Source organism: Panonychus citri, unplaced genomic scaffold, assembly GCF_014898815.1.
Source record: "Panonychus citri isolate SS breed McGregor unplaced genomic scaffold, ASM1489881v1 Contig00077, whole genome shotgun sequence".
Lineage (NCBI taxonomy): Eukaryota > Metazoa > Arthropoda > Arachnida > Trombidiformes > Tetranychidae > Panonychus > Panonychus citri.
In genome coordinates this window covers 1,568,718-1,669,774 of record NW_026515482.1, presented here as the reverse complement: position 1 = coordinate 1,669,774, position 101,057 = coordinate 1,568,718, and the positions used below count along the sequence as shown (strand labels likewise).

Sequence of the window (101,057 nt, the reverse complement as noted above, 5' to 3'; positions counted from 1 at the left end):
GATTATGTTGATTGTGATTAAATTGATGAGAAAAGTTAACCAGTAATAATGAAAAAAAAAATGTTCATTTGTTTGTATTAAATTGTTGCCTTTAAGGAGTAAAAGTTAATTGTGATTAAGATTGATTCAGTTAATTGTTATATTGAATGGGAAATGAATGAGTCAATTTGTGTTTTGTTTTTATATCTGTGATCATCATTAACCATTTTCAGCAATTAACAATCAAAAATCGTGAGTTAATCATCAATTTAACAATCGTAATCAAGTTAATCACTGATTCACAATTAATATATTAATACAAATTGTTATTACCTCTTCACCATGAGAATGAGACAAATCAAACCATAAAATATAGTTAATTAACTAATTGTGATTAACTTTCCATCTTTTGTCAATTTGTTTAACTTTCTATCACAATTTAACTTAATTGTTGCCTTAATTCAATAGATATTAATAAAATAAAATGAACCTAAGGCTTATCAAATCAGATAGAAAAACTTTAATAACTTTGTTGATTAAAATGAAAAAGTGGAAACTTTTTCTAATTAAATTAAACTATCAAGTGCCAATCATAATCAACTAATTACATTAGCAATTTAAAGTTGGTTAATTAATTTTAATCGCGTTGAGTTAACACTTAACAACTGAGCGTTATACTTACACTTACATTGGAAGATTAGTTGATTGTTACGAAATCTGAATGAATTAATAGAAAGCAAAATAATGTAACAATTAAAACTTTAATTATCTTAATTAGTGTTAATTATTACAATAAGAATCCATTTCTACAATCATAACCATAACAAGTCATTGAATTGAAACATGTTGAAAGTGAAACTGTTAATTTAATACTTTCTTCCTGTTTAATTGTTATCATCATGTTAATATTATTATCCTGGTGATTACAACTAATAGTAAATTATAATTAATTTTATCATCAATTTAATCATTAACTCTAACAATTTCAAAGTTGCTGATAAACAACGAGAGAAAGAAAGAAAGAAAGACGAAAGAGAGAGAGAGAGAGAGAGAGTGAAAAGATAAAAATAATTACCGTTACTTTCTGAGCTCTGGTCAGTAAACAAACTGACCCATTTCAATCATTTACATAATAATTTGATATTAACATAAAAGGTTTTACTTTTTATTTCATCTCTAACATTTATCATCATCATCATAGTGATGAATAGCTTTCTTTTGACAGTTAATCAGTCTCTTGGTCAGTTCAGTCCAGTTAAATGGTAAGACAAGAATCTTTGATTCGGATTCAGTTGATATTATACAAAATCTCCCCTTGAGTGTTAATCATTGTAGGATGTGCTCTCTCTCTCTTTCCTGATGGTTCATTGATCTTACATGAAGATGATGAGTGAGAAAAATGAAGTTCGTAGTAACTGTAAATGGCGACCAAGGGTAAAAACAAAACAAGTTACATTCTAACACTCAAAATAGCGCATCAACTCAGTTCGGAATTAACCTTTTACAGTTATCTGAACAAAAAAGTTCTTATGTTCAGTTGATGATAAAAGATTAATTTCACTTAAGCTCACTTTTACTCTCTCATCTTCTTCCTTCTGGGCTAGTCCCAAGTTATCAAAAGTTATTACGTTTGAAAGAAAATTTAACTTTTCGATGCAAAGATTAACCTGAAGATGAGGATAAAAAGGTTACCTGTTAACTCCTCATCTTCTCTCTCACTCTCTCATCTTCTATTCTCTTCACATTCTTGCTTCTTCATATTTGATTGTTTATTCGTTGATTTTAATTCCGGTTCCGAAATGTTGAGCTTTTGATTATCATTAACATAATTTTAGCATTTTGATTAACTAAATCGCCTTTTTTTCCTGAAACTTGAAGATTAACTGGATTATTATTATTAGTTATAAGGATGGGAGATGATGAATGATGAGGAAAAAGAGAAAGTTGAAATAGTTATTTATAAGGGAAAAAGTGGATTAGGGATAATGAGAGGGATAAATTAATCCTTTTGTAGCCGAAATTAAAAAATAATAAATGAAATTAAGATTAGTTGTTTTTTCACTTGTTTTTTTTTAATAATAATATTTATAATCAATGATGTTGTTTTTTATTACTACTGATTGTTGTTGTTGTTTATCCAGGTAAATTGAAAATAATAATATATTTGATGACATGATGATAATGATTTTCTCTCATGAAAAAATAGTTTTGAATTTTCATTTCGCAAGGAGAGAGAGAGAGAGAGAGAGAGAGAGAGAGTCATGAAGAAACCGACAATATAATAGTAGAAATGGCAAAAAATTTAGATGATGAAGATGAAGAAGACGATAGATGAAGATGAATGATAGGAAAGACTGAATTATTAGTAAGGAGGGATTAGCCACATGATGAACAAAAAAAATCTTATCGAGTTCGTTACGTCGTAACGATAACTATTTAAAATGGTGATGGCTTAATGTGAGTGTGATTGACTATGTTGGTTAATTAGTTGATTGATTGAAAATCCTCCAGTTTGTGGTGGGCAAAAGAGTAAAAAGAAAGAGAAAGCCGGTATTTTAATGGCGTCTGATTGTAGGAATGTTGAGTATGTGGTTGATGAAATTGAGTAAAAAAAAAAGGTTAATAATTAGTTGATTGTTGGCGACGATGGAAAAAGTTTGTTGTATTTTTAAGGCCACTTTTCAGCTGATGAGACTGAAGGAAAGCAGAAAATTGATTTTTGTTGATTACTATTTCGTTATGATGATGATGATGGTGATGATGGTTTTTGATTTGAATGGATTCTGATGTTTAGATGATGATGATGAGGATGATGATGATGGTGGTAATGATATTGATGATTATGGTGGTGTTGATGATGATGATTAGTTTAGATGATTGTAAAGGTGAAAAATCTAGTTTAGTGAGCAATTTGATTCTAACCATTTAATGGATTATGATTAGCATTTGATCCCATAAGTGCTCTGTACATTGTTCGGAAAGGAGCTCGAATAACTTGTGGGATTAATTTAGATGCGGCAGTGCCATAATTACCTCCAATGTTACCGAAAGGTGCACCTAATCCGGATAAATTGTTATAAAAAGCTGCTAATGGTCCGCCAAGTCCACCTGATGATCCAGTGTGACCTGATGGTCCACCGGGATGAAGAGGTGAGACTCCGTTAGCGACTCCACCGGTTGAACCTAAACTTGCAGATAAACTAGAAGCAAAGTTTGATCCTAATCCAGATCCTAATCCTAAACCAGGACCGGTGACAGAGCTTAATCCTGATCCAAGAGTTGATGCAATGGCTTGATTAATGCTTCCCAAACCACCGGTGAGACTTGAACCAAAACCGGTGAATTTAATTCCACTTCCGGTTAATTTGATTGAAGGTAAGAAAGAAGCGGCTGAAGGTTTTCCTGAAGGTGAACCAGTTAAAACGGATGAGATACCAGAGAGATGTGATCCTGGTGAAGCGGGTGAAGGGATTGGATTAGAACCGGAAGCATAAGGATTTCCTTTTCCTGAGGTAACATCATAAGTTGGGAAGCCGAAAAGCGATGACATGTATGATGAATCTTCAGGGATTGAATAACCACCTGAGGAGTAACTTGCTCCCTGTGAATTGTAACCATTCATTGATGATGGTGGTGGTGGTGGTGGATAGTTTGATGGACCAGCAGAGTTTTCCAATGAGTCATATGATGAGGGTTGGTAATATTCATTTTCTGAGCCCATGTTTCCAGAATAACCTTCAATTGGTGCAGAAGCGGGAACGGAAGCGGTCAAAGGACTTGGACCATCTTTAATTGTACCATATGAAGGTCCAAGATTACCAGGATAACCAGAACTTTCAACGAAAGTTGTAGTTTGCTCGTAACCAGGTTTGTTTGGAGTTTGTTGATATTCATTGGGTCCAGTTTGTTCATAATTAACTGGAGCAGTTTGTTGGGGTGGTGGAGGTGGACCATAGTTGGGCTCTTGTTCATATTGAGGGGGACCAGCGGAAGGTGGACCAGAGATTGGACCTGGACCATTGGGTGGTCCATAACCGGGTGGAGTTTGTTGTACTTGTTGTTGTGGTGGTGGTGGTGGTTGATGTTGACCATGGGCTTGTGGAGGAGGATGAGCGCCTTGTGGATGCCCTTGAGGTGGTCCTTGTTGAGGTTGGGGAGGATGAGGTCCTTGAACGACAACTGATTGTTCATATCCTACTGGTGGGGATTGTTGACCATAAGATACAGTTGGACCTTGTTGTTGTGGTTGTTGTTGTTGGTGCTGTTGGTGTTGGTGTTGTTGTTGTGGAGGAGGTGGACCTTGATGATGGGGTTGTTGATGTTCATAATTAACGGGACCAGATTGTTGATCGTAAGCATCGGGTTGAGCATAACCAATGGGAGTTGCTTGGTAGGTAACAGGTTGACCATAACCTCCGGCTAATTGAGGTGGACCTTGTTGTTGACCTTGTTGGCCCTGTGGAGGAGGTGGACCTTGGGGTTGACGACCATAGTGTCCTTGGGGTGGTGGTGGACCTTGTTCATAGTTTTGTTGGGGTGGACCATGAGAAACAATATATTCTGATCCATGGTGGTGAGATGGTCTATGTGGAGCTCCAGCTGAATGGTATTGAGCAGCGGAGGGAGTTGGTGGTTTAACAAATTCATCATAACCAATGGTCATTGGGATATTTTTAACATTCCCATTTGGATCGGCTGAATAAGGTTTAACTGAAAGGTCACCACCATAAGGTTTACCTGAGGCATAATCTAAACCATAACCGGCATGAGAAGTTGGTACAACATGACCTTGAGGTTGATGTTCTCGAGGGGCACCTTGTCCATTACCACCATAGACTGGGAAACTTTTAGTATTGTAACTTCCGGTGTTTGCAGTATTTGATAAACCATCATAATTGTAAATTGATTTTGGTGATTCATAGTTGATTGAAACAGATCGATAAGGTTCACCGTTACCTAAACCATATGAAGGTCGTTGAGGGCCAGGAATTTGAGGAATTGGAATAGCTTGACTTTTAATTACAGGACGGAAACCACCGTAATCGGGAACTGGTCCACCAGATGAAAGGGTTGATGTTTTTCTGCCGCCTTGTTCAGCCGATGAAGGTGCTTGTTGTTGTACTTGAACCTGTTGATGGTGTTCAGGCCCAGAGCCATGAGCAGCTAAAGGAGCCGGTGAACCTTCAGGGTCCTGGGTGCGGTAGGCACTGCCCTCGTCCTCATTTGAATCTAGAGAAATGGGTTAAGAGTAAGTTGAAACAGTCAGACACACGAAAATCATTTTAAAGTCACTCGGCACTTGCAGGCCACTTGCCAAACCGCTCATCCGCTCTATTCCGTTAGCATCTCTCTCTCTCTCTCTCTCTCTCTTTACTCTCTTTATTATCTGGCCTAATTACAGGTCTAGCATTTATTAGAAGGGGAGCAAAAATAAGAAACGACTATAAGTTATATCTCTGAGGTCAAACGATAATAAACATAATAATATATCATTACAACTATTTTGAAAAAATATATTATTAACAAATGAGAACAGCTATTTGGTCATGATAAACAAGGATATATAATGATAATGTTTATACAGGTGAATTAGTTATCACAAATTTCATCATTTTACTTTGAACAATTTAAAAAGACACACAACTAAACACTTACGTACAACTAATGAATGAGGAGTGAAAAGTTATTTATTATACTTACTTGTATCTTCATAGGCACTTGTGTCTTGATTTAAACCATATCCGCCTTCATTGTTGACATTATTTTGAGATGAACTGTATTCACCTGAAGTAGCACCATTATCGTAACTGGGCTCAGGGTTTCGTTGAAGGTCAAAAGTTTGACCAGCAATTTCAAAAGATGAACCATATGGATGATGGGCAACATTTCGTGGTCCACTGTTTGGATAAAGGTTTCGGCCAAAATCAACCTCATTAAGATCAGGTCGTCCAAAGGCAACTGGTCCTGATGGTGATTGAGATGAAGGTCCTGATGATGTATCTTCACCTGATGAAGAGTAAACCTCAGGTGAACCTTGTTGTTGACCGGAAGGTTGTTGAGGTTGATGCTGTTGTGGTTGTTGTTGTTGTTGTTGTTGTTGTTGTTGGGGCTGTTGTTGTGGTTGATTTTGTTGAGATTGAACTTCACCACTTGAACCAGAAAAATTTTCACCAGAAACTTGATAGGAACCTGATGAAGCCGATTGTGAATTAACTGGACCTGGACCTCGACCACCACCTAATTCAGCAGATGAACCAGGAGAACCACCATGACCACCGGATGATTCAAATGAAGCCGATGAACTGTATGATTGTTCAGTGTGACTTGAGGTGATAAAATCATTTCCTGTTGGTCCTGGTCGAGTCTCGGCCGTTTTCAAAGGTTCACCAGAAACTGGAGCAATCGGTTTATTAGTCACCTTATTTAATTCAATATTAGAATTTAATTTAGACAATAAATTTCTATCCTCTTCAGCTGATCCAAATACTGTTAAGGTTAACAGTAAGGTAGCTGATAATATCTGCAAGAGTAAAAAAACAATTTGAAAAGAGAAACAAAAATTAATATCAATCAATTATCTTCAATGAAAACCAATTAAAACAATTGTAAGTTTAACCAACAAGAGAGATTAACAGTTAACAATTAAGAAATGCAAATAGAAAACTAATCAGAATAAACAAAAGACAATTGACTGATTGTAAATGAAGAAAATTTGATTTTCTATCAATAATTTTGATCCGATTTAAAGAAAACCATAAGAATCGATCAAAACTTATACTTTCGAACTGTCGATAATTTTATGAAGAATATCAATTTACTTGGGTATTCTTTTAATTGTAACAATCAATTGGTTTCTTGTTTACAATCTAATTGTTAATTAGTGACAATTAGATTAGAGAAAACAATTGAAATTGTTTGAATGAGAAAATGTGTTAACATGAAACTACAATTACGTGTCCATAAACTTGATTGTCTTTCTCATTCTATTATTATTGTTATGATAATTTGTGTTCTGTGATTATATATTAATATAATCGTTGTCTAAGTGAGAGTTACTATTAATATTATTGATAACTGATCAACAACAACAACAACAACAATCACCATTCATCTACATTGAGTTTTACATGAAAAACTTTTATTTCAATCGGACGTTAACATCGTGACCTGACATTTACAGTTAGACTGTTAAATTGGCCAAACGGAAATCGTGTCTATAAGATTATATTATTCACCTTTTAAGAGTAAAGAAATTATTAATAATAAAGGTAACAATCATTTTCGCGACTACGATATTATGAGAGAGAGATGATAGACCTTTAATACGAATTGATTAAAGAAGGATGGAGATAAAGGATGAAGAGAAATATTCAAAAGATGAAGGAAATGATTGAGACAATGAGAATTTATAAATAGTGATAAAGTTACAATTTCGAGAAAATGATTTGATTAACATTCAATTTCTCTTGTTGTTCAAACATCAATATTCACCTAATAATATACTTAATCCTTAATCTTGTCAATCGACTTAACCTTCATCATTATTGTGAACATTTTCGTTAATCCATCAAAGTGAATGGATTAACTTAGTTACCTTAATACAAAAGGATAATAATTTTTTTTCGCAATAAAAACAAAACTTACATTTAGATTGATAAACATTTTCGAAGATTCATTTTATTGATAATCTTTTTTTTTGATCATTTAACTTTTTACCTGATACTTACTCTCCATCATCATCATGCTCATCATCATCATCATCATCATCTACCTTCAGGCCTAACTGAATGTTCATCAATTGAAAATGGCCGAAAGATGAAGAGGAAGATATTTATACATCTAAAAAAAGGATGAAATTGTTTTCCAAACTTTTGCTAAATTGTTTCAGGCAATTTAATATCCAAACTATTCATTGACTATTAAAATTAATTACTAATTGAGCTGATTAGTTAACTAGTTAATTCTCTTAAATGTATGATTCAGTTTAATTCTTCATTTAGTCTCATTTCTTTTTCTGATACCTTTGATTAAACTTGGAAACAATTAACCTGATTAATTATCATCATTATTAAAACTTGACTTTTTTTCCCCGTAACTAAATTAATATTAACCATTTGGATCAATTTTTGATCGGAAAGCACAATTAACTTTGACAATCTGATATTTTGATTGTTTCACTGTCCAATTGATGATGAATATATATATTATATGAATTACAAAAGTGAAATTAACAATCAATAACAATTAACGGGAAGATATTTAATTACTAAAGAAATGAAACTTTCACAATGTTGTTGTTGATTAATGAATAACGGATTTGATTTCATGTAACAATTAATGATTGATTTCAATCCATTTGACAAAATGATTAGACTGAAAACCTCTTAGTATAATTATTATGCTAATTGTTACAATTTAAAATGAATGGGGAAAAATTAAAATTGCAAATCAATCATTATCATCTCAATCAATTGTTAATTCAACTATCAACAAGTTTGTTTCTTAAAACAGTTCAATCATTTCAATGTTAATCATTGATTTGTATTTGACAAATTAAACATGTCAGACTGATTGATTGTGATTAAGAAACACAAAAAAAAACCAATTACAAGTTACAATTAGATGACAATTAAAGTGTTGATTGTGACAAGGTTAAATTGTTACTCCTTGTGATCAATTGTACATCGTTTTGTTTCTGGATCATTGATAATTTATGGGTAAATTAAACAACCACAATCATAATGATGATTCAGTCTAATTAATTGTGATAATCCAACCCAATCAAACTACCCAATTGGTTGTTGATCATCAATTAACTGTCATTTAAGTAACAATCAATTGATTAGCAACATACAATTACAATTAATCAAGGTAATCTTTTTGGTCGGAAGCCAATGATTACAATTAACTTATTGACTACTTTTTAAGTGCAAATCATTTTAACTTTGACAATTAACATCAACTCAACAACAAGAAATCAAGCTGATTAAAAATAATATCATATCACAATTAGCTAAACCATTAAGCGAAATTAACAATTAAAGGGGGAAGGGAGAACAATTAATTTCACTTTCTAACAATTAAAGATTATGGTTAACAAGTTAAATCTCAACAATTTGATCACGAAAAATTGTAATCAAATTAAAGTGATATTAATAATCATAACTAAGAAAATGAAAGTTAATCACAAAAGATAAACAAATTAACCAAATCTAATTAAGCAAATGTAAATCAGGATAATCAGTTGAACAATTTAAACTAACCCAAAAATGATTATGCTATTGACCAGAGAGAGAATTGGGATAAATTGTCACCACAATTAACTAAATTGTTGTTTGATTGTGCAAACAATTTACTCTTTCTGATAACTATTTGTAATCATAGAGTAATAATAGTGAAACAATCGCGAAAAGTTAAAACAATTTGATTTGAAAAAGTGAACCGATTTGAGGCCAATATAATTTAAGGTCATTTCCCGTCGATAAACCATCAATTGAACTGATCTATTTTATCATTCATTTTGCTTTTTAAAGGTCAATCTTTTCCTATCGTTCATTTGCTTAATGTTAATCATCACTTTATTTTCATCATCATAATTGATTGATTTTCATTCATAATTTTTCATTGAGTTATAACTCAAATATAAACAAATCAGGAACCAGGATAATGAAGTTGATTTAATTTTCTTTGATCATCTTATCATCATCATCATCGAGATGTTTTCATCTCCATCCTCATCTTAATCTTAATCAACTTGATTATTTAGAAACTGAATCAATGGATTGAGTAAAAATTTTCTATTCCAAATCAACCTGACATTAAATCATCTTCTTCAACTGGATTATTATTATCATTGATTAATCATCATTGATTCATCACTTAATTAACTCAATATCAAGGCTCAATTGGTGGTTTAGAGTTAATTCCTTCATCATGTTTATATTATTTTCTAATATAAAAAAGTTTTCGCATCTTGATTAACTCAAAGTAATTTAGGTTAGTCTTTTTAAATTAGAAATCACAATTCAGGAGATAATCAATCGGGAAGAAATTAATTTTTTTTTTCTTTTCTTTTTGCTCAATTGGAATTTTAATTCTCTCTCTTTCTCTTCTTTTCGCCTTTAATTGTGATTAAAACTAAATTACGAATCAGTCTCATTCTGGTTATGATTAACCAGCAAATCAACATCATCACAATCAGTTAATCAGTTGAATTGATTGATCATTTTCATCAAAATCGGAAGCAGAAAATAAGATTTTCATTGGGGAAAAAAACTCAATTAAAATTAATTTTCTGCTGATTGTTTATCCTGATCAGTGATTAGTGTTGATAATTATGCTTAATCAACACTCTGACTATCTTATTAATAACAAGTGACCATAAAATTAGTTAATCAAGCTGATAATTGAGTTGATTGTTGATATAATAATTGTTTGATTGTTTAAATTGTTGCTGATTTGATTTGATTTGATTTTTTTTGTTACTTCATCAAGTCTATTGGTTTGTTTGTCTACCGGAAAAAGGAAGTTAATTGTTACTATTATTATTAAATTAGAAGAAGAAAAAAAAATTGTAACAATACTAATCATCGTCTTCCCGATTACAATCAGTTATAATTTATCAACAATTAGAAATCGTAATCAAAACTTTCTCACTTGATTAACTTGCACTTATCTTGAAACAATTAACAATTCATCATTAGATAATCATCAAATTGTTATTATCACTCATTTTGAAGATTAACAATTAATAATCCTGTTCAGTAATCTGAGTATAATCTTGATTATGAAGGTGATTAAAAAGAAACGTTAATGAATATTAATCTCATGTTATATTGTTGGAAAGATAAACTTAATTGTTATGGTGTTAAGATGTTAATCTAAATTAATTAAGATGTAGATTTACTTACGGAAAATGTTTTCAACATGTTGATATCCAATTTGATTTTATTCACACAGAAAGTTAATCAGTTGATTATTGGAGTTCACAATTAACTTAATGAAATTGGTTGTTTTCTTTTCCTCAATTGGATGAGGATAACAAGATGATGGTGATGGTCAAGTTAACGGTGATTATTTAATCCCAATGAGAATGAAAGGAAAACTTTTTTTCGATGGTGAAAAAAAAAGATAAGTTCTTCACTCGGTGATTACATTCATTCAAATGATGAGTATAATGAGAGTGATGGTGGTGATGATGAGGATGATGATGACGACGAAGATGAGAGATGATGAGGATGAGGATGAAAAATGAAGATGATGAACGAAATAAAATAAGTTTATTTAGTTTAGTGAGTGAGATGATGATGATGATAAATGTGTTATAGATACACAAAAATCATAGCCTTTTAGTGGGTCAGAAAGGGGAAGAGGATGATGATGATGATGATTAGAAAGATGATGAAGATGATAAAAAGGATAGAAAGAAAGAGATTCCATCATCTTCATCTTCGTCTTTCTCAAACTCGTCCTCTCTCTCATCATCATCTTAACCACCTCCTTCATCATCTCCGTTATTAGAATCCTTATCTTCATCACCTTCTCTCTCTCTCTCTCTCTCTCTCTCTTTCTCGATTTCGTTCTTTATCAAATTATTATCATCATCATCATCTCTCTCTCTCTCCTCTTTCTTTATCACCTTAATCACTTTCTTTAGCTTCCGTTTTCATCTCTTTCTTTTTTCACCTAATCATCTTCATCCACTTTCTCATTTTACTCTTAATCCTAATCTATCTTTAACTCTTTCTCTTTAATTTATTGACTTTAAGCATTTCTTTTCAGACCGGAAATAGCCGGAAGCGATTCATGTCTAAAATAATTATCATTATTAACATAATATCAATTAAAATCTTTCCCTTAATCAAAGTCAACGATAACAATAACACTTTAGGATCCCATTTAAATGATAATCTTGTACATTAATAATAATATTGTATTGGCCAGTTTAACTGGATTAAACTTGGTCAAATATAATCATTCAAACAATTAACTAATTTAATCATCCTTTTTTTGTCCTGAAAAGGGTTTCATATCAATGACCAAATCCAATTGATTATCAGCCGATTATAACATTATATCATAATTGAATTTGATTGATTGTTGTTGAGAGTAAATATTTTTTGATTACATGATTAAAGAAATTGTTTCAAAAATTAGCCGATTCATTGATTGATTAGATTATGTGTAACAATTAACTAACTCTCGATGTAATTACAATCTATTAAAAGTTAACAACCGATGAGAGAAATTAAAATCTCAATCTAAGTTAATCAGCTTTAAATCAAGTATCTAAATTAGATTAACAATTAATCCCAAACCGGACTAATGAGTTATGAATAATTAATCAGCTAAATTAAAATAATTCCAACTTTTGTCAATCGTTAAAAGAAAAACAAAACTTTTTAGAAAGTTTTTTTTTCTTCTTATTTTTTTTTATTTTTCGTCGAATTCATTGAAATAGTAAACACGTACTCGCTCAACTCGTGGTAAAATATTGATGAACTTTTTTTGCTCTTCTTCCCTTCTCATCCTTATCATTATAACGGTAAAATTTTTACCGTTAATCGGGTTCAAAGTGAATCTAGTCCATTAGTCCATTTGCTTACCTGTTATTATCTCAACGTTATCTCAATTTTTTAGGATCAAAAAGATTCAATCAAAAATCAGATTCACTATCCAATAAACAGTTGATACTGAGATGATGAGCATGATAAATATAATGATTATAAATAGTAACATTTACTTAAATTAAAACGCCTCAGGGTAAATTGAACACAACGAAGGAATGAAAATTAAAACGGTGATCATCATCATCATCATCATCATTATATATTAAAGAAGATGATTCCAGGTAAAATTGGATAATCAAACTAATCAACTAACTAATAATTTAAATCGAAACACTTTTTTTTCTGTTCGGGATTTCGTTTACTTATTCAATAGATTTTAATGATTTCCAATTAGAAATCATGATTTCGTTTCGCTTTTTACTCAATCATCTTCATGGGAACTTTTTTGTTTCACTTTTTTCCGTTTGAACAAAACGGAAAACTTGATTTTCGTCGATATTTTCTTCTTTCGTCCCCTGAACCCTTTTCTTTTTATTCATCTTCCGATAATTTGATTCATTCATTGGAATAAGAATATAATCAAATGTTAATCAATCTTCCAATTTCACTTTAATTATTTGGAGAAAAATATTATTATTTTTATCAGTTTACTGTTACTTTTTATTACTCTTTAATATTAAGAATAATATTAAAGAGTAATTAAGTTACTCATCTCTATCGATAGTTAATTGTTCACATTTTATTACTAGTTTATGATAATTAACTTTTTAGTCAAATATATTATTATACAAAAGAAGTGAGAATGTTATGAGATTAATTCAGAATAATTGATTAGATTATTTTTAGTAAATTGATTCAACAATCATTTTAATTGTATTGATAACATTGGAATACGATAGGTGTCACTCATTACTTAGTTCGAGAAACTTTCTCATTTTGTCAGAACTTTTTGTTTCCCTGTAATAATAACAAGACTCTTAGAATAACACTCAGAACTTTTTATCATCATGGAAAGAAATTTTTCTTCTACGCAAATGCTTAGCCTTTTACTTGGGAAAAAATTTACTTTTTCGAGGTTCATACCAAGGTTATAAGACGAATTGAACTTTTCATGTGATGAGCTGATACTTTCCCAAAGGTTTGCTTAATTGTTCAATCTTAATCGTGATTAATTTGTCATCGATTACTGAACTCTTTCAAATGTTTCAATTTCGAAATCGTCACTTTGAATGTTTTGTTGAAACGTTTGCAAGTTTCATCGTTAATCTGAACACTTTTTGTTTCCAATTGTAAACATTTGGATTAAGATAATTGTTTTCAGTGTTTGGTTAATTCTAATTGGGATTAACACGAAAAGTGATTTATTGGATTAATTGATTAATTCAGAATGAATTACAGTGGATCAAATGGATCAACTGGACCCAAAAAAGCAGCGAAACAGGAAAAGGTTGCGATCACTTCACAAGACCCATTCGAGGTAACGAAAACTTTTCATTGTCGATAAAATTTCCGAAGGATCAATGCTGAACATATGATTAATTTATTCACTAGTAAAGTTCAGTCTGAATAATAATCTCCGATGAAATAATGATCAGTTTCGATTTCTTTTCAAGATGAGAAAGAAAAACCTCCAAGGGTAAATTTAATAAGATATTCATAAGTTTAACCAGAATTATCATGGAATGAGCAATAATTTCGTGTTCAGTATGAGAAATATTGAATCAAAAACAGAATCTTATATGAATCAGGGGAAAACTGAAACACATGAAACTTACTCTTTCTCGAAACTTGAAATTATAACCATAATAACTCAGAACCAATGAACTTTTCGATAGATTATCTCATGATAATAATAGAAAATCTTACACATTATCAGAATTCTGGTAATATTTTCTCTCAGAACTTTTCCTTGAGGATTTTTTTTCCTCATTTTCTCCAGAAAATTAATCCACTGAATTTGTGATTACAAAATGAATAGAATTTGAAAATTTTCTCTCTATTAACTTATTAATATTAACTATTCATGAAACTTTTTTCACCCTTTCTCATGATACGAGTAAAGAAAATGTTATTAATACTAACAGCAAGTCAACCATAGTCAATATGTTTCAATAACAATTGAAACTAATTTTATTAATTCAGGTTCAATGTACTGATAAAGTTTTACATGATAGTTGATATAAATTCAGAAAGTTCTGAAGCGATAATTTTGCTCCAATGAAAGGCTAAGTTAATTTTCAACACCTCGATTTGTGGTTGATAGAGTTGAAGGAGAAAACAAAAAGTTCTGATGTAAGATAATCAGTGATAATAATCAGAGACTCAGGGAATTGTCAAGTCATCAATGATCTTATGATGATAAACATGATGAGGATAAAGAGAGAGAAAAGTTCATGACAATTTTCGAGGCTCAAATTTTTCATCTTCTTTCTCATGGTAGTTTCTATTATTTATTTTTCTCATGTCAGCATAATATTAAGTCGGTGTTTTCACTCATCTTCAAGATCAAATTCTGTCTCTTTTTTATTATCCTTTGACAAGAGTCATCATGTTCGTGATGGTTATCGTCTCAATCAATAGGATTCTCATCGTAATCATCTTCGTCATCCATGTGAATACCTTCAGGGTATATAGAAAATATAAGAATTCTTTCCGTTCAAATTCTGTATATGGATAGAACTTTTTTCCTAATCGACTTTTCCAATGTTCATCTTGAGTTTACTTTTCATTTTCTTTCTTATTCATCTTCAGTTGGAGATAAAATCATAGATGATAGATCCTTTTTCACCAGATTTGTGGACCTTCCCAACTGAAATTGAACAAATGATCATGAAGATTGAAACTGAACACTAACATGATAACTGAATTAACTTGAAATTCACTTCTAGGTAAAAGGTAAAACTATTTCCTTTTATCAATGACAATAAATTGAAAGTAAACATTTCCAAAATTATCCAATGATTTCATGTTTCTAATGAATCAAGGATATTATTTCCTGTCAAGAAATTCAATCTTTTAATCTGATTGTTTACCGATAATTAAAGTTGATTAACTTGAGAAAGAAAGAAAATGAAATCGTAGTTACAACACCAACGCCATCTTAACAATTCAAATGGAGATAAATGAAACTTTATTCAATCGTTTATCATGAAAAATTATTCAACCTCTTTATTGATGATTAATTGTTCTGATTCCTGTCGGTAACATGGTGATAAGAAAAAGTCTCAGATTGAACTTTTGTTGAACAAATACAAAGAGATTTCAACAATATTCATTTGATAATATTATCTGAATATCGATAAACAATCAATAAATTATATGAACTCCATGAATCTCTATCATGGATAAGCACCATCACCAGAATTTGAGATTGAAAAAAAGGCGAAAAATTATATAACAGATCAGAACTTTTTCTGTTTACTTTATATTCATGATGATGATGATCCAAAGGTAGAACTTGAAACATTAAGTTAACTTTTAGATCCATTAGCATGTCCATTGAATATTGATCATGAAGATTATCATGAACTTCATGAATTTTAAGTTAAATTTTTCCTGGAAAAGTTGAGTGAATGATGAAAATGGAAAATGACAAAAAATCAAAGACAAAATTCCCAGAACTTTATCAAAATAATTGAAATTAAATTTCTTCTTTAAACAAAAAAGTTATTCATGGTAAATTTCATGGTGATTCTGGAATATAATGAAGACAATATAATTGAAACGAATACAATGTCAGTTTAAAAAGTGAAATAATACCAAGATCATATTTCATCCTGACAGAATCAATGTCATCCTAGTAATTCTGAATTCCCCTGGAAACGATTTTCCTTCATGATGGTGATGAGGACCCAGAATTGTTTCAGTGAACACAATCAATATCTGAATGAATGAGTTTAGGTCATTCTCATGTCTCTGGTCAAGTTCTGATGGGAAAACTTTCCATCCAAAGCAAAAAAAAATTCCATTCCAACTTTTAGATATTCTAAATTCTCAGACTCGGATTCTGGAACATGGAACATGTTTAGTTAATGGAGAAAATCTGATTCAGTAAGGAAAAAATACCAAGAACAGGATCATGATTCTGAAAGAAAAAATTTCTCAAGAAAGAAAAGTAAAAGCTCAGGAAATTGAGAGATGATAAAGATCATGGAAGTTACCCTGAAATAAACAGAAAAAAAACTATGAATACAAGTTTTATGGTCCATTCAGGTTGACCACACGATTTGATGTCTCATTTTCAGGGTAGCATGAGAAAAGGAAATCAGATCAATAAATTCAACATCTAAGTGGAATAACATTAGCAGCCTCTGAATTCTGATTCCAAAATCATTCAATCCCAAGATTCAAATAAAGCAAAAGGTTGAAAAAAGTTTATTTACAAAAAACGAGAAAAACTTTCAAGAACATGAGAAATTATCATATTTGCATGAACGATGGTCATCATCAGCATGATGATTCTCCTCTGATCTTCCAAAATGTTCAGTAAGCATTCAACTCAATAGGAAAACTCTGCAGGTTTCATATAATACTAATCGTCTACAACTTAATGCTTTCTATCATGAGACAGTTTTGATTCATTGGAATACAGTTCATGGGGATAACTTTTCATGATAAAATTCGGTTCTCTTATTTTCTATCTCTATCAAAGCTTCATCGCCCTTATAATCTAATGGGTTAGTATGACTTTTAGTTCATCTTCAAATCACACACATACAATACACCCTCATATTCAGTAGATAATAACTGAATCTTCATCATAATGATCATTTCGTGGCGAGTTTTCCGTTTTCCATGATGATTCAGATGAACAGTTAGATTCTATTCTTATTGTAATTATAATATTACTCGAGAGATTGTTTTTGATTGGATAAGATTTTTATCAGAATAATTAAGAATAATGTTCCACAGCTCTTTGAACGTTTTTCTGTTTCCTGAATATTTACCTTTCCAATTTTATCCTAAACAATTTGAGCATTTTTTTATCTGTTTGTTTTCAAGATGATTTGAAACTTGGTTCCAGTAAACATTATCTATCTCCATTTATATTATCATATACTCTCATTTTCACTCTTTCCCCTTTGGCTCCATGGTGGGCAATTTCAAAGTGTTACACATCCTTTACTGGGAATGATATTAACAGAACATTGAATCATGAAACTTGGAAAATTGTTAAAGTAAAATCATCTCATGAGATTTAAACATCTTCCACCAAGGAAAAACATTAGCAACTTTTCAGATGAACCAGAACTTTAATATGCACTCACATGTATTGTCATGGAAAAGAAAAAAGAAAAAGAGCAAAAATAATAATGATAATGTCAAGTTCGAGTCAACAATTAATCAAGATGATCTTTCAAGTATTAAAATGGAGTTTAATACAAGAAGAATGAGCGGACACCTGAGGTTGTGACCTGAGGTCAAAGGATGGGCTTGAAACTTATTGTTGCTCACGTTGAGGTCACTAATTATCTCAAGCAAATTAATTCTTCCACCATCAGAATCTCGGTATTGATTAAATTATTTATGTTTCTTTGGTGCACCAAGAAAAACATCATCACTTTTTCAGACGAACCAGAATTTGAATAAACTCTTATGCTAATATGCTATTCTTATTTTCATTTATTATTCTCATTCTCATTCTCATCATCATTATCATTTACACTTAATTGTTTAGAATCAAATTGATGAAGTAATATTTTCAGATTTCTACAGGGAGAAATTTTTACTCAATATCATGTTCTTACAACTCATTAATCCATTTACCAGTTAATTTAACTTTTTGCTGCTCGTTTGTTAGTAAATTGTTCACCTATCATGGGAAACTCAGTTACCTGGAAGTTTTAAATATTCCAACATGATATTAACCTGAATTTTTTACATTTATTTTACTAAAATTCATCAAGAATACTATTCAGTTTAATACTAATTGGTTCATCTTTTCCCTCCAATCCCATGAATAAATATAATTACATGATAACCCTGAACTCTAATAATAAATTCAAGTCACATGTTAGACCCAAAATTAGTGATGTAACTTTTATCCTTGACAGATAATAATAATAATATCAACATTTGAACCCAAGTAAACTAATTAATCTTGTTAACTAACATTTATCATGAAATTTGTGTGACTTATGATTACCTTGATGATGATAAACTCAATCAAAGTAAATATAAATGATGAAGATAACAGATGATCTGCTGTGATGATTTGCTGGGATTTGCCTTGAGGTGATCTACTTTTTATGACCAATTATCATAACTGTAATCATATTTTTATTAATATAAATCTGACATGAACCATAATGATAACAAACTAATTTGTTTTACATGTAATCGTAATGGTGAATTAAATGAATGAAATGTGATATTAATCACGATGATAAACAGATGATGATGATGATATGTCAACATGAGAGTCTTGTTATTTTTGGCTTATCGTTTTTATCTTCATATGTTGACATTGATATTGAATTAACTACTTGAAGGATTCATGAGATTATCATTCAGATATTGTTAATGATTACAGAATTCACCAGAATTATCAAGTCACAACATGATTATCAATGAACTTTCTGCATTTTTCTTGTTTATCCGAAGGAAATTTTCATCATTATCGACATTTTCAGTGATCATATCAATTGATTTTCAATAGATTTCGATATTGAACAAATGGAAACTTTTCTTCGGTTCATCTTTTGTTTAGAACTTTTTTCTTTCGTTATTTTCGTCTAGCAATCGATAGATCATCGATATTAAAGGTAAACTTTCATTTTCTATTGTTGTGATTAACTGAATCATGATGAATGTGAATTCAATTGCTTGTAGGTCAATGAAACAGTTCCAGTCATGGTATTTACTCAAGTATAAACAGAAATTATCGGACAATTAGAATCACAAGATGATGAATCGATATCATTCAATTAGATCAATAGAAATTTTAATTATTAGAGCAAAAAATTAGTACCTTAAAGGTGAATTTCAATATTTTCTGTTAAGACAATTAGCTGAGATTCAGTATCTTGAATAACAAATGCTCAAAGTTTTAGTAATAGATAATTAAAATTAGAATCAAAAAAGTAAAGGAAACATAATTAATTGTTATTCTAGCAAATAAAGTGTTGACCCCTATTTCTGGGTCAGTTGAGGTATCAACTTTTGCTGCTCTTATCATCTACCTTTACCTGTAGATATAAATTAGATTAGATCATCAGAATAATCATCATCATGGAGATGATCATTTTCTGAAATGGCTCAATGAAACTCTCGAGATGAGAACTTGTAAAGAAAGTGAGAGACAGAGAGACAGAGAGATAGAAAACGCCAAGATAATCATCTCATCTCATTCATCTTCATCTTCTCACTCTATCTCTCTCATCATCCGTCTCTTCCGCCATTTCTTTCATTATCAGAGGAATAACTATCCTCTCATAATCATCTTTATCTTCATCATCATTTCTGACTGGCAAAAAAAAGTAACTTCTTCTTACCTTAGTATCCATGTATAAGATTTTCAGTCTATTGGTATTCTAACTCTTATATTATATTACATATCCTTTGGTATAGATGAAGATAATGCCTCTCTTTTCATCATCATCATCATCATCATCCTTTTCCATGCTACAATCATTTTCTCTTGAGAAAACATCAACATCCAACTCTTTGCTAACGTCTCTCTCTCTCTCTCTCTTCTAACATTCTGGGAATGAAAAGCCACCGTCGATCAATATTTTCCCTCTCAACTTAGCAAAAAGTTCTGAACAGAAAATTGTTCCTTTCGAATCTATTCTGAGTTCTGAGCTACAGCTGGATAACAATTCCATGATACCATGATGGAGATAATCATCATTATAAAACATTTACCAGTAATAATAATAACAGTCACTCAGACAATCGATAAATTATCATAATAACTTATGACACCACCAATTATTATACTGACAATCAATTCCAATCTTATTATTAATAATATCAACAATCAAACTGTTACCAAGAAAAAAAAATCAAGATCCCCAATTAACTATCAAGACAATGATGATAATTCAATCAAACTCAATTGAATTAAACAGCAACCAACTTATTGTGCAAATTTGTGAACAAAAACTTTTCTCACTCTGATTATAATGCGAAATTAAAACAAAATCTTCAACTTCGAATCTAATTAACTCAATTTAATCAATCAAATATATCGAATTGGTATAATTGCAATGATAAAGTCAAAATTTAAAGCTCTTTCCCTCAGAATAACCTTTATAACCTTGACCTTTGAGTACGAAGAGTATATCTGTTTACAGTTATTACACAAATTAAAAGTGCTGGAAATGTCTGCTAATCGTAAATAAATAATAATTATTATATAATAAATCATCATGAACAATATCATTTACTTGTCAAAATGATTTACTTTGAGTTGATTCAATTTGTTTCCATGAAACTGAATCCTGAAATTCAATCAATCATTGTAACTTTTACCTGAGGAAGGCAGAAAAATTTTTCCAGAAAATTTCATTTTCCTTCAGACAGAAAGTAAATAAACAATGATATTGAAATTGTTCATGGATGTTAATTGTTCATTCACCAGGCAGAGTCAACTGATTCAAATGAAATTAATATTCTTGAATAAAATTTAACATGTAATATAATAAATTTGATAAACACTGGACATTATCAAATTAATTTAAACATGAAATTGTTTCTTGTCTGTGAATAGTTTATTTTATTATTTACATTCAAAGCATTAGTTTCATGATTATCATGATGATATAAGCATAATAACACATGATACAATCAACTCATAAAATAAAACTCATGATGTTCATTGTAAAGATGAATCTTTTCATATTATTACCTTCATCATCATCTGTATAATAATATAACTGAAGAAGATGACAATAATAATGATAACGATGATGGCCATGTTTGTATTTACCTATTAGATTCAATATTATTCAGTTCATGATTACCTCATGGTAATTCATGAAGGTGATGAACAAAATGAAGAGGGAAGGACAAAAATAACAACAAACGATTGTAAATAAAATGAGATAAACATTTGCTGAATCTTCAATGTTAGATCAATGATAATCAACGATATAATATATTATCAATCCAGGGAATAAGTTGAATAAACATAATATTGTTACTCATGGAATTAGATTGAAATAATCATTGGTGGTGAAATTTTGTTCAGATTGAAATCTGATAATCAGATTCTGATCGTTGAGATTATCTGGTAACCGGAAGTTATTGTTGAATTCAATCAACTCTCAGTTGTATTACTTTGAGACTAGAAAATGAACTTGAAACGAGATTGATTTTCATTTGAAATTTTCTTTCAGATTCTTATCTCATTAGGATTAGTTTTATCCCAAAATTGATATCAGATTAACTGAGAACGGATAATCCGATGAGTTATGATTTGGAAATTAAATTTAGTCACTTTCGTTTGGGCATCATAATCATTAGGAAATTGATTAAATATTATTATCTCACTTTTGTCAATTCTATTGGTCAACTAATGTCCGTTTTACTTTTGGATTTAGGAACCACCGGCTGAAGAGGAGGAACGTAATTGGAAGGGGATCTGTATCGCTTTCTTTGTGATTGCGTCAATTTTTTCGTTAATTGTGATCGCAATTATAATTGTAACTCCAAGTAAGCTTATCGATCAATAGATTTCAAGGTTAATACTAAATGTTTCCATTAATTAAAACTTAGATGATCATGGTAATCGAGTTAAACATCCTCGATTGATTCTTGAAGATATTGTATCATCTCATTTTCAGCCTAAAAAATTTGATGGATCTTGGATCTCAGGTAAGTGCTAACAATCAAATGATTAATTCATCAACTTAATCATGGATAATTTATTTTAATTGTTTAATTTGATTATTAGAAACCGAAGTGGCTTATAGGAATCACGAGGGAAACCTCATTGTTTTTGATTGTGTTGACAATTCAACCAACTTACTCATTCCAAATACAACTTTTGTAAGTGTAAACTTTTGATTGCAATTGGAAAAAGCTGATTAACTTGATTAATTAATTTTTCTTTTTACTATTTTATCGTCCAGTTAAGAGAGCAAGTTGACCATTATTCTATATCACCCGATAAACGATATGTACTATTCGTAAATAAAATAAAAAAGGTAAGAAAGTTCGATTCGAATTTGTCCAAAAAAAAGTTCTAATCGAAGTGAAAAATTCAATTTTCTCGAACTTTTTTGTTTCATCTCAAAGGTTTTTCAATACTCTTATATTGGTGAATATAAAATATATAATATTAGCAATGAACAAATCATTAACCTCGAGGTTCCTGATAGTTTTGAAGGTGATCAATTACAATATGCTGAATGGGGACCAAGTGCTAATCAGTTGGTGAGTTTTGGTCAATCAAATTAACTCTAACTGTAAACTAATTTATCCCTTTTCCCTGTTGGAAATGTCCACTCAATTGGTTTCCTGATTATCTTACCTTATAAGGTTTTCATTCATCGGAACAACATTTATTATTATCCAAGTGTGGGTTCCAATTTGAAAATAATAACATCCTCAGGTAGAGATAGTGTTTACAATGGGATTCCCGATTGGCTTTATGGTGAAAAGATATTGAAATCATCTAAAGCACTTTGGTGGTCACCTTCAGGTGATAAGTTAGCTTATGCCTCTTTCGATGACACTGGAGTGGACACTATCAACTATCCCAAGTATGGATCATTTAGTGATTTGAATAACATTTTCCCTCAAATTGTTACAATTAAATATCCTCGAGCGGGAAGGATCAATCCAACAGTTTCCATTTGGATTGTTGATCTGAAAACACTTCCATATTCCAGTTTACTACCTGAGTCTAAACGTATCTTACCTCCAAGTGAAATACAGGACAGGTAAAGTGACCAGTGGTCAACTTTGGTTCCAACTTTTTGTTTGTTCAACAAAATTACAATATTTATTTATATGTTAATCTACACAGAGAATATTATTTTACCGCAATCTCTTGGATTGATAATCAACGATTAGCACTGATCTGGATGAGACGTGAACAAAATTATTCAGTGGTCAGTCTTTGTAGCGCTCAAACTGATTGGACCTGCAATAAGGTGAGTAAATGTTGAAAGGGTAAGAGTGAAAATGATTCCGAAAGGGTCAATATTTAGCACTTCGGAATGGAGATGAGCCCATTTCCGGAATAATTTGCCTTCGATCTTGAAATTAACTTGATCATCAAATCAATGGTTCAGTTTTATTGACTTTTCAATGAAAACTTTAGCATCTCAATTGATTTATAATTTAATCTTGATTATCATCATCTCATATTTAATTAGCATAATTTGTCAATTATTTCAAAGTTAAATCAATGGTTAACAGTTGACTATTGGGTGTGTTAGTTTCATCCATTAAATTGATTAACTCATACAATTCTTGGTGCAAAAATAAATCATGATAACAATTTATCTGTCACTAAATCATTTAATTACCAAATGAAAAGTTCTGAATGCTAATCAGAATTCAGTTTAATATTAGCATTGAAATTAGCATTAGAATTGAGCTGATCATTGTTAATGTTGAACTTGACTTTTGAATCAATCACAAAGTCTATTTATGAGCTAATGTAATATTAATAATATTGAACAATCAAAAATCAGTGGATTTTGTTTCCTGAAACCATAATCCTATTTTTCATCATGAAATGAGATTCACTAATTAATAATACGATTATTACTTTATACTGTTTATTAATCCAGATCTTCACTCGAAATTTTTATTTAATTTAATTGTATTTCTCTGGTGGTTAATTGTCAGGTTGTTAATCAGCTCTAATTGGACTGTCAATGGAAAACAATTGCTAGTACTGTGTATTGAGTTAATTATTCAACGATTGGAAATTAGCTCATTAGGGCTTTTATATTTAAGAATTTATCGAAAATGTTTTTCTTCCTATTCTTGTCTTTTTTGTCTTTCCATTAGATTTTTATCTAAATCTTTATTCCAAATGAACTTTGAGTTTGTTAGAACTGATCGTTATTCTTAATGTACAAAAATCGAACATCGAAAGTTTTCCTCTTCTTCATCAACTTTTTCTTCTTTGTTATTATCTTAGTTCATCTTTATCTTCATTCTCAGTTCATGAGTGAAAATTACTTGAGATTAACTTGGAATCCCAATTGAATAAACAATTGATTCTAATTCAAGAAATTCAATTCTTTTTCAGCAAAGACTAGATAATGATAAGTTCGAAATTCTTAATACACCGACTCTCTCTCTCTCTCTCTCTCTAAACTCATAAAATATTAAATCTACAAAATTCATAGTTGAATTTACTAAATCATTGATTTAACTTTTCCTTCTCAGTGGTTACTTTTGTTTCACTAATCAATTAATTGTCACCCATGTGAAATGACAGTTAATAATTAATTTAATTTATGCGATAGTTGACATTTTGACTTAACTTTCCCGGTTAATTAATTGATATTTGTAAAAATGAAGTAAAAAAAAATTGTCAAGCAACAAAATTAACTAATTAACACGACAGCAAATCTGAGTTTGAAACATTAATTTAATCATCATAATCATGAGACAAACATGAATAATAATAGATGGAAATGAGAATTTTTTTCCCTCAATTCTCATGATAATTACATAGGGTGAAGGGAGTGAAATCGTAAGTGATGATAAAATGATCAACTGTAAGAAAGTATTATATAATTTTAACCCTCCCTGTAAAAATCATAAGAATATCCAATTGAAATAAGAACTTTTTTTTACCGTTATAGTAACAATTTGTTAATTGCGTGATCTATTTGAGGAAATCATAGTGTTGATTAAGGTTAAACTATTGTTAACGTGAGGTGAAACTTTGATCAATTTCGTAACAATAAACATGATTAAGATTCATGATTAACTTGATTGTCTATTGAATCACAAAAAAAAACTTTCATTTACCTGAAACTCAATTAACCTGATTGAAATTATCTTTGCTCTTTCTCTTGTCATAATCTCACCATTATCGTTAATCCTTGGATGGTTTATCTGGATTAATCCTTAGCATTTGGAGGAAAAGGTTGACAGTCAATCTAAAGGCGGTTGGGTTGAGCTGTTTGAATCTCCGCTGATAACAAAGGATAAGAGACATTACCTAATAACGTTACCATTGAGTGAACCAGAAAATGGTTCATTTCGTCAAATTGTCATGATAACAATTAACGTAAGCAATTGATTAATTAATTAGTTTTCGTCTCTCATTATTATTATCCAATTATTTTTATCCTTTATAGATGATAAATTATTCCAGCTAATCATTATTATACATTCAGTATTTTGATCGTTAAAGTTGAAACAATTTACCATTTTATCAATTTGATACTTTGGTTTACCAACAACAAATTATAATCAGTATCATAATAATTTTGCTTTGATTATGATTATAATTATCATCCACTGTTAATGATGATGATGGAAAAATAATAATACGCTTGAGGAAAGAGTTAATTAGCTGGATCGAAACAAAGTTCTGTTGTAAGATGTATATTCCAATTACAGAATCAACTATAATATTCCAATATTAACCATTGAGAATGTTGAGAATTTCTTTCAATTCTAAATCATATCATCTTCATCTGATTCTGGGAAAATTATCAACAAGACAAAGTTAATGATTAAATAAAACAAAAGGAGAAAAAAAAAATTTACCAAAGTTTCATTTTCTCTATGAAAGTTTCTTGCTTGTTTTCTGGTTAAACGGGTCACCGCCTTTACGTCTTAACATTTTCCGTATATCATCAGTCTTCATCTCTCTCTCACCACCATCATCATCATCACTCCCTCCTCATCTTAATCCTTTCTCCATCATTGAGAGATCCTCCTTTTCGCCATGTGAGTCTCTCCTTTAATAATAACTCGACAATGGCAAAGGTTATTAAAAGGTTTTTCTGGATAAAAAAGAGAAAAAAACAAATTGATTATCACAATCAATGAATGAATTGATCATCATGATAATCCTGATCTTGTAATGAATTCACATGAATCAATGTACTATCTTATTCATAGAATCAACTCTTTTATTGTTAAATTACTTTCACCTTACAAACTATTATAATCATCACAATCTCATTCTCACATTGATTATTTTTAGTTTTCTTTATTTTCAATTAAATTAACAGCAATCAACTTTTTAAAAAGTGATCCAATTAACCTTGATTATTGTTGAGATTGAGAAAAAAATTATTCATTATCTTTGTTCATATCGATAGTCAAATTGTCAGTTGTCAATATTTGAATCGGAAATATTAGTTCAAAACTTTGCTTTAGCTTTGAGATTATTGATTAACTAATTACTTATTGTATTAACAGTTTAATTAAAAAAATAAACAGTTGATTTCTTTAACCATTGAACATAATATTGATTAGACTTGAAGAGATTAACTAGCATTTAATTGTTTCAACTAAATTAAACGAAATAATTTGTTTTCTCATTATTAGTTCTAATTAATTAGATTAAATTAGTCCGATTATTTTGTGTTTACATTAATAAGATTAGTAGAGTTTGATTAAATCGTCAGTTGATCATTTAAATTATTCAATTTGATTAAAACGAAATTCGATCGTTTCAATTAACTTTCATTATTCGTAACTTTATATAAAGTTTATGAAAGTAATTGAGTGAGATGAGATGATCGTAAGGTGAGATCAAGTTAAGATTATTTAAAAAAGGAAGTGAAAAGGAAGACGAAGACAAAAGAGGATAGATTAACTTTATCCGGAAGCTGTGATAATGCATTTCTCCTTTCATCATCTTCATCATCATCATCATCATCATCTTCCTCTGAATATTGACTTTAACCATCCACAGAATTGTTTCTCTATCAATCCTGACAAGAGAGAGAGAGAGAGAGAGATGGGAGTAATGATGATATGATGCAATAAAAGAAAAATCAAAGAAAAGGATGAAATTGGAAGATGTAAACAGATCGTAGGGATGATAAAGATTTTGCAATTGCGAGTGATGATATAAAGAGTAAAACTAATAAGGTTTACCATTGAAAAGTAATATCGAAATATCAATAACATGTATAAGTTAAAGTTTAGTGTCTTTTGTCCTCTTTCCCTTCATCGATCCTAAAGAGTTGGTGATAACTGTTTGTGTGTCTCTGTAACTCACTATTAAGCTTGAATAATCATGGGAGATGATAAAACGTAAGCGAGGTAATCATGTTACTCCAAATAATAGATTATCTTGAGACAGAATTATAACAGCATTTAATAAATTGTTGTAAACCATTAATTCCAATCCTCGAATTTGTCCATTGAACATCTTAAAAACTTTTCTTTCTCTTGTTGTTTTCCTTTTCTTTTAATGTACTTTCTTTGTTTTTTATTGTTTCTCTCTCGATTCCTATTGTTTGTTGTCTTTTCCTTGATTCCATTTTCCCATAATGATTGTATTTATCTTTTGATTCCATCATCTTCCAGCCTAATTTGTCTCTTCTTCTTCTCTCACTATTTCACCGTTAATATCATATTCTTTTCAGGGTCGAGTGAAAAATTTTCTAACTCAAGGTCAACAGGATGTTACCAAAATATTGGCCCATAGACATGATACTCGAACCGTTTTCTATGCAGCCACTTTAGAGGATAATCCAGGAGAAAGGCATATATTCAGTATACCTGATATTCATTCATCTTCACCTCGAAATCCTTATTGTTTAACATGTAACCAAACAGAAAGAAATTGCTCCTTTAACGATGCGATTTTCAATCCAACAGCGAGATATTATATTCTTCAATGTCTGGGTGCTGGAATCCCTTGGACAGAAATTCGAGATGTTGATCAAAATGATATATGTAAGAAAAACGAACGATGGTTGAGAGAAAGAAAAAGTATTAGAAGAGAATAGAAATAATGAAGTAAAAGGAATAAAATAGTGAATTATAATCAGAATCAATTGATCATCATCTATGTATCCTTTTTCCCTTTTATTCTTCTCTCTCTCTCTCTCTTGTAGAATTTCTCATTCATCCTCCTCTACCATCATCATTATCATCCTATTCTTTCATTTGTTCCATCCTTTGAATTCCTTTTTTTTCCATGTTAAACTCATTATTTGCATCTTTATCCCAGAATTTTCCAAGGATTTCCATCTTCATCGTCTGGAATATCAGCCTTTTTCTCTTTGCGTCATTATCAATCTTTTCCTTGTTTTTTTTCTTTCCATGAACATAACCATTTCAGCCAAAAATCTCCCCTGAAAAAGACAGAAATCGAGGTGAAAACATGAACATTTGAATGAAAAGTAAATGCATCAAACTTTTACTTGAGATTAAACCTTTCGTGTGATTTTTTGTCTCTCATCTTCCTTATCCTTCTTGTTTATCGGATCCCTTGAAATCTAAATAATCAAAGTAAATGAATGAAGATGAATGATCATAAATCTTTCGTAATCAAAGATTCACCTTAATGTTCATGTTGATTAAATATTCAAGATTGAGCTTTTAACCTTTAAATGATCATTGATTAAATGAGATGAAATGAGATTTCAGTTTTCATCATGATGATCATCATCAACAAACCTAATTAAATACAGTAGTTTATGTCCTTTGGTTTAACCTCAGACAGTAATTGGATAACATTATTCAACTTTTCATCTCATTTGATCAATTTAACATTGGTACTTACGTTAAATCAACTCTGATTTGCATAATAATCATCAAAACTTCATTCTCTCAACCAACAATTTACGATAATTGGCACCATTGTTAACCATTTGTACCATTTAAATTTCAATTACAGTGCTACAAACGCCGACGGATAAAAGGTTGAGAGAGATTGTCGAGGAAAGAGCATTTCCTCAGATGAGATCGTTCCGAGTTCCTATTTCTCCGGATTATGGTGAGTGAAATGAACGAAAGTCCATTGGAAAACTTAGATTGTTAATATCGTCAAGTTCCATTGATTGTTGATCAGCCTATTGATGTACATGTGAAAATGGAAGAAATTAGTTTATGATAATTCTGATTGATTAACATAAGAAACCACTCGATGATGTTAACTATACGATATTATCTCGCTAATGATAAAAGATAATCTAAGCTGTTAATTCAATATTCGAATGATTTGTATTGATTGTTTTTCTATTCTTTTCTTTTCGTAATCATATTGATCCAATTTATTATCCATTACCATTGAAATCCAAACATCAGCGGCTGAAGTGAGACTTATATTGCCTCCGGCTTTGAGAGAAGCAGAAGAAATCAAATTCCCATTGATTATCGAAGTGTAAGTGAGATTTTTTCTTCTTCCAATCGGAAACAATTCAACATAAACAAAAAAGAATCTGTAACAAAAAAAGAGAATCAATTAAAACCTCCATTTGTATTTAGAGTTAATTTTCTTGATCCGACATAAGAACCTTTTATCTTGAGAGATTTAAATTGTTGTGTAAATTAAATTCTAGTGGACCTGAGCCAGGAAATCAAGATGTTAACCGGAAATTCAACATTGACTTTGGCCTTTACTTGGCCAGTAATCGGAGTTTCATTTACGCTCGGATTGATGTTCGAGGTACACGATTCCAGGGGAATAAAGTTCTACACGAGATGTACCACAAATTGGGTTCCATTGAGGTTGATGATTATATTCGGGTTGTTAATCACTTGAAGAATCATTATCACTTCATTGATCCTGATCGAATTGCGATTTGGGGTTGGGCTTATGGTGGATACGTTGCAGCTTCGGCTCTGATCCATGGACGAGAAAGTTTATTCAATTGTAGCATAGCTGTAGCACCGATAACTAATTGGCTTTATGTTGGTAAGTAAACTAATTAACAACAACAACAACAAACAAACGATTAGCTCAAAAAATCAAAATTAAAAGTGCAATTGAAAAGAGCAGAAATTTAATTCGTTGCCAGGTTACCATAACCCGCTCTTTGTTTGATTAACAGAATTTTAAATTTAAATGTTTAATTTTCTCTCGATTATTTCAAATAATTTATTTGGAACCTTTTTCAATGTAATTGTGGTTTTATCTCATTGATTTATTAATTGTTTAATTTTCTTTTTCTTTTACGCTACTTTAGATTCATTTACTGCTGAGCGATACTTTGGCGGTCCTTGGATCGATGGGAATTATGCTCGATACCAACGAGCTGATTTATCTGAAAAAGCTCATTTGTTTAGAGGAAAAAATTTATTTCTACTTCATGGAACAGCCGATGGTAAGTTAATTGTAACATTTACTTTTTGCCTGATTTTCAATTGCATTTATTTTCTTTACAATTTAGATGCTGTTCATCTTCAACATTCGTTTAGCTTCATGAAATCGCTCAATAGTAAAGGCGCTTATTATCGTACTCAGGTTTGTTTACATCTCATTGTGAATATTATTTTCTCAGATTTTTCATTAAAGTGACAAATTCATTCAATTTTATTTTCTAGATTTATCCTGATAGTAATCATTATTTGGATGATGTTCGTTATCACCTTTATCGATCAATTGAAATCTACCTTTTGGAAATGTTAGGATTACAAGGACATCAAGATATATTTCGTTATCTAACTGGTCAAGACAAATGAAACTTCATTACCTTCAGGGCTTAACTGAACTTAACAGGAGATGTTTTTTCTTCCTTTCTATACAAATCTCATAGAATTTGGACTGGAAATGAACTCATGGAAATCATTAAGTTGAATTTTGGGAATCACTGAAACTCTTAACATCCGAATCTCTCCAACACGAGGTCCATTCCTAAACAAATTTTCCATAACCAAAGAATTTTATGAAAACAATTGGATCGTCTCAGTTATTTTCAGATTTTCTGAATTTCTCCTGAAAAACCAAGCACTATCACCATCTAGTCACGGAGAATCAAATGGAAGATAAAAATGACAATTCAAATTTTCATTGGTCTTTTGGTTTTAACCCAAATCTCTTTTCGAGTTGCATCAACTCTTATATTGTATTGAGATATTGTAATTCTTTAAATAAAAAGAATAATTCACAAAGAACTTCCAATTCCATGATATCGTTTTCATATTCATCATCTTCGAATGGGATTTTATCAGAGTTAATGTCCAGATGAGTGAGCGAGCGCTGGATCTTAGTGAATTGATCTTCATGCAGTTGACTATTGACTAGTGACAATTGATCATAATCCAAAGTAATGTTTCGGATCTTGAGTTTGTTCAAAGATGGACAGTACTTAAGAATAGACATTATCTCAGTCGCTGTTTGGACACAACAGATCTCGAGACACTTGAGATTCACTGGAACGGCGTTTTATCCAACAAGTTGAGGAAGAATTCACTAATTGGACAATTCGGTGTACAGTATTGATATTTATGGTTAATGATGTTGAGTTTTCCAAATGATTAAGAGCTCGAGTGAGAACTTGAGAGAACTCAGCTGTTGATTCACTTTCGAAATGATGTTTGGACAAGTTTAACGATTTACATCCACCGCCACTCAACAGGTGGTCTAAAGCTTCAATGGAAATCGAAGCATCATCGACTGTCCAAAATGGGCTGCTGAAGTTCACGAGGTATGACATCACCTTCTAGATTGTTGGATTTACATTACCTCACGAAATCATTAATCATTAGACGATTCGAACCATTAATTGGTTCAAGAGAAAGATTTTCGTATTCAAAACCGGACATTTTAGAATCACGTTGAGAAACAAGAATCGAGTAATTAACAATTAAAACTTGGAATTAATATTCAAGAATTTGAAATAGGTCAATGAGAATCGAAATTCGAAATGATCAGTTAGTCTTCTGGCCTTTTTTTATATACGGGAAATCTTCAGAAAAATGGACGAAAACCATTGGTCAGTCCTTACCTTTTCTAAAATTGGCCTAAGGGCATAGCGAACACATTTTAACTTTTCGTTTCTTTCAATCGGTTTATCGTCTTGATAAATTCATTTAATTAGTTAAATTGTTTATGTTCCAATCATCATAATCTGTTTAGTAGATTAAATGAATCTTGTAAATCGAGAAAAAGTTTTCATCTAATTAAGTTTTCTAAATACAATTGTAATTGGAAAAGTTGATTAGATATATTTTGGTGGAAATTCAATTTACATTAATATTTAAATAAAACAGCGACCATTTAATAATCAAGGTTGATGTTCACTTGAATCTTATTTTGTCCATTCGCAGTTAACAACCGATGATTATTCAACGATCTTGACGACGGCTCTTGGAATCATCTTTTTCTTGGTCATCTTTTCTGTATCTGTTGGTATCATGTCGATATTTCTCATCTTTCATTTCGCGATATTTTCGGTCATTGTTATCTCTTTTTTCATCATCTCTGGAAGATTTTTTGTACCTTTTGCTTGTTTTCTCTCGATAATGTTCTCGTTTGAGTGATGATCGTTGATCATGGCTACTTTTTTCGTGTTTTTCGTTTTTATCAGCTTTAAATCTTTCATCTCGAGTCGATCCATTGGTTTCTTTTTCTGATCTTTTATGTGCCGATGTTTTTTAGAGCCTGAGACTTGATACATCTCTTTAGATCTCGATCGATCTTTGGAACCAGAATGACTTTTGCTTTTCTTTTTGTGAGATGATGAAGCTGTAGAGTCAGAATCAGAGTCTGAATCGGAATCAGAATCAGAGTCGGAAGAAGATGATGAGGATGAATCTGAAGAATCTGAAGAAGAGTCTGAACTTGAATCAGATCTTGAATCTTTATGTTTTCTTTTGCTACTCTTTTTATCCGTAGTTGGTTCCTCTTTTATGGCTTCAATTGAATCTGGAGCTGGTTTAGATTTGAGAAAGTCAACTAAATCTTCGACCAATGGATGAAGACCAATGTTTTGGAAGAACATTATCGAGAATCGAGTGTCTCTTGGATTATCACGAGGGAAAATACCAGCGAAAGCTTCTTGCAGGGTTGGATCTCGAATTCTTCTTTGACTTTTTCCACTCCAAGAAAATCAGAAATTTCTTGGAATAAATATTTGATGAACACCCGACTAGCGGATGTAGTGTCATCTTCGTTTATCTTTACACAAGATAAAACTGTCCATGGAATAGAACCTGTGATCAACAGGTGACTGAAAAATCCAGCAATATTCCGCAGTTTGATTGAATCCAGAAAACGATGGATTTTAGAAAAACAATCAACGAACACAGAGGAGAAAATATTCGAATATTCATGGGAAATTGAGCTGAAATTCTGGGCGATCAGTCCATAAAATTGAATGAATGTTCTCTGTTGGGCACAACAATCGATGATCGTGAAGCACATTTCGGTACGATCACCACCTGTTAATCCAAGTTTCATTAGTTTATGAGCCGCTTCTTCGGGTTGCAAAGATGATTGAAGGATAAGATATATTTTTCTCCGAAGAGCAACAAGATCGATGGAAGATTCATCAGTTATTTTTGATCTTTCTTCATTCGAATCAATTTCCTTTTCATCTTCATCTTCATCACCATCGTCATCTTCAGATTCACTGTCATCGAGAACTTCTTTTTTCAAAATTTTGTATTTTTCTTCGTTCTCCAAATATTCAGGATCAAAGTGGAACACGTTAAGTTCATCTTTCGTTTCGTATTGACCATCCAATTCAAATTGATGAGTAATTTTATCTCCCTCTTCCAATAGGTCCAATTCCGGGATGATGATGGGATGATCTTTGAATCCATCTTTGCGGATGGCAATCAGCACTTCAACTGCATATTGAACTCGAGTGTTTAAATTTCTTTCATTGAGATTGTTCCTCAACGCATCAAAAATTGTGATTAATCCTTTGGGAGAAGTTGATTGTAGTTTTGCTCCACATTCTTTCAGGAAGCAAACAGCCACCTCTATACTATCATTTGTAGCATTTTCTAGAAGCATGAACAAAATTTCCAGCGCTAATATATCACCAACCACTTGTTGATTCACAAGATGAGCAAGGAAACGAGCAGAGTTGATACACAAGCTTTTTTCGCTGCGTAAATAACTCTTACAAAAATTGTTTATAACTCGAGTGACAATTAATTTACCAATTTGAGGTAACTTGGAGTTGATCACAGCGACCAGGGCAGCATAAACATTAGAGAAGATTGGACCAAAAGATTGAGCAGTAATTATTGATTGGCACAAAACACCTTGTCCTCTGATTAAATTTTCCTTCAACAATTCTCTGACAATCACAGGTAAATTACTGGCATTGGTTTTATTAACCAAACCATTGATGGACTTTTTCAGCGCTTCCCATGATAATTTTTGGAAATTTAAATTTTGTTTATCACTTGCATCCTGAAGCTTTTTCCATTTGGCAGGAGGTAAGTAAACACTTTTCTCCATAGTCACTGAAAAGAAAATAGAAAAAAATCACCAAAAAAAGAATAAATAACAAATGATTTTATGTAAACAAATGATATTTTCAGCTTAAAGAATCTTAAAACGAAGACACCAATTGATAGAAACAAAAAAGTGAGAAATTTGAAGAACTAGAAACAAGTTGATGAGAATCAAAATTCGAAATGATCAATGAATTTTCATTCCCCTTCCTTATATACGGAAAATCTCCAGAAAAATGGAAGAAAACCATTGGTAAGTTTTTACCTTTTCTAAAATTGGCCTAAGGGTACAGCGAACACATTTTAATCATTTTCGTTTCTTTCAATCTTTTTATCGTCTTGATAAATTCATTTAATTAGTTAAATTGTTTATGTTTCAATCATCATAATCTGTGCAGTAAAATAAATGAATCTTGTAAATCGAGAAAAAGTTTTCATCTAATTAAGTTTTCTAAATAATGGAAAATGATTCCATTGGATTGATTGGTGATCTTTTCTAAACTTACCTAAGGGCATTGTCAACACCTGTTGATCCGTTTCATTTGTTGGTTTAATTTTTTTCTAAAGGAAGAGAAGAAAAAATAATCCAATTAATTTAGTAATAGAGTTCTAAACTCTACGGTGCTGATGCTGTTCTTTGGGTTAGAAATAAAAACCAACTGTTTCATTATTCAATCGGGACAATTGATTACCTTGAATCTTTCTTCGATATAAGAAATTTCCGCATTCAGATCACTTAGTGCGTTTTTCAGAGCATCTTGAGGAGTATAATCTCCAACTGTTTGCACTCTAAGGATGAATTTGTGTTCCAATGGATGAGGTACTTTGTAACCAGCGAATATAACATTTGGATCCTTCAACAATTGACATCTAATCAAATTACCCAAAGTGTGATTTTTATTGTTGACAGTGAAAATGGCAGCATTTGGTACTTTAGTTTCCTTCTCAATGATGATTCTGTAATTACAAAGAAAAAGGAACAAACATCAAATTAATATCGAGAATGAAAATAGAAAAACATAAAACTCAAAAGAAAAAAAAATTTCAAAACAAAACAAATGGAATCAAAACAAATTCACTTACTTTTTTTCTCCTTCAAAAAGAAGAAAAGATTCAAATGCTGGAGGCGCATTCACCTTAGTCTACAGTTAATCACGTTAATAGAAAATTAAATCAATTAAATCAATTAAAATACCAAATGAACAACAACAATTAAGCAAATTCCCCAAAATCATTGAGACTCATTGGGATGAAGAAAACCACTTGCTCTTTGTATTAACCGGGATTTTGGAAAAAAAGAGAACCGCCAACTTTGAATCTAATCTTCTATTCTCATCAATTTAATCAGTTAATTGTTACAATCATTTAAAATTGTTCAAATATTTTATGTACCGACCTGTAGATTGACTATTTCTCTCAAATGATGTGATCAGTTTGAATGTGCCTGAGAATTAAAGAAAAAGATCTCATAAAATTAGATTGTTGGATTTACATCGCACAAGAGGTGGTCTAAAGCTTCAATGGAAATCGAAGCATCATCGATGGTTAGACTGTCCAAAATAATTGGTTTAAAAGAGAAACAAATAGAAAAGCGGAAAGTTTGAATTCGTTTTTTTCTGTTTCCATAGTTACTCTTAAATCTTTTCTTTGGTCAATTGAATTTCCTTCATTCATCACAAGTATTAAATCTGATTACATTTCATTTGATTATTGTATTAATATTTTTATTCAGTTAATTATTCTTAATGATCAGTGTTAATTATTAGAATAGATATTATGTTAAATTCTCCATGTGATGGTAAAATAATCTTAGATGAATTCATCTCAAGTCAAAATATTTTCTTAAATGAGAAAAAAGAGAAAATCAAATTTTTAAATGTGCTTTAAATGCTCTTGATTTAAATTATTGTTCAATTCCACTGCCACTATCAACCCTCAGCAACAATCAGGTATGTTAATCTATATTAATCTAAATTTAATCCCGAAAAAAAGGAACCACCAGTTAATCTTAAACCATTTTCTAGCCGCAAGCAACAACAACAACTTCAATCTCTTAAACTGTTTGGTTTTTTTTCTTAATTTTCTTCCAATTTTAATGTTTTGACAACAATTCCAGTTAATAGACAAGCTAGAAATTAATTTATCCTTTACTATTCTAGTAAAAGTTAAATTATCTAATTACAACCATAAGAATTAACCATAAATCTAGCGGACAAAGAACAACAATTTTCCCTCTAAAACTGAAGGTTAACAATTTGTCTCTTCGCAAGTGAATCATCATTTTAATCTCGACACATTTGGGATAATATTATTTTTTGGCCTTCGAATATGAAAAAGTTTATAGAAATAGATTCTCAGCCCCTTTGTATGAATCATTGTTTTGAATATTACCTGAGTTCACCACAGTAACATGTATGTTTTTGTCACATCAAATAGATACAATTGACAAAAGGGCAGGGACACACCTTAGAATCACAATTAACAAAGGTAATCCAATTTACCAATCGTAACCAAGCTTTGCATTAATCATGGAATTGATTAATTGTTGTTTCCGTTTCAAACGAAAACAAAACATAACATTTACCTGATTGAACATCTCTGTCAATCAATTAGATTAATAATTCGTATCAAAATTTACCTTAGTTCAAGTCTAATTGTACTGACCATTAACTTAACAATCTAGTTTAATCATAGATTTGCAATCTAATTGTTAACTAATATCTAGCTCATGGTCAATCACTTGACCACTCAATCAATTGTTAATATTATCCAATCTCTACATTTACAATTAAGTACTTAATTAATCATGAATGTGAATTTCAAATTTCAAATCAATCAAACAAATTTACCTTAATTTAGATTTCCACTAATTATTAATAATCCAACTCTCTCTCTTCTGAACCTTCATAATTAATCATAAACCCTTTGTTTTCAATCAATCTAAAAATAGTTAACAATTAGACGATATAAATCTTAACCAATATCAACAATCATTTATAGTTGAAATTAATCATTGATTAAGTAAATTACTTAAATTGATGATTTGTTTAAATCCATGATAGTTATACTTTGATCGTCAATCAAAAAGCTTCAACATTATCATTAATTTTGTTTTTATTTGCACCACAATCACAACAAGGAAAGGTAATAGTGACCATCGACTGACCAAACAACCTTCTATGTAAATAATCAATCCTATTAATTTAACCAAAGCAAAAAACTGACCAATCGATTAAAGTTTAATCAATTGTAACCTTTTTTTGCTTCTATTTACCTTAAATCTGATAAATAAGCCTAAGAATCAATTGTTAACCTCAACAAATTGTTCTCATTTCCATAAAATTACCTGACCATTATCATTGAATTTCTATGTAAACTGTTATTATGATTAGTTAATCATTACTGATTCCAATGGAAATACAACCCAATTCTTATGTAATATTGATTTAAAAATTACTCTTTTCATCTCAATCTGCTTTTTCTCACTTTGATCACTTCCTTTCTTGTCAATCATAATCGTTGATCATTTACCAATAATGATCTGTTCACTAAAGTAGTTCCAACAATCAACTAACTTCAACTTATCGTTGATTCTTAATAGTTAACTTTAACTTATACTTCATTTCGTTCGTTAGTTAATCTTTTATTTGGTGTTTATTATAAATCAATTTGATTGTTAAAAATTTCATCATTTTCGCAAGTTTCGTCTTTTTTCATTCGCAAGTATTAATGGTAAAATCATCTTTTAAATTGTTGTTTTATTAATTTCCAAGGATCAAAATTCTAAGTGATTTATTTTATATGTTTATTTAAAGTTTGATCTGTTATATATTAATATTTTCTTTCTATTTTGATTAATTAGACTTCCACAGAGCCGATTGAAACAAATGAAGATGAGGAAAACTCATCAGATACTAAAAAACCATTGAAGGTAAACATTCAAAGTGAATTGTATTGTTTCCTAATAGAATTTAAATTTAATTACATTTCCTGTTTACTTTTATTTTCATTTCACAGGCTCCAACACCGGATTACGATGAAACTTACAACTTTTTAAGTAAATTAGGCGAACACGATGAGCTAAGGCGAAAATACGCTGAAGAGAGACGAAAAGAGTACAACGAATATCTAAAAGAGGTACAATTAATATCTATTTCTATTCAAAATCGAGTCGAAGTGTCACAAAATCTTCACAGAATAATAAGAAGCGAAAACAATTATTGATATTGGATTATAATAATATTTGCTTTTTCGCATCTAAAAAAAACTTGTTTGTCTTTAATACATCTCTTTGTTGAATCTATTATTAGGCGAAATTTGCTACCTCAAGGATTAAAGCTTTAGAAATGAAATCGGAAGCTCTTCGATTACAATCACCAATTCGTAGTTACGCTGAATTACTGGAAGAGAAACGCGCGAGCGAAAAAGCCTATCGACACGTTAACGATCACCATATTACCGGTGATTTACCTTCACTTGAACCCGATTTCTATGGTTACAATGCTAAATACCATCGAGATTCTGGTTTCGATATACTCAATTGGCAATCAAAATATCCTGGATCTCATGGTGAACATCTCGTACCAAAGTACTGTGCTTAACCCTCTAACAATTAACTCGCTTTCAAATTCAATTGCAATCATTAAATTATAATCTAATCTCTCAAATGCCATTAAAACAATAATGTATCACTAACAATCAAATACTAACAAAAATCTTTCATCTTTTTGCTGTGATTATTTACTTTTTATTTCTTATTTTGTTTCTTCTTGTTTATATTTAAGGAATCGGTTATTTGAAAGTCAATCAAATCGAGTTCGGGCTTCCAATTACAAGGAAGAATTGAGAAAACAAATTGAAGAAAAACATCATCTCGATGAAGAGAAAAGGAGACAAGAAGAAGAGGAGGAGAGACTAATTGAGAAACGATTACACGAGCAACGATTAAGGATGTTAAAAGAGTTCGAAGAAGAGCAAAATCGCCAACGGATTAAAGCGGATTCACTTGCAAAGAAACAAGAGATAATCAAAGAGATGATCAAAGATTCGGAGAGTAAAAGTAAACGAGAAGGAACCAAAGATCATAATGAAACAATTAACTTGACCAAAGATCAAGACTCTACCAATATACTCACCACAACACCTACTTCAATGCTCAATCGACTTGCTCGAAGTCCAAGTTATCTTCATATTCGTCGGCCAAAATCACCTCGTAAATCTCGTGCATCATTGGAATCACGATTTGGAGAGATCGCAAGTAATTCGACACCAAAGAAAACGGCATCTAGTCCTTTATCACTTCGATCGAAAAGATTTGTTCCAAGTCCAATTCGAAATGAAATGAATTCTCATAACGGTGATCATTTCAGTCCACAACAATATTCTGAACCTGCCAAATATAAACCACCTGATGAAAGTGAAATCAATAAATCAACACCAATCAATAAGAATCAAAGTTCAACTCAAAGTGTTAATTCTGGTGATCGAGTTCTAACTCGATTATCTGAAGTTCGTCAAAAAATGCAACAAGATCATGAACGAATGCTACAACAATTAAAAGAGAAAATATAATTCCCAATGATAATTATTCTAATTCTAAGAATTGCTCAGATTTCAAAGTTCCAATTTTTTGTTAATTGATTTAATTTTCCATCTTTAAAATAATTTTTCTTTCCACTAATTCATAAGAAATTTGTGTTGAATAAATATTTAAATTACTAACTGATTGTTCATTGTTTCAATCGTTTTTTTGTTGTGATTTGAATACATTGAAACATTTGTTTTAATTATTGTTTGTGAATTTGATTTCTTTAATTATTGGGCTGCAATTACAATTAGTACATCGGATTTAACATCAACATCTAACAGAGAGATTGTTATGAAAGTTACGAAAAATAAAATGACTACAATTTAGACATGGAAAGAGTATAACAAGAAAACAGAGTTGATTAATTTGATTGTAATTGGATTAGTTGATTAGTCTTTTAAGCTCGAGCTAAACGGACTTGTTCAATTTGAGAAAATTGATCGGGAGCTGATGATACTTTTTCACGAATTTGTACTAATTGTTGTTGGTCAGATTGACTCAAACCACTTTGAACGGAAAGTGGGGCAACTGGGACAACCGGGGCTACGGGACGTTGTCGTTGGACAATCAATGGACTGGGCTGAGGTTGAGAGAGGACGATTGTTGGTCTTTGTTGTTGTTGTTGGACTAAAACATTTGGTTGAGATACACGATTTTGGACAGTAATTGGTTGACCAAGTGATTGAGATTCGCGTCCTGGTTGAGGTAAGGGAAGTGGGGCAATTAATCTGGGGAATGAGGGTCCGGTTTGTCTGACCAATGGTTGAATGAATTGACCATTGGTGACTGGAGCAACAGGGACGGCATTAGCTTGGACTTGTTGGATTGATGGGAATGATACGATTCGTTGTTGTTGTGGTGCTTGTGGTTGAATTAAAACTGGAGTTGGTGCCAATGGTTGATTGAGAGCAATGGGTTCTCTTTGCTGAGAAACTTGAACTAAATTTGGTCGAGCAACGGGAAGATTTGATTGAACAGATTGGACTGGAAGTGCCGCTGGAACGAGTCGAGGTCTAACTTGAACGAGAGGCTGTGGTTGTCTTGGTGCTAGTGGGAATTGAGGGAGACTTGGCTCTCGAAGTCTCAAGATTTCAAATGATTGAGGTGCTGGAGCTGGTGCTTGTTCTTGGGAGGATGTGAAAACATTTTGGACTGGTTGAGGTCGTGATGGTCTTTGACCACCTAAGTTACTTTGAGAAGAAGTGATTGGAATCGCTGATTCTTTAAGTTGAACTGTATCGGCGATTGATGGTTGTTGGACTCGATTTTCTTGGACAAATTGTTGTTGTTGAGGTTGAATTACTTGTACAGGTCGAACGGGTTGTCGTGGAAAGGTTTCTCTTGGAGCGACTGATTCTTGAGCTTGGTTTGTAAATTGAATAGAGGGAATAGCAGGACGAAGGGCTGGGTCAAGGGGTTGGAAAAATGGTAAACCTGAATCCCGAACTTGAGTGAAGGGTCGAGCTGGTTCAGAGATTTGGACAACTTGTTGCTGGGAAACGGGAGAAACTGGAACTAATCGTGGTTGCGAGATTTGAACTGGTTGAACACTTGGAAGTGCTGATTCTCGATCTTGATTTATTTGAGTGATTGGTCGGGATGTGGGTGCTGGGGTCACTCGAACGATTTGAATTGGTCGAGGAGGAGATGGAGTGGTAATTCAACACCAGAAGCACCGTCTCGTAATTGGACAATTGGTTGGACTGTAGGTCGTGAAACGACTTGGCCACTGACTGATGGTAGTGCTTTTGCTTGGCCTTGGAAAGTTGTAAGTGGTCGAGCAGCAGGTTGGGTTCGAATAAGATCAATTTGTTGGAAAGTTGGAAGAGGTTCTTCTCGGATTTGAACCAAAGGTCGAGTTGTTGGGGCCGGAGTTCGAACAAGAACTGGTCGAACAACGGATGGTCGAGATCCACTTGCGACTCCTGATCCTTTGACTCCAGAAACATCAGAGGCAAGACTGTCTGAGATTTGAGGACGACGTAACTGTGATTGTGATTGGGCAGTTGGTTGTGAGCCAAATGCTGAACCAGAGTTAATCAAAACTGGAGCTGGATTTGGTTGAACGGGAGCAACAGGTACCAAAGTTGGAGCTACAGGAACTGGTTGAGGTCGAACATTGAAATTTGATCTGAATCCGTTGGTTTTACCACTTGGTACGAGTGTTGGTCGAGCTGAAGGTTGAAAGAAAACGCCATTGGGTGTTGGTTGAAGTGGTCGGGGTCCTTGGAGGCCAATTGGAGCCAAATAAGGCTGGGGAACAGCTCGAACTGGGATTGGGGCTAATGGACGATTAAATTTAACGATATTTGACTGAGACAATCCAGCGGCATTTGCATCTTCTTCATCTTCATCTTCATCTTGAGTGTTTAATTTTTCATCGGCATAAATGACCTCTAATCTAGATGGTTGTCGAGCTGGTTGAACAAAAGGTCGACCTGGTCCGAATTGAGAAAGTGGTACCAAAGGAACTAGAAAAAAATTCGAAATTCATATCAAAATTCTCATAAACATTTGAACTTTCGTCTAATTTTACCTGGATTAGCAGAAGCGATGGTTTTAACTCCAGAGATTTGACCTGGAGCTGGACGAGAATCGGCTGAAGCATCTTCATCATTATCTTCTGGTGCGATTGGAGTTGTTGGTCTTCGAGTTGTGACTACTCGAAGTCGAGGAGGTTGAACTTTAGAATTAGCGAGAACTGGGACGCTCTTAACTCCCCCAGAAACGATAACATTTGGACCATTGGATCCTGAAGTGATTGGTGTAGCAACGGAAACGGGTCCTGGAGCAACTGGTTGGAGTACAGGTTGGAAAACGGGAGTGGGAACGAAAGCGGGTTGTCTTGATACTAGAACAGGACGAATCACTCGAGTTACTGTTGGATTAACTTGCGCTGATTTTGTTTGACCATCGAGTCCTGATGGAAGGGAAGCTGATTGATCAACGGCAATTGGACCAGGTCGAACAACTCGAGTAACAACTCGGACGCTTTTGGTTGGATCATTTGGTCGGATAAATCGAGGGAATGAAATAGGACTCTGAGAACCTGCACCGAGATTTGTCTTACCGACAACAGTGATTGGAGTCGATGGAGAAGAAATCGAGACAGGGACAACAGTAGGTCGAACTGGGGCAACAACAACAGGCTGAACGGGTTGAACGGGAAGTGGAGCTACAAATGAATTAATCTGTTGACCAGGGAATCGAGGTAATCCCAATCTACCTGAAGATGAAGGTGAAACTTGACCTTTTACCGAACCAGGTCCAGAATTGGAACCAACATTAGCCGCTGGTGATCCATTATCTTCTCGTTGAGGTGCTTGATTTTCATCGAAATCGTCCTCATTACTATCGTCATTTCGACCTGTTCGTGCGGGCAATGGATTGACTGGACCACGGGAAGAACCGTCATCGTCATCGTATTCAAAATCTTCTTTATTATTATTATCGTTTAAAGCTGATTGTCGTCGTGCTTCAAATCTTGGTAGAGATTCAATCGAACCTTCAAAAAAAAGTTCCAAGTAAAAAAAGAAAAATTCAAAGTTAATCACAATTAAAATTGACAATCAATCAGAACCTTTCAATCAACAATTAACAGGTAATGTTTTGTCAAAAGAGGCACAAAATTAATGTAAACATTTTGGTAAAATATTTACTAATTATTTCTTGATTTTTGTTCACAATTTAAATTAAAATATTAATAGTCTATTATTAACTATTGATGAAATTTGTTTATCTGTTTTGTTTACATTTCATTTTGCAACAATTAACTTTAATTTCAATAAACATTTTTATTCAGTGTTTTCCCAAATTCAATCAACAATTAACCGGATTTTCAATGAATGATTTTGTCTTCAATACAATAAAATATTAAAGAGAGCAAGTGAATCTTCAATGGAAACCCGAATGGGCTAAACATCCGCCGCGGGAAAAAAAGTAACTCCCAAAATCGACAAGGACTCATGAAGGTTAAACTCTAATTCCTACAGAAAGAATTTCAATTCTGATATATTCCTGGTATTCTCATATATATATAGCTGAGTATTCATCGTGACAAGATTAAACAACCAACGAAAGTTCAGTTTTCTAAGAATTGGAAAAGTTTTCAAAACTCGAAATGTACTTCACTTTGGTTTCTTCTCTCGATTTTTGTCTAATTTCGAGTTTATTTTTTAACTTCTATTGTATGACTGCTCATGTTTCTCCGCCTAAGGTTCGTTATCCAATTAAAACAATCAACGGAGTTCCACCGTCATCATCATCAGCCCAAGTACAACAACAATCGATTTCTGGTCAGCAATTAAATGACGTTCAAAATGTTCAAAGTGATTGGATCAAAGTCGTTGGACCCAATGGTTATCCGTTCAAAGGGAATCGATTAACATCAAATTACCTTCCCAATTCACAGTTACCTCCGTTTCCACCGCCACCACCAGCATCTCCCACCTCGGCTGGTCTATTACCTGGATCTTACTTTTTATCATCAGCTTCCCAACAAAGTTCACCAATCTACTCACCAAGTGATAACAAGGATAATCTTAATCCATCTGACCTTAAGCCACCGCCACAAGCATCATTATCATCATCTTCATCATCTGCATGGTCAAAGGTTTATCCCTCAGGTCAATCAGGTTCAGTACTTTGGCCTAATCAAGTTAAATCGTTGGCTTGATTTGATAACTTTGTTAATTGTTTTCCTTTACCAATGGAAAACATTTCAATTATTTTTTGTTTCCAAACCCAATTGATTTTTTTTCCTCTTTTTAATTGTTACTTTTTTTTCATATACTCTTTTCTTAATTGTTTTAATTACTTCATTTGAATATGATTAGAAACTAATTGTGAAGCTAAATAATAAAACTTGATCGCAAAGACAAAGCTAACTATTCAATCAAATTGATTCTCATAAGCATCAAACATCAAAATCAAATCAGTTGATCAATTGGTGATTTTTATTACAACAATCATCATGAATTGAATTAAAATAAATTGTTGTTAATCATTAAACTTACCTAAATCATCATCCTGTTGAGCAAAAGTTAATTGTAATGATTGAATTAACAAAAGGGTAACAAAAATCTGTATCCAAATAAATCAATAGGCAATTAGATAATTAAACAATTAACATGATAGAAACAAGCAGCAAACAATTAAATCAACTCACCTTAATGGTGAACATTTTCCTGTGACAATTAAACAAACAATTCACAATAATCCCTTTGGTGTAAATTAATCAACAACAATTTAAAAAGTCAAAAAAAAAAGTAAATCCAACTTGGATTTAGTGAATTTAAATCTAATTAAATACACAAATCAATCAATTTTAATCCAATATGATTTCACTTTTATTGTTTCACAATTTAACAAACTGTAATCATCAAACTGATTACCTGAATAGTCAGATTGTAATCAGAAAATTAAATTAAATTGTTGGAGTTGGGGCACATTTTATTAACTTAATTGCTACCACCCAAAATATTAAACCTCCTCTTTCCAGGTAAATCAAGATGATACAATTAAGAAGATTGTTAATTGACCTTGATTGTGATTAACTAAATCATCATCAAATTCACTTTCGCTTTTCCTTATTTTTCATCATCATAATTAAATTTTAACTTACAAACCTGAAGACACCATGATGAGTTTGATTAAATTCAATGGCTCACAATTAATGACAAAGGAGGAGTTTCTTATATTATGATAACTAATTAAACTCCCTAAGTATCATCATTATCATTATCATCCTGATCATCATCATCATCATCATCATCATCATCGTCTTCATAGTCTCTTTCAATTTCTCTTTCTTTCTTGATTGTCATCTTTTGTTACTTTCATGGAACTTAATTAACTGGGTCGCCATGTTGGTTAATTTTCTCTTTCTTTTTCTCTTTCGAATAATATTTTTAATCTTAATCATTTAATCATGAATCAATCATATTCCTCCTTGGATCTTGATTAAATCGCAATTACAATTTAAACTCGTGCAATATGAGATTTGATTTTTTTCTTCTTCTTTTTTCACTTACAATTCATCTCATTTGATATGCTTAATTGTGATCATCTTGAAGAGTAAAATCTAATTAATCACATTGTATATTTACCTTTCCTCTTAATTACCATAACTAATTAGTGGATTAATGGTTAATCCTTGGATTGGACAGTAATCATTTGTAAAGACAATTTAAATTCAAATTAATACCATTAAGATTAGAAGCTAATTGTGAACAATTTAATTCTACAATCAAATCCTACTCTTGAATTATGATCAACAGGAATTAATATCTCACTGATTAAGTTTATGATTAATTGTATTACAATCAATGGTAATGTTAATTGTGATGATGAGATTTTGATTTAACAATGGGCTTGATTCTGTAACAACAATTATTTAGTCCTTCTGGTTAATTAGTTGATTACAATTAGTTGTGGGTAGTAAATGACCACTACAACAATTATAAATTGGTGATGAGTTAATTTAGTTAATCAAATATTAACAATGACCAAGGTGAATGGAGGTTTAATCAAGGAGAAAGAGGAATTAAATTAAACCTCAGACTGATTAAACATTGACGATCAATTGTTGCAATCATCATTAAATCACTAATTGGTTAAACATTTTCAATGAAAATCAACCAACAATCAAGGTAAATATGAGAGCTCATCATCAAAAATTATTCATTGGTAACAATTTAAACTGGATTTAAATTGTATCTCGTACTTTTCAATAACTAACTAACTGTAATTAAGATTATGTATAAAAAAAAACAATTTACCCTCAGGGGGTTTAATTAATTTGATTTGTAAGAGAAAAAAACTTTTACCTGTTTTTGGTTTTGTTTGTCAATTAATTGTGATTAAAATCAAGTAAATGATCAAAGTTAAATTGTTATCAAATTGTGATCAGGCCTCAACTGTCTGGATCAAAATAATCAAAGTTTCATTGTGATTAATAAATCATTTTAATCTTGATCATCGAGATTAACTAATATTATATTATTTCTGATTTAATTTAATTCCGATACAGAATATGATTAAAAATATGATATCATTAATTAAATCCCGTTGATTGTAACAATTGCCTTGATAGGTTAATTGTGATCACACACATTGATTCAGATACAATGTTAATTGCAATCAATTATTTGTTTTAATTATCAACAAAAACAAATTTAAATGTTTTGAGTCAATTGATATCAATTTATTGTGTTAATTGTGGTGATAATTGATTAATTATTAGTCTAATGGTTAGTAATTAGTTAAATAAATGTAAATTCATTTGCTACAATCAATTAATTTACAAACTTTCCATTTAATTGTGATTAACATTATCATGATAGTTTTAATTTTCCACCTAATCAACAATTTTAAACACGTTTTTTACTACTACTACTACTTAATTATTATCGTTAATTGTTGGAATCTTAAGTAAATCATCATCATTATGGTAAATTTAATGATTCTATTTACATCTAATTAAATTTACTCTAAATCTAATTGTCCTTCAATGAGAGATAAAAATTGAACATAGAGACTAAAATGGTTAATCACAATTACGAGAAAAATTAAAATAAAAATCATATTTAAATTTGATGAATAAATTGATTAGATAATCAATCTTGATTATAATTAGTGATTTAATGATGATCTCATTGAGGAGCAAAAAATTGTTTCCTAATTTTCTGGTCAATTGTTTCATTGACAATTCACATTGATTGTTGAAGAGAAATTTTTAATTCTTCTAAAATCAAGTTTTCCACTGAGTTTTGTCCATAATATTAATCGTAATCCCGATGATAGTAATTGTCTTTATACTGATTAAAGTACAAATCTTTAATTTGGTTGATTGCAATCCAAGAACTTGATTAAAGAAGAAAAAAAAACAAACTCTGCATGTAACAATTAACTTCGCGATTACCGATCGTTGTTTGATTAATTTGTCCTGTCAAGATGAACTAAGGTGATCCAAGGTTAACGTTTAAATTAGAATAAATTGTTTCTGTGATTTACCACAATTCGAAACTGATCCTGTCAACCTTTTTATATTTAATAGTTTCGAATTTGTTTTTTCTTTTCCAAGTTTGTTGTTAGATTTTTAAACTCGTCAGCAGCTCTCGTAATACTTTCACTTTATCTTTACGATCGTAATCGTTATATTGATCATCAGCTTAATGTTGGAAGATGGTGAAGAAGAAGAAGAACCAAAAAGATATCAAGATTAGACCCTTAGGGCATCTTAGTTTTTCGAGTAATCAAAAAAACCTCGTAAATCTTTTATCATCTTTCATTTAATTATTATTTTTTTCTTCGCCTTGTTTTCCGTCATCGTAGACGCTTTTCTTTAACCACTAACTGGCTCATCTTTGTGGGTAATTTAAATAATCAGTACTTTTGAACTTGACTTGGTAGATTTATGGTTAATCAAGATGATGAGATGGTAACAGTAATTAGCTTGAAGGAAAGGGAAACACATTGAAACAAAAAAGCTTAGCAATTGAGAATCAAAGTTTTACAATACATGAGAAATTATACTAAAGAATTAACAATATCCATTGAAATTAATCACTAAATTGTAGATTGTCCAGTAGATTGGTTCTAAAAAATCATATAATTAGAAAAGAGAATGAAATAAAAAAATTTAATTAGTATTTCTAATCTATTGTTGATGAATGAAGGAAATGACTTTTAACAAGGTGAAATACTTACTTTATTCCCTATTAATCCATCGATAACTAATGGTTCAGCTTTGTATAGATTATTGATAATCACTTGTCTTCTTAACATTTCCAAATTTTTCTCACCTTCACCAATTAATTGTGATATTTTAATCGGATCAGAACAATTTATATTCTCTCGAAATGAATCTCGTATTCGTCTTAATGAATATTCTCTTAGATTGTAATTTGGAAATTTAATCGACTCTTTTAGTAACAATTTATAAAGAGACAATACTTTAGATGATGTTGAAGACATTTTATCAAAGAATAATTATAACAATCAATTAATTGGAATCAATTAAAGCACAATAACAAAATGGATAACAATCAAAAATTAACAACAAAAAATTAGAAAATAAAAAAACATGTGATCGAAAATAGTTACTCTTAAATCCAATAGATGGCGCGTAGAATTGGATTAAACTGATTAACTGAAGGACAATTAGATTTAGAGTAAATTTAATTAGATGTAAATAGAATCATTAAATTTACCATAATGATGATGATTTATTTAAGATTTCAACAATTAACGATAATAATTAAGTAGTAGTAGTAGTAAAAAACGTGTTTAAAATTGTTGATTAGGTGGAAAATTAAAACTATCATGATAATGTTAATCACAATTAAATGGAAAGTTTTGTATATTAATTGATTGTAGAAAATGAATTTACATTTATTTAACTAATCACTAACCATTAGACTGATAATTAATCAATTATCACCACACTAAATTGCTATCAATTTAAATTTGTTTTCATGGTTATGATTAAAATGGTTTTTTGATCACAATCAAAGTTTCATTATTTTCATTCAAAGTTTAGATCTAATTACAATTATATAACAATCTTCCTTTCATCATTATCCTTTTCAACTTTTACACGAAATTTAAAACAAACTAATCAATTAATAAATCTAAGTAATTTAATCTCCAATCTGACTAATTAATTTAATCCAATTCTACGCGCCATCTATTGAATAAAAGAGTAACTATTTTTGATCAGATGTTTTTCATTTTCTAATTTTTTGTTGATCCTTTTAAATTGTTTGTCTTTTTGTTATTGTGCTTTAATTGATTCCAATTAATTGATTGTTATAATTATTCTTTGATAAAATGTCTTCAACATCATCTAAAGTATTGTCTCTTTATAAATTGTTACTAAAAGAGTCGATTAAATTTCCAAATTACAATCTAAGAGAATATTCATTAAGACGAATACGAGATTCATTTCGAGAGAATATAAATTGTTCTGATCCGATTAAAATATCACAATTAATTGGCGAAGGTGAGAAAAATTTGGAAATGTTAAGAAGACAAGTGATTATCAATAATCTATACAAAACTGAACCATTAGTTATCGATGGATTCAAATGATAATCTTTCTAGAGGTTGGATGGGGAACCGAAATGTAATCAAATTACTTAAATGAAATTGGAAACAATTTTCCTATTGATTAAACCCAAGTTTTGTGAATTTATTATTATTTTGTTTTCAACGTATTTGTTTCATCACATGCAAAAGATAAATTATATTAATTAATTGATTAATTAAATAGTTTGTTATACATTATTTTTTTTTGTGAGGTGAAAGGAGTTACGATGAAAGGGAAAATTCAAAGTACGCTTTTAGTTTTATCGTAACGAGAGAGATAATTTATATTGACACACGTTTAGAATAAATTTTTTGTTGTTTTCCTTTGATACTGTAGTTTGCTGGTTGTTGGAAATTGATGATGTTGATTGTTGATAATCTCAGTCGATATGGTAAATCAACAATAAAAGAGGTGCAGAGAAGGAAGAATAAATCAATAACTTTTTCACTGTTTTTAAAATTAAATATAAATAACCATTTTTTGAGATAATCTCCTTGTTTTTTTTTGTTGCTTTAGTTTTTCAATCCAAGTGTATAGAGAATTAGACTATTAATCAGCTAATAGTTAATAATTAAAACTTGCAATGTTGAATCCATCAAGAATCTTCAATTTGATATTTTTTTCGTTCTTCTTTGGATTGAACAATTGTGTATATGTGGTGTGTTTGTGTTTTAGGTTAATATGTGCAAGTGTTTTTTAAGAGAGCGATTTCTCTTCAGGTATGGTGGGTGTAGTAGCGGGTGTAGCTGTTTGAGAGTTTCGTCGTTCACTGTTGAGAGCATCTTCGAAACTGTTGGTACTGTTACTTCTTGAGCCAGTCATTCGATCTTTTAGATTTCCGGTTGCTGAGACAACTCGCTCTTCGAATGATTTAAATGCATTGGAATTTTTCACTTCTCCTAATTTTCGGGCCATACTACCACCAAGACTTCCTAAAACGGATGTTGTCCTTTCACCGACAGTTTTAACAGTCTCGGTGGTTTTTTGATAACTATTTGCACATATGCAAGGGTTAAGGGGGAGAGTGTTTTGATATTTGTTGTAAGTAATGGAGAGAGAAAAATTATTTGAATTAGTTGAAATATAAAATTTGTAAAAAAAAGGAAGATAATTAAAATGAGAAATAATAAAAGAATAGAAAACAAATCGGAAAAGAAAACAAAAAGCTCACTAATGAGGTGATTAAAGTGATTAAATAAGAGATAGAAATGGAGATGGTGTTAAAAAAATAAAAATAATAAGCTTAATCATTTAGGAGTTGAAATACATGCAGAATCGTTAAACAAATTAGTTAATGAACATACGCAGAGGTTGGAGCTGCTAGTATTCCAAACCCAGAGCTGATGAATTGATAAGAAGAGAAAAGCATGAGAAAGGAAATAATTATTAATTAGCTGATGGTGATGATGACGATTGATGATAATGAGTTATAAAGACTGACAGTTGATAAAACAAAAGTTTTTGTTGGATGAAAAAAGACAGAGAGATTATGGCTGAAGAGAGAGTCAATTAGTCACAATTGTGTTAATCATCAAAGATACACACGAAAATAAAACAAATACCAATTGGTGTTAATTTCATTAATTGATTGTAAGTAATTTCATTTCAATTATATACTTAGTGTAACATCACAAATGAATTGTGTGAGTTAATTGTCAGGATTTGAAGAGATGGTGATGACGATGAGAAGAAAATAGATTTTGATGACTTGGATTGGATTTTACTTACGCTGTGGATTCTTGGATACTTTTAACTCCTTGACCAATGTCATCTCGAAATTCTTTCCATACAGAGATGCCGAGTTTCTTTTTCAATTCAGATGAATGGCGTAATTTCGATGAAAGAACTTGTCGCAAGGTTTGAATCTCCTCTTCAGTCTAAAAAGAACAAGAAAGATAAAAAACAAAATTAATTCAAAAGAATAGAAAAACAAAAAGAAACAAGAGCAAAAAGAGAGAGAAAAAATGAAAGAGAAAAGAATAACAAAATCCAAGTTTTTATTAATAGTTAATAGAGAAATACTTGGAAAGGTGTTGGAGAAAGGTAATAGAATGAGCAAGACAGAAAGGAAAACAAAACAAAAAAGATAAACAAATGAAAATGATATCAGAAACAAAAGAGACCAAATTGATTAGAAAATGAGAGAGAGAGAAAAGGAGAAAGAGAAAGGATAATTGTACGATATTAAGACGGCAGAAAAAGATGCGATGAAGGATGAGGATGGAGAAGAGAAAAAAATTGAAGGATTGAAGCAAAAGAAAAAGAAAAAGAAAAAAAATCAGAGAAAAAGGAATAATGAATGAAAAAGAACAAAAATGGTAAAAAAGAGAATAAATTGAAAATTCTAAACTAACCCTTGCCAGTTCTGTTCGCCATTCCTCTTCTAAAGCAGCTTTTTGCTCAGGATCCATGTTGGCAAAATTTGATTCTGTTGTAACGTCAAATGCCTCATCGGAAGCATTGTAAAAGATTTTATCAGATTGATTGTTATCCTTGGATAAAGACATTATTATATTTCTATCACAACAAAATGATTTTTACTAATCACAAGAGAGAGAGAGAGAGAGAGAGAAAGAGAGAGAGAGAGAGAGAGAGAGAGAGAGAGAGAGACAAGATCAACGAAAAGAAAACCTAACGAGAGAAGAAAATTATAATAATAATAATCAGCTCAATATAATAAATAGATAAACAAAAAACACAAACACACGAAGAGACGAAGATGAGAGAGAAATGAAACTAAAATCAACTGGACAAGAGAATAGAAAATATCGATCACATAGGTAACATCGATTTAGAATATCGATTGAGGTATCGATATATCGAAATTTTGTTCTCTTTCAAACTGAGTTTCAATTTAGTTCTTATTTCATTTTCTCTGCTTGTTTGTTGATTTTATTTTCTCTTTTTGTTCATGATTATTATTCAATTAATTATCTCTCTCAAGTAACAGTAAATTCTAATTTAATATCATGTCCTCATCAAAGAGTAATAATCAAACGGGTAAGTAAACTGTTACCTTTTTGTCAATTATCTTCTTCAACTCTGATTATTCAACAACAATATTTTCTTTTCTTTCTCTTTTTCTCTTTTACTCATTTGTGTGTTTTTCTTTTCTTTCTTGTTTTTCTTGGTCTTGTTTCTTTCTCTTTCTTTGAATATTTTTTCCTTTCTATTTTCTCTTTCTTTTTTCTTCCTTCATCTATTATGTATGTGTAGAATTTAAAAAAAACATTCTCTCTTGTTATATATGTTTGCATCTTTTTTTCACCTTCATCATGTACTGTCATTTTTTAATTATACCTTTGTTACTTTACTTTTTTCCCGAAGATTCGTTAGATTCATTTGATTTTCTTTGTCTTCCCTTCGTTTGTTAACTTTTACTCACTTTTTCTTTCATCTCTTTCTCTTGCTCTTTCTTTTTCTCTTTTTCTCTTTTTCACTCTTAATACTTCTTTCACTATTTCGTAATTTTAACATCTTTTTGTGTAAATGGTCATGATTTACGAACTTTACGTGTCAATTTATCTCAATTGATCTTTTATTTCCTCAAATGTCACCTTACAACCTTGGCTCGGTGACGTTTCTTTCTTAAGTTACTCTCTCAGCTTTTCTAACTCTAGTTCGGTATTTGAAACAATTGGTCATTGACCTTTTTACTAATCACTTTTTTTTATTCTTTTTCTTTCTCTCCTTTTATTATTGGACATTATCTGTTCTTTTTCTTTGTGATTTCCTGCTGTTGAACATAAAAAACATCTTTTTTTCTCCAATGGCAGAAGCCAAGGATGATGCCACTAAAAAATGGACTCTGAATCCGGAGGCAGCTGAATTTGTTCCAAGATTTGCTTCAAATGTACCAACACAATCCCCAGGTATGGGATCTTTTAAACCCATGGGATCAGGCAATTCTGGAACCGGTTCATCCATGGCTGGTACAACAGGTCCTCCTTCCAGAGCTTCTAAAGCCTATCATAATGGGAATGATTGGTCTGAGAATGATAATGAATTTGTTGATCCGATTAGGCGAGAAAGTGATACTGAAGTTGAAGATTACGTGGCTCTAAGTGAATTGAAAGAATTTATTGACGCAATATCATCTAATCCAGCCCAGTATGATGCTGAAATTAACTACATCACGGAAGTCCTTAACAACTGGATTACAGAGGATCCTGACATAATTATGCAGTGCATTGTTAACACTATTGTCGACCAGGTAATGATCAATTATATCTCTTTTTATTGAGTATTTTCTATCCTCTGTTATATCACCATTTCCCTCTCTTTTTAAATGTCTTCGTTTTTCTATATTTAACTGATTGCAATTTTTTCTCCTCTTTTCTCTAAAGGGAATTATTGATACAAATTTTCGTTACAATGGAGTTCGTCTGTGTGTCCACCTCATTGCAAATCTCAAAGCTATTACCAGTAAAGGTTCATTCAAAGATATACTTTTACAGAGGTAATTTTATCAATATTGAAAACTATTGAAGTTAGAAAATGTCATCGTTTATCTGGGATTTCAGATGTCAGCGGGAAATTTCAAGGCGTGATTCGATGGCCAAGGCATCTGATGGTGGACAATATTCTAGAGGTGTCGCTCTTTTTATTGCTGATTTATCAACTCGTGTTGATGATCCAGACCTTGTCGAAGCCCTTCCAGAACTTATCGAAACCCTATTGTCTCATACGACCACTGACAATGTTAAATGCGCATGTAATATCTTAAAGGTAATTTTGTTACATTATTACTTTTGCTTAAATTTTCTCAGACTCTCAGTTCAGTTTAAAGTTAATTTTTATCTTTTAACTTATTTTCTTTCTCAAATTCTCCTTTAGCTCTGTGGTACCCACCTTGAAGATTACCTTAAGAAGAAGAACAGCGACACAATGGATACTATATTCGACCGTCTCAAAGGAATCAGTAGTCGTAGTCAAGTTTCCGATTCTTTGAAAAATGTAATTAATAATGTTGTCGAGTTTAGGGCAAACAACTGGAAAACTCCATCACTGCCTAGTAATATTGTTAACCCATACGCAACAGGAGCTAACAACCCTTACAATGACTACAATCCACAATCCAACAACCACCATCATTACCAGAATTATGGTCACAATCCAAGGTCAGGATCAAGGCAAATATAACTTTTTAATTTAACACTCTTATATTGATCATTTTTGCTCCCTCAATTAAATCATATTTTCTTTTGCATCTTTTTAGCTATGATTTTGGTCCATGTGGTGATGAGGGTGATCAAGATGTTTGCGATGCCTTCGAAGAATTCCTTAGAGACTCAGGACAACTCCAATAAAGAATCATAAAAACTACATTTAACAATTAACAACAAAAAAAACCATGTCAACTGGGAAGTGCTGAAAAAAAAACAATCTAACACCATTTTCATTTATACATATAAATCTACATCATCATTTTGTGATCATGGTTTGGTCAGAAAACAAGAAAGTATCAGAATAAGACGAAAACAGTATTTAAAGAGCACGAAAAACAAGAACCACGATTAATAAACAAAACCAAACCGAATGAGAAAAAATAACTAAACCACCAAACAACTATGAAAACCATAAACTCACTAATAATATTCAACTTTTTCTCCTTCCCACCATATAAACCATCTCTCTCTCTCCCTTTCCTTCTCTCTCATCATGATTATCATTATGAAAGAAACAAAAAACGCTTCCTGTATCCATAGAGCTCTAACTTTTGTCAATAAAAATGTAATCTCAGGTGAACTGGGATACTGATAAAAGGAGATGAATTAATTTACTTTAAGGAAAGAGTTTAGATTAACCTGAAATTCTCTGAAATTAATCAATGTTATTTGTTCTCTGAAATTATATTATAGAGAGTGTTCAATGCTCTTAATAAGTCCAGAAGTTTATACCAGTGTTGGAAAGAGATAATTAATTGAATAATAATCATGAACAAAAAGAGAAAATAAAATCAACAAACAAGCAGAGAAAATGAAATAAGAACTAAATTGAAACTCAGTTTGAAAGAGAACAAAATTTCGATATATCGATACCTCAATCGATATTCTAAATCGATGTTACCTATGTGATCGATATTTTCTATTCTCTTGTCCAGTTGATTTTAGTTTCATTTCTCTCTCATCTTCGTCTCTTTGTGTGTTTGTGTTTTTTGTTTATCTATTTATTATATTGATTCCAGTTAATTAATTCTTTTTAACTATTCTTTCATGTCTTCAACATCATCTAAAGTATTGTCTCTTTATAAGTTATTACTTAAAGAGTCGATAAAATTTCCAAATTACAATATAAGAGAATATTCATTAAGAAAAACACAAGATTTATTTCGAGAAAATATAAATTGTTCTGATCCGATCAAAATATCACAATTAATTGGTGAGGGTGAGAAAAATCTGAAAATGTTGAGAAGACAAGTGATTATCAATAATCTTTACAAAGCTGAACCACTTGTTATTGATGGATTAATAGGGAATAAAGTATTTATTTCACCTTGATAAAAGTCATTTCCTTCATCATCAACAATCCACAATCCAACAACCACCATCATTACCAGAATTATGGTCACAATCCAAGGTCAGGATCAAGGCAAATATAACTTTTTAATTTAACACTCTTATATTGATCATTTTTGCTCCCTCAATTAAATCATATTTTCTTTTGCATCTTTTTAGCTATGATTTTGGTCCATGTGGTGATGAGGGTGATCAAGATGTTTGCGATGCCTTCGAAGAATTCCTTAGAGACTCAGGACAACTCCAATAAAGAATCATAAAAACTACATTTAACAATTAACAACAAAAAAACCATGGAAATGTTGAGCTGACATACATTTGTATCGCCTTACCAATAAAAATGTAATCTCAGGTGAACTGAGATACTGATAAAAGGAGATGAATTAATTTACTTTAAGAAAAGAGTTTAGATTGACCTTACGAAGAAAAAAAACTTTATCATCTTAATTAATATGAATAATTGTATCAATTGAAATAATTTAAAAGTAAACAATTAACTTTTTATTTTAACGAAACTCTCATCGGCTCATTGATTTATTTCCAATTGGCGGCTGATAAGCCGATCGACCCCCGAGGGAAATAAGCTGATTCGGCGCACAAAACTGATTCCAAAAAAGTGACATCAGTTTCAAGCTCATTGTTTTTCTTGTGTTTATGATTTTGTAAATTGTAAATTGTTTTGTTTTAAATTATTTTTTAATTTTTCTGGTCCCAAATCACTTTAATTGTTCAATTTACCAATCACAATGTCCAACGAGGATCCATTTTTCATGGTAAAAGAGTAAGTAACGAGTTTAATTTACCATTTTTCTCACCATCTTTTGAGAATTTTTTTCCTCAGTGACTAATTACTTCCTCTTATGGTTGTTTTTTTACTTTCTCTCTCTCTCTCTCTCTCGTTTATTTTTTTCTTGTTTCTATCTCTGATTACTAATGATTACCATTATTCTCTGAAATTAATCAATGTTATTTGTTCTCTGAAATTATATTATAGAGAGGTGTTCAATGCTCTTAATAAGTCCAGAAGTTTATACCAGTGTTGGAAAGAGCAAAAAAATGACCCGACCAATTGTTCAAAGGAAGATCCTAATTGGCTTTTGACAGAATTAAAAAATAAATTGCGCTCAATTGATTGGGATCTTGAGGATCTTGAAGAGGCCTTGGGTAATTATTGTTTGTTCTTGATTATTACTAATTTTTTAATTGAGAGAGAAAGTTAGTGAGTGAGTGAATGAGAAAGAGAGAAACAAACTACACAGTAGCCTCCACATAAAGAATATTATCTCTTAATTATATTTATCGTCAAGGTAACCTTTTTATTCTCTATCATCTCAAATCAAAGTTTTCATTGTCCATTTATCATTTGCAAGAGTTAACTGTTCATTACTGGAACGTATGTAAGGCTGAATCTTGAAGAGCAAGATAGAGAGAGAGAGAGAGTAGAATAAGTTATGATGAAATTTTCTTTGACATTCTCTTTTTCTCATCACCTTTACCTTCAACCATATACAACATTTTCTAACAAAAGTTTTACTTTCATTTTCTATTCCAGGTATTGTTGAGAATAATCTTAAAAAATTTAAACTGGACGCTAAAGAAATCGCCAGTAGACGTGCCTTTATTGAGGAAACTCGAGAAGAAGTGAAAGCAATGAAAGATGAGATCAACGAGAACAAAAATGGAAGCAAAGACGCAGTTAAAGCCATGGCAGCTCTTCTTAATCCAAATCTAAATCTAAGTAGTAATACAGCTCCCGGAGATGGTGGTACAAGGTATACACGATTACAAAATGAAATCGAAAGTCCAACCAGAAAGGTTTATAATCAAACAGAAATTCCAATTGAAGAAAGCCAACCATTAAGCCACCAATTACGACAAGAACATGGTAACCTGGCCATCAGTGAATTAGGAACCAACAGAACAGAGAATTCAAATGAACAAGCTGTGTATGTTAATTTCTATTCTCAACAATAATCATCTTTGCGACTCCCTTTGTTTTCTACTTTCCAATTTATGTACATACAAACATTCATTCATATTTGTGATGCTAATCTAATTTTCTTTTCTCATCTTCTCTTGTCACCATTATCCTCCCTCCGTCTTCCCATTCCTCTTTTCCTTTCACATATCAATCGTTACAGGATGTTGGATGAATTCGGACAAGATGTAGATTTAAGGGATCCGCGATTTGACACAACATTTAAAAAAGTTGCCAAAGTTTTCCAATTTACTGAAGGTTAGTATTTTAATATTAAATTTTCTCTCTGTTTCAACATTTCCTGGTTTCTAATGGAAATACAGATGATACAATTCAATTATCTTTTCCATGAAAACTTTACCGAAATAACAATTACTCATGTCATCGTTACAATCACTTGAGATCAGTGTACTACAATTTCTCACATCAATTTCATCTCTTCCATCACCATGATCATGTTTACTAATCTTTTGTTTACCATCTTCTTTTTTTCTTCCTATTATCAATCTACTCGCTCTTATTTCTTATCCTTATAATATTTTCATGTCAACACAATTGAATAGGAAAAAAACGAGTGACCTTCGCCGGAGCTGTTGTTGCATTTGTCGTTCTCCTTGTTTTCCTTTGGCTCTAATAGACGAACAATATATTTATATCGACAAACGTTTAACTAATCGAGTATTTCATTATTCACATGTTGTTATTTTCTTTTTTCCAATGTGTCAACCATCGGGAAGGAAAAGAGCACAATCCTCAACCTCCTCTTCTCTTCTGCCCCTTCCCTTTCGCCCTCTTTCACATGAGAATCTTTTGGTGCTCTCACCAATCAACCAATTAGCAACTAAAAAGATCCAACAATCAAATTCAATACAACGATGCAAAACCATCATCACTAATTGTCATCATCATCTCAACTTGAACCGATAGCCAATCAATACACATTCAATTACTATTATCATTATATCATTGAATTCCGTTCCACTACGATGCCTCATTTCTCATTTTGAGAAAAACTGAAACAAACAATCATGGAATCAACAACAAAATTATACATTCATTTATTTAACTTTTTGCATTTAACAATTAACAAGTGATCAGCAAATTAATTTCCAATTGAAAGCAAAACAATTTACCATTGTAAACTTGACAATAATTGATTAACTTTCTGTTTTGTTTTTCTGTGAATGTGTGTCTATTTAAAAAGAAACTAATTAACAACGCAGAAAAAGACAATCGGATTTATATTATTTTTTAGTTTCCTCTCCTCATAAATCAAACACAATCAACTAATTGCCAGCAAAACTGTGTAAACTATTCAAATTGATTAAAATTAAAATCAATTTATGTTTTAATTTGTATTTGAAAAAAATTCTCTTCCATTGGGTTAACAATGTCTTTAAAATTAACAATTAACCTGTGAAAATCGCTAATTAATCCATTGATAGGTTGTAATTAAAAAACGTAATTAACAATCAGAAAGAGAAAAATTTGTTTTTCTTTTTCAATAATTAGTAGGATAACTTTTGCTTCGCTCAACAATTGATTGTCAAAAGAAGTTAATTTACTAATCATTATTGAAGATTTGAAGATTGGAAGATTATAATCAGTTGGCTGATTGATTTGGTCAAATCAATTTACTAATTGTAAACATAAACACCAATTAAATTTGTTCATCTTTAATAATTGATTATCAAGATTTGGATTAAAAATGTCTTCCGAATGGGTGAGTAATGATTAAATTGCCAATTCGTTTTGCTTATTTTTCTCTATTGAGAAGAATTTGGTTAATTGTGACAATCATTTTTAATTGTTATTCTATTTTAATTAGAAAAGTAAAATTTCCTCCTTAATGAGTGACCACAAGTTCCTCTTGTCCCACTCATGGCGGCTTCTCATTTGGGAGAAGCCTTTTTTCCCGATAATTACTTTCCTTTCGGTTACAATTTTCTTCTGGTAAGTTAATCAATTATTCCTCTTTAACAATCAACTAAATCATCTAATTGTTCATTTCAGGATAATCGCCATGTCTAAAGCCTCCGTTATAACAACATTCGCAATCATTGGTATTTTAATTACGTTTATTGACTTTATTGGACCTACAGTTTATCCCTCGTTGGTACCACAATTTGGGTAATTGTTACAATCTAATCACTAATCCAATTGTTTATCTAGTTAATTGTTTGGAAAATTGTCTAAATTAATCTAATTCTATGGTTTTCCTTCAGTTCTCAAAGTGAATCTGATTACGAAGCTGCTTGTGGTTATCTCGCTTTACCATTTAAATTGATCGCAAAGGGAATTGATAAATTAATCGAATTGAAACAACGGCAAAAGGCCATTCTTTCGGGTGCCGTTGCTGGTGTTCTACTTCTTTCCAGTCTTCTTGGTCGAGTCAACAATTATTACCTTTGTTACCTCGCTTCGGTCATCTTTTTAATGGCCCCTGGTGCTCTTAAAAAGGCTGGAATCAATATCGATGATAGTTCCAGCAGTGGTCGAAGTGGCTCAATATCGTCTCCCGGTGGTTATGGTGGTACTACAACAACCGGATATGGTTCAAGTTCACCTTATGCTGGTGGATCATCATTCTCACCCTCAACATCATCAACACCAATTAAACCGTCGTCAGGTACCGGAAGCACAATCGGAGATGATGCTAAAACCAAATCAAACGATGACGATGATTAAACTAATATTCAAAATATCAATCAATCAATTATTCTGATCTCTTTATAATAAGATGGACAAACCAAAAAAAAATCGTTTCTTTCTCAAAAAAGTTAATCCAATTCTCCTTAATCACTAATCTCCAATCTCCAATGTTAATCGTTAATTGTTTCCAAATTGTTTTTCTTTCCTGTTGTTTTCTCATTAATTGTGATTCTCTCTGTTTGTTTGCTAGTTAATAAAAAGAAGAAGAAGAAGAAGAAGAAAAATCTCTTTTAAATGTAATCAAATTGTAATTATTTTCCTCGACTAATTAACAATCAAAATCGAAAATTAAAAATTTTGATCAAAAGTTTTTCTCTTCGATAGTATCGATTGTGATGGAACTTGAAATCTACCAGCTGATTGAATTTTTCTTTCTTCACTTTGTTGTTGTTATTTTCTTTCTCTCTTTCAATTTGATTATTTTTCCAATCTATTGATTAATTGTTTGGTTTTCTATTTTTTAATTACATTCACCATGAGAAGAATTAAACCAAAAGTATCCGAAGATGCCAACGCGGTTGTTATCCCGCCGCCCGAAGGTGAAAGTGACATGTTGAAAATAACACCTTTGGGTGCCGGTCAAGAGGTTGGTAGAAGTTGCGTTTTAATTGAATTTAAGGATAAGCGGATTTTACTTGATTGCGGAATTCACCCTGGTCTGAACGGGATCAACGCTTTGCCCTTTGTTGATTGTGTCGAAGCCGATCAAATTGACCTTCTTCTTATTTCTCACTTTCATCTTGACCATTGTGGAGCATTACCTTGGTTTCTTACCAAAAGGGCTTTCAAAGGTTAGTAGGGTCACTTTATATTCTTGACTTTAATTAGATTGGTCATTGTTTCTAATTTTCTTTTTTTCTCTTTTCGGGTTTTCTATTCTCTCAATTTTTTATCCTCTTATAGGAAAATGTTACATGACTCATGCAACTAAAGCAATTTATCGTTGGTTGTTGGCTGATTGTATTAAAGTTTCAAATATTTCAAGTGAATCAATGTTATACAATGAGGCTGATTTAGAGGCATCTATGGATCGTATTGATTTGATTAATTTCCATGAGGAGAAAGAGGTAAATGGAATTCGTTTCTGGTGCTATAATGCAGGTCATGTTCTTGGTGCTGCCATGTTTATGATTGAAATTGCTGGAGTTAAGGTTTTATATACTGGTGACTTTTCCCGTCAAGAGGATAGACATTTAATGTCCGCTGAGATTCCTGCAGTTCGTCCGGATGTACTTATAATTGAATCAACTTATGGAACTCATATACATGAGAAACGAGAGGAAAGAGAAACAAGATTCACCAGTGTTGTTTACGATACTGTTACTCGAGGTGGTCGATGTTTGATTCCCGTTTTTGCTCTTGGACGAGCTCAAGAGTTATTACTTATTCTTGATGAGTATTGGGGACAACATCCTGAGCTTCATGATATTCCCATTTATTATGCTTCCTCGTTGGCCAAAAAATGTATGGCCGTTTATCAGACTTACATTCATGCGATGAATGAAAAAATCCGCCGCCAAATTGCCATTAATAATCCATTTGTATTTAAACATATTTCAAATTTAAAGTCAATTGACCACTTTGAAGATGTCGGTCCTTGTGTGGTTATGGCCACTCCTGGTATGATGCAAAGTGGCCTTTCCCGGGAACTCTTTGAATCATGGTGTTCAGATGCTCGCAATACTTGTATCATTGCGGGTTATTGTGTTGAAGGAACTTTGGCCAAACAAATACTCGCCGAACCTCAAGAAATAACAACACTTGGCGGCCAAAAGATTCCAAGAAACTGTCAAATTGAATATATCTCATTTTCGGCTCACACTGATTACAATCAAACAAGTGAATTTATCCGATCTTTGAGACCTCCTCACATTGTCTTGGTCCATGGAGAAGCAACCGAAATGGGTCGATTAAAAGCAGCACTTCAACGTGAATACGAAGATGAACCAACACCGCCGATAGTTTATAATCCGAGTAACACAGTTTCGGTTAAACTTTATTTCCGTGGTGAGAAAACAGCCAAAGTTATGGGTTCTATTGCAATGGAACCACCATATCCAGGGAAAAGACTCTCTGGTATATTGGTTAAGCGTAACTTTAATTATCATCTTCTTGACCCAACCGATCTTAACAAATACACTGATCTCAACAAAAGTACAGTTAATCAGCGATTAAGTTTACACTTTAAAGGTACTTTTCAAGATTTAACAACAATCCTCAGTCAATTTGAATGGGAAATTGTTGAAGGTAAAAATAATACCAAAGCGATTAAATTATTCCGTCGTATTGACATATCACTTAATCCAAAGACAAATGTCCTCACGTTGGATTGGGTTGCAAGTCCAGTTTATGACATGTACAGTGACGCAGTGGTTGCACTTATATTGAAACAATCGTCAATCAAATCGGAAAGTGATGGTGAAAGTGCCGAGAAACGACCTCGACTTGCTGAAGATTATTTACTCGACGCTATTAAGGAAATGTTTTCAATTGATAACATCGTCCAGAGGTAAACAATAATAACGCTGATGGTTCAACGATCGATCAAAAAATATACTCATTTATGGTTGATGGTTCACGAGTTCGAGTTTCATTAACCAAACAGGAGATACTTTTATGTGAAAGTGATACAATTAGATCGATGTTGATCAAATTGTTCACCTGTCCAGCTTCATCGACAATAACACAATAGAGAGGAGAAATTTTCTTTCTTGGTAATTACTTGAGACATTGAATTTGATTGTTATTAGATATTTTTCTTTATTTCTTTGTTATTGATATAAAACTAATAGATTTTTGATTCTCTCGTTGTTAGGAAGTACAAAATTGAACGGCAACAAAATGGGACAAGAAAAAGAGGCAGTAACACTTATTGGGACCATCAAATGGAATCGACAATTATCATTGATTCGTGTCTGGACTTAGCGAGTTGAATATTGGTCTTTTTTTATTTATTTTCATATCTAAATCATATTTCTAATTGTGATTGGGATGTTACGTTTATCCATAATATGGATAACTTTCTGTGAGAGAGGAAACATACACAAAGATTTTATTGAAAAAACTGTGATTATTGAAGTGATTGGTAATCTTACCGTAATTGTCGAGAGTATATTGTGAATTGTATCGGGAATCGTCATCGTAGCCTCCCATGTTTCTCAATAAAATTTGAGCTCTTCGTTGTTCAATTGGACTCAATGGTGGAGCATAAGGATAACGATACTGACCCATTGGCGATTGTGAAATGTAAGGTGATTGTTTAGTTGGATAATAAGGATATTGTTGCTGTTGGATGACTATTGAAAGATGACAAATGATAATCAATTTCAAGGAAAATGATGGAAAGATAATAAAACGAGATTCGAATCATAGTTTGACAAATTCGTACTCACATCGATCTGATTTGTAACCGCCTTTTTGTCCGATAACTGAACCAATGGTGAAGATGAAAATGGATACAACCTGAAGGAAAAACAGAAGAAAAATATTACATTAATTTACTGTTATGATGTAAAGTCGATAACAAACAGAATTGAAGACATACCAAGACAGTCTTGAACATCATGATTAGTTGATTAAACTTGGTCAATTTAACGAGGAATCGCTTTAAGATTGTGGATAAACTGTTACTATCGAAGTTACTTTTCGAATTGATAATTTTCGTAACTAACCGATGTCCTTTTATATGAAAGTGAAAGTATTTAACCAAATGCATTTTCGAACTCGTCAATCCAGTCATGATAATCGTCGGTGTCTTCGTCTTATCGATAATCATCCTATTGTTTAAACTTTTTCTCTCTCTCTCTTCATGATCTCAAATTTATCGTTGTCCAGTTTTAACAATTTCTGATGGACAATCAACAGTCGTTAATGATATCCCTGTTAAAAGCGATCCCATCAACACCAAGATTCAGGATAAACAAGAAGAAAGGAAATCAAATGTTATTCAATATTCATGCTGAGTTTTCATCTTCCTCTCATCAGTTGGCTTTTCATAGTAATCAAAGTGATATATTAAAATATGATTACAATACTACCTTGAGCATCTTATCGGGTGTTTGTTTCGTCAAGGTCATCAAACTGATTGAATTACATGTACTGTAACCAATCATTTTCACAAATTTCCCACCGAGCAACTGAATTCAGTCCAATTTTTTTCTTCTGGCCGCTCTGTCGTTTTCATCAACATTAGATAGGATTAAGGTCACTCTACGTAAATCATTTTGTTAACTGTTTCAAGACAATCAACAGGCATCGAAAATCCAACCAACTAATAATCATGCTGTTCACAATCACCATCCGATCATCACCTTAATCATCACGTTGCAATTGATGATTAAGTTACAACCAATTGTTACAATCACAATCTATTCAATTGTTAAATCTCAAGACATGATGATTTCCCACCTCATCCTCATCCTCCTCCTCTGTTCCCACTCCTAAAGGTTTACAACCTAACAGAAAACAATCAAGGTTCAATTGAGAAAAAAGAATGACAATTAATTAAATCAATTCTTTTTTTTTTATTTTCTATTGTTAAAAACAATCAAATTTGCACACAATTATTAAAAATCTTCCGCTAATTTAAAACCAACTTAATAACAATAATATTCAAACCTTATTGCTAATTGTAATTAACTCTCAGTAATTTCCGAGAACCGATTGATTTAGTTATCGAAATGCAAAAAAAAGCGATCAATTAGATTTTGATTGATTTCCCCCAATTGAAAGACAATTAAAGGACAATTTACTGATTTTATTTCATTGGTTCACAAAAATCAACATAATTAAAATTGAATTTCTGTTTACTTTAATTGTTGTTTATTGTAAACACATTTATACACATTTGATTATCATTATTATTACAATAACTATGATTGTTTGAACAATTTATTTTAATTTTACAATTGCTTGTTGAGGGTAAAAAATTGATTCAAATCACAATTTAATGATAATTATTAGGCATCAGTTAAATTAACTATTACAATTGAATGAAAAATATTTGAATCTGGTTAATACAGTTAAGTGATTGAGTTAATTTGATTTACTCTTAATTCAATTGTTGACATAGTTTTTTTGTTTACTCCAAACAGAAAGCGCCCAGAAAAAGACCAGAAAATAGTGATTATTATTTATGATTAAGATGATGATTAAGATGATGATTAAGCTGATGATTAGGATGATAATTAAGAGACTAATTAGAAAGGTCAAATGAAGAGATATTTAAATTGTCATCAGTCTCGTCTAGTTGAACAATCTTGAAAATGGCAAATTTTATGGTGACAATTTTTGTGGAAATACAAACAAACAAAATAATCTTCATCATAAGCTGATTGTTTCATCATGGATTTCAGGGTGATTATCGTTATCTCATCATTAATCAGGCGTTAATCATGATTTTGTTTTTCTTTCTTTTATCATGAGAAAGTTATTTCCATGAGTTTCCAAATCCGGAAAAGTAAATGGCAATTTCCAAGTTAATCATCAAATTGTTTCTCATTTTTTTTTCTTCTTCTTCTTCTCCTGATAAAGTTCATGGTGATGATCATGATTAATGGTGATTAATGTGAAGGAACAAATTTCTGATCTATCAACAATTATTTGATTGTTTTCTTTTTTTTTCTTAAGTTCGTTCAATCATTTTCCAATCAGAATCACATTCGACTTTTAAATTATTGTGTATGAGTGTTTTTTTCTTATTTTTGGTTCGATTTTTGAAAAGATAATTAGATCAACTTTCGATTAACATTCGATGATGATGATGACTATTGGTGAGTCGAATAGTAATGATATTGTTGTACAGAATCAGCATCTTCGTAAACGTCCATTGGGTAAAGATCTTCGGCTTGTACTTGAATAGATCCTGAGGTTGAGGCACAGGAAGATTGACCATCGTCCGAATGATGATCACCGTGATTACCATTGTCACCAAATCGACCCTTGAATATTGGTGACCAAGGAATAAAGAAAGAGGAAGCCAAAGTTGACCTTCTCGATGAACCAGGGCGAAGATAACCCGATGTACCAGCGGCACCAGGGACATTTGCCGCTCCCGGAGTGGCACCTCCATTGAACAATGAAATTGCTAATTTCTGATTCTTGGGTAATGTCCCATAATATGATCCCGAAAATGATGAATTGTGTAAACCCAATTGGGACGATGTTCGGCCTGAGGCTCCACTTTTGGTCTTCATTGGTACTCGAAGATAAATTTTAAGCTTACGCACATAAAGGCACATTAATATAACCAAAGCCGATAAAAGGTTGGCACAGACTATGGTTAAATTACTGTGAGATTGAAATAAAGGTGAATAACTGGCCGCTAGAATCCAGGTTGACCAGATAAGTGCAATTAATAAACAAGTTGACGCAATCCAACGGGGCTCCCGATAATTTTCAACATTATTCCAGGTAAAAAGTGAAAATATCAGAGTAACAATATTAAGTATAATAAGATAGACCAATGAGATTAACGATTCCGTCCTAATAAGGTTACTATTAGACGGAGGCCAGGAGCAGGTATTCAGGTCGAGATTGGGTCTTGGTGGGATAATGAACAACCAGATACCAGTAAGAATAACCTGGAGTGAGAAAAGTGCCAATGCGACCATTAGAACCCTTCCTGGGGTTGAAAGGCGAAGCTGTTTAGCTGAACCGGAATCGGTCAATTTTGAGTAGCGGCGAATATTTAAAACTTTAACCAACAGCGAGGCCAAAATAAGGGAATACCCGAAGGGCATTCCAAGTCGACGAAGAACACAAACCGTAAACGATGAAGGTATCAGATAGACAAAGTTAACGGTAAATAATATAACCACACCGACCAAAGTTAAATAGCCCATTAGAGTTGTACCTGAGGTGGCAGGAAACAAGAGTCGGAAATAAAGTGCCCCAGTGATTATAAGGATAACACCAAGAGCTGAAATAACGGCTAAAGTTAAATACCATCCAGCGGGTACATTGATTGCTTCAAATCGGGTATCCCAATTATTATTATTACCATTTAAGTGATTGTTTTGAAAGGGGCTCTCATCATAACCGGATGATGAACCTAATCGATGAGCATGAGATGAGTGATCTGATTCCCAAACACATCGAGCATAACATTCAGAATCAATGGATGAGTAATTGATATTATCTCCTCCTTTAAGTATATCAAATCGTGTGAAAGATGTTGCTGATCCGGATGAATCTAATGATGAACTTAAACCACCCCCTCCTCCTCCTGAAGATGAGGAAGAAGCCGATGAAATTGATGATGGTGATAAAAATGAAGATGAAGATGATGAATTATCTGACGGAACCAATCTTGATTGTCTTATCTTGATACATCCTTGACATCCTGTTGATGGACAAGGTGATGGTTTATAGTTAACATGAGGATTGATAATTTGACGTTTACCGGTCGCTGAATCGTAGGCAATCATATGTGAATAATGAATATCACTTGGATCATTAAAGTGTAATTTAGTAATTGCCAAATGAATCCAATCTCCAGTCATTGGTTCCTTTGATCTTCCCAATCTCATTTCCCTTAATTCCCGGAAAACTTTATCCTCTACCCTAAGGTCACCAAGATAATCCGTTTCAAACTCTTTCCTTGACATTTTAGCCAATGCTGGACATAAACCTGGTTTACCTGAGCATTTATTGTACCAAGCAGTTCGTAAACCTTGTACCAGGATGAAAAGTGTATGAATCATTGGTGTTACCTGATAGGAACGCCAGAGCATTGATAATGGTGATTCGTTACGATAAAATCCTGAACTCGATTTACTTGTTACCGTTAAAATGTACTCATAAAGCCAAGTGTACTTTCTTATGGCACCTAATTGATTCTTAATTGACTGCCAGTGTCTCTCGAAAGGTTCAATTGCCCCAGGATATGGTGAGAGAGTGAAAAAATTGACTGAACTATTGTGAAAGGGTAACAACAATTGTGGATCAGGTAATGAGGTAAAAATGAATTGATGTCGAGATATAATCGCAAGATTATTGGACATTATGTTGAATAAATGTTTAACTGAAGCTTCGTTGACGATCACAAAGATTGGTACATTTTCTGGTATCGATGAGATCATTGTCTTAATAATTGTCAGATAAGATGAGGATGTAAATTGATCACTTTCCTTACTTGTATTACCTTCATCATCATTATTTTCATGTGATGATGATGAAATTGGATTAGGTAAACCCGAGACCATGGTCAAGCAAAAGTTATCCTTAAGTGAAGCTTGACCCAATAATTTAAGTGTTTGTAATGAATGTTCATCAAGTGAATGAAGTATTGCAATTTGAGTCCATTTTAAATCGTTAATTGTTTGGGTTAGTGTTTCCGTAATCATCTCTGGTGGGATGAAAAGGTTTAAATTGAGTAACACAATAGGTAAATGGTAATGTCGGGTTAAGGTGACAATCCGATGATCCTTTGAAACACCAACCATGTCAATAAGTGACAATGAGTTAAGATCAAGAGGAGTGTCATCCTCACAATCATCTGACCCTCTCTCAAGAACTGGATATATTTTGGTTAAATGATGAGTTCCTAATTCAGGATGATTACATGTATCGTAAACCCTCATACCTGTTGTAAGGGAATTGAATAGATAGATGGAGAGAGAGAGAGAGAAATGGGACAAAGATTGAAGTTAAATTGTGATTAAGATTTTAAACTGACTATTAATATCTTTTTGCACTCAATTAATATTAAAAGAGTGACCATTGATTGGGTCAGTTAGAGGGAAATTAGTTCATTAACTTACCCAATTTAACACCGGGAATCAATGATTGGGTAACTTGATATCCATTTAGTAAACCTTTATCTTGGTTAATCAATGAGATTAACCATCTCATTGATTCAAAGATGATTATTGATTTATCCTTAATCTTACCGCATCCATAGATACCTCGAGATGATGACTCGTGGACATCAAGTAAACTGGTCAGATAAATATCGGAATTTTCACCAATCACCTGAATTGGTTCTGATTTTTTTACTGGTTTACATTGTTCCTTATAGTTAATCTCACTACTTGAACTGATCCTGGTCAAGTAAATTGTCAAGATAAACAGGATGACCCATTGTAATTGTTTACACACAAGCACATCCATATACTTGAGTGTCTATTTGTGCTGGATGTTGACAAGAGATTAATAGATTAAGAGATTAATGGATCAAATTGATGAACACAGATGAGATGAGAAAACTGATTTATTCACATTGAGAGTTGATTAAAGAAATTTACAAGATCAACAGGTAGGAGAGAGATCAAGGTTCGAATTCAATTGTCGAACAAGAAGAAAAAGTTCTAAATCAAGTTCGAAGCGTTGGTGTCGATTGGTAATCCAAGTACAATTAGTAGCAGTAAACAAATTGATCAATTCAATGAATGAATGAATGAATAATAATCCAATAGTAATTGTAATTTAATTGAAGAAAAACAAAACGATATGAACAACAATTAATCAATGATCACAGTTAATTAATAGATTGTAATGATTGCCACATGAATGACATTAACTGGAAATATTTGATTTCCATTCATTAAAAAAGGATTAAAATATTAATTATATTAATATTGTGAAGATGAACAAAAACAATTTGATGATGAGAAATATTTAATTTTTGGCAACATTAAAGGTATGATGATGATATCAAGATGAAAATGTGACAGATGACAAGAAAACGTAAACAAAGGTACGTAAGGTGAGTAACCACACCCCAAGAGACAAGGTAAACACCATTGACAAAATAAGCAATTAGAAAAACAATAATAAACAAAAGGGAAGACACTAAGTAAGTGTATTGGTTTTCAATACTATTCAATAGTAACCACATACAAATACATATTACCTGAAATCTTACGTTTACATCTACCTGGCTTAGGTAACTGTATAAATGAAGGTAAAGAAAGAGAGAGAGAGAGAGATGTTGATCTGCTTACAATCAAAGTTAATTACAATAGTTACCTGACTGGTTAAGTCTAAACAAGTTTAACCACAACGTTTGCAAAGATCCAACCTTTAAAAGGTGTGCTTAGGACATTTATTGGTTGCCGTATATTAAGTGTATTGGGTTGATTATCAATCGACTGAGACCCGATTATCTAAATAAAACAACAAAAAACGCAATCGAATCCGCGATCTTTAACTTTGCACGTTTCCGATATTTATTATCTTTTATGTACGTATATAACTTACCGGTCATCTTATTAGTTACTTTATCGATATTACAACAAGACTGACCTTTGCTTTTGAAATATATTCGAGGTTGAAATTGGAGAGAGAGAGAGAGAGAGAGAGAGATTGATCAGAATTCAATTCCTACCGGAATCTGAGATAAACTTGAATGTCAAGTTTTTCCTCTTTATTAACAAATCATATTATTAACAGTTTACTAAATAACTGTTATTATATTTAACTAATCAAGTTAATTGTCTTACTAATCAATGTGTTACTTAAACGGATATATAATAATATATATATAATTACAATTGGTTGTTTTTACTAATCCACTTAATCCGTTTTCATTGTTATTCTGATCATGTTTATTGATTGGCTTTGTTTTTCAAGATCTATTGTTTTGTAATGTAATTGCAAAGTTAATTTAATTTTTGCAATTTAAGTTTTTCAATTAAAAGGTTTCCCTTAACTAATATTAGCAATCAAACTGATTAATAATATAATATTAACCTCTTGATATTAATATAAGGTTTCCAAGTTTGAATTCATTAATAATACATCTGAATGATTAACATAATGCCATGTAAGTGATTAGTTAATTGTTGGCTAATCTCGTCTCATTTTTCAATCTATTGTATTTCATTTAATTGATTAGATTTGATTATGATCCATCATCATTGTTAAATAATATCAGGAAAAAAAATGATCAGTCAATTTTATGATTAAATTACAAATTGAATGGTAACAACAATTAAAAGATTATGATTAATACAAGAGAGGCAAGAATAAAAGTTATTAATCATTTAGCTAATCATTTTGTTATTTTCTGACTGTGATTAACTTTTAAATAAATTATCCAACGATTATGATGTGACAATAATAACATGATTCGTTATTATCGTTGTCGTTTTCATCGTCGTTAATAGTTTTTAGCACTCGGAGTTTTTATCAGCACGCTAACATCGTTGGAACGATGAAAATACAATCAATTAAAGTCAATTACATGGTTACGATTGTTGTATCAAGTGAATCAAAGCAAATCAGAAAAAAAATTCAGGTAAAAAAAGACCATAATCAACAAATCACTTCAAACAACAATCAACTAATCACGATCTGGTCACTCAGGTCAACCTTAAATTTTTTTAATTACACCTTAATCATTTCCGAGTTTACTTTAACCATGTTAACAACGTTTCATTGAATATTCAATCATGTATGTTAATTGTTACAATGTAATCACATTGAGTTAACTTTTTCATGAACTTATCACTTGATTTTATTAATCAGTTTCTTTCAATTTGTTCTTGGTTGATTGTTTAGTTAATCATGATGATAATGAACTAACAATTAATTTAATATTTTCTCATATTGTTTCAACAATATGCTAATCAATTGTTGAGTTAATTGTTGTAACAATTAGTTTGATAAAATAATTTCTTACTTTCCGATTGTGATTTGAATTGATGAATCAATTTAACTGTGGGTACAATTTAAATTAAATTAAATTACTTGTATTAATCAACTATTTATATTATCATCATGATGCTGATCATTATTATCAGTACAATTATATAATCATCAGGATAATCAAAGTCTCATTTAAATGAATTAGTTAATCTTAAATATAATATATCTGATTGAATTTAATAGTTAGTTAATTGTGACGACGATGATGATGATAATGATGATTAACTGGTACCTGTATATTTAATTATAATTATGATTGTGATTAAAATTAAAGACGATTTTACCTCAATCGACTGATTAACTTGATTAAAAGTTAAGAAAAGTTTTTCTATCTCATTTAAATTAACCATAAATATTAAATTGAATTGTTCAACAATCAACAATCAAACGAATCAACAATGACAGTAGTAAATCAACCGTAATATTGATACGTTCAACTTACAGTTGATTGTTAAAGTTAATCCAGTTAAATCATATTAAACATTATCCAGAAAATGTTTTCAACAATCAAGTGAATAAAAAAAGTAACGATTTTCAATCAATTTGATAACAATTAGAAAATCAGAAAAGGAAAAAAAGTAAGAAGCAAAAAAGTATCAACATTGACAATCAAATATAATTAACTCACTAATCAACGTATTAATTATTAACCATATCAACCAAGTTAACTAATATAGAGCATTACAATTAATCAAGATTAACTGAATCAAATCTGAGAGAGAGAGAGAGAAAAAAACTCAAATGATTAAAAAGTTTCCCTTGAATGATAAAAGACAAGGAAGGAAAAAAATCGAATAAAAATCGAAAATCGACTTTTCGATTTTTCTTGAAAAAGTTAATTAACACAAACAATTGAAATTGAAGAAATTAGTTAAACATTATCACAGTATTAAGGTGGTGATGATGGTGATGAATGTGAACACATATAATAGACAAGGGTAATTATCTTAATCTGTCAACCAATCTAACGGTTTGTTCATATTGTTTTTACCTGAATTTTCAATGAGCTTTCAACTTCCGTTTCCTTTTCACTTATATTTGAGTTAATTAAAACCAACTAAACGATTGTGAGAGTGAGTCTATCATATGATTGTGTGTATATGTGAGTGATCATGATGATAAGCAAATTAATGACAATGATTTGTAACCTTGATAAGAAGAGAAAGAGAAAAGTAAGAGAGTCAGAACTTTTTCTTCATGAATAATAAATTCTGAAAGAAAAAAAAAATGATATAATGATAGAGAATACAAGTGAAGCTTAACGATTAAGACACACGAACTTACTAGTACTTCATCCTGTTGACACTACCTTATCTTTGCATCACTAAATTATCATCATCATCCTCATCATCAACAATAACTACAACAACATCATCATCAGTAATTATCATGATCAACAACATCATCATTTTGTATATTATTGAAAGTCAATGAGCCAGAGTAAGACAAGGTTACCTGTTCAATGAATATAATTTGTTAATCATTTAAGGTAAAAAAAGCAACAATTTAAATTAACTAACAGGTAAAAATAACATTTACGGTTGATTTAAGGTTATATTGTGATGAACATGATCAGGTAAATTTGGGTGAAAACGATATTCAAACTTCAATTTCAATCTGATTCATAATTTTTCATCTGATTTTAAATTGTTTTGTAATACAAAATTAAGTTTCGGATTTACAATTAAATTTAAATCATCAGAAAAAAACAACTTTTTTTTTCTTGTTAATCAAGAGCAATTTACTATTTACTTTAATTATATTTTCAACTAAATTTTCATGATCATGAATTTTAACTGATTGATATACGGAAACTTTTACAACGCAACTAAACAATTAACTAATCGTTGATTAAATCAGCAGAATTTTTTTTTCTGTATAAACAAAATTATAATTAATTATTTACATTTTGATTGATTTGAATCAGTTAGATGATCATCAAGATCAATTGAGTTTCACTTTGTTCAGTTTTTCTTGCTCATTATTATAGCTAATCTATTTTACCTTTTTACTAAATTGTAACAATCAGTTAACTAAATCAAGGTAACACACAATCAGCCTAACTAAATGAGCTTTCAAAGTAAAGGTTAATCATTTGTAATAATTACAATTGTTAATCATGATGATATCAAAAACATTAAATCAAAAGGTGTGTGTATGTTTATATCAATTGGGTGAAGTAAAATCGTAACAATTAATTGACTGATTGTTATTATTATTATGATTTAAAACAATTAACTTGAGATCAGTACTGATGAATAAAAAAGATACGAGAAAAAAAAAGTGAAACTTAAAAATAATCATCAAAATGATCATGATTTAATCACAATCAAATTAATGACAATAATCAAGCTTTACAGTGACAATATAAAGACAACAAAGATTTAATTGTTTGCACTTAAATTGTTACCATGATTAAGTTTACCTTTCATATACTATGAAGGTGTGATGTATGTGTGTGAGTGTATTTATATTATTATTATTGTAGATTTTAATTGTTAGTTAGTTGATTGCTAACCAACTAATACACAAAAGTTGATGGTGTTTGTTATCATTATGATTAAACAATGAATCAAATCTTGGAATGAAAATCAAAGTAAAACAACAATAAGAGAGTAGAAAAAGTTATATAATCATGACGATTATGATTGTGATGATTGAATAGATTGTTAATTGTGCTTGATGATTTCTCTTTGTTGATAGAGAAAAAAAATATTACATAAATCATTGAATTTATATGAAGAAAAAAAGTTCTGATTCGATGATTACTTTTTCATCTTAAACAGAAAAGTGTTCATCTTGATACATATACACTTTTGGAACGTGAAAATGAAAATGAAACTTTTTTTCCTTCTCGAATTCAGATTCCCTTCAGAATGTACCCTGAAATCTCATGTAAAGATGGTGAAAATTTTTGGTGAGAAAACATGATGATGATGATGATGATTGAAAGAAAATGAAAATGAAAAAAAATCATCAAAATGTTCAATCAAAACAATGGATAATGATGATACCTGACTAATGGTTTGATGGTGGTGGTAATTGTTGTTGTTATTGTAACAACAATATATTGTTGATGATCATCTTCATGATAATAATGGTGATAATAAATATATTTTCATCATGATTTTTCATGATACAATAATTTCAGATCAAAAGTAAACAATATTTGTTATTGTTTAGGTTTTTCTTTTCGAAACTTTTTTTTCTTTCACAAAACTTTACTTAACATGGAGCTTTCATTTTCACCTTAAGATTTAGATTCTTGCATGATCATTATCATGATCATCGCTGAATTTTTGTCTTGCTTGACACTTTTTTACATTCATTCATTCATTTCCTTGATTGTGTGTCTTTCATGGTATTTTAATCACAATGATACGATTTATTTTCTGCTTCCATGAAGAAAAAATCTCATGAAACTTTCACCGAATTCATTTTTCTTTCATGATAACAATTTTTTCACAATTTTTTGTAGAAAAAATTTTTCAAACTGTTAATCTCTTTTACTAATCTTTCAAATGGATTAATAATTTTTAAGTGATCATTTGAAAAGAAAACAATTTTATTCAATCAAACTCATCAAGTAGATATTATTTTTAGTTGATCAATATGATCAATTGCTCAATTGTTGACAATTTGAAAAAAAATATAAACTGACAAATAACAGAAATCATTGATTGTTGCTGTTTTTGATTCACCTTAATTCAGTTAAGTTTATTGGACAATTAAGATTTGGTTAAATATATAATTATGATCTTTATCATCATCAACTATTATTATATTGATTTGATTATAATCAGATTGCTTTTTAATAATAGATTGTAGATCTGGACACGATAGACAATTAACTTCAAGTATTTAAATTGTTGTTTGTTATTTGGAAACAATTTAAATTGTTATCAATCAGATATTTCAATATAAACAAGAATTAGATATGATTAACTTGATGATATCCTAATTTACTACTTGTTAGTTTGAAGGATAATCAACAACAATCAAGGAAATATTATATTAAGATAACTATTATATTTGTCTACAATTACAGTTTTAATTAAAGATACTTATAACAATTAAGTTGATTCTCAAATTAATTTTTCTGAAACGTATCAATATCCTTCAGATATTGTTAATTGTATCATCCACAGTAATTAACGTTTATTAATTGTGAAAAACACTTTATTAACTTTGAGTTACGTTAACAATTTAAACCATCATTGAATTTAATTAGGAATCAAATTGAAGATTCAATGTTATTTTGTTTCTTCAATAGTAATTTGGTTAATTGTCAAGTGTAGGTTCACTTTTACTTTGATTAAATTAGTTAATTGTTGGAGGTTTACTTTTAGTTTAAACTCAATAAGGTGTTGATATTGAAAGTTTGAATTTGGTAGTGAAATCAAATCGTAACAATTAAGTAAGAAAAACTTTTGATTGTTTAGTTTTGAATATGTTTTTCGGCTTTAATTAATTAACAATTAACAATGATAAAAATCGTTGATTGTGATTAACTTGATAATCAAAGGGAATAATAGAGATGAGTGATTAAGGATATTTACTTATTTGTCTTGGTCTTTCTTTATATCAATCATTTTGATGTTGTTTTGATTAATACAATCAACAATTAATTGAGTTAATCTAACAACAATATATTGCGAAAAAAATTCAACAGTTAATCAATACAAGTTAACAGAAAGTAATTATCGCAATGATGATTAAGGATGATGATGATTATGATAACCTCAATTAACTATTGAACAATTTATCGGTTCATCGATTAGGATGATTAGTACAAAATTTAATTTCAAATTAAGAAAAAAATTAATAGCTTACCTTCAGTTGAATTAAAGGATTTTCATTAAGATAATTAAGATATTGAATCCAGTTATTAGTTAATTGTTAGTTAATGATAATCTCTATTGACAATTATACATTAGACTAATTAGATTCATTTGGAAATTTGATTAGTTTAATTTAGTTTTTTAATGAAAAAAGTTTCAACTGATTAAGTTATCATTAGTTAATAAAAATTTACTTATTGATGGACTGGTTTAACTGTTAACTTGTTAATTGTTGTGTAAATTGGTTTTAATTGTATCATATCCTGTTAAATATTGACCTGAAGATATTAATTTAGTTAAATTGAAGTGATTACTTTTTGTTTGTGCTCATTGTTTATGGTTAACTCATTTTAACAATTTGTTGTTAATCAATCAATTTACTTGATTATCACCAATTTAACAGTAACTGATACAGTTTAATTTTCAGCTTGTTAATTATTGTGAAAATTAATCAAATTGGAAACAGTTTAACAATTAGTAACAAGAAGTAGCAAAAAAAAAAGTTAATTTTCCGTGGTGAAGTTAATTGTGATAATTGTTTAGTTGGTACATTCAGTTATTATTAACAATTATCATTGTTTTAATGTAAGTCTCTCAATTTAGATTTAATTGATTAGCCATAAATACCAATCAGTATCAATGAAAAGTTAAATTGTTCAACTGATTTTCATTGCGATTCCAAACAAGACTAACAACTTCATCTAGTGGAGGAAAATCAAGTTAAAGTGATGAAGGTATTGAATTTTGTTGTTAATCAATTGTTTGGATTAAAATTATTAGAGAAATTAGGATTAAAAACAAAGGTGATGACAATGATTATGGTGATGGAAATACACTTAGCTCAAGTGCCTCAAGATGAGCATTAAAAATACATTGAGGCCTATGAGCTTAGATTCATGACTGCTAAGCAAATTTCGAAATCTTGTATTAATAATTTGCATGGATTCGAAGTAGATTCTTGGGTAGATGCAAATACAATGAGCCTTGAGTCCCATCGGTGCTACTTAATCTTGTTAAGTAATCAATCTGATTGTAAATCTCTGACTATTTAGCGAGAAAACAATCACAAGAGATATTAATCAACGAAGCTATTGTTAACCATAATAACTATTGTTAAAATTTCTCAGAATTGATTGACTCATCCCGGATTAGCGATGATAATTATATGATTAAATTTATTAGTAACTTGCGTATAAAACTCTCATTAGTTGAACAGATATGTCATTAAGAATTTAACTACTCATCAACTATAAGATTCAAGGAATATTATCTAGTATTTTGCTCAAACATGAAAGTTTTTTTTGTACTTTTCTTCTGTTTATCATCGGTCTGTGGAGAATCCATTGCTCGTAAAAGTGTTGATTCATTAAATGGAACTGACTATCATAATGAGTTCGAACCTGAGAAAAATGGATATCGATTCAATGAGACTGATTATTACCACGAGTACGAACCGATGAGAAACGGAACTGGAAATGGAATCAATGAGACTGATTACTACCACGACTTCGAACCTGAGAAAAATGGAACTGGATATCGATTCAATGAGACTGATTATTACCACGACTTCGAACCAATGAGCAACGGAACTAGCTATCGATTCAATGAGACTGATTACTACAACGAGTTCGAACCTGAGAAAAATGGAACTGGATATCGATTCAATGAGACTGATTACTACCACGAGTTCGAACCAATGAGAAACGGAACTGGATATCGATTCAATGAGACTGATTACTACCACGAGTTCGAACCAAAGAAAAATGGAACTGGATATCGATTCAATGAGACTGATTACTACCACGAGTTCGAACCAAAGAAAAATGGAACTGGATATCGATTCAATGAGACTGATTACTACCACGAGTTCGAACCAATGAGAAACGGAACTGGATATCGATTCAATGAGACTGATTACTACCACGAGTTCGAACCAATGAGAAACGGAACTGGATATCGATTCAATGAGACTGATTACTACCACGAGTTCGAACCAAAGAAAAATGGAACTGGATATCGATTCAATGAGACTGATTACTACCACGAGTTCGAACCTGAGAAAAATGGAACTGGATATCGATTCAATGAGACTGATTACTACAACGAGTTCGAACCTGAGAAAAATGGAACTGGATATCGATTCAATGAGACTGATTACTACCACGACTTCGAACCAATGAGCAACGGAACTAGCTATCGATTCAATGAGACTGATTACTACAACGAGTTCGAACCTGAGAAAAATGGAACTGGATATCGATTCAATGAGACTGATTACTACCACGACTTCGAACCTGAGAAAAATGGAACTGGATATCGATTCAATGAGACTGATTACTACCACGACTTCGAACCAATGAGCAACGGAACTAGCTATCGATTCAATGAGACTGATTACTACAACGAGTTCGAACCTGAGAAAAATGGAACTGGATATCGATTCAATGAGACTGGTTACTACCACGACTTCGAACCTGAGAAAAATGGAACTGGATATCGATTCAATGAGACTGATTACTACCACGACTTCGAACCAATGAGCAACGGAACTAGCTATCGATTCAATGAGACTGATTATTACCACGACTTCGAACCAATGAGCAACGGAACTAGCTATCGATTCAATGAGACTGATTACTACAACGAGTTCGAACCTGAGAAAAATGGAACTGGATATCGATTCAATGAGACTGATTACTACCACGACTTCGAACCTGAGAAAAATGGAACTGGATATCGATTCAATGAGACTGGTTACTACCACGACTTCGAACCTGAGAAAAATGGAACTGGATATCGATTCAATGAGACTGATTACTACAACGAGTTCGAACCTGAGAAAAATGGAACTGGATATCGATTCAATGAGACTGATTACTACCACGACTTCGAACCAATGAGCAACGGAACTAGCTATCGATTCAATGAGACTGATTACTACAACGAGTTCGAACCTGAGAAAAATGGAACTGGATATCGATTCAATGAGACTGGTTACTACCACGACTTCGAACCTGAGAAAAATGGAACTGGATATCGATTCAATGAGACTGATTACTACCACGACTTCGAACCAATGAGCAACGGAACTAGCTATCGATTCAACGAGACTGATTACTACAACGAGTACGAACCAATGAGCAACGGAACTAGCTATCGATTCAATGGGACTGATTACTACCACGAGTTCGAACCTGAGAAAAATGGAACTAGCTATCGATTCAATGAGACTGATTACTACCACGGGTACGAACCAATGAGCAACGGAACTAGCTATCGATTCAATGAGACTGATTACCTCGATGAGTTTGAATCAACGAGAAACGAGTCTCACTATGGCAAATTTTATGATCTATTTGAGCAATTCAAGAATGAGATTCATCGCGCTTTCAATATGATCAAAAAAATGTCGAAATTGTCTGAGTACTAGGTCAGTCATAAATGTCATCAAGCTCAACTACACCTCGTATTACAATTTTGTCTAATAAAAATTAAATATTTTGCATCTAAAGTGTCGACACTATTTTCACATTTTTAGGTTTCAATATTTCTTAATACTGAAGAATTTTAAAATTTAACAATTCTTAATATAAAATGTTAAGGTTTAGCAATCAAAGTTTATTAAAATTATCAGATGATATGAAAATGACAAGGACACATGGGTGTCCCACAGAAACTCCTCCGATCAGATTCGTATCTGATATATCGATTAGATTCTGGAAGCAATTGTCATAATAAAAATTCATAATTATCAATTAAAGTTACCAGCAGTAATCAATACTTTTAGTTACAAAAAATGTTTCCCAAAAACACTGTAACAATGAACAATTGAATGAGATAAAAATCGTTTTGATTTAGTTATTGATCAAACACATGAGCGAAACATGAAAATTAAATGATTGAACTTTTGTTTTTGATTATTATGGATAAACGAAACTAACAACTCCATCTATGTGAAGGAAAAGCGTTGAATTTTTTTTATCGTTATTTCAATCGGTTGAATTATTAATATTTGCGGTATTAAAGCTCAACATTGATAATAATTATTGATTTTCATTCATCGCATACGTTTGAGGTTGGGATCTCGGGTTCGGTCAAGGATATTAATGGAACAGTTAATCATTCAATAGATTAACAAGTTATGATAAATAATCAATTTAAGTTTTATTGAAGTGATTTCGGTTTAACCAAAATGGAGACAGACAAAATAGACAGAGTTTAAAGAGAAATGGATTGAGAGAGATAAATGAAAAAAAAAGAAATAGGGATGAAGATAATTGGAAGAATAAGGATGAGATGATGATGATGATGGATGGACAGAGAAGAGGTGAGAGAGAGAGAGAGAGAGAAAGGCCAGTTAGAGTTGACAAATTGAAGGAGAGAGACTATGAATTTGAATTTGATTGTAAAGTTAATTTGTAAATCAAATTGTCTTTCAGCATTTAAACGTTGGTTGATTTAAAATTTTTGGTCTCAATGAAATCCACTAGGAATGATTGTTTGATTTGATACAATTGCCAATCTATTATTGCTGGGAATGTGTTGGTGTACCAATAAAATGAATGTCCCCTGAAAAAGAAATGTAAGAAAAAAAGAAAATTAGATTTTAAGGTGGAGGAATAAAAGATGAGTATAAGGAAAAAAAGTTCATCAGAAAACTCAGTTCAAGTTATATTTGTTAGAAGATGAAAATCCAAGAAGGTGTAGAGATGATGATGAGAAGAAGAGTTAATAAGAAAGTGAATTAGAATGAGATTGAAGAGATAACTAAATTGGAAAAGTGATTATATGAGTCAAGTATCTAGAAAGAAAACATTGCGTGGGCGATGAATTTGAGGCCTTTTTCATGATGAAGACTCATCAACATGAGAAAACAAGAAATTGCATGACAATGACAGAGAAATTTCAAGAAAGAAAGAAAGAAACAGATAATTATGGAATAAGTAATCAAGAAAATGAATGATCATGAGAAGAGGAGGAAGATAATTAGCTGATTCGAATAATCATTTTCATGTGTATTCTAAAAAAGTTCATATTGAGAAATTAAGATGAAGAAACTTTTAATCGAGAATGAAAAAGTTTCTTTCAACCAACCAATTCAATAAGGCGAATCGTTGAGGCTCGAGATTGAGATACTTTTGACATTATCAAGATAGATCATCATCTCAATTCTAGATCATAATGAAGCTCCTACTCCTCTTCCATCATGAAAATCATCATCATTTGACAAAAAAAAATAACAAAAATCATGTCAACTGTGATTATATGAAATATGAAAGGAAAAAAGAAACAAACAAAATCAAAACAAACTCTTTTTTATCATCAACTCATGATATTCATTTTTCTCTTGGCAATCATCCAAGATGAAGTATAATTAACATGATGAAAAAAAGTTTCCATGATTTTGAGTAATCGAAGATGATCCTTGAAATGAATTTTCTACTAGTTAAATGATGATATTTAATTAGGTGGGTTAATCTTTTAATAAATACTAACCTGAGATCTACGGCAATGGAAATATCTAGTTGACATTTTCCTTCACCAGAAGTTCCTATTTTCCACCATGAATCATAGAGATACCCTGTTTCTCTTAGGATGATCCCTTTGAACGTATTCTTGTTTGGTTTAGGTTTTCGTAGTGATGAATAAAATGATCTTGAAGATGAGGATGGCGATGTTGTTGTTGATGATGATGTATTGTAAAGTGTAGATGATGAGGTTGGATTATCAATTAGAGATTGATTTTCAATGAAACTCCATTTTCTTTGGATGGTAAATGTTTTCAGGGGAAGAAAGAAACTCGATTGAACTTTAAATTCATAGGTATCAGAGTTTTCACTCGGTGTTTGTTTAATTATCCTCCATTCGACGACACTTGGATCAAATAAATTACGCTGATAAAGAATTCGTTTCAATATATCAATTGGAGCTGCGTTAATTGTTATACTCGACTCGTAAGTTGAGGGTAATAAATGACCTCCATTGATTAAATTTGAATTGGACGGTGATTTGGTTTGGAATCGATCATCATTAGCACCATTAGTAGAGGTTAAATATCCACCATTGGTCAAGGAAAGGGAAGGCATCAGTGAGCTTAAATGGTCAACATCATCCGATGAAATATCCATAGATTGATCCATCGTTTGGTAACCCGATCCTGTTTTTTTGGGTGTTGTTGTTTTACCAGGTTTCTTATTAATATTATTGGTGTTTCCAGTTAAAGTTATCATGCTTGGTGAGGGTGGAAATGGTAATGAACTTGATGGAATCATGGAAATAGCTGAACAATTTTCAATTAAATATTGAAGGCATTTCTGGGCATCAAAGATTATCTCTGTATCAGCTGATCTAGGTAAAGATGATCCACCATTAACATGGAAACCATTATTATTATCTTGACCAAATGGAAGACCATTATTATTATTTATATTGTGATTACCATTCAGATGATTATTATTATTGGAAATACCATTTAAATTGTTATTTATTGTATTTGTCCCACCTCCTGAATTTGTTCCGGTTCCGGTAAGTGCACTACATTCACATAGAGATGGAGTGAAGCAAATTGCTAAATTTTGTGAGCTCATTTGATTAACTTCACAATTAGCAGCAAAAAGAGATAAAAAATGTAAAAAAATCTCTAATAAAGCTCTTTGGGAATCGGTTAAAAGGACGGTTAATTTCAGACTAAGGTCAATAGGTGACGGACTATTGGACGAAGTGTTACCATGACCATTGGTATTGCTCGAATTTTCAACATTATTATTAATACTTGACATCATCTCTTTATAAGCGGCGATCACTTCTTTGGTAATCAAGGGACGAGGTTTGATCTCACGTAGCCACATTTTCACCATATCGGCAACATCGTACACACAAAACTCTTCACCGGGAGCATAAGATGAGGATAAACGATATTTAATGGTTGAAGATCCACTTTCTGTTCCTAATCCCATAGAATACAAATCTCTTGATCCATTATTCAGGCCAGTTCGAGGCAAAGTTGTTACACCAGCGACACTAAAACCATTCCCACCGTTGATTGTATTACCATTAATACCATTGTTTTGATAATCTGTTGGCCTGTTGATTGTTGATTCTTTTGATTTAGATCCAGTCATGGCTTCTAATTTTTGCCTTAACGACATAATTCGTGATTTAACTCCCGATTTACGGAAAATCCCAACTGAATTGATTCCATATCGAAGTAGATAAAGTAACGCATTCTCAATAAAAGGCGGTAATATTAATCCACCATTAGCTTTCTCAATTTCATTAACATCGCAACCAAATAAATTACTATTGGTTAGATTATCGGTTCCACCATTGGATCCATTGGTTTTTTTGCCTTTCCGGTCCCATTTGACTTCCATAGGCTCCTCATGGTGATCGTTAACCAAGAGTTTGTAATGATCAATCTAAATTAATCAATGAGGAAGATGAATGATGATGATTTACAAAAAAGGGGTCATTGTGGTTTTGGTAATGGTGGAGGAGGAAAAAGGAAACAGATCAGATGATTGAGATAAATTATTATTATCATAGATATATGATGGTGATGGATAAGTTATGGCATAAGGGATATGGAAAGATGAAGATAAGGATGAGGAAGAAGATGATGATGGAGGAAAACAGGAAAAGGGAAGAGAGAGAGAGAGAGAGAGAAAGAGAAACAATAAAAATAAATTAGTATAGATTTTCCAAAGATTATGTTATACAAAATTTAGATAAGATAAACATGAAATTCATTAAGATGAATGAGATAATTTCGCTATGAATGGCTAATATTACTCAGAATAATTTTCTCTTCATTTCCATGCTTAACTCAGAATCACATGGAGCTTTTATTTTTAATATTTTTTCATCATCATTTTCGTTGGTAAAAGATGATTACTCATACCAATCGGGTGTTAGTTGATATAATCCGTGATAATCATCATTATGTTAACTTTCGTAACGATAATTGTAACTTAATTGTAAATACAAAGTGTTGGCGTAAATATGATAATCGTTTCAACTTTTTTGGTTTTTCTTTACTTGATAATTAAGGTGAATAAATTGTTGAGACGAGAAAAAAAAACGAGGAAGACATTTGATTGTAGTAACAATTTGTACATAAACTATAACAATTAATTGATTGTAAAACATGACAATTAGATTGACAGTTGTAATAGGAATGATGATCAAGTTGTCATCGTTGATGAAGATGATGAAATGTTTACATTTCTTAAATTGTTCAAGTAAACATTGAGCTTTTTTTTAACCACTAATAATGATCAGTGATTAATAATCATCGTCATCATTTATTTAATCATCAACAATCAAAATTGACAATTAAGTAAAAAGATTAATACTTGGGATGATGATGTATTGTAAGAATTGATAATTAAGCTGGAAATTTAAATTGCAACAATTTATGTATTCATTTGAAATGTCTAAGGTTATTTAATTTGATTTAGTTTGAAAGGGGAAGTACCAATTAAAAACTTGATTGTTGATTAACTGTTAACATGATTATTACAAGTAATTTAACCAATCTTCAGATTTGAATTAATATCAATAGTCAAAAATTGTTAGGAAAATGATATTCACAATTAAAAACTAATCAATCAGAATTGTCAAAGTTTAAGATTGAGAAAATCAAATGTTAATCAGCTCAATTTACAGTAATCAAGTTGCAATTAGGTTGTAATCACACTGATCAGATATTTTGATTGGACAATTAAGCTTAATCATTGATCAAATGTTAACCAGAAATTAAATGGCAAAATCAATTGAAGGGAAAAAAATTAATTTCATCAATCAGAATAATAATAAAACAACAACATAATCAAATTTGCTGAAAGCTGATTATTTGTTAATTGTTGGATGATTATGATGATGATCAAAAGTAGCAATTAAAGTCTGGTTAAACCTAACCTTTTAATATCTAATAGAAACAATCAAATCAACCAATCATTTGATAATTAGTTAATTATAAACCAAGCAGAAAATACAACAACAACAAGGTTAACTTAATATCAATAATTAACAACAACAATTAGTAAAAGTTATTAATCAATAGTGAAGAGAAAAATTTAAATTACATTAATCAGCATGATGATAATTACTGACCAAAACAAAAAAAAGGTGATTAAAGATTAACCATTAAAACTTTGATTATGAACAACAAGTAACCACAATTGTTGATTGTTGATTATAAATACAATTCTGATGATTAACTTTGATTATCATCATGATAATAATCATTACTATTGGTGTTTCATGTTAGTTAATAATAAATTTCTTGCTAATTCATTCAAGTCTCATGTTTATAATTTTGCTTTTGTTGTTGTTGATTGTTAACATTTAATGAACACTAAACAAAATGATAATTAAGTTAATCATGGTAATCATTAAGTGGATCATCATCTAATTTATTAAATAAACTTCAATTATAAATTGTAGTCATTTTTTTACTCTAGAGCAATTAACTATAAATTATATCATATGGATATATGATGTTGATCCTCTTGAAGATGAGAGATAACAATTAACTTGATTGGAAGCTTTTTGTTCAATATTAATTATGGAAAGTTAAATTGTTGGAGTAAATAAATGGAGATGATCATCATTAATTAATAATATAATAATAAACAAAGATAATACATCTAATGATGATAAGATATTAATTGTAGTATTAAAATGGTAAAAGTAATCAAGGGACAAACACACAAACACATCAAGTAATCAAATGTAATTGACAGTTATTGATTAATTGTAGTGATTATATGGATTAATTAGTATTTAGCAAAAAATGATTAGGTGAAAATATTGAATTTAATTGATTATTTTTGGTGAAAAAGATTAAATAAGCAAATTTAATTGTCATGATAAATACTGAATCAAGTTGATGGTGAACCTTGTAAGGTAAATTAAAAGTTTCGTTCATTTCTGAGTCAAGGTAATTGTGTTGTTTTTCATGATGATCAACAGAATTATCGTCATCGATGATTAAGAAAGGCTTGGCATCCGAATGAGAAAGATGATAAGGAAGATGACAAGATCTAGATCTTCTTAAGAAGATAAGACAATGTTTACTGTTGTTTATATTTCTAATCTTAATCTTTTTTATCCTTCACTGGATAGAGAGAGAGATGAAAATTCTGGAAATGATTCAATGAATTTTCAGATTTTCGGACTTGACAATAAACATTAACTGAGATCCAAGATTGAATTGTCATGAAACAAACATGGTGATGAATGGAAGTGAAAATTCAATACTGAAGATAATTTAAATTGTGTTCATTTTATCACTTTCTTTTTTGATAACTATCGATATTAGACTTGAAATAACCAAAGTTGAGGTAAACAAAATCATCATCATGAGATTGATTAGATAACAGAACAATCAAGAATTGAAACTATCTATAATTCATTAATATCTTCATGGTGATGTTAATAATCATCATCATGACAATTAACTTATTCACTTAATAAAGTAAACATATGGTTTATGTCAATAAATGATTATCATGATTTGATGATCATTTTTATCATAAATTTGCTGAGTAAATGATTTACCATTAACCAAATCATGATTAGGTCTAACAATTACTAAATTGTGTTTCACAAATCACTTGAAAAGATTTATAATCAACTATCTTAAATACAGTTAATCTATTAAAAGAAACATCAACAAAAAAACAAGCAAAAACAACAACATACGAAAAGTTTATCATTCAAATGATCATCAACATGATGATAATAATAAATAAATGATGAAATTTCATTCACCATCAAGGGTAACGGTTAAATCGTCAACATTTTTATCAATACAAATAAAATTATGCTAATTACACGTTACGATAATAATAACGGTAAGTGAACATTAAACGTTAGTGTCTATTAAGAATAGGAGTAAATTTGATTTCGGTAATTAAGTTGATGGATATGGTGATGATTAAGATTTTGATTGTTAGTCTGGACAATTAAATAGCCTTTGAAAATAAAGTCTAATCCACTAAACTACTTGGTGATCCAGTTTCTTGGATAACAAAAGATGTAAATGTTTCCAACAATTTAACCAGTTTTATAATGATTATGATTAAACGACAATTAAGAGAGGGAAAAAACAAACTCTATTCTAATTCTGAGCCTCAGTGGAACAATTAAATTGGATATTTGAGAATTCAAAGTTAATCTATTATTCTAATAGTCATTAATCTATTAACTTTGAAATTAGGTTCTTCTAATATCATATTATTATCCTAATCATCATCATCATCGAAATTATTTTCTCGCAAGTTTTAATTGTTGATGTTGGATAATGATAATAATCTTGACAGAAAAAGAGTTAAGTTAATTGTCATCACCAAGTAGACCAGTTGATTAACTCTGAGAAACTCAGTGTCCACATAATTAAGGAGAAATTTACAATTTAACTTGATTGAGATGAGTTTATGTAAGATTGATGATTGATAATCCTAATTGTCGATTATGATGATCAAAATTAACGATAAATTGATAATTAATCTGATTCTTTGAGAGAAATTGAAATGAATAATAATAATGTTTACTTACGATTCTTTGAATTTGTGATGCTGTCAATAGATTATATGAAATCTCATCATTATTTTCATAGAAAGAGGATCGATTATAATTTTTTAATGATAATGATGATTCTCGTTGTTGATTAAATTTGGTTAAATGTGATACAGATGAATAACTATTACTGGCCAGTGTGGAGGTTGTTGTTGTAGTTGTGGTTGTAATTGTGTCGGTTGTTAAAGATGATGGGATGATGATGTTATTTGTTGTAATAATTGTTGTTGGTGTTAATTTATCACCTTTAAATTGTTGATCACTGATTGTATCATTGATTGTACTCTCAGAATAATTCATATGGTCTGCTTCATCATCACCAATTTGATTATCATCATTGTTTTCAATGGTTGAAGTAATTGAATTGTTGTTGTTGTTTACAAAATGGTGATGATTATTATTCAAATGGTTTTCTGTTTGATATTGAGAAGTGAAAATATTATCAAATGATTGATAAGTGTTAATTAAACTATCCTGGCTATTACAATTAACCTCATTATCATCATCAATTATAATAGAATCATTGTCAATCAGGTTACCATTGTTACTATTGAAATTCTCATTGTTGGTAACAGTTGTTGTTGTTGTTGTTCTTGATGATGATGAAGATGTTGTTGTTGTTATGTTTTTATTTGGTGAACATGAAAGAGAAGTGATAAAATTATTGGATTCTGGTAGATGGGATAACTCATATTCCAATTGATTTAACAGTAAATCAAAATAATCTTCTAGATTATCTTCCATTAAATATGACAAAAATATAATCACCAATTAAAGAACAACATTAAAAGAAACAAAGAAAAAGCAAAAAACAAATGAAAACGACAATAAAAAAATAACATGAAACTGTGAAGAAGAGAAAAGAAAAAAAATAAAAAAAAGAAAATTCAAAAATTTGATTTTCTCTTTTGAGTTTTGTTCTTTTACCAACAGATGGCGCTCATCGGCGAAACTAGTGACATCTGTTGATCTAATTAAGAAGAAGAGAAATTTTAATCAATATTAATTTGGAAAAAACAAATTAATCACTTGTTTAATTTTCTTTTGTCATTTAATTAATTGTCAATCAAAAGAGAGATAATTAGAGGAAAGATTGTTATACAAAATAAGAATATAATTTTGATAAAAAAATGAGAAACTTAATAAACAGAGAAAATTGTTTCAACGAAATTGGTTGATATGAATTATAATTAGTCCTTTTTTTAGATTAAATCAAATATATATGATAAAATGTAGAAGTTATTATTTTTTGGTTTCAATCACAATTAAGAGGAAATAAAATGAGGAAAAAAAGTTGTGTAAACTGTTTAACTAATTAACTTTCGATAAACAATAATAATATTGAATTGACATAGAAACGAGTAGATTATTATTCATATTGATTAAAAAGTGAGGGTACAAGTTGATTATTTGATGAATCTCAATGTTTTTTTTACCTAAATCACAATTAGGACAATTAGTTAATGAGAAAAGTACAGATAAACAGACCAAGTGATTTATAATTATAAAGGTAAACTTGTGACAATTGAATATGATGATGTACAAGAAATTAGAATGACAAAGTTGTGTCAGTGGAAATGTGATCAAGTTCTGATCATGTAATTCAATTAGGAAAATAAATTCAGTTCAATTTATCGAAAGAATTTTTTTCTTCATCTTCTCTTTCTTTTCTTTCCTGGTAACCACCCACTTCTCTTACTTTACTCTCTCACTGATTTCATAAAAATAAACTCTCTCTCTCTCTCTCTCACTCACTCCATCATTATCTTCATCATCATCATCATCGACTTTCACTCACTCAACTCACTTCTCCCACTTTTTTTTGCCTCCTTTTGGTTACCCGTTAAATCATCATCTTGATCATTTAAAAATCAACAACAACAACAATCAAATCAACAATCAACAAATTGTGATAATTATCAACCATCATTATCATGAAAAAGTGTCAACTTGAAACATTTCCTACAAAACTGATAAGTTGATTGTTGTAATTTCTCACAATTTAGATTATAATCAAAAGCAACAATCAATTGTTTTCTCGTTTAATTTTGTTTCATTTAATCCCTCAGGTATTAATCTAAATCTTGTGTAGTAATAAATTTTTAATCCTTAATCACAATCAGTCATCATCATCATCAACAACTAATCATTTGCACGTTAATCTTTGATTACCTTGAAAGTGATTTGTGTTCATCATCATACAAATACAAATATAAATTTAATCAACTTTGATATTGTAACAGATTAAATTGATTTGAATTGAGCAATTTATTTTTAGAACTCAACAACAATCATCATCACCATCAATTCTTAAACATTGTGATCAGTAAATCACCACCAAGCAATTTATACACAACAACAACAACAAACAACAATCAAACTGCAACAAGAAAACTTGAGAATCGATGACAATTTAATTCTTATAATTAAAACAATCAAACCTCTAATCAGTTAATGATGAATGAAAGTAGTCGGGAAAAACTGGACATGGACTTGGGTGAGTTTTGTGTTAATAATCGTGGTCATCACAATTTAACCAATAAGATGAAAAATCAATCATCTGATCAACCACAACACCAACAACAACAACAACAACAACAATCACTTACATCCAACACCTTAGGGTCATCTCATGGTGGTTACAATGAATCAACTTTAATCTTTGACCAAACCAAGGGAATTTTCCTCCCTCGTTGGACAATTATCTTAATTGCTTCGTTAATTGTATCCGGTCTTGTGATATTTACACTTCTACTATTTCATCTATTACCCATTTGTACCAATCAATTAAATCCAATTCAGAGTACATTATCATCTTCATCTTCATCATCCCAATCAACAACATCTCCATCATCATCTTCATCCCAATCGACAACCTTAATCTCATCACCAACGACAATTAATCACGTTAATCAACTTAATCAAAGCCACGCTGCTCGTTTACCAATTAGTATTGTGCCATCTTCATATGACATTAAATTACAACCTTTCATCATAATTAATAATTTCACCTTTAATGGTGATGTAAGTTAATTGTTGACACTTTTTTTTCGCGTTAATTGTCTATTGATTGCTCGTCTAATCATCTTTTTGTTTTCCATGTTGACAACTAATCATAATCAGTTGTTAACACTTAATTTTTTTCCTCATTTTGATCTGATTTTTTTTCCCGAGACTTGATAGTTAATTGTTACAATTTAATCGTTACATTCCCATTTGATTATGACAACAATTAACTCATCATAATCACACTTGATTCTGTTGTTGTGATTATCCCAACAATTGACTTTTCAATTTTCACTTTTTTTTTCTTGTTCTTAATATTAGTTAATTAATTAGACTCTTTTTTTTTCAATCTCCTTCAGGCAATTTAGTTTTAATTTAATTAACTCTTGATTGTTGTGAGACTTTGTTAAAACTTTGGAGTCTTTAATTAGTTAATTTCTTGTGATTTATTAATTGAGTTAATTAGTTTTGAAGGAGAAAAAAAAGTTTTCACTTTCTTTTTGTCTCTTGTTAATAATTATTGATTGTTAGTTGATTAACACAATTAACTTACGGTGAGAATTTAACTAAATCAAGTAAAAGTAACAAAAGACAAATTAAATTACACATTTAATCAATAAATCATGATTTAATTATCTATCTTACTCAATAATATAATTAGATCAATTGTTAATCACTTTTTACTTTTTCTTTTCTTTTCCTTAATTGTTGTAATTTAGGTGAAAATAATTCTGGATGTAAGACAATCAACTAATAGGATAACACTTCATGCCAATGATTTAACAATTTACAATGAAAGTATCAAAGTTGAAAGGTTAACATTTAATACAATGGAAACAAGCAAATTAACTGATAACAATAAGCAACAATCAACTAATCGTAACAATCAAATTTCTGGTGGTAACTCTGGTGATATTGATGATGGTTTATCATCCTTCTTGGTTCCTAAATCACGGACAATTAGGTCAATTGTTAATTCAACCAAATCAATTATTCCAATTGTATCAACTTCAATTGAAAAGGAAAACGATTTCTTCATCATTAATTTGTCAACTGATTTAATTGCTGGTAATAGTTATTCAATTACAATGAGATTCCTTGGCAATTTAAATAAGGATTTAGCTGGATTTTACCGTAGCTCATATAATGACACAATCACCAATCAAAAAAGGTAATTAATTGTTAATCAATTGATTTAAAATCTAATTATTGGTACGATCAATTTGTTGAAATCTCCTTCTTATATTTATCATATAACAATTAACTTTCATCTCTGCAAACTGTTAATTGTTTAGGTAATTAGTCAATTTTTGAATCAAGTTAATTGTTGGAAACTTTTTAATTGACATTAATCATTTCAATTTATTTAAGTAACAATTTAACAACTGATTTACTTTGATTCACCTCAATTAACTTTACTTTCATCAATAAGTTAATTTAACAAAAATTTTCAATTACAACAATTAAATCAACCTAACCTTAATCACCTATCATCTGGTTAATTGTAAACAATTAGCTTGACAATTTATAAATCGTCTTTTCTTTGAAACAATTTACTAATTCAACTTAATCAAATTAGTTTTGTTTCAAACAAATTTAAATCAATCCTCATAAATTGTTGTTATTAAAGATCAATAATTAATTCAATCCAATGAAATGTCTATTAATTAGTTACAATTATAATTATAATTAACTATTGATTATGATTAGTAAACAATTTCCTTAAGGTTATTAACCTTACCTTCAATTAACTGTTAACAATTAACACTTGAAAGTAATTAACTCACACCTTTAAATTGTTAACAAAATTTTCAATCTTAATCATTGATAATCTTGATAAATTTTCATTCAATTTTATAGACAATTAATTAATTGTTGTTTCTACTATTGATCAATTGATTTTTTTTATATAAATACTCAACTATTAATATCTAATTAAAACTAAATTAGTTTGGTCTAATCAAGACCAACCCGAATAAAGTTTTTTAAATGTTAATTAACTTTTCCCAATTCACACACAATTAACTAGTAGACATTAAATTAATCAAGACAATTAATCATTTTGGGAAAAATTTGTTTTGTTATTTAATTGTTGATTAGATTTCTAAATCTTAATCACAATTATATAATAAGGTGTTTCCATTTAAATTGTTATTATTATTTATATTGTCAATGATTTCACTTTACAATCAACTAATCAGTTAATAACAATTGAATCAGTTTTAAACAATTACAATTTTTTTCCCTGACAATTTATATTCACAATTTAAATTGTTGTTGATTAATGTTCATTCATGAATGAAAGGATTGAGAAAATAGTTACAATCAAATCTTTGAACAATCAAATGAAAAATAAAGAAATCAATTAACTTTAAAAATTGTAACAATTAAATCATTAATTACTGATCAAAACTGTTAGCCAAGGTTTTTAATTGTGATTGTTTATTTTTGACTATTATCTAGACAATCAAATCAGCATCTTAATTGTTGACAATGATTAGCTTTTAATATGTTGATACTGATTAACAATCAAACCCAATATTTCAATGATATTATTTTAACTGTTTAACTCAACAATCAGTTAATTATCATCACCAATGTTAATCATTTTGATTGGAAAACCTAAAAATAAATCAATTGACCTGAACCTGATTCTAATTATCATTAATAGTTTAATTATAAACAAAATGATTATCATGATTATCTGTTGATTGTTAATGATCAACAATTTAGTTGCAACTCATTAATGGGTCAAAGGTGTGGGTTAATAACTGTTACCTTTAGGAGATGATGATGATTAGTGAAATTAAATTGTGATGATTTAGTTAAATTAGTAATTAGGAAACAGATAAACTAATCAATCAGATGATGATTAGTTAATTTACCTTTTAGTAGGACATGTTAATTATGTTAATAGATTAATTAATCAACAGTGAATAAGTATGTAAGTGTATCAATAGTTGAATTAATTGTCAAGTACAATTAATATTTTTCCCGATTGATTAATCAATGATTAAGTAAATTGTTACATAAATATGATTGTTAATCCAATTGGTTAACAGTTAAATTGTTGAACAATTTGTATATCTGTTTACGTTAATTGTAAATGCTCACAATTTGATGACGAAAATAAACAAATCAAGATAATTAATTTTACTGTTTAATAGATTTCCTTTCACCAAATTTAAATTAATCATTTAATTTGTTAATTGTGTGTTTGTGTCTGTTACAATTAATTCAATTGTTGTTACCATCATGAATTTAGATTAATTGTTAGCTGATACATATAATTAGATCAATTGTTGACACGAGTGTTTAATTTCATGGATCATTTGATTTTTGGGTAAATTTAGTCGTTAATTGTTCACAATTAAATCAATGTGGTTGAATTGTTGATTTTCTTACAAAATCAAAGTTACAATTATCTTCAATCTGTTAATGAAATTTAATCTCGACCATTTGGAGAAACTTATTGAATGTCAAAGTTTCAATGTTAAGGATCTAATTAACTATCAACTAATTGTTCAGGTGGATCGCAACGACACAATTTGAGCCCACTGATGCCCGGCGGGCATTTCCCTGTTTCGATGAGCCAGCACTCAAATCGATATTCAATATAACCCTAGTTCATTTGACCAACATGACCGCTTTGTCCAATATGCCAGTGGTCAAGACGATTGAAAGGTAAATTATAATGCAAAAGAATCAATTTTTCTCAATGGTCAAGATGATAAAATTTTCTCATTTTGAATATGAATTCTTTTTTTTTTCTTTCTTTTCAATGGTCAAGAGGTGAGTGGACAGAGACTCAATTTGCACCAACGGTCAACATGTCGACCTATTTGCTAGCATTTGTCGTCGGTAATATTGAGAATGATACAGTTAAGGTAAAGTAAACTGGACTTGGTCATTTTTTTAGAATATCGATTAAAACTTATCTTCGATAACAGGAAGGTGACCGTTACTTTGGAGTTTGGGGTCGGCCAGGTACAAGGGAATCGCGTAAATTTGCACTGACCATTGGACCTAAAATATTGCAACATTATGAAAAGTTTTTCGGTATCAATTATCCATTACCAAAGACAGGTAAGTCACTTTGTCGTTTTCTAAAGTGACCTGAGTAAATTTTGACCGATTTTCTTATTATTATTTGAACGGATTTCGTTAAGATATGATCGCTGTTCCCGATTTTAACGCTGGTGCCATGGAAAATTGGGGAATTATCATTTATCGAGAGACGACAATGTTATTTGACGAAACAAGTGCCTCTATTTTTACCAAAAAACGAGTTGCCGATGTTGTTGCCCACGAATTGGCCCATCAATGGTTCGGTAATCTGGTTACACCCAAATGGTGGGATGATCTTTGGCTTAATGAAGGATTTGCCACTTACATGGAGTACGAAGGTGTCAATAGTGTTCACCCTGAATGGCGAACGGTAATTATTCACTCGACAATTAAAATAGTTGAATTAATGTTCTGAATTTCGTCCTGATTTCAATTTCACTTTTCTCCAGCACGATGCTTTCGTTATTGAAGGAATTCAGGTTGTCTTCGAACTCGATTGTCTAACGACTTCTCATCCGATCTCCGTTAAAGTTAACGATCCCGATGAAATTAATGAAATTTTCGATAGAATCTCATATGAGAAGGTAAGTTAAAATCTCTTAATTTTCTCCACAATTAACATGTTTGATTGTTGTAATTTACAGGGAGCATCGTTGATCAGAATGATGAGATACACGTTGGGAGACAAAGTTTTCAGAGAAGGAGTTTCGGTAAGTTTTTCGGATCTTTAAGTTTCTTTTTTCTTCCTCTTCTTTGCTAATTAAACTGATTAATATCACTAATTAACTAATTATAATCACGTTGTAAATTGTTGTTATATATTCTAATTAACTTGATTCTCATTTCGATAATATAATAAACATAAAGTCGTACTTGAAGGCTTTGGCTTACAAAAATGCTGAACAAGATGACCTTTGGCATTACTTGACCATCGCACAAAATCAATCATCAAGTAAAGTGATTCCTGTTAAAAAAGTAATGGACTCATGGGCTCTTCAAGTTGGTTTTCCATTGGTCACTTTGACTCGAACCTATGGTCCGAAAAGCCAAAAATCGGCTAAATTAACACAGAATCGATTCTTGCTCTCATTGAACAATTCAATTGAATCAAAGGAACGTTGGGAAATCCCAATCTCATTAACAACGCAATCAAATCGTAGTTGGGATCCATTACCTCAATTCTGGATTCATCAAGATGAAGGTAAATCCGATTAACCAGTTGATCGTTTAATGTAAACTAATTGTTTTTCCCTTTTCGATTAGGTCAAAAATCAATGGACGTTGCATTTTTACCCAAAGACGATGAATGGATTATCCTTAATCTTCAAGAGGTTGGATATTATAAAGTTAATTATGATGAACGAAATTGGAAAATGTTAATCGACCAATTGAAACGAGATCATTCACAAATTCATGTTCTCAATCGAGCTCAAATTATCGATGATCTATTTGATCTTGCTCGTGCTAATGTTGTCAACTATTCATTAGCATTAAATGTCACTAATTATCTAATTGATGAAGAAGATTTTATCCCATGGGGATCGGCTACTGGTGAATTAAAGTTCTTAGACTCAATGTTAAGACGGACCAACATTTATGGTCGTTGGAAGGTAAAAAACAACAAACAAACAATTTAACTTCAACAATTAATGCTCGTTAATCATCAATATTGTAACCAATAAATTTACAACCGTAGTAAATTTAAATGATGACAATTGTTATCAAGTTAAAAAAGTTATGATACAATTTTGACAGTTAGGGTTTGATTTACAATCGTAACTTTTTTTTCCTGCTTTTTTACACAATTAACAAGGTGAATTAGCAAACAATTATTGATGATTAGTGACTTTAGTTGATATTGGCTTTTTTTTGTATACTAATTGTTAACTCTTTTAACTTTTTCAGAATTACGTTCTAAGCTTAATTGTCAACAAGTATAATCGTTATGGTTGGCGGGAACCTAATAATCCAAATGATATCGCCAGTCAAGTTATGCAGTCGCGAGTAATTAACTGGGCTTGTTACTATCAGCATATGCCTTGTATCCGAGAGGCTCAGCGGCAATTTGAATCATGGAAATCAGCGGTGGCCGATAATATGACCAACCCGTAAGGGAGATCGATAATTGATTTTCGAATTGAATTGATTAGAATTGTAGCTAAATTTTGGTGATTTGTTTTTTTTCTTTCTCTCAGAATCCATCCAAATTTACGAGGTGAAGTTGTTTGTGTAGCAATTCAATGGGGAACTGAAAAGGATTGGCAATGGGTTTGGGATCAATTTCAAAGTTCATCGTTGGCCTCAGAGAAAGAGTATCTCATGAGGGGGTTAGGATGTTCCAGAGAACCATGGATTCTCAATCGTTACCTGGAAATGTCTCTCGATGATTCAAGTGGAATTCGTAAGCAAGATGGTTCAACCGTTTTCCGGACAATCGCCAATTCTGAGTATGGACGAGATATCGCTGTCAACTATTTCCGTAATAAATGGGACAAAATTGTCGCCTAGTAAGTTTAGTCTTCTATTAATTGTTTACATTTAAATCTAATTGTTTGGAAAACTTTTTCTTTCTCTTTCCGTAGTTATGGTAAATCTTATTTTGCATTTGGAAATTTAATTCGAGCAGTTTCAAGTTCAATTACTATTCAATACGAATTGAATCAGGTATTAATTAAAATTTTCTTTTCTAATTCTTTCAGAGCTAAATTGTTACTCATTAATTGATTGATTCTCTTTTCTATTATTATTACAGTTTAAATCATTTTATGATAAAGTTCGGGACGATTTAGGATCAGCACAAAGGTCATTTAAACAGGCGATTGAAAAAGCCGAAGCCAATGTTAACTGGATGAATCTTAATTACAGGGAAATTGAAGATTGGCTTAATCAACAGAAAACTAATTAACCATAATCATCACTTTCTTTTTTTTTAATTATTATTACTACAATCAACAAATTATCATTCGTTCATTCAAATCAAATTGACTTATTGAATATCTTTCAATCAAGACTCAATTTAAAACAGAGTAAAAGTCACAAACAGCTAATTGTAAATACGATCAATTAAATCACTTAATTTGACAATTTAATCAAAGAGGATGAAGAAAAAAAAAATGTAAACAAGAAAAAACGAATCAATTACAAACTCAATTGAAAATAGAAAACGTTAATTAACTAATCACAATTGACAAATTATCTTAATTTCTTTCTGCTAAATTGTAGTAACCAAATTAAAACTATTTGTATTGATGGGAAAATGTTTCAATTGATTTCTATTAAAAGTTAAACAATCAATAGATGGAGTTGTAAGTTGAGTTAATTGTTGGAATTTTTTTTCACAATTAAAAATTAGTTTACATTTCTGATAATAGATGTCGACACTTTCAGTGAATTTAATTGTTGATTTAATTAAATGAAAGAATCACAATTAAAATGATTTTTAAAGAAATTTAAAATCGCAAAGTAAATCATTGATTGGTTCAAGTTACAATTATTAGCTTATTTAATTGATTGTTACATCATTTCATTGAAATTTAAATGATTACAATTAATCAAAAATAATTTTTTTTCCTAAATTGTAATCAACTAAATTATCTGGAAATAAAGTTAATTATCATCATCTCATATTACACAGTAAATGTTTATTTATCTTTCCATTGCTGGTTAAACTTAATTAGTTGATTCTCATTATCATCTCCATAGGTATTAACTTAATAATTAATGAGTCATCTAATTAAGTCACTAAGATGTTAATTACAATTCATTTTTTTTCACCATTATCTTTGTACATGGGTAACAATTAAGCAAATTGTACGACAATCAAACGTATCTATCAGTTACTCAACAATTTATGTAATCAAGTGATTGTATGACGTAGGGAAGGATAAAAAAACGGTAATTTATTGATTAGGTTAATTGTTGATTTAAATTGTTACCAGAAAATTTGAATAGTGCAAATGATTGTGAACTTTAAATTGTTTTCATGTTTATCCAATTAAAAGCAAGATATATATCAAGGGTTAATTGTCCCAGTATTTAATCAACTGTTATTAGATATTTAAACATAGACAATTAGTTTAATTGTTACAAAAAAAAGACATTAAAAAGAGAGTAAATTACCAAGATAATTAACTGGATTAACGATTGATCAATGATTAGAAATAGACAGAGAT

At 30.8% G+C, this 101,057-nt stretch overlaps 14 protein-coding genes and 2 long non-coding RNA genes across 18 annotated transcripts; 7 read left to right on the top strand and 9 right to left on the bottom strand.

Annotated features, from left to right (window-relative positions):
• Nucleotides 1–2,025: 2,025 nt before the first annotated feature.
• On the bottom strand, nucleotides 2,026–11,236 carry LOC128386893 (trithorax group protein osa-like). Its single transcript, XM_053346003.1, has 3 exons — nucleotides 10,890–11,236; nucleotides 5,680–6,499; nucleotides 2,026–5,208 (listed from the first exon to the last, which is right to left on the bottom strand). Exons 1-3 carry the CDS (start codon nucleotides 10,905–10,907, stop codon nucleotides 2,897–2,899), a joined length of 3,150 nt encoding a protein of 1,049 aa, XP_053201978.1. The 5' UTR covers nucleotides 10,908–11,236; the 3' UTR covers nucleotides 2,026–2,896.
• A 2,353-nt stretch (nucleotides 11,237–13,589) lies between these two features.
• Nucleotides 13,590–31,885, top strand: LOC128386938 (inactive dipeptidyl peptidase 10-like). Its single transcript, XM_053346052.1, has 16 exons — nucleotides 13,590–14,025; nucleotides 22,094–22,205; nucleotides 22,269–22,367; nucleotides 22,447–22,541; nucleotides 22,625–22,699; nucleotides 22,791–22,928; nucleotides 23,034–23,437; nucleotides 23,524–23,650; nucleotides 25,597–25,755; nucleotides 28,079–28,391; nucleotides 29,338–29,436; nucleotides 29,748–29,823; nucleotides 30,002–30,357; nucleotides 30,629–30,766; nucleotides 30,833–30,906; nucleotides 30,987–31,885. The coding sequence occupies exons 1-16, from the start codon at nucleotides 13,936–13,938 to the stop codon at nucleotides 31,122–31,124; spliced, it is 2,493 nt and encodes an 830-aa protein (XP_053202027.1). The 5' UTR covers nucleotides 13,590–13,935; the 3' UTR covers nucleotides 31,125–31,885.
• On the bottom strand, nucleotides 25,787–28,080 carry LOC128386946 (uncharacterized). The gene is made up of 3 exons (XR_008324945.1): nucleotides 27,585–28,080; nucleotides 26,241–27,418; nucleotides 25,787–26,173 (listed from the first exon to the last, which is right to left on the bottom strand). It is a non-coding gene; the product is annotated as an uncharacterized LOC128386946 (long non-coding RNA).
• Nucleotides 28,385–30,090, bottom strand: LOC128386945 (uncharacterized). The gene is made up of 5 exons (XR_008324944.1): nucleotides 29,957–30,090; nucleotides 29,728–29,881; nucleotides 29,224–29,512; nucleotides 28,862–28,936; nucleotides 28,385–28,792 (listed from the first exon to the last, which is right to left on the bottom strand). It is a non-coding gene; the product is annotated as an uncharacterized LOC128386945 (long non-coding RNA).
• Nucleotides 31,886–33,247: 1,362 nt separating the features above from the next.
• On the bottom strand, nucleotides 33,248–36,527 carry LOC128387027 (pre-mRNA-splicing factor CWC22 homolog). The gene is made up of 5 exons (XM_053346163.1): nucleotides 36,486–36,527; nucleotides 35,937–35,995; nucleotides 35,546–35,810; nucleotides 35,360–35,414; nucleotides 33,248–34,862 (listed from the first exon to the last, which is right to left on the bottom strand). The coding sequence occupies exons 1-5, from the start codon at nucleotides 36,525–36,527 to the stop codon at nucleotides 33,385–33,387; spliced, it is 1,899 nt and encodes a 632-aa protein (XP_053202138.1). The 3' UTR covers nucleotides 33,248–33,384.
• On the top strand, nucleotides 36,514–40,578 carry LOC128386940 (trichohyalin-like). Its single transcript, XM_053346054.1, is given in 7 exon segments — nucleotides 36,514–36,729; nucleotides 36,732–36,802; nucleotides 37,290–37,340; nucleotides 38,716–38,784; nucleotides 38,871–38,990; nucleotides 39,164–39,441; nucleotides 39,638–40,578. Coding segments are annotated over 7 exon segments (1,476 nt in total). The 5' UTR covers nucleotides 36,514–36,629; the 3' UTR covers nucleotides 40,425–40,578.
• Nucleotides 40,579–40,629: 51 nt separating this feature from the next.
• Nucleotides 40,630–45,907, bottom strand: LOC128386936 (titin-like). Its single transcript, XM_053346051.1, is given in 5 exon segments — nucleotides 40,630–42,096; nucleotides 42,099–42,911; nucleotides 42,977–43,945; nucleotides 45,456–45,522; nucleotides 45,608–45,907. Coding segments are annotated over 5 exon segments (3,123 nt in total). The 5' UTR covers nucleotides 45,623–45,907; the 3' UTR covers nucleotides 40,630–40,837.
• Nucleotides 45,908–50,599: 4,692 nt separating this feature from the next.
• LOC128386944 (tumor protein D52-like) lies at nucleotides 50,600–53,239 on the bottom strand. 2 transcript variants are annotated; one of them, XM_053346060.1, is made up of 4 exons: nucleotides 52,885–53,239; nucleotides 52,259–52,407; nucleotides 51,835–51,870; nucleotides 50,600–51,521 (listed from the first exon to the last, which is right to left on the bottom strand). In XM_053346060.1, the coding sequence occupies exons 1-4, from the start codon at nucleotides 53,035–53,037 to the stop codon at nucleotides 51,227–51,229; spliced, it is 633 nt and encodes a 210-aa protein (XP_053202035.1). In that variant the 5' UTR covers nucleotides 53,038–53,239; the 3' UTR covers nucleotides 50,600–51,226. The 2 variants fall into 2 exon arrangements, with proteins under 2 accessions (XP_053202035.1, XP_053202036.1); XM_053346061.1 differs by lacking the exon at nucleotides 51,835–51,870.
• A 130-nt stretch (nucleotides 53,240–53,369) lies between these two features.
• LOC128386941 (polyadenylate-binding protein-interacting protein 1-like) lies at nucleotides 53,370–56,298 on the top strand. 2 transcript variants are annotated; one of them, XM_053346057.1, is made up of 6 exons: nucleotides 53,370–53,530; nucleotides 54,307–54,743; nucleotides 54,877–54,989; nucleotides 55,054–55,258; nucleotides 55,367–55,650; nucleotides 55,749–56,298. In XM_053346057.1, exons 1-6 carry the CDS (start codon nucleotides 53,500–53,502, stop codon nucleotides 55,837–55,839), a joined length of 1,161 nt encoding a protein of 386 aa, XP_053202032.1. In that variant the 5' UTR covers nucleotides 53,370–53,499; the 3' UTR covers nucleotides 55,840–56,298. The 2 variants fall into 2 exon arrangements, with proteins under 2 accessions (XP_053202032.1, XP_053202031.1); XM_053346056.1 differs by having other exon boundaries at nucleotides 55,367–55,662.
• A 1,365-nt stretch (nucleotides 56,299–57,663) lies between these two features.
• Nucleotides 57,664–60,378, top strand: LOC128386942 (syntaxin-6-like). The gene is made up of 5 exons (XM_053346058.1): nucleotides 57,664–57,829; nucleotides 58,043–58,212; nucleotides 58,601–58,994; nucleotides 59,190–59,284; nucleotides 59,590–60,378. Exons 1-5 carry the CDS (start codon nucleotides 57,795–57,797, stop codon nucleotides 59,658–59,660), a joined length of 765 nt encoding a protein of 254 aa, XP_053202033.1. The 5' UTR covers nucleotides 57,664–57,794; the 3' UTR covers nucleotides 59,661–60,378.
• A 143-nt stretch (nucleotides 60,379–60,521) lies between these two features.
• Nucleotides 60,522–61,962, top strand: LOC128386943 (uncharacterized). The gene is made up of 4 exons (XM_053346059.1): nucleotides 60,522–60,749; nucleotides 60,855–60,979; nucleotides 61,040–61,156; nucleotides 61,252–61,962. Exons 1-4 carry the CDS (start codon nucleotides 60,735–60,737, stop codon nucleotides 61,712–61,714), a joined length of 720 nt encoding a protein of 239 aa, XP_053202034.1. The 5' UTR covers nucleotides 60,522–60,734; the 3' UTR covers nucleotides 61,715–61,962.
• Nucleotides 61,963–62,094: 132 nt separating this feature from the next.
• On the top strand, nucleotides 62,095–66,333 carry LOC128386939 (cleavage and polyadenylation specificity factor 73-like). Its single transcript, XM_053346053.1, is given in 4 exon segments — nucleotides 62,095–62,529; nucleotides 62,642–64,234; nucleotides 64,237–64,452; nucleotides 64,554–66,333. Coding segments are annotated over 3 exon segments (2,103 nt in total). The 5' UTR covers nucleotides 62,095–62,213; the 3' UTR covers nucleotides 64,431–64,452; nucleotides 64,554–66,333.
• LOC128387026 (uncharacterized) lies at nucleotides 64,553–65,477 on the bottom strand. Its single transcript, XM_053346162.1, has 4 exons — nucleotides 65,283–65,477; nucleotides 65,131–65,200; nucleotides 64,834–65,034; nucleotides 64,553–64,761 (listed from the first exon to the last, which is right to left on the bottom strand). The coding sequence occupies exons 1-4, from the start codon at nucleotides 65,475–65,477 to the stop codon at nucleotides 64,739–64,741; spliced, it is 489 nt and encodes a 162-aa protein (XP_053202137.1). The 3' UTR covers nucleotides 64,553–64,738.
• A 203-nt stretch (nucleotides 66,334–66,536) lies between the features above and the next one.
• LOC128386935 (uncharacterized) lies at nucleotides 66,537–71,648 on the bottom strand. Its single transcript, XM_053346050.1, has 2 exons — nucleotides 70,501–71,648; nucleotides 66,537–70,322 (listed from the first exon to the last, which is right to left on the bottom strand). The coding sequence occupies exons 1-2, from the start codon at nucleotides 70,847–70,849 to the stop codon at nucleotides 67,504–67,506; spliced, it is 3,168 nt and encodes a 1,055-aa protein (XP_053202025.1). The 5' UTR covers nucleotides 70,850–71,648; the 3' UTR covers nucleotides 66,537–67,503.
• Nucleotides 71,649–82,367: 10,719 nt separating this feature from the next.
• LOC128386819 (uncharacterized protein DDB_G0288805-like) lies at nucleotides 82,368–90,674 on the bottom strand. Its single transcript, XM_053345909.1, has 3 exons — nucleotides 89,791–90,674; nucleotides 83,725–85,646; nucleotides 82,368–82,797 (listed from the first exon to the last, which is right to left on the bottom strand). The coding sequence occupies exons 1-3, from the start codon at nucleotides 90,553–90,555 to the stop codon at nucleotides 82,671–82,673; spliced, it is 2,814 nt and encodes a 937-aa protein (XP_053201884.1). The 5' UTR covers nucleotides 90,556–90,674; the 3' UTR covers nucleotides 82,368–82,670.
• Nucleotides 90,675–91,241: 567 nt separating this feature from the next.
• On the top strand, nucleotides 91,242–100,134 carry LOC128387183 (aminopeptidase N-like). The gene is made up of 14 exons (XM_053346362.1): nucleotides 91,242–92,835; nucleotides 93,537–93,988; nucleotides 96,346–96,501; nucleotides 96,608–96,704; nucleotides 96,768–96,903; nucleotides 96,987–97,255; nucleotides 97,335–97,469; nucleotides 97,530–97,595; nucleotides 97,753–98,086; nucleotides 98,149–98,495; nucleotides 98,791–98,993; nucleotides 99,081–99,392; nucleotides 99,468–99,549; nucleotides 99,638–100,134. The coding sequence occupies exons 1-14, from the start codon at nucleotides 92,266–92,268 to the stop codon at nucleotides 99,788–99,790; spliced, it is 3,312 nt and encodes a 1,103-aa protein (XP_053202337.1). The 5' UTR covers nucleotides 91,242–92,265; the 3' UTR covers nucleotides 99,791–100,134.
• The last annotated feature ends 923 nt before the right edge of the window (nucleotides 100,135–101,057 follow it).

What these genes read in the sequence shown, in the direction of transcription:
- LOC128386893 (XM_053346003.1), bottom strand. An exon ending in AAGTGCCTATGAAGATACAA is followed by an intron (nt 5,209 to 5,679) that starts GTAAGTATAATA and finishes CCATTTCTCTAG; the next exon opens with ATTCAAATGAGGACGAGGGC.
- LOC128386938 (XM_053346052.1), top strand. Translation starts at nt 13,936, where the DNA reads ATGAATTACAGTGGATCAAATGGATCAACTGGACCCAAAAAAGCAGCG. An exon ending in AATTATAATTGTAACTCCAA is followed by an intron (nt 22,206 to 22,268) that starts GTAAGCTTATCG and finishes ATTAAAACTTAG; the next exon opens with ATGATCATGGTAATCGAGTT. An exon ending in TCGTAAATAAAATAAAAAAG is followed by an intron (nt 22,700 to 22,790) that starts GTAAGAAAGTTC and finishes TTCATCTCAAAG; the next exon opens with GTTTTTCAATACTCTTATAT.
- LOC128387027 (XM_053346163.1), bottom strand. Translation starts at nt 36,527, where the DNA reads ATGAATGAAGGAAATTCAATTGACCAAAGAAAAGATTTAAGA. An exon ending in CTTTTTGAAGGAGAAAAAAA is followed by an intron (nt 35,811 to 35,936) that starts GTAAGTGAATTT and finishes TTGTAATTACAG; the next exon opens with AATCATCATTGAGAAGGAAA. An exon ending in GGTGTTGACAATGCCCTTAG is followed by an intron (nt 34,863 to 35,359) that starts GTAAGTTTAGAA and finishes TTTTCTTTTCAG; the next exon opens with TGACTATGGAGAAAAGTGTT.
- LOC128386944 (XM_053346060.1), bottom strand. Translation starts at nt 53,037, where the DNA reads ATGTCTTTATCCAAGGATAACAATCAATCTGATAAAATCTTTTACAAT. An exon ending in AGTATCCAAGAATCCACAGC is followed by an intron (nt 51,871 to 52,258) that starts GTAAGTAAAATC and finishes TCAATTCATCAG; the next exon opens with CTCTGGGTTTGGAATACTAG. An exon ending in CTAGCAGCTCCAACCTCTGC is followed by an intron (nt 51,522 to 51,834) that starts GTATGTTCATTA and finishes ATGTGCAAATAG; the next exon opens with TTATCAAAAAACCACCGAGA.
- LOC128386941 (XM_053346056.1), top strand. Translation starts at nt 53,500, where the DNA reads ATGTCCTCATCAAAGAGTAATAATCAAACGG. An exon ending in TTAACACTATTGTCGACCAG is followed by an intron (nt 54,744 to 54,876) that starts GTAATGATCAAT and finishes TTTTCTCTAAAG; the next exon opens with GGAATTATTGATACAAATTT. An exon ending in GCGCATGTAATATCTTAAAG is followed by an intron (nt 55,259 to 55,366) that starts GTAATTTTGTTA and finishes ATTCTCCTTTAG; the next exon opens with CTCTGTGGTACCCACCTTGA.
- LOC128386942 (XM_053346058.1), top strand. Translation starts at nt 57,795, where the DNA reads ATGTCCAACGAGGATCCATTTTTCATGGTAAAAGA. An exon ending in AATTCAAATGAACAAGCTGT is followed by an intron (nt 58,995 to 59,189) that starts GTATGTTAATTT and finishes CAATCGTTACAG; the next exon opens with GATGTTGGATGAATTCGGAC. An exon ending in AGTTTTCCAATTTACTGAAG is followed by an intron (nt 59,285 to 59,589) that starts GTTAGTATTTTA and finishes ACAATTGAATAG; the next exon opens with GAAAAAAACGAGTGACCTTC.
- LOC128386943 (XM_053346059.1), top strand. An exon ending in TCGGTTACAATTTTCTTCTG is followed by an intron (nt 60,980 to 61,039) that starts GTAAGTTAATCA and finishes TGTTCATTTCAG; the next exon opens with GATAATCGCCATGTCTAAAG. An exon ending in TCGTTGGTACCACAATTTGG is followed by an intron (nt 61,157 to 61,251) that starts GTAATTGTTACA and finishes GTTTTCCTTCAG; the next exon opens with TTCTCAAAGTGAATCTGATT.
- LOC128387026 (XM_053346162.1), bottom strand. Translation starts at nt 65,477, where the DNA reads ATGACTGGATTGACGAGTTCGAAAATGCATTTGGTTAAATACTTTCAC. An exon ending in TGATGTTCAAGACTGTCTTG is followed by an intron (nt 65,201 to 65,282) that starts GTATGTCTTCAA and finishes TTTTTCCTTCAG; the next exon opens with GTTGTATCCATTTTCATCTT. An exon ending in CGGTTACAAATCAGATCGAT is followed by an intron (nt 65,035 to 65,130) that starts GTGAGTACGAAT and finishes ATCTTTCAATAG; the next exon opens with TCATCCAACAGCAACAATAT.
- LOC128386935 (XM_053346050.1), bottom strand. Translation starts at nt 70,849, where the DNA reads ATGGATGTGCTTGTGTGTAAACAATTACAATGGGTCATCCTGTTTATC. An exon ending in GATTCCCGGTGTTAAATTGG is followed by an intron (nt 70,323 to 70,500) that starts GTAAGTTAATGA and finishes CCCTTACAACAG; the next exon opens with GTATGAGGGTTTACGATACA.
- LOC128386819 (XM_053345909.1), bottom strand. Translation starts at nt 90,555, where the DNA reads ATGGAAGATAATCTAGAAGATTATTTTGATTTACTGTTAAATCAATTG. An exon ending in CATCACAAATTCAAAGAATC is followed by an intron (nt 85,647 to 89,790) that starts GTAAGTAAACAT and finishes TGATTAATTTAG; the next exon opens with ATTGATCATTACAAACTCTT. An exon ending in TCCATTGCCGTAGATCTCAG is followed by an intron (nt 82,798 to 83,724) that starts GTTAGTATTTAT and finishes TTTCTTTTTCAG; the next exon opens with GGGACATTCATTTTATTGGT.
- LOC128387183 (XM_053346362.1), top strand. Translation starts at nt 92,266, where the DNA reads ATGATGAATGAAAGTAGTCGGGAAAAACTGGACATGGACTTGGGTGAG. An exon ending in TTATCCATTACCAAAGACAG is followed by an intron (nt 96,904 to 96,986) that starts GTAAGTCACTTT and finishes GATTTCGTTAAG; the next exon opens with ATATGATCGCTGTTCCCGAT. An exon ending in TTTTCAGAGAAGGAGTTTCG is followed by an intron (nt 97,596 to 97,752) that starts GTAAGTTTTTCG and finishes ATAAACATAAAG; the next exon opens with TCGTACTTGAAGGCTTTGGC.